Below are 144,179 nucleotides of genomic sequence, written 5' to 3' on the forward strand. Positions count from 1 at the left end.
GTTACACCCTTAACTGTGACTATCCCTACTGCAAGAACCTATTATCATGGTAGTTACTCTCTCTAAGAGAACTTCCTGATGGGTGGGGGAGAATTTGATTGTTAATTTAAGCCTCTTGGTTGCCTGTCTAGAACCCTGCTGAACTGTCAAGTGTCTGGCTGGTGTGTGAGCAGTAAATCTAAGGTCTAAGAATAAAGAGGTAGCCTGGATTGGTAGCTGTAAGCAAAGATGCCATGGGGTTTGGATCCCAGCTCTGAGTTGTTAACATGGCCTTGTTAATAGATTATTTCTCCACAGGTTAAATGAGCCAAATTCAAGCCAGATTCGAATATATTAAAGGCAGGGTTATTGGGAAGCTAGGCTTGGGTGAGATCACTGGCCCCAAGGACCGAGGTCAGGGAAGTCGCCATGGGAGGAGGAAGAGGTACACTGACTCAGAGAGAGATGGAGAAAGAGAGAGACTAAAACGTCTGGATTATATAAGAAGATACTCTGGGGGAAGGGCAGCCCAACCCCTGAGCTGGAAAGTTCAGGGTTGAGGGCAGGATATGCCAGATAGGGACTGAGGGATGCTGGGAAAACCTGAACACAGGGGAGGTGGGGGGTCTGCTTTCATATGTAAAAGGTGTACCTCAGTCCCTTGTCCCTATCCAAAGTCAAACACTTGTGAGAAGTCTATAGTCTATGCATTAATCTCCCCCCCCCTCTTTCTCTCTCAAAATTTTAATTTTTTAGTCTCTCACGGAGCCTGGAGCCCACCAGATGACTAGCCTAACTAGTGAGGAAATACCTGGGACCTTCTGTCTTTGACATGTGCTGCTGTGACCCATTTTTACTTGGGACTGTAGATTCGAACTCAGGTCCTCAAGCATAGCAAGCACTTTACCATTGAGCTATCTCCCTGTCAATCTGTCTATCTTTTTATTTATTTATTTATTTATTTATTTATTTATTTTTGTTTTTATTTTTTATTTTTTTTGGTTTTTCAAGACAGGGTTTCTCTGTGTAGTCCTGGCTGTCCTGGAACTCATTCTGTAGACCAGGCTGGCCTCGAACTTAGAAATTCGCCGGCCTCTGCCTCCCAAGTGCTGGGATTAAAGGCGTGCGCCACCACTGCCTGGCTATCTTTCTTTTTAAATGAATCTTGCCTTTCCTATTAAAGCTCACACATTTAATAATCAACAGGCTTAGGCAGTGAGTTTGAAGACAACTTGAGCCACAAAGGAGACCCTGTCTCAAAACCAAACCCAACCAAATTCCTTAGCTTTATTTTATGTGTTTTTAATTTATTTTTTGAATCTGGGAGTTGAATGTGGGTGGCCCTGTGCATGCTAGCCAAGGGCTCTCTACCACTTAGTGACACCTTCAGCCCCTTACATTTTTTTCCTCAGTAAAGTAGCTGCTGCTCTTTTGAAGCATAACAAGCTTTATGAAGATAGAATGTGTTTGTAAAGGCGAGTGTCAGCACAGTTCTGATACATCCTGAGTGCTGGGTAAAAACATTCTTCTGTGACATGGACCCTGATACTGAATAGCCTATGTCTTAGGACAAAGACTTTGAAACTTTGACAAATGAACACTTTATTTGCTTAGCTGCCTCTTGAGATTAGGATCCTTTAGTTCTGAGTGGGAGCAGTCCATCCAAACCTTCTAAAAAGCAGCCGCCTATTTGGTCAACTGTGTTACTTCTACAATAACAACATGTCACAGGCAGGGTGGTTTAAACAAAAGTAACTTCCTCACAGTGTTTGAGCTCAGGTCTAAAATGAACTTGTCCAAGCTTTGATTTCTTTGGGGGTCCCGTCCCTCACCTGCACTTGCAGGTGGGCCCTGCGTCCACTCTGGCCTTTTGTCTTTGCAAATGTACCTATGTTCACATTTCCTCTTGTAGAGACAAATTGCACTTGGGACCACCCGAATGATCTCACTTTAACTCACCTCCTTCAAGGCCCCATTATTTCCATCACTGAGGTATTTGTGGTGGTGGAGGTGGGAAGCAGGCCTTCAGCATAGGAATCTGAAAGGAAACAACAGTCTTCAAACAGTCAGGTTCCCTAAGCAAACAAAGCGAGAGATAGAAACAGAATCAAAACAAATACACAGAACAACTTACATATGCAGTGTCAATCACAGGATGGAAGGGGCTTTTGTTTCCTTCTTCCTGCAGAGCTGGAGTCTGGAGCACAACCATTAGAGAAGCTCTCGGAGAGCTATAGCCTTGAGCTCTGATAGATACCAAGTGATGGGAGAAGTCAAGGGAACAGTCTTGTGACTGCTGGATACTAGTGCACTGTCCTGACAGCACGAGAACCTGTTGTCCGCCTAGGACTTTAAATGAAATGAAATGCAATGCATGGTGATTTTTAATTTAAAAAAATTATTATTATTTTACAAATTCTTTAGTTGCTCTTTCCTGTGCTTTTCCCCAAGTTGACTTAAATGGTAAACGGCAGCATTAAATTCTGCTGGGTTTTCCGGATGCTGCCAGTAGGTGGCACCCGCTGCACACCATTGCTGCTAACCCCCACCGCCACCCCCCCCAACCCTCGCCACAGGTGGGCTTGAAGCTCCGCAGTAAGGAGTCCACCCCAGCTTAAGCCTGCTTTAAGCAGCAAGGTCCCTGAGATCTGCGCTCGCCTTGGGCCGAGCGTGTCCAGCCAGAGGAAACACCACACCCTCTGGGTGGGGGAGGTGAGCAGAGATTTAGAGAAAGGGCATCGCCCTTTCCTGATCTCTGTTCCTTTTTCTACTTCAGATCTGTATAACTGGAAGATCCAGACCACCATCCCTCCCTCTCCCCCCACCCCCATAAGTCCCAATCTGTCTCTCACACCCATCACCCCACATGGGATGTTTGCCAACAATTCTGACCCTATTTACTTTGGCAGATAGGGAATTTAGTAGGACAGAGGCAAGGAAGGTTTTTGGCCTCAGCCAGTGGTACAAGTTCTGAAAGCGCCTGTCTGTTGAAGCAGCTTTCCCACCCAAACACACTGATTGTGACCCCAGCATGCACGCCAGTTCTCAGGCCCTGGACACCTTTCACCTGTACCTTATAACTGGAATTCGGGGTGCAGCTCGAAAACCCATTAATTTGTGTACGACTTCTGAAGTTCCTTAGGGCTCAGAAGAGTCTCCTGGAGAGGTTCTAAAGCGATTACAAAAAAAAGAAAAATGAAAAAAAAAAGCCTTAAAATTTTATACTTTTTTTGATCCACCGGCAGACATTAAATTCGATTTTATTTTTGTCACTCTATCACCTCCAGACATCTGCAAAAACAAACAAACAAACAAACAAACAAGCTAGAGGGATTTACAGGCACGCATACCTCTCTGTGTATGACGTCCAAGACACTTAAAAGATAAGAGACAAAGCCAAGAGTATGCTGCTGTCCTGTCGCCTCACTCTGAACTCCTGACTGCTTGAACTGTTCATGTCCAAGGAAAAGATCCTAAAAGACAAAGTAATGGGACCAATTACCAATTTAAAAAAAAAAAGATGCCAGTACAAGGAGCCACAGGCACAGTACAGACCATAACCTCTCACCTAAAAGAGCAGTTACCTGAGCCACAGGTACGTGACTCACTCCTTCGAGGTGGTCCCAGATTGCCCTTTTCCTCCTTCTTGACAGAGGTATTCATCGAAAATTAGACACCACCACCATCTTTACTCCTCAAAAAACTAAAATTTCTTTTGCACCTCCTACCAACTCAGCTTAACTGCCCCTCTGTCTGAAATGCATTTTCCAGCTCTCCCAGACTCCACACTGGAAACAGATCCAGGGATCTGGCTCCAGGACCTGCAACAACAGTTTCCCAAGGTATGGGCTGAAACAAACCCAACAGGCTTGGCAGCGTACCACCCACCAGCTATGGTGAGTCTCTTGGCTACAGCCCTGCTGATAAGGTATCGGCAATATCCCATAAGCCAAAAGACTAGACTAAAAATTGCTCCTCATATCCAGAGGCTGTTAGAAGCTAACATCCTCACCCCATGCCAGTTGGCTTGGATTATGCCTTCCCATATTCCAAATCTGTACACTTTGCTGAGTCTCCTCCTGACAGACATCCAGAGCTGTGTAGACAGCCTGGATGCTCTCCTGAGGACGCGCTCTTCCCCATTCCCCTGGCACCAGTGAGCTAGCTCATATTTGCCTTTGAATAGACTGATCCACTCTCCGTTGAGACTAGCCAGCTAACCTGGACATGACTTAAAATTCCCCTAGCCTCTTTGAGGAGACATTATAAAAAGACTTCACAGGATTCAGGGTGTCACACCCTGGCTCCTTTCCACTCCTGCACGTAGATAATCTCCTGGTAGCAGTTGACACCACCTCCTATTCGAAGCACACAGAGCTTGCTCCAGCTGCTTCCAATGGGATTGTGTCTCCATGAAGAAGGCTCAGCTCTGCCAAATGGAGATCTCTGGTAGGATACTGGTTCACTTATGGGAGGAAACTCTCAAGGATGCCCAAAAGGAATCTCCATTCCCCAAACCAAGAAGCAAGTGGGAAAATTTCTGGGGATGTGGAACATTGTAAGCTCTGGACTCCTGGGTTTTCTGCAATAGTCTAGTCCCATTGTTCTGTCATTTAAAGGCAGGAGACTAACCTTTTAAAAGATAGAAACAGGGGAACAAGCTTTCTAGAAAAGGTTGACTCCAACCAGAGCCCTAGTTTTGGCCTTACCAGATGCCATGTCTGCCATGATTTATACAAAGAGAGGCCTATTGACTACAGAAACAGACACTGTGATGCTGGAAGACAGTTTTGTGCACTGTGTGTTCAGATACTGAGCATTCACCCTGAGCAGATTTTCAGGGACCTAGAGAGGGTTCTCTCGGGAGGATGGCTAGAGCAGGAACAGCCAGGACCAAGAATAAGATCAGGTAATGGGACACATGGCTGGGCAGCAGGCAGCAGAGTTGGGTTAGAATAGATGTGAACTACTCAGATACAGTGCAAAAAGACTTTTAATAAATACCTCTATACCTTTATTTGGAAGCTAGAGCAGGAGTAGAAAAGCCAGAATTACTTTTACACTAAAACGAAAACAAAACTGTTAGCCAGGCATGTTAATCCCAGCACTCAGGAAGCAGAGGCAGACAGATATCTGAGTTCAAGGCTGGCCTGATCTACACTGGGAGTAAGTCTCTCTTCATGTCTGTGGATACCTTCTCAAGATGGATGAAAGCCTTTTATCTGCAGAGAGACTGCTCTGACAGTGGTCAAAACTCCTTTCCATGAGATTATTCCTAGATTTGGGCTGCCCCATCAATTGGGTCAGGTAATGAACTCTTCTTCTTCATCCATGGCTCAAATGGTCAGCAAGGCCTTAAATGTAACCTGCCTCCACTGAGTCGCCTAACCCTAGAGTTCCAGACAGTTCACACATAAGCTAGACTACTAAGTCCATCCTCTCTAAATTGATTCTTTTTTTAAAGATTTATTTTTTATTTATTTATTTATTTATTTATTTATTTATTTATTTATTTATTTTATGTGACTACATTGTAGCTGTTGTCAGACACACCAGTAGAGGGCAGTAGATCTTATTACAGATGGTTATGAGCCATCATATGGTTGCTGGGAATTGAACTCAGGACCTCTGAAAGAGCAGTCTTAACCACTGAACCATCTTTCCAGCCCTAAATTAATCCTTAAACCCAGTAAAAATAGGCCTAGTCCTTTACCCCTGGCCCTTCCTAGAACGAGATACCTCTTGAGACAGGATACATCCCCTGTGAGATCATGTTTGGAAGGCCACCCCTGGATGCTTTAAGAGAACCTATCATTGATGAGATTAATAATCAATTCTTTTAAAGCATCACCAGCCTCTCCAAAAGGTTCAGACTGTAGTCCAATTTAGGGTTCGGAAGCCCATCTGTTTCCCTCCTTGGTGCCCTGTTGTTTATTCTAATCTGGGACCAAGTATTCATCAAAAAGTTTCAGGAAAATGACGCATGCCTGGAAACGACCTCACACTGTCCTCCTTGTGACGTCAACTGTAATGGTGTTTGATGGAAGGTCCTGGATCCATCCTCTCATGCCAAGTCTGTTACAGATCAAAACCAGAAGTGGACCATCTCACCTGAGCCAGACTCAGGCTAAGACTCTTTCTCAAACAGGACCCCCGTTTGGTTACATATATCACCTCCTTCCTGCCTCTTGGTACTTAGTCTCATCGTTACTCTTACTCGTAACTCAGAAACTTATTTCGCTCACACAGGAACTTGGTTTGCCTGTACCATTGGACTAGCTCACTGTATGACCTCATAACATATCTAAAATAATCAAGAGAGAGGTGTCCAATGTCTGCATCTGTCTTCTAACTTAAAGCTATTGTGGGCCCATTTCTCCTCTGATTAGGGTGGGAGGACCCAAGGCAGTAATTCTTAACACTTCCATTCCTACCATTCCTGGAAAAAGGAGCCAGTGGGGCAGCCAAAAGGGAGATAAGAGGTGGTTCCCTATGGTCTTGAATAAGCATGCACTTGGGGGAACATGACCATATATAAAACTGTTTGATTATATACCTGCTTCTGCTCTTACATGAGACTGATAAAAAGCAACCACATCTTCACTGAAGGTTGTTTTAATGAAATCTATAAACATAAATTTCTAATCTCACCCCGTTGCCAAGGTGAGTGGTTTTTTTTTTCAATGTACTTTAAAAATACCCCTGATATTTCTGCTCACTGAGCAGTAGAGGGAGACCCACTCTGGTTTCCTTTGTGGCCACTTTTGAAACAGAGAACCACAAGAATTTTGTTTTCCTTTAAATCTTGTCGGGTGCCTCAAGACTGTGGACCTGGCTTTGACTCCAGCAGCATGTCAGCCCGCCCGGTTAGATTAAATGGAGCAAGGCCCAATAGGACAAACTTTCATGGGTTCTAACCTCTAGTACTCAAGAGAAAGGATGTCTTTACTATAAAAAAAAATGCAGTAATGATCACTCTCTGGTGCTTATGGAACTCAATGTGATTCAGGATAACAAAAGCCAGGAAGGACTTCAGATAAACCAGCCAGTCCGGAAGAGCTGGCTATTCAAGTGGTCTCTTTCAATAGCCAAGTACTAACGACTGGGTAGGCCCCACTTCATTTCTGTATACAAGTGCAAAAGTCATCATTATTGTGCTAGTTACATTATGTCTGGGCATCTTTGACTAACATAAACTGAACAATTTTTCTTTTTTTAAAATAAAAATTATTTTAGCATATGGGTATTATTGCTTGCCTGTATGTGTGGACCATATGCATGTAGTGCTCTCAATGACCAGAAGGTGGCAGAGGATCCCCTGGAACTGGAGTTACCAGTAGCCAATTATGTGCCCTTTTTTTTTTTTATTTAAATTTCTTGTTGCAAGGATATAGGGTTTGTTCAGTAACAGCTAGGAACATACATTTGTAATCCCATCCCAATCCCAAGGTAAGTTTTTCTTTCAAAACTCCTATGATATTTATGTTCACTGGAAAGACGGGACTCTCCAATTCATAGGCAGTTACGGGTGCTGGGATCTGAAACCAGGTCCTCTGGAAGAGCAGAACAGCAAGTGCTCTTAACCACAAAGACATCTCTCCAGCTTCTTGGACTGGTTTGTAAGCAGAGCAGATTGCTAATAGTGACCCAAAAGAAGAAGAAGGTTCCAAGTGTTACCAAATCTTCCTCTGCTTACTGTGTCCTCCATGCTGGCCTGGCACTGATTGAACGTAGGCTGGCCCCGAACTTGCTGCAATTCTTTTTTCTTAGCCTCCCAGGTGCTGGGATCACAGTCTTAAAACACATTTCTCTGTCATTATTTCCCAACTGTAAATTTCCTAGAAAAACCGTCTTGAGCTATGAAATTAACATTGGATTAAGGTCTAGTCCCAACATTTTATAGATGCAGAAAGTAAACTCTGAACTTGGATAACAGTCAAGTTAGATTATAGATAGACCTGCTTCTAAGATAACCCTGTAAGTAAGTCTCTACCTGAGTTTTCATTTCTGTAAAGATAAAGCATGTTTGCCCTGACTTTACTAGGTTATTTGAATGATTGACTCACACTATAGCTGTAAGCTAAGCGCAGTGGTGCATACCTTTAGTCCCAGCACTCGGGAGGTAGAGGCAGACAGGTCTCTATGAGTTCTGGGCCAGCCAAGGTTACAAAGTGAGACCCTGTCTCAAAACAGAAGCCACAAATGATAGCTGTAAAGTGCCTGTTCAAAGTATAGTCTTTATTGAGATAGATTCAAACATGGTTTTTAGATGTATATAGATACTTTCCCCCTTATGATGTGTGTGTGTGTGTGTGTGTGAACAGTGTGCCGCACCACAAGCTTCATATGTTTATGATAGTCTCTGATTTAAGATCTAGAGCTAGGACACTTAGAAACAAGACATGCACGCACACATCTACATACATATTACTTATTTTAGTTTTTGGAGAAGTGCTACTGATTTGAATCGAGGACCTTGCCCCTTTGAGTGGCATCCTCAGCCATGTCATGTGATAGATTTTCTTGTTTCCAGTGGTGCACAAATCAGAAAAACAGAAAGAAGACATCTGTCCTGGTTGGTTTTGTGTCAGCTTGACACACGTTATAGTCATCAGAGGGGAAGGAGCCTCTATGAGATCCAGCTGTAGGGCATTTCTCAATTAGTGATCCTCGGGGCCGGGCTCAGCCCATTGTGGCTGGTTCCAACCCTGGGCTGGTGGTCCTGGGTTCTATAGGGAAGCAGGCTGAGCAAGCCAGAGGAAGTGGGCCTGTAAGCAGCTCCCCTCCATGGCCTCAGCATCAGCTCCTGCCTCAGGTTGCTGCCCTGTGTGGAACCATTCTGACTCTCTTTGGTGATGAATAGCAATGTGGAAGTGTAAGCTGAATAACCCTTTCCTCCCCAGCTTGCTTTTTGGTCTTGGTATTTTCATCCCAGCAATAGAGACCCTAACAAAGTCAGCCTCAGTGGAGCTTCACTTTGCATTACAAAGTTTTTCCAAGGTTGAACCTTCTAGTGCTCAAACATGCAACATAACTCAAGTATCCTATTTTGACTTTGTTGTTGAAACATAAGATTATTTAAAGTACATATGGCATCCTCTTTTTGAGACAAATTAGTTTCTTTCCAGGCACTCAATCAGTCATCTGCTAATTAGAAATTTCATTTTTAAATGTTAAACCTTAGTACAGAGTGAATCCTGTATTCCTTGCATCCTCAGGAGTTGGAGGTGGAAGGATCAAGATGAGTTCAAGGCCATCCTCAGCTACTTGATCAGTTAGAGACTAGCCTGGAATACACACAACCCTGCTTCAAAAACCAAAAACAGAGCATGTTAAACCTTAGAAGATAGAACATTCCCATGTGTTTTTAAAGGTAGTATTTATTGCAAAACAGAAACATGATATCCTGAAAGGGAATATATATATATATATATATATATATATATATATATATATATATTCTGGAACAAAGGGTTCTACATAAGGATAGGTATTCTGAGCCAGCCAAATCCGTTATTTAATAATCTCTCCCTCACTCTAAAAATATTTAAATGTATATGGGTGTTTGCCTGTGGCACACTCATGCCTAGTACCTGCAAGGGCCAGAAGGGGGCGTCCGATCCCCTGAAACTAGACTTACAAACAGTTGTGGGCCACCATGAAGTCCTATGCCAGAGCACTCAGTCCTCTTAACCTCTGAGCCATTCCTCTGGCCCCTGAAATTTGATAATCTATTGTCTCCTGTTTTTACATCGTCTTTGATAGTAATCTGCACATTACAGAAAAACAAATACACTCTTAACTACACAGCCATTACCTCTATCTATTCATTCATTCATCCATTCATTCATTCAATTCAACAAACAACAAGCAGTATGGTTAGTTACTAGAAAATGCAATCAGGAGGCCCAGTAGTAACACGACTAGCAAGTTAAGGATCCTGCCACCGACCTGGGGAACTGATCGTGATATCCAGAGTCCACACCCTGGAATGAGAAAATGGAATCAAGGAAGCTCTCCTTTGGGCTCCATACATTTCCTGTGATACTTGCTCGTGAATGTGTACTCACAGACAAACAGACACGAACGCGCAATGCTAATAGCCTCTTCTTTAGCTGGTCATTTCTGTTACTATCCTGGACTCTGTTAGCCATTTATTTGTCACCGCATTTGGCCCCCTTGCCTGGATTGAATGCTACAGAAATAGGATGCTTAGATTAGAAAAACAAGAAAACGAACTGATATCATAAAACAGCAGTTGATTCCTTACTTTGTAACTTGAACGTTCACACACACTAGCTTTCCAACTAAAATGCCTCGTTAAAACTTCCTCTCTGCCAAAAATGTCTGACCATCTGTGTTCTACATGGCAATGTTCTCTTATTTAATACACATGTCCTGCTTTGGGGAGAAGCATGGGAAAAGCTTTAATATGACAAGAAACAGAAATAAAATAGTGAAAACACATGGTGTTTCAAAATGGATGCAGGGTTGAGACTTGCGACACTTTGCTCTCTATTAATTTTATGGCCATACTGAGTCCTCAATGACACATGCACACAGAATTTACATGCTATTGTCCGTGAAGTTTGGAGCTCAGAATTGGCTTATTTTAAAAATAGTCTAAGGACCTATTATTTAAAACAGGTTAAATGTCATCAGATGGTCTCAAAACCTCCAGGTACTTAAAGTGGTATCCCCAGTGGCAGAATGGAAAGCAACATTTTGGCCTTAACAAGGGGAAATCTTTTTGTACCCAGCCCTACTAACTTCACAAAACGTGAGCCAAGCATTTAACTTCTCAGTGTCTCTATCTCTAGTCAGAAACTCAAAGGCTGTGTTAAACTGAGCACAGCACCCTTAGGTGACCGAAGAGCTTTCCTAACTGCTCAGTGCTGTATCACCAGCATTGTGGGATATCATCTCCTAGATTTCTTATTTCATTGCAGTGCTAGGGATTGAAGCCAGGGTCTCATACAGGAGTCACCAAGTACACATACCACCTAGCTATAATCACAGCCCAGTAACTGCATGTTATCCATTTCTTATTTCCACGTTTTCCCTTCATAGTATTAGGGATTACACCTAGGGCCTCAGACAGCAATCTCTACCATGAGGCTAATCCCAGCCCTCTTTTTATTTTGAGACAGGGTCTTATTAAGTCTTGTTCCAAATGGACTTGAACTCAGTCTATAGCCCAGGAAACCTAAGACTTGAGATTCTCCTCCTTCAGCTTTATGAATTTCTGGAACTTCAGGCCTTTAGTTCTAGCTAAACCATCTGTCTGTCTTTGAGACAAGGTCTCCCTATACAGCCTTAGCTGACATGGAACTCCTAGAGGTCCGCCTGTCTCTGCCTCCCTGAGGGCTGGTTTTAATGGCTATACAGTGTTTGTATTTCCACTAAAACACCTTTTATTGCAGTATCTCTCTTTTTTCCTCTTTCTTTTTCTTTCTTTCTTTTTTTTGTTTTTTTTTTTTTTGTTGTTTTGTTTTTTGTTTTTTTGTTTTTCGAGATAGGGTTTCTCTATGTAGCCCTGGCTGTCCTGGAACAACTCACTCACTCTATAGACCAGGCTGGCCTCAAACTCAGAAACCTGCCTGCCTCTGCCTCCCAAGTGCTGGGATTAAAAGGTGTGCCACCACTGCCCGGCCTTTTCTACTCTTTCTTAATCTTTCCTTTCTCTTTCCTTTTTTTTTTCTGGAGGGGCCAGGGTTAGGGTCCCATGTATCCCAGGCTAGTTTGGAATACATCCTAAACTCCTGATCTTCTTGCCTCCACATCTGAAGTGCTGGGGTTACTGGTATATGCTATCTTATGTGTTTATGCTAGAAGCCAGGGCACTGTGTATGCTCAGCAGATATGATACCATCTGGCTAAGTCACCAGTCCTGCTTTCTTAATCTTGTAAGTGAAGACTTCACTCATCTTGGTGGAATTCACGTGACTAGAATTACCATGATGCATGGTTAGCAGGAAGAAGACACACCAGCTATGATAATTACCGATGCTGGTATTATAGGACGGCTTACACTTTTTTTGCAGGTGCATTGATAATATTGATGGTGGAAAGCTGAAGCTCTCACCCTGGCACTGCTCCCTTAAGTGCGATGTTTTATTATCTATGAATTAAAGGAGGCAAAGATGGCCTCCACATTTACTTTCAACCGTGACATTTCTATAGGGCTATCAGAAAAGGATGTTCAACTTGACGTAACGTTTACCAAAGGCAGTTTGCCTGTTTCTTTCAAAATTCCCAAAGCACATCATGCCTGCTTTCCCAGTGAGTCCGATTGCTGCACACTTCTCCATACTTGTGAGGATGTGAAATGACAGTTATAACACAAGGTTATTCTTTACAGAATAGTTTGTACCAGGCAAAGACAGGAAATGAGTGTGATGCTCAGAGATTCCCCATGTTTCAGTAAACTGACTTCTTGACACAACCATGGATTCACCTGTATTCACCTATATCAACCTTTTAAGATGCTTAAAAAAAAAAAACCTTTGTATTAGAGACACTGATTGTACAGATTCTCTTACTCTTTTCTTATTTGGTCTTAGCATTGAGCTTAGTGCCCCACATGTGTTAGGTTTCTTCTGTACCACTAGCTTATACTATGACATTTAAAGAAACAATTGGGGATCGTGAGTGGCCTTAGAGAATTTGAAGATTTGGGGAAAGCTTTAGGAAAACTCCTTTAACCAAATGCTCTTAATGAAACAGTCCCAAGAAACTGGAATAGAAATGAAGCTAAGACGGAATTCACAGCTGGATTCCGTCGCCAAGAATGGTCCACTAGTGCTCCACCTACTTGCAGGGTGTGGCTGTCTGACTGTGGGCCCACCTCAGCAGAGTGTGATGACAAAGGAGCAGCAGAGGGTTGTGCTTTGTGGTCCTTTTCAAGCTCACCCGTTTACTCAAGTTTCCTAGCTGCTGTCAAATACCTCTCCAGCCAAAATTAGGAGTCAAGGTGAAGAGACGTCAACCAACTTCTGTCCTCAGCACCTCTGGTTCAGGATCGCCACTCAAATCTTTTATTAGTAGGCAGCGGTTTCGAAAAAGGGATTGTGAATAGGGGCCTGGTTTAGAGAGACGCTAGAGGCAAAGTGGAAGGAATAAGAAGAAGGCTGGTTTTCTTTTGGAACCTCATTTTGCATTAAAAAAAAAACCTCCACGGAAGAAAGAAAAACAAGAAATTAGGAGCTGTCTTTTTGGACATTTTTAAAACCCTAATATTCATCTTCGATTCTAAGGCATCTTAGTCATTAAAAGAAATGCCACCCATACTTCTTTTTAAAAGAGTAAGCAAATCAGAAAAATCAAGCGAAGAAACATTTTCTTCTACTCTGTAAGGCAAAAAGGATCATTGTCTTTCTACCTTTGGGTCTGCTGAACCTGTATGAGACACCCGGATCTGGAAGCTTAAAAAACTGAAGGGAGGAGCTGTGCCCCAACACTTGGGGCTTATCTCCTTTTGCGACTTCAACACCTCACCGCTTCCATGTTAAATAAAACAGAAATAAACAATCAGTTAAACTTAATTAGGGGTAATAAAGTGACAAGGTTGTCTCTAAATGCTCTCCTCTGACCCCTTTGCCACCACTCCGGTCCTCAGGAAAAAGTGAGATTCCCGTGGCAGGAAAGCGTTTCCCGTAGAAGACTTCGGATCTGAGACGCTAACTGGATCTAGGTGCTTGTGCAACAGTCTTGTCTTCTCCCCGCGCCGCACCTTTTTTGGGTTCAGGATGACTGGAGGCTGGGGGCTGCCCGAACCGCAGAGGCTCAGCTTGCAGGGGTGCACAGGTAGGGTGGGAAGGGGGTCGGGAGCCGCAGAGCTATACAGGGCTTACTTCACCGTAGGATCTTCACGCCTGGGGCGGCCCGGGCAGATGCCAGCTTAAGAAAACATTCCTCCAAAACAAACCCCACCGACTTCCCGAGAGCTCCCCGAAGACGCGTGGGCGGAGCGGGCTGAGTGGAATCCACGAGGCGCCCCACCGCCCACGTCGCGTCCGGGAGCGCGCAGCGGCCCCGCGCCACCCCCGGAGTCGGGGTCTGGGCTCCGCGAGGAGTACTCGATTGCACTCTGTAGTAAACAAAAGTATGGTCGCCGCCTCCACGCCGGTTTGCCTCCTAGCAATCCGAACACTGAGACGCCAGAGACTCAGAAACACTTGAGAATTACAGAAAATAATAACGGAGATTGAAAAAAAAAAAACTGTGTGAGAAAGAAAAACACCCCACTGCCCCCACCAACCTACTGCCGCCTCCCGAGGGAAAGCAGCTCCCGCCCAGGCCAGTGTTCATTGGCTGCCTAGGCGGAGACTTAGTGCCTCCATTGGACGCGCAGCCTGTCAGTCAGAGGCGGGGCGGCGCGCGCGCCGCCGCGGGCGGGGAGCCGCTGCAGATCCCGTAAGACGGGAGGCTGCGGAGTCGCTGCAGTCCCCGCCGCCGCCACCACATTCAACAGGCAGCAGCGCCGCTGTCGCGCGGCCGCGGGGAGATAGAGCGGCCCGCGGCGTCCGCCCGTCTGCTCTCGTGTCCGCGGCCCTGTCAGCAGGAGCGTGGTGCTCGAGCTACCGGGCTCCGCGGCCTGGTCCGTGCCCCCGTCCAAGGCACGAACTCGGAGGATTCTAGACACCGGTGACCCAGCGAAGTTAAGTTCTGGGCGCGTCCGTCCGCTGCGCCGCGCCTGGCTCCGGCGTGCGTCCGCGGCCCCCAATCTCGGAGCGACACTCCGGTCGCCCGCTCCGCGTCCCCGGTGGCCGCGTCTCCCGGTACTCTCTGCTGGTGGGGGAGGGGCGGGGGGCACCATGGCCGAAGCGCCCCAGGTGGTGGAGACCGACCCGGACTTCGAGCCGCTGCCCCGGCAGCGCTCCTGTACCTGGCCGCTGCCCAGGCCGGAGTTTAACCAGTCCAACTCGACCACCTCCAGCCCGGCGCCGTCGGGTGGCACGGCCGCCAACCCCGACGCCACGGCGAGTCTGGCCTCGGCGTCCGCTGTCAGTACCGACTTTATGAGCAACCTGAGCCTGCTGGAGGAGAGTGAGGACTTCGCGCGGGCGCCGGGCTGCGTGGCCGTGGCGGCCGCAGCTGCGGCCAGCAGGGGCCTGTGCGGGGACTTCCAGGGCCCCGAGGCGGGCTGCGTGCACCCGGCGCCACCGCAGCCCCCACCGACCGGGCCGCTGTCACAGCCCCCACCGGTGCCTCCCGCCGCCGCGGGGCCACTCGCGGGACAGCCGCGCAAGACCAGTTCGTCGCGCCGCAACGCGTGGGGCAACCTGTCGTACGCCGACCTCATCACCAAGGCCATCGAGAGCTCGGCCGAGAAGAGGCTCACCCTGTCGCAGATCTACGAGTGGATGGTGAAGAGCGTGCCCTACTTCAAGGATAAGGGCGACAGCAACAGCTCGGCGGGCTGGAAGGTGAACGGCCAAGAGGCGGCCCCGGGGGTCGGGGGGGGGGGGTGTTGCGGCGGCAGAGGGTCGGCAGTGTGGGTGTTCGGGGCCCGGAAATGATGAGCGCACGGAGAGAGCGGGCGAGAAATGGCAGGTGTGGCGGGGGCTTCCCCGGGACCTGGAGCCAAATTTGGACCAGGTGCAGGCGAGGGAGTTCTAGAAGGACCCCGGGAGGGCTTGTTTGGGAACTTAAGTGAAATGGCAGGGCAGACGTGAAAGTTAGCTAGTTGTTTGAGCGAGGTTCGCCACTTGACACTCCAGACCTGCGAGGGGGTCGGGTGACTCCTCCGCCCACACGCGCACCCTCTCTCCCGACCCTTGGCCGCCAAGGTTTTCCCGGACCCGACCGCGGAGGTGACGGGAGCACTGGAGATCCCCTCCCCCGTCCCCACCTCCCGCACACGCACACGCGGGGCTCCCGTAGCTAGTGGGATAGCTAAACGCGCAGCTGGCTGAGCGATGTGCGGGCAAGCAGTTGCCGAAAGGTTCCCGAGGCCGGGGCAAATTTGGTTTTATCTAAAGTGGCCTGCCCAGGTGGTCGAGCGTTCCCACTCACTGGGTACGGTTTCTGACGCGCACAAGTGGGTGGCCAAGGCTTTTAGGCTCTGGGCAATCTAAAGTTCAAGTGTGACCCTTGGCCGGGGCGGGAGCAGGCGAGGAGGGAGGGACCGGGTATACAGGAAGCTAGAACCTTTAAAGGGCCAGTGCCTCCAGGCTGGGAGGCCACAGTTTTGCACACAGAGGACTTCCCTAGTTAGGCTGGCTTGGAGAGGTATGCTTTTAATTGAAAGCCAAGAAGCTGGTATGTGTGACCGGATTATGCATGAGTGTTGGGTAGTGATTTCTCTTACCATAAAGCATGGAGCTACCCAGTACGGGGCAAGGCTGGGAGCCCTGTAGTGAGTATTTGGTGGAAGACTTAAGTGGGGTGCTCACTTGGGGAATTGCCAAAGACCTTTTGCCTCGTAGGAGGGTTGAAGACTTATAAATTAGGTGTTTAAGGGCCTTGTTTACCTTTCCGAAGGTGACAGGGAGAGAGTCTGAGGTGACTCAGTGTGGACTGTGGCATCCCTACCACTGGAGGTTGGGGTAGTATAAGAGCTAGGGCCTTTTGGGAGGAGAGAATCTTACCTAGACAGACAGCGTCTCAGAGTCACAGGTGGAACATGTATCTTAAGATTATCCAGCTTTTCCCCTTCTTGGTCTTGGCTGTACAGAACAGAGATTAGCCTCTACTGCATGATCCTTATAGCAAGGTGGTTTCACATACTCTGTCATCCCTGTGGTTAAAGTATCTAAAAGGTCAGCTTACTCACCTCATACGAAAGTTCTTGCAGAAAGAGCCAGGGGTGGTTTTATTTTTCCCACAGTGTGTTTTAAAGACATATACAAGACCTTACCCTTACATGCAATATTACCAAGTGTTCCAAAAAGCAAAATTCCTGTTTTTTATATTCTAACTCACAAAATAGTGATTGTCTTTAAAATCCAATTTTATTTAACATATGACATTTAAGTACTTGGTTGCTTTACTTGTTTATGGAACTTCAGCTGTTACATAAAACATTTACCATTGAAAACAAAACAACAACAAAAATCTCTAAACCCCTGAGCCCCCAAAGTACAGTGTGTACTTAACAGCATTCTTTTATGTTCCTGGAAAGGGACACAACCTACCTGAGTTTGTGGGAGTGCTTTGCTTTTAAGGATAAAGGTGATGTTTTGGGATATTTTTGGTTTTGCCTTTCAGTTGGTATTGTGAAGATGCTCTTTAGAACTATGACTTGATTTTTAAAATTAGTTCTTAGGAAAATAAGCTATGTCACAGTATTTTTTTAGTTACTTTACTCCATTCTCCTGATTTCTTAATAATGTGAGTTTAATGATTTATATATTAAAATTTTTTTCTCCTTGGTGCCAAGAACCTAGAAGCAGAGGCTTTGGAGAAGTACCTTTCCTGCCTGAGCAGCCAGTGAGCTTTGGCATCGGGAGCAGGTCGCTATGTTGTCAAAGGAGTAGATGCTTGGCTGTGAGAAGTCGGTGTAAGCTAAAGGATAGCAAGTGTGTTTTCAGTTTGAGTAAAGGGATATTTTAAGAAGAAACCTGAACGGTTGTAACTCATAACTAGTCTTCTGGCTAACGTTTTCGTAAGAATGAGTTCTGATACTTGTTAAAACTAAGTTTCACTCTCAGGTCTGAGAGTTCATAAAAGGAAGAAACTGTATTATGACTTACACTTGAGATCCTACAATGCAGATCAACCAGAGCTTAACTGTGTGAGTATTAAGGAGTGACAGCTTTGGAATAGGCTATATTTCCTGTGATCAGCTATTGAGGATTATTAATTAAACTGCGTGAATCACTAATTAAACTGTTGCATGGTATGCTTCCTAGGGCTTGCCTGAGAATTTGAAACTCTTTTGCAAAAGACATAGTAACTGGAAAGCTGTTAGTGCCCAAAATTTATTTTTAGAAAGGGGGATGTAGTTCAGTGGTAGAATGTTTCCCTAACATGCAGGCTTCACCCCAACACTGTATAATCAACAGGGTGTGGTGACACATGCCATCAGTTGTAGCAGAGATAAACAGGGAAATGACACATATTTGTATACACAGGTCAAACATGGAGAATAAATTAAAATTTTAAAATTGGGCTTAGTGATGCATGCCTGATATTATGACACTTGGGAATTGGAGGCTAGAGGATTGATTGTAAGGTAAATGACATCCCAAAGATGTAGTATCCTGGACCACTTTGGGCTACATGATCTCCTGAGTCAACAAACAAACAGAAGACAAGAAAATGAAAGAAAAAAAACAAAAGTTTCAATGTTCAGAGAAGTGTTGAGCATGTACCTTTCCTGGTTTTGGACATGGTTTCTAAAGTAACATCTGTCTTAAATTGATAGTGTGAGCACAAGGTTTGTTAACTGGTATGCATGGGTATGTGTCAGGGGTCTGATGGGATGCCGTTCTTACTCTTTGGGTCTCTTACTGTGGCACTTACAGATTTGGTCAGACTGGCTCTAGGGATCTGCTTCCCAGTAGTGCATTACATGAAACAGAACTCAGGTTCTCAAGCTTTTGAGGCAAACGCTTACTGAGCTATCTCCAGCCTCTTAGTTTTAGTTTGATTTTGGCTACAATGGTCATAAGTAAGCCGTAAAGTGGAACCTAACACTGGAAAACCCAGGATCTTTTAAACAGCCCAGTATTTGTAAATAATGAAACCTCATTTCCATGACATGCTTTCTCGAACAGAAAATTTTGTAAAGCTTGGGAAGTAGTAGCCTGTGAGTAGTACTTTCTCCTTCTTCTTTTTAAGTGGTGGTTTTGAGTTGACTCTTGCTTATTGTTTTGATAGACTACCTAAAATACTGTTTTAGGGCTAGTGGTATAGTAGTAGTTGGTCGTGTGCTTGCTGGCTATCATGAAGGCGGTCCTGAGTTTTATTCCTGTGTGCAGTATATGCTGGTGATCCTAGCCTGTGGAAAGTGGAGGCAGGAGGCTAAGAAATACAAGGTCATTCTTTCCCATATCTGCCCTGGGGTATTTGAGAGCTTGCTTCAGCAGCAACAAAATTATTTGACTGTAACATTTAAGACTTATTAAAGAGGGGTTTAGGTTTTTTGGTTTTTGTTTGTTTGTTTGTTTTAATGAACTAGCTCAGCTACTTGTTAATTTTGGGAGAAATTTTTTTATCAATAAAATGATAGTGGTAGTGTATTTTTTTTATCTTTAAATTTATCTGTAGTCTTCAATTCAGTCTTTTAATGTGTAGCCATAGAAATCTGACTGGGAGGATGTCTACTGTGTTGTACACACTGACCACTGAACTAAGAGAGCCCTTCTGAGGCGGGTGGGATGACTTTATGGTATCTTTCCTACTTCTAGTTTATTATTTTTAAAATACTTCCCTTACTGTAAGTATGCCGCCAGTGTGTAGCCAGCCATAGAGGCCAGAAGAGGTGTTAGATCCCCTGGAGCTGGACTTATAAATGGTTGGGAGCCATGATGTAGGTGCTGCTAACCAAACGTTAGCTCTCTACAAGAGCAGTAAGTGCTGTTAACTTCTGAGTCACCTCTCCAGCCCTTGTTTCTACTTAGTATCTGTTATTTTTTCTCTTCCTGGTCACAAATTGCCTTAAAACCATTTTTATATTCAGTCAAACCCCCCAGAACTGCAATATACTAACTACACGGGACAGGAAGAGGAAGAGAGACCGAGCTAAGTGTGTGTCTTACTTGTTTAATGCTAAACCATTTCAGAAATTTGAGTCTTGGACTTAACCCCACTGACAGGAACACCATAAGCAGAAGCCCATCCTAACCAACGCCCCCAACAGGATAAGACATCAAATCTGAAAAGTATAAGAACATTATTTCCTTCAACTATGAACTTTTTCTCAGCGGGAAGGACCTTCCGTGTTTATTGTTTTTTAATTGCACTTTGTATTGCTTTGCTTAAGGATTTTTCATCCATGTATATATAGGTATATATAGGTCAAATCTACCTTTCATCCCCTCCCTTGTACTTTTCCCCTCCTAGCTTCATGTGCCGTGAGGGTAAAGGCACTTAGTCTACTTAATGCTCTCTGTGTGTGCATGGGTATAGGACTGTGTACTCGAGCATTGCTAGCTTCTTAGGACCTTATCCTTGAAGGAAACTGATTTTCCTTACCCTAGCAGGTATCAGCTGTCACTAGCTGGGTCTTTATGACCCCCTCCCACAACCATGCTGGGGCTTTGGCTGGCTGACTTTGTGTCTGTCTTAGGCATGCAGTCATAGGCACTATGAGTTCATGTGTACAGTGGTTGTCATACCCAGCAAATAAACGTTTTGCTGTAGATGGCTACTGCCTGTCCCCTCTTCTGAGATGAGAAGCTACTGTGGTGAATGTTGAGAGATGAGCAAATCTATGGTTAGTAAGATAACTTAGAGGATAGTTTATTAGTATGTTCGTTTAGCATGATAATTCCCCGTTCTTTCCTAGAGGCTATGACCTAGCCAGCCATGGGATTGGCCCAGTAACTAGTACCAGGCACGAGTTGCATTTTGAGAAGCAGACTTTAAATCCAGTTAGGAAGTGGTTGGTTGCTCCCATACCATTCAGGCCACTACTGGCCAGGCGGGTTAGTGCTTTAGGTTTCAGAATTCACAGCTACGTATGAATGTGTAAGATTTTTCTCTCCTAATGGTGTGCATGGAACCTTCCAGCACTATGAAGCTAGCCAGTAGGAATGAAGTGTCTGGCTTGATTTCTTCATATCCTGTGACCTAGATATGTAGTGTCTTTAGCAATAGAGTCTTACTGTCAAGTTCTGGATGGTAATTAAAAGCAATGGCAGTAGCTATAGTCTCTTTTAGGGGAAGAGACATCTATGAAGGGAACCATGCTGATCAACAATTTGAAGTGAGGTAGTTGGTACTTGGCACTGGGTTTCTCATCTGATAGCCTGGGCATCTAGGAAAGGCCTTGTGCCACCCTCCACTGTTACGGGATAGTATCATTTAAATGTCTTTTGTATGTGTATATGTGTGTTTGTAGGAGACATCTGCAGCAGTAGGTTTCTCTACGGCCTTTTCAAATGTCTTTCTTGTTTGTCATCCCTCCCCGTGTCCACTCCTCTACCCTGCGCTCCTACCACCAAGAGTTTACCGGTTCTGTTCCTTCCCTGTCTGCCTTTACACACCTGTGCTCCATTCCCTTCTCTTGAAATCTAAACCCTCTCTGGCCCCTTGCTAATTCCCTGATTTCAGTAATTTCAGATTTAAACACACACTTCTAAAGACTCACAGCTAGCCATCACATGTGAAAGAGAACATTCTGTTTGTCTTTCTGTGTCTGTTACTCCAATCAGAATGATTATTTCCAGGTCCATCCATTTAGCTGTGAATTTCGTAATTTAATTATTCTTTATAGCTGAATGTTTTTTTCCATTTTATATTTGTTCATCAGGGATGGATATCAAGACCGTTGTTTTTCCTAGGCATTGAGGACTAGCAGCAGTTAACATGGATGAACAGATGTCTCTAGTAGGATATAGACTGCTTGAGAATAAGCCTAAAGCCGGGATAGCAAGATGATGTGGTAGATCTGTTGCTAGCTTTTTGAGGAAACCACACTCTATGCCATAGTGGATGTCCCAGTTTGCACTCTGCTTTTCTTTTTGTTAAGACAGTGTTTCACTATGTATCCCAGGCTGGCCTGGGACGGACTATATAGACCAGGTTGGCTTCCAAGTCAAAAATTCACTTGTTTCTCCCTCCCAAGTACCAGGATTAAAGCTGTATACCCTTACCCAACTGTAATTTGGACTCTTGTCGATATGTGTAATAAAATTTATATATTTTGTTTTATTTTGGTCATTCCAATTGGAGTAAGATGAAATCTCAGAGTAGTTTTAATTTGCATTCCCTGATTGCTAAGGATGTCACACATTTTAAAAACTATTTCTCAGCCATCTGTATTCTTTTGAGAACTCTGTAGTTCCATGCTCCAATTTTTAATTGTTTTTCATTTTGGTTGTGTGTGTGTGTTTAGGGCTTTTTGGGGGGGAGGATGTTATTGATTTTTTTTGTTGTTGTTCTTTGTATATTCTAAACACTAACCCTATGTCAGTCTAATAATTGTTAAAAATGTTTTTCCCCCAATTTTCTCTTCTGGAATGATGGTGTCCTTTACAGAATGTTTTTAGTTTGTGAAGTTTCTTTACCTGGGCCTACAAGTTGAAACAATCCTATTTACTCCTCTTATGAGGTTCAGGTTATCTGGTCTTATTTTGAGATCCTTGATCGTTGGGAACTGAATTTTGTTCAGGCTAAGGATCTGGTTTCGTTCTTCTACATTTAGCTATCCAGTTTGACGGGCACCATTTGTTGAAGATGCTGTCTTTTTTCCAGTGTGTATTTTTGACCTTTTTGTCTAAAGTCAATTGGCTGTAGAAGCATTGTGTTCTACTGATAATGAGTGTGTCTGTCTTTATGTCAGAATCATGCCATTTATTACTGTAGCTCTATGTTGGAATCAGATGGTGAAACCTTCTGTGTTTTTTATTATTGAGGATTATTTTTGCTGTCTTGAGTTTTTTTGTGTTTCTTTACGAGTTTTGAGATTATTATTTCTTATCTTTTTGGTGAGTTATTTTGAAATTTTCATGGGATTATATTGGATCAGTTGATTGCTTTGGGCAGAGTGACCATTTTCTCATTAATTCTCCTAGTCTGTGACTATGGGAGTCTGCTATAGGTCTCATTGTTATAGTTCTGTTTAAATTATTTACTCCATCTTGGATTAACTTTGGTCCTCTGCAGCTAGAGATTTATCCATTTCTTTATAAAGTGTCCCATTTTACCTTTGTTTTCATTTTTGTCTTAGAATTTTGACTAGTTGTGTTAAAGATTTGTCCATCTTAATCTTCATTTGATTCTTCATATTGATTTTTAATTTCTGTCATTAATTTCAGCCTGATTGTTTCTCTGGTGTGTCAGATTACTAACTTGGGATCTCGTGTGTGTGTGTGTGTGTGTGTGTGTGTGTGTGTGTTTTAAGGCATTTTTAGTTCTGTCATTGTGTATCATAGATTCTGGTATGATGTGTTTTGATTTTCATTCAGTTCCAGGAATCTCAAAGTTTTTCCTTGACCCCGTTGTCATTTAGTCTTTATAAGTTTGTATGGTTTCTGCAATTGCTTTTGCTGTTGATTCCATTGTGGTCTGATAGACTGACTGACTGCAGGATGTTATTTTTAGTATTCCTATGTTTAAGAGTTGCTTAATGTCCTAATATGTGATGGGTTTTGGAGGAAGCTCCATAGCTGCAGAGAAGAACATGTATTCATGTTGGTTACATCTCTGTTGCTGTGAATGTGTGTGGAGAAAAGAGAGCTGAGGAAGAAAAGGTTTTGTGCTGGTTAGTTTTTTGCCAGCATCGTACAAAATAAGGTCATCTGGGAATGAGGTACCTCAAATAAGAAAATGTTTCTGTCGGATTGGTTTATAAGCCAATCTGGTTACAAGCCAACTTGGTGGGACATCTTCTTGTTTAATGATTGATGTGTGGTGGATCCTGCTCCCTGTAGATGCTGCCACGCTTGGGCAGGTAGGTGGTTCTGGTGTTGAAAGCAAGCTGAGCAAGCCAGTAAGCAACATCCATTCATTAACTCCACTTCAGTTCCTTCCTCCAGACTCTTATCTGCAGTCCCTGCCTTGTCTTCCCTCAGTTGGCTTCATGTGTTGGTTTTTGTCAGTCTCTCATCAGTGATAGAAAGAAAACTAAGGTAGGTTTGTGTTTGCCTACACTGGCAAGAGAGGAATGACAGCAATTAGGGAAAACAGTGTTGCAGGAGGGAGCAGGAAGATGGCTGATGACATTGCATCTGCAAACAGGAACAGAGAAAACAGAAGGTGGTGGGAGTTAGGCTATAAACCTTCAAAGCACATGCCTGTTAATGTCCTTCCTCCAGAAAGACTCCTATCTCCTTCAGGTTCCATTACCTCCACAAACACCAGCTGGGGAACTGTTCTACTCACTGCTCTTTTGCTGTGAAAAGACCTCATGACCAAGGAGAGACAGATAGACAGACTAGACCTGGCATGGGCTTTTGAAACCTCAAAGCCCACCTCTATTGACCCAGTTCTTCCAACAAGGCCACACCTACTCCCGCAGAAGACTATACTCTTTAATCCTTCTAAACAGTTTTACTCCCTGGTGAAATATATGTGCTGGGGGAGGGGTCATTTTCGTTAACCCACCACAGGGACCGAGTGTTTAAATTCAGAGACATTTCTTACTCAGAAACCACAATTTTTCATTAGTGTTTGGGTGGGGTGTTCTGTAAATGCCAGTTAGGTCCATTTGATATGTGATGTTATTTAACATACTGTCTGTTTAGTTTTTGTCCAGATGACCTTTTTTGTTTGTTTGTTTGTTTGTTGAGATTTGTTTTATTTACGTGTATGGGTACTTTGCATGCATGCATAGATAAATACAACATGTACATGCCTGCCTTATGGATCCCCTGGAACTGGAGTTACAAACAGTTCTGAGCTGCACTGTGGATGCTGGGGATTGAACCTGGGTCATCTAGAGGCGCAGCCAGTGCTCTTAATTACTGAGCCATCTTTCCAGCCGCCTAGGTGACTGTTTTATTGGAGTGAATGGGATATCGAAGTCATCCTCAGTTACTGTGTTTTAGATCAAGTGTTACTTTTTTTGTGGAATATGTGTTTAGTTCATACATGTCTAGAATTGTAGTATCTTCTTAATTCTTTCTTCTGTCCAGTTCTTATTTGAAGTCTGTTTTGTCAGATATTAAAATAATTATGCCTCCTTGTTTTTTAGTTCTGTTTGCTTGGAATAACCTTTTCATCCTTTGAGTCTAAGGTGGTATTGAGGTGTGTTTCTTGGAGGCAACAAAGAAGTACAGGGCTCATTTTCTAATCCAATCTTACAGTCTGTATCTTTTGTTGGCAAATTGGAACAATATGAAGAGTTATCATTGAGAGATGTATAGTAGTAATTCCTGTCATTTGATGGTCTTGTGGTGTTTTCTCAGACCTGATTACGTGGCTTGGCATTGTTCATTCCTTGTGAGTTCTTGGGTGTGTTTGTCCTCTTCAGACCTAGGTACCTTCTGTGGAGCTGGCTTTAGTGTTCACAGATTCCTTCAGTTCACTTTTATCATGGAAAATCTTAATTTTTCTTCAATTTTAAAAGATAGTTTGCTGAGTATAATACTCTAGGCTGACGGTTAGGATCCTTCAGAATTTGGAAGGCATTGTTCCAGGCCCTTCTGGATTTAAGTTTCTGTCATATAACCAGGTGTTACTCTGATGGGCTAGCAGTCATATGTCACGTGACCTGTCTCTCCTGCAGCATACATTACCCTTTCTTCATTCTGTGCCTTCAGTGTTTTAAATGAAGTCTGGACAATTTCTTTTCTGGTCCTAGCCATTGGGGCTCTGTACCTGAATGAGCATCTCCTTCTTTAGAGTTGGGCAATTTTCTCCTATGATTTTTATTGGAACTATTTTCTATGCCTGTAAGGTTAGGTACTTTCATGGTATCCCAAGGCTTTCCCATGTCCTCTCCATATCTTTTTTCTAAAGATTTTTACTTATTTATTTTATATGAGTTCACTGTTGCTGTCTTCAGACACACTGGAAGAGGGCATTGGATCCCATTACAGATGGTTGTGAGCCACCATATGGTTGCTGGGAATTGAACTCAGGACCTCTGGAAGAGCAGTCAGTGCTCTTAACCACTGAGCCATCTCTTCAGCCCCATTTTCTCCATATCTTAAAAATTTGTTTGCACATTTCTCATTGACTCACTGAGTGAGCTAGTTGCTTTGCTTCGTTTCCTAGCTCCCAACTCTTTTCCACAGGATCCATTTTGTTGATGACTCTTTCCACTGACAGGTTTATTTCCACTGACAGGTTTATTTAGCTTCCTGTTTTGTTTTGGTTTCCCCTGAATTCAATGTGGGCCTTCTTCAGGTCCAGCTATGTTTTCCTGTCTTCAGTTGCCTTCCCTTTCTCACTCATCTGTTCTCTAGGTTGTCTTCAAGTACACATATGTCTTCTTTGAGTTGTTTGGACATAGTTATAATCAGTTCTTAAATTTGTCCAAAGTTTTTCCATGTGGTTCTTCATTATAAGCCATTATTAAGGATTCATAAATTTTTGGAGAATATATGTTAAAGATTATTGGTTATGTTGTTTGGTTTTTTGTTTGTTTTTTGTTTTGTTTTGTCTTTTGTTTTTTTGAGACAAGGTTTTCTCTTTGTAGCCCTGGGTGTTCTGGACCACAGAATAGCCTTGAACCAAAGAAATCTCCTCTGCCTCCTGAGTGCTGTGATTAAACTGTGCCTGACTAATGTTTGTTTTTGTTTTTTTTTTTAAAATGAGACATTTCTTCTACCTCCTCTTACTCCCCCCTCTTCCCTTCTTCTCTCTATTTCTTCCTTTTTTATTTTATTTTTTTATTCTTTTAGATTGGGTCTTATGTAGGCCATGCTGTCCTCAAAGTCAGTAGGTAGCTGAGAATGGCCTCAAAAACTCGTATTTTCAGATATCAGCCTCCCAAGGCTAAGTTTGACAGGTGTGCTGCCATACCTGGATGGAAAACAGAGATTGAGTTGAAGTTAGCAATCTCAAAATAAGTTTATGGCAATTGTGTGGAATTTACAATCTTGCATGAATTAGTAAAATGCCTTATAATTCAAATGTGAACTGTAATTGCAGTAGTGATACATTGGATGTCTTTGATACCTTTCTCATTATAGTGTATTGTTTTATCCACTAGCCTGAGTGTAGGAATGAGAGGTTTTAGTTGATCCTAAAGCTGTTAGATGTGGTTAGGTCAAACCTCAAGACAGCGCTAGATGATCCAGAGTGATGCCCGTTGACTACATGAACTAAGTTCAGAATACCGGAGTAAGTTCCACTAGGTTGTGATTAGCCAGTGTGTTTGCTTATACTGAAACACTTTACCACCGAGCTATATCCCAGTCCTTCTTGAACTTTCTTTCCCTCCCTCCCTCCCTCCCTCCCTCCCTCCCTCCCTCCCTCCCTTCCTTCCCCCTTTTGTTTCTTTTTTGAAACAGGGTCTCAAGTTTGTGGCCTAGGCTGACATTGAACTTAAGACCCTCCTTCAGCCTCCCCAGTACCCAGTGTTACATATAGCAGTGGACCATCAGGCATGCCCACAGTAAAATTTTAATGTGGCATCACAAAAGGCATACATACAGATTATTGAAACAAAGCAGCCATTTTAGACAAAATAGTAGTGTTTATACCAGTACTGGGAAATAACCGTTTCGTTTGAAAGATACCCTGCTGAGGAATGGGAGACAGTTAAACACAAATAAACTGAAGAGCTCACTATTGGGAGGTCTCATGTGTATGTTACCTTCTACACAGAGAAAGTAGCTTTTAGAACGCATTTAGTTTACTGCACTTGCATGATGGTTTATTATACCAGGCTAAGGTAATCAACTGATTTAAAATTTTGAATCAGTATTTGTTTTTAGATCAAGTGCAGTTATGAATTTCAACCTGTTCCCATACCCTACCCCACTCCTTCACTCTAGAGAGATACCTCAGTATCTTTGACCTTTAATTTGTGTCTCTTTGATTGTAATTTGCAATGGAAAAAAGTATAGGGCATTACTTACCTCAGGGAGGGGAGGTGGAAGTCAGCTTGTAGATCTAGGGGGAGGAGGACATTTTCTACCAAGATCCCTACACTTCTTACATTTTTAGGTGAGTTCTTTAATTGCTGAGATAAAGACACCTACCTTTGTAGAGATTAGTACCGCTGGTGTCCTGTCTACAACAAAATCCCCCATGAGAATTGCTGCTGTGTGCAGGAAGCCCAGCTCGGCCCCCCATGGAACCTTTGAGGTTGTTCCTTTTCTCAGTGATTTAGTTTCACCTACTTGTTCTCTGGGGATAGGACTCTCTGCCTTGATGAGATAATTATCTTAATTACAATGTGTCATTCTGTGCGGTATAAGACCTGATTCTAATGACATATCCAGGACCTTAACAGCCCAACTCATCTGATCTAAGTGAAGCTGTGAGTAGGAGAAGGGCCAGGAGAGAGGAGGGATCTGCTTCCAGGTGTCTCCTGGGAATAGAGAGAGTGCTTGACTACACAGGTTTTCCCAATTGCTGTTCCTCACAAATCTGGAAAACAGGCAATGGTTTTGTGACTTACTACTTATATCAGACCAGAAACTTACTAAGTATTCAGTTGGAGAAAAAAAGTTGTTTTTCTGTTTACAACCATGTTTCTCCCCATCTTTAAGTTGTGAAAAGTACTCATTTGGCTTTGTGAGGTACCTTCATTATTGAGTTTCCCAGTTAACACTTTGAACCGTAATTAAGTGAGCCTGACATCTGATCTCATACAACAGACTCCGTGTTGTAGCTGTTGTAGAAGAGCCAACGAGTATGATTATCCTTGAAGTCAAATTCCGGGAGGAGCCTAAGGAGAGAAGATAGGGAGAAAGGGAAACTGGTTTAAATTATGTGGGGAAATAAAGATTCTCTTTTCAGTGTCCCCACATTCCGAGGAGTTAGCTGAGATCTGCAGGTAGTTTTTCTTTATTCACTTCCCTTTGGAACCTCCCCACTTTTTGGTTTTTTGCTTTATTTAAGATTTATTTATTCCATGTATGAGTACACTGTCGCTGTCTTTGGACATGCCAGAAGAGGGCATCAGATCTCATTACAGATGGTTGTGAGCCACCATGTGGTTGCTGGGAATTGAATTTAGAACATCTGGAAGAGCAGTCAGTGCTCTTAACTGCTGAGCCATCTCTCCAGCCTCTTCCTTTCTTTTTATATGTTTTAGTTTAAACATTTTAAAGCCCTCCCTTCTAAATTTTACGTGTGAGTATTTTACTGCATGTGTACAGTGCCTTCGGGGGCCAGAAGAGGGCATGGATCCCCTGGGACTGGAGTTCCAGATAGTTCTAAGCTACCATGTGTGCTGGGAATCGAACTCATATTGTCTACAAAAGCAGCTGTTGCTCTTAACAGCTGAACCATCTCTCCTTCTGTTTCCCCTTTTTAAATCTGGAAAGCCATTGTCTTCCCCTTCCGTGCTTTACAGTAGAAGTCTGCTGTGCAAGTCGACAGGGTTTCCAAAAGGCCTTGCCTGAGTGAGAAGTCTTCATACACATAGGGTCTTTATAAGGTAGTCAAAGCAGGAGTTAGAAAGCACTGCATTCTGTATCTGAGGAGCACTGCATTGAGATTTCTAGTTTGGGGAGAGAAATGACAGAATCACTCCATTTCCAAAGTAACAAATGTTATGTTCTTGAAAGCTTGAAAAGAACCCTGTAAACATTTGTAAAAGTGTCAGATATTTGAGACAGTTTGGTTGCTGGGAGTCAGGATCAGAGGATATAGTTTAACTAGAGATCTTACTTCTTGGCAGATTCTTATGTTAGTAATGGTCAGAATTTGGATTTTTGTCTCTTCATTTGGTGGGTTGCACAGAGACTGCAGAGAGGTGTGTGTGTTCAGGCACAGTAACTTTTACCAGATGACATAGCTCTATGGCTCTTTGACAGGCTGTCACAGAAGGGAGAGTTCCATGCCGGCTAGGCCTCAGTCCTCCTTACTTGTGCATTTAACACAAAAGCCCAACAACTTCAAGACAAGTTACTGTACTTACTACTGTGTATATTTCTATAGTGCTGATTCCTGGAGGCAGGGTCGAGGATGCCGAGGAGAGAGATGCCAGCAGAACTTGCAAACTATCTAGTGAGGTGGTTTGTAGACTGGGTTGCTAGCTGGTTGCATCTTTAAATTTAATAGAAAATATTATTCTCTGAATAGGTAAATATAAAAATTTTTATATCAAAATCTACATGCAATAAAGCCCCCTGTGTACCATCATACAGCCATTCCCCATAACGTGTGATTGAGTAGGTCTCCTTTAGTCAGCATATTCAAATTTAATCTTTTCCTTGATGAGACGTTATGGTGTTTGCATACATCAAATGTGAAAGATCCTGAACTTTATTCTCATTCTGTCTCTGTTTCTGTCTCTGTGTGTGTGTGTGTGTGTGTGTAGGTGTAGCAGTCAGGGCAGTGTGGCCTTTCGTTTGTTTTGTTTTTGACAACATTGCTCATAGTACTGCTCCGTAGTGTTCTCTCTCAGTGATCCTGGATGCTGCCTTGAGGTACTTTCTATTTTGTCTCCATTTTGAGACAGGGTCTCTCTGCAGTTCTGATAGGCCTGCTGCTTGCTAGCTGGGATTACAGACTTGGAGCATCATTCCTGGCTGTGACTGGTAACTGAGTGCACCCATAGTATTGCAAATGAAGAAACCTCTACTTCCCTTTGTGAGTCAAGAATAAATGTCAAGTAAATTGTGTTGAGTTTACTTGTTTGTGGCTTGTTGAGATTATTTCAGGACTCATCTAGAAAAAATGATTTGAGTAGGAATGTAGCTAGTTAGTCAGAGGTTATTCGTGAGACTCTGGGTTTATCCCCTAAGGTCCTGCTTGATGACTGAACACACTTAGGAAGGTCTGAGAAGCCTTTTGCTGAAAAGCTTACTTTGGTAGAGAACAGACATACTCTTGCAGGTTACCTTTGCTGTAGCCTCAAGCAAGCTGCAGCTATCTGTCTGTGAAAGTTTTTTAGAGCATATCATGTTAAAAAAAAAAAACATTGTACCCAAGCAGAATGCCTTGTTAGATGGTACTTATTAAGCAAATGGGCTTGTGTTCCTAGGACAGCATACTGAAATAGGCTGCAAAAACCTAATTAATCTTCCAGTCTTTCGTAAGCTTAAAGCTTTTGGATTTACAGTTTGACAATCCATTTATAAATACGTTGGTAGTGTTTTGGCCAAACACAGAGCATAGCATTTGGTATCCTGCCTAGAAGCCCCGCGTTCTTCAGTTTAAGCGGAATTCCCTCTTTTTGTTTCCTGTGATAGCAAGGGGGAAATAAGTACTTTGACTATTCACCCAGAGGTGGAAAAAGACAGGGATGGGGGCATAAATGTGGATTGCATAAGGAAGGCATTAATGACATTACTGGGTGTGGTGAATTGGCATTCATTACAGAAGTTTGAGACAAAAAAAAAAACTTGGTTAAGTGCAGAATAAAAAAATTCTGTAATTATACTTGGTTTTATTTTCTTTGATTTGGAATGATATTTTTAACTGGTTAGACTTTGGAAGTTCTTGAATTATTTTGCATTCATGTATATATACACATATACATATATATGGCAGTAAGAACTGAAATTTGTCTTTTTGCTGATAGTTTTACCAGACCTTTGCCTACTATCAGTGGTGAGAGAGCTGAGAAAGGGCTGTTTTGCTGCTATACCACAGAATTACATCTGCTTCCTCAATTAATCAGAAGCACTATAAATAATTACTCTTTTTCAATTGTCTTAAAATTCAAATATCCAGAAGTGGAGACAAGTTGTTAAGCCAGAGTTCTTCAGTTACTGTCTTTAAAAAAAAAGTCACAAAGCCAACTTTTGCTTAAGGTGCTTTGAACAGAAGGTGTGGTTCTTGTGCCTCCAGCACACAGTGTGCATCAGTGGGCTGATTTTTGCTTATTTCTCATCTCATACTCATGCTCCAGGTCAAACCTGGTGAACATGTAGGTCAGACAAGCCCATCCGTTTTGTTTTTAACTGCCTGCTCAGTGTAGAATGCCTGTCTGTGGCCAGCCTCTGGGCTTTGGGGAGTAGAATCTGGGTGGATTTTTAAACTTTTTTTTTGAGACAGGTTTTCTCTGTGTAGTTCTGGCTGTCCTGGAACTCACTCTGTAGACCAGGCTGGCCTCGAACTCAGAAATCCGCCTGCCTCTGCCTCCCAAGTGCTGGGATTAAAGGCTTACGCCACCACCGCCCAGCTGGGGTGGATTTTTAGTAAATGGGATTTTTCTCCACTTTGCTGGCTCTGTGGTTTTTAAATTTCACATTGCTGGTTGCTAGTGTCAGTTTATATATGCTATAACACCACTGTTGTCATATCACTAATACAGTTAGATAGTTCAGAGCCAGTTGCAAGTAAAAGGTTCAGTTTTGTTTGACACACTGACTGGGCATTCTCAGTGTTGATGCCACTTGGTTCCCAGTCATAGGGTTTTGTGTGAGGACTTAACCTTACTCAGCTTTGTAATACAAAGTATGATGTCATGGAGTCAGCTTTAATAGATTGTTTTGTTTTGTTTGGGGCAGGATCTCTCTGTGAGTTTGAGACAGGATTTCTCTGTGTAGCTCTAGGTGTCCTATAACTTGTTCTGTAGATCAGGCTGGCCTCAAACTCACAGAGATCCACCTGCCTCTGCTTTCTGAGGTGTTGTTTTGTTTTGTTTAAGACATGGTCTCATGTCAGTCATCTTAGTCTCAAATTTCCTATGCAGCTGAGCATGACCATGAATTCCTGCCTCCACCTCAGGTGCCAGGATAACAAACTTGGCCCACTGTGTAGGCTGGGATAGACTTTTACTTTATCAATAGGATCTCATTGGCTGTCTTGGAAATCAGTTATGTACCCCAGACTAGACTGTACTCAGCATTAGCCTACTTAGTGGTTTATTACTCACGTGAGCCACCATACTTGGCTTCAACAGGATTTATTTTATTTGTTCTTTTTTTTTTAACAATTTAGTTTTAGTTTTTATGTGCATCCATGTTTAGCCTGTGCACCATGTATGTATAGTACCATAGAGGCAGGAAGAATCTTGGGTCCCCTGAGATGGTTGTAGACTGTTGTTAACACTATTGTAGGTCCTGAGAACTGAACCTGGGTCCTTTTGTGAGCAGCAAGAGCTATAAACCACCAGGCCACCTCTCCATCTCCTTATTTATTGTGTGTGTGTGTTCTTTTCATTCATTTTTGAACAGATCTTTAATAATTTGATGTAGTATATCATTTTTTGCTTGTTGACCACTTGGAGACTAATAGACTAATCTCTACCCTGTATTAACAAGAAAAGCAATTAAACACCATGGGAGACATTTTCTTCAGTGGTGTCGGGGCTGGTAAGTTGCCTGCGTGCAAGTAAATGAGCCCCAATGTGTTCTGAAAACGAAGAGAGGGTTAGTTGAAGCAAGGAGGGTATCTGTAGGTAATAGGTATGTGAATGTGATCAAGATATATAGATATGCAGGTGAAATTGTTTAAAATACTAGCCAAAACAGTAAATAAAAGCAAAAACAATATGTGTATTACTACATTGAGTTGTTTCCCCATGGATTACCCGTTCTATACATCCTGCTTTGGAATAGGAAGCTACATTGAGTTTGCTTGGCTGATTCCCGTTAAGTGCAGTGAGACAGCCTGAGTTTTCTTCTCTTAGCTGACCAGTTTGAAGTCCCACATGTTCCTTTGAGAGCACTCGATTATTATTGTCAAAATATAGGTCCCCAAACAGATTTTTTTTTTTAATACAAAATGAAATACAGAAAACACTTTGAGATGGACTGTGCTATCTGCTTCCACATCAGGAAGTTTGTAGTTTTTACTTCTGGACTATAGAATCATGAAGCCATGCACCAGGGAAATTTCTTACCTTAGCAAAAGGAGGCAAAATGTGCAGGGAGTTTGTTTTCTGTGCTTGAGTATCATGGGAAATAGTACTGCCTTTGTTTGGGGTGGATAAGTCCGTGGGTGATTTATATGATAGTTGATATGGTCGTTTATATGTGCTTATTGTCCTACCTTCTTGAGGCTGAGGCAAGAGGATCACTTGAACCAGGAGTTTGAGACCACCCTGGACAATGTGTTGAGATCTCATCTCAACAAGTGGGTGGAGTTAGAGGATAGAGATGGATGTAGTTCAGTAATGGAGACCTTGCCTAGCGTGTGGAAGGCTGTAGGTTCAATATACAGATTGGTAAGTGAGCAAGACAGACCATGTAAACTGAGTGTAGAGGTATGAAGTATTGTGGCTTTGTTGCTATATCAGAAGGAAAAATTATCTTAGGACTTCATTTAAAAAGAAAGATTCTAAGATAAGATAAAATGAAAGTATAGCTAATCAGTTAACAACACCCATACTAACACTCTGTAACCCAGACTGGCCGTGGATTTTGATTATTGTCCTGTCTTAGCCTTCCCTGTAGCTGTGATTCCAGGCCCAGGCATCAGGGTTGGGCCTGACAATAGAAGTTCAGTGGATTCTACAGCTAAATGACTAGAGTTTGTTGTTGGTTTTTTGTTTGTTTTTTACTTGCTTGCTTGCTTTGTTTTCCTTATTGGTGTTAAAGATTGAGTACAGGATATACTGTGGTCCTGAACTATATTCCAAGCCATTAACTAGATGCTAAAAGATGAGAAAGGACTTTGATAATAGCAAGCTTTGGATTACTGACTTGGCTTTTCTTTGAGGAGGAATATTCATTGGCATTTGTGGGGATGATGATAAAGTCATGGTTCAAGGTCACTAATGGTTTCTATGCCAGATGGATCCTGCTCAGAGGTATTTCCATCACTGATGGGCTTATTCCTACTGATGCTGTAGGATTGGCAGATGAATAACAAACATTAGCCCATAGAGATGAGAAGACTTTGTTCTTGGAATGAACTTAACTTTAGGAAGACCATCCCTTCTAAGGGATAAGGACAGAGTGCAGCTGCCATCCGCATCTATCATTTTGCTGGCGTTGGGTTTCCTGGCCCTTTGAGTACTGCTTTCTTCTTTATCCATTGGTATGGTCTCCTTTTGCATGGATAGGAAATCAAGGTCAAGATATTCTAAGTGACTTGCTGCTTGACAGGTCCTGGGTGGGGCTTACGGTTGCTAGGTTCCAAAGTCACCTTGTATTAGAATAAGGTGTGGTCTATATACTGGGTGGGATTCTCCCTAGCTGAAAAAGTTTCTTGGTTTTGCTTTGAAAGCTTGAAGGGAGAATTATGTGGTTCAGGGCCAGTAACTGTTTGGATGTCACAGTCTCATCTGGATTTGTGTAGGACCCTTTTTCCTGAATAGATTTCTAAAATTTAGGACTCAGTAATTCATTCTTTTGAGTCATCCTACAGAGTATTGCTTATGAAGTGGCTGTACCTTACCTTTTATGTTTTGTTCTGTGGAGTTTGTTGAGTTGTTTGTTCATTTGGGGATGAGGATTCTCTCTGTGTAGCCCTGACTATCCTGGAACTAACTCATCAGGCTGGACTCCAGAGATCCTCCTGCCTCTGCCTCAGCGCTGGGACTAAAGGTGTGCACCACCATCTCCTCGAAAGTTGGGTTTTTTTGTTTTGTTGACACAGGGTTTCCTTATATAACCCTGGCTGACCTGGAACTTGCCTGGTAGAACAGGCTGGCCTTGAACTCAACAGACATCCACCTGCTTCTGCCTCCTGAGTGCTGGGATTAAATGTGTACCACTGTATGCTTAGCTACCTTTTCTTGAGCTAATGATTAATAGAAGCACACAATTTGTACCTTTGGCATATGCATTTCTAGAAGGTTATTGATGTGGTTTTAATTGTAAAGTAGTAGGATTTCTGTTTATTTAAGTACAAGAGCTCTGTTTACAGAAGTCCTGTGATGTTTAGAATCTTAGTATTGTCATAAAATCTAGCCAAAGTTAGTAAGCTTAAGCTTGAACCAGGTAGCATTCAACTCTTGGTCTCTGTCTAAAATGAGAACACTTCTGGGATTACAGAAGGTTATGGCATGGGTTTCCCACGGAGGACAGAGGTTGCTGTTGCTCTTGTGTTTTTTATTTTAATTGTAGATTTTCAAATAGAAAGGGAAAATGGAAAAGCAAAACCTCTTTAAGTATGTCCATTCTCAGTCTATAAAAGAGTAGGCGAATAGATCTCAGTTAGGTTTTTTGTTCCTCTACCTGGTACACTAGTCTTTTGTTTGTCTTAACTTCTTAGGAGGATGTTGTTTGGTATTGACTTCTAGAGAAAGGGACCAAAGATGCTGCTGAATTCCACAGTGCACAGAGCCAACCTCCCACAGTTAGGAGTTACCTAGCCTGAAAAGTTAGAGGTTGAGAAACTCTGCTCCAGGCAAAATAACTCATTTTTTTCTGAAGTAAAATCATTTCTTTGGGGCAGGAGAGTGGGCAGAGAGCCGGCTTAGCAGGTAGAGGTGATTGCCACCAATCCCAAATATGACCTAAGGTTTGATCCCAGAAAGGTCCCTGGTAGAAGGAAAAAACTGACTCCTGCAGGCTTCTTCTCTGACCTTCGTCACCTAAAATTAGAGGGCTAAGTAGGACCCTAGTTCTTAAACTCTAGACAGAGCCATGAAGGGTAGACTGTCACAGAGGGTCAGAGAGCTATAATCTCTGCCAGACGATCTCTACCATCCCCACTTTCTGAATCGTCCATTGATTAAAGCTTTTTCAAAAATTGTCCAGACTTCTGTTTTGAATTTGTTTGAGCTCCCTAATTCCTTCTCTATCCCCCAAGCCCCAAATAAGAAACAGTAGAATGGAAATGTTTAAACAAATTTATTACTTTCTGGACTGTTTTTCTTTTTTAAAATATCTTCTTGTTTTATTTACCTCTTTTCCACTTTTTCAAAGGTCTCTTGCTTGTTTAAGTTTTAAACTGACAGATTTTCCCTGTGCTTTGTGTTTTAGACAGTCTGGGTATCATATACCTCCCTCTCTCCGGCTTGGGATTTGCCATCCTCCTGCCTCAGCCTATTAATACTGAGATTACAGCATGAGCAGTTGGACCTGATTTTTAAGAATTTTCTCAAAATCCAGAGTAAAGTGGGCAGACAGAATCATTATTAAGTAGCTGGTCGATTACTGGTGGTAAAAAATATGAGCTGTCGCTTAGAAGTACCTCAGTCTGGGGCTTCTAGAACTGCAGTGTTTTTGGAATGTCCACTCCAAATGTAAGTACGCGCTTTAGTTTGGATTATTTTAACTATACATTTCAAAGTTCTCCTTGTAAAGCTGGCGCGGTCAGTTTGGCTTTTTGCAGATCACACTGTATGGGCTGTTGTAGCACTGTGCAGTTGTGTTACTCAGACAGTCCAGCTACTTTTCTCATTTAAAAATGTAAACAATTTTGTTAGAATTGAATAAAGTGCTAAATGTGTTCTATAGTATGTATGACTGACTTGCTTTAAGTCTGAGATGTATATAAGTTTATAAGTGGAAGCTATTTTTATCACTGTTGTAACGTGGAACAGTATGTGTATGTTTTGGGGGGTTGAGGTGGTTAATGTTTGATAGGAAGGCTTAGGTTGAGGGTGAAATCCCAGTTAAAGGGGCTGTTTTAGAATTGTACACTGGAAAAATAAGAGCTGTTATCTTTGCTTTTGAGTTTTGAATTCAGATGCCCTCTGCTTGTGCTTGAAATTCTGTCTTTTAATGGTTTATAAGTTAGATTAAATTAGTTGTGTGTGTCTATCCATCCATATCTGTGTGCATGTGCAAGCCACAGTGCTTGTGTGGAATCAGGACAACTTGGAAGAGTAGGTTCTCTTCAACTGGGTAGCTGCTGGTGGTTGAACTAAGACTTGATGGTGAGGGCCTTTATCTGCCCAGTCACCCCGCTGGCCCAAGGGCTCTGTTCTTCATGCTTCAGTTTTCTCATAAGGTGGGCTAATTACGAGGCGGGCTGTGTGGTCTCATGTGTATGCTGATCCGTATATAGTGCTTAAAGGACAGTGTCTGAGCCTTGAGCCTTGTTTGTAATGCTCAGCTTCTGAGGCCAGCCAGTGTGCTGGGGCTCTATGTAGATGTTCTTTTTTTCTCACAACAGACTTGTACCACCATCACCTACCAGGTTAGGAAAGGGAACTCTACAGCAAACCAGAATAGCCCAAGGTTGTATAGCCTTGTTTGGCAGAGATTAACTGGAGGCCCTGCCTCCCCTGTGGGTCTGGGCATGCATCCGTGGATACCCAGGAAAGGGAGGGCAGCAGTGACTGTGGCTAGGGGTTCCCTGAAGCAGCACTCCTGATAGGCTGTGCTCAGAGGTGACCAGCTGACCCAGTTGTAGAAGGCAAAATAGAGGTAAGATGTTCAGGTTAAAGGATTGCCTAGACCATAACATTATCCAGATTTTTTTCTATAAAATATTGTGCCAGGATTTCTGTAAAGAGTTTTCATTATTGTCACAGCAGACAGAGAATTTGTCTCAGTTTCAGTAGTGTTTGACAGTCAGATTTTGAGCTGAGCACTGGGATTGCATGCTTGAGCCATCCTGTGTTTTCTGAACAATTTCCTAAACAGTGAATATAATGCATCTTCCTCTTTTCCTCCCAGTGGACTGTGGTATTCAACTACAAATTACATCTCTAACTAGAAACATTCAATTGATTTCCTATTGCATGAAGCTGTCATTGTCATGGTTTTACAAAGCTGCTGATATGTAGTAGCCCACAAAAACATTTTATCGTCGGTTAACATTGTTATTTTTTGTAGGAAGAACCAAGGAGTCAGAATTGGAAGCAGTATTTTTCTTAATTTGATTAGTGTCCTTGTTTGCCTTTTTTCTTGCTGTCATAAAGTAGCAGGACACTGCCCTCTAATACTGGTTAAAGGTGACCCAGACCTTTAATCTCAGAGGTATAGGCTCTCAGACCTCTGGGTTCTGGACCAGCTTGGTCTATATAGTGAGTTCCAGGCCAGCCAGGATGACGTAGTGAGACGCTGTTTAGCAACAGTAACCTTGACATAACCACATACGGGAGAAATGGTTTGTTTGGTTCACAGTTCCAATGAGGCAGGGAAATCACAACAGGAGCTTAAGGGAGCTGCAGTTAAGCAGGGAGGGAGGTATGCTATGCTGGCGCTCAGCTTCGTCTCTGCACTTGTATCATGCAGGGTCTCAGCCTGGGAATGGTACTGACTTGACTACTCATGATCAAATTGGCAGTCAGCACTGATAGCCATAGTGAATGTGAAGTGAAGTCTGTGATGTATCTATCCTCAGGAGCCTGCTGAGAGCATTGGATCTCCCTGGATCTGGAGTTTGAGGGTGCTTGTGAGCTGCCTCCTAGGTGCTGGGAACACAACTTAACCCCAGTCCTTGGGGAAAGGAGCAGATCTCTTCACTGCTGAGCCTGCCTTTCTAAGCCCTGCGTATGCTTTTCCTGCTGTCAGTTAGAATAATGCCAGATGCTCATCAAGGAAGATGTTTAATTGGTTAAGAATCATAAATGGTATGAGTTGGGTGTAGAGGCTTAGGTTTTAGCAAATGTTGAATTGGCATTGAATCTGTAAAGGGAGGGTGTGTGTGTGTTTGTGTGTGTGGCTGTCTGTCTGGCTGTCTGTCTTTGGTTTATTGGGACTAAAGCCACCTTTCTTTTACTTTTAAAATGACATAATTGGTTTTCCTTCAGCTTCTTAGGTGTATATTTTAATTTATTGAATATGGCACTGTTCATTTATTAATGTCTTTGTAAGGTTTGTTATTAGTTATGTAGCAAGCCATTATTACCTTACCTGTCTGTTACATAATTCTGTAGACAGAAACCAGTTAAATTGCCGAGCCCTGTGTAGCAGATGCCTTGACAAAAGTCTTTCTGGTATCTCCAGAAACATTCTAAAATGAGAGGACTTTACCTTGGACAACTCGACTTAGGAAACTGAAGCGTCCTTAAAATGTACTGTAACTTCACATAGCTGTGGAGCCGCAGTTTCTAGAATTGTCTTATGCCTGTGATGTAGACCAAGAGCTTAACTGTTGTTAAATCTCAGATTCTGAATAGCTTATAAAACTGAGTGGATGGCTCAGAGCTTAGTCTCTAGCACCTCCATAGTAAGTACTTTATTTCTTTCTTTATTATAGTAGTTCTTTCGTATTTTGTTTGGATTATTTGAAGTGGAGTCTGGCTCTTTAGCTCAAGCAGGCCTGGAACCTGAGACGGTTCTGCCTCAGCTCCTAAGTGTAGGGATTACAATCCTGTGCTGTAGGGCCTGACTCTGTTTTCTTTAGAAAATGTGGTAATATCCACAAAAAAATACACTTATCAGCCATTTTGAGTTGTACTAGCGTTAAGTACTTTCCCCATCCTGTCAGTACCATCTATCTTTAGAACTCTTTTCATCTTGTTTTCCCAAGCTTTGTACCCATTAAACACTAAATCCCCATTTCTTCTTCCCAGCTTTACCAACTACTTTTGTGTTTTTTTGTTGGTAAATTGACTACTCTAGATACTTTCTCTGGGATATGCTGATACATGTTTAATCATTTGAGGAGCCACCAAAGAGCTGTTGTTGAAAAGTGTTTCTGCCATTTTGCTGCTTTGCCTGTGTCCCTCCCTGCCTTAGGCAGATCTCTAGTGGCAACACAAACCATACTTGGCATTAATTTTTCCTTAAAAATATTTTAAATTAGTATAGCCTTATGTAAAATTACCTTAAAATCATAATACCACTTTCCTGTTCATGGAACAGTTTGAGGGCTGTATTTAATAGAAATTTGAGTATTATAAAAGCTTTGTTTGAACTCTGACTTTTCTATGAGTCACATGCATGCAGATGTTCTGCCTCTGTTCTCCTTTGCTGTGAGTGTTCTGAAATCATGAACATTCACTGAGCAATACTTAGAATTTGCAAGTAAAGAACTAGCATTGAATACTGCCAGGAGTATAAATTGTTGATGCCATCTTAATTTTATTTGAATAGATACCTTGGATTAAGAGGTTTTTCATAATACACATTTAGTACTTAATCACTAATAATTTCTTTGAATATCAGATAAGTTTTATATCAAGAATTAATAACCATATTCCTTAAAGTATACTAAGGGAGCCAGCTAACTTAGTCCTGAAGATGTGGTTTGTTTTTTCCTTCAGCTTTGTAGGTTTTTGTTTTAGTTTATTGAATGTAGCACTGTTGATTTGTTAATGTCTTTGGGAGGTTTGTTACTAGTTATGTAGCAAGCCATTGCTACTTGTCTGTTACATAATTCTATAGACAGAAGCCAGTTAAATTGCTGAGCAATTTACAGCATGAGGGCTGTAACTTCTATAACCTGAAAACCGTACCAAAGACCACAACACTGTTTTCTATTCCCATTGTTCTTTGTCCTATTCTAACTGTATTTTTAAATAAAGTCTTTGTATAAGGAAGACTTTAGAGTAAAGGTGAAATTAGGTCAATTTGTTCATACTTGTTTATTTTTGGTGATGGGACTCTGACTGTCTTGTATTCTTCCAACTCCAGGAGATTTGGTTTGACTTTAATGGTAATCTTTAGTAACAGATATTTCAGTTAATAGTTTGTCTGCATAGATGTGCAGCAGTGGTAATGTGATAAGGTGATTGGTATAGGCGTATGTCTTTAAGTCATACCCTTGATCTGGAGAATTTCTTTGGTAGTTGTTTCTTACATAATGAGCAGAGCATCCTTAAGGTAGACTGAGTAGTTAAATTTAAAAGTACAAGTTAAAAATCAAATTCAAGTCTTTTACTCTCCCTGCTGTTGAGTGACATGACAGTCTTCTCCCTATGTTCATCTTTATTCAGCATCACTTAATCAATCACTAAATTCTGCTTTGCAACATAGATGGCAGCCCTTAGGAGCTGGAGTGAAGGGGAGCTTGAAGGAGTGATTGAGTGATGCGTGTTTTCATGTGACTGCTGTGTGTCTTAACTCTTTAAGCATGGAAATACTTTGAAAAGATTACCTGCAACAACAGCCGCTGTCTTTTTAGCAGGCGTGTTGTGTGTTGATTGTTTTGCCTCTGAAGAAGTGATGCCTGAAGTGTGTGCGCTACCCTTTTTGTTCTTTGTAAACTTAGCTATGAGCTCTAGAGCCTCCCCTCCAGAGGATGCAACATGTATTAGATTCATTTGTTATACTTATATATTGTATAGGGAGTTAGGCTTGAATTACAAAGGAAATCCTCTAGTTTAAACAGAAATACCTGGGTTTCTACTTCATTACCTCCCCCTGCCATGACTAAATAACCTTCATTGCTGTTTCTGTTACATCTTAATCAAATCCAGATCCTTATACACACATTGCAGTAAACAAACCATGTTCTGCACAAGGTTCAAACTGAGAAGAAACATAAAACACCAGGACTATGGATGCCAATACCTTCTTTCAGCCCCTAAAGCTGTGTGTCATCAGTACAAGGCACCTGTGTCTTCCTGGCCACAGTGGTAAAGCAGTTTCTGACTCAAACTCTGACTCAGGTGGCCTCTGGTCTGAACACTGAGTCCACAGGTTGGCTTCTTCACATGAGTGGTCCTAACAGGTATCCATGGGTGGCACCCTTCTACTTCATTCTTACTGTGCAGTGTTGTCACTTGACACCCCAAGACCCCCCCCCCGTGTGTGTGTGTGTGTGTGTGTGTGTGTGTGTGTGTGTGTGTGTGTACATGTTCCCTCCCTCTTCCCCCTCCATTTTCAGATCCTTCCCTCTCCAACAACCTGCTCACAAATAGAAGTTAGACACCTTCAGGCTGTGGCCAGGCATCCTGACGGAACCACAGATTAGTTTTCTAGCAACTACAGATGAGTTACTTGATCTTTGTTATACAAGTCTGAGCTCTGAAACAGACTTAGTAACTGTTTGCCCCTCTGAGTCACTAGGGATGGATCATTTCCCTATGTGCCATGAGTCTGTTTGATTTGAAAAGCATCTAAAGTTATCTGCTCAGTTACTTGTAAAGCAGGATGGTATGGGGATAGACTGTGTGTTTGCATGTTGAGATGTAGTAAAGCACAAGCAAATTTATGCCAAAATAAAATTAAGTCTGGGTATGCTTATTCACTGTGAGAACTGACCACTACTCACTAATCCTACTGGCCCAAGGTTACACACAACATGGCCTAGTTATCTGTATCTGCCCTGTTGTCATCTTCCTCCTCTTTCTGGCTCCTAGTGTATACCAGCTTGTAGTGTTTATTGCTTTTGTTACTTAGATCTACTTCCAAGTCTTACTTCTCTGTGCCTTCTTCCTGCCACGCTGCCTTACAGACCTGAGACATGTCTTCCTCTTCCTGCATTTAGACCTTGTGTATCTCCATCTGCAGTAGGGTCAGCTGCCCAGTGTAGCCCTTGAGTGGACTCCACCGTTTCTGCTTCTCCTCAGTGCCCTGATACCTCCCCACACACAAAGGTGCATTTTATTCTCTGTACTTCTTGAGTTTCTTTTCCTATCTTTTCATTAGACTTTGCATTGTTTCATCTTTAAGATTCATTTCCTCCACAGAACTCAATAGAGATACCATCTGTGGTTCTCACTTTTCCCTTAGCTGCTTAGTTTTTTTCGTCTTTTGGTGCTAGGAGTTAAACCTTGGTCTTGTATGTGGTTGGCAGCAGTCTGTCACTGACTTATACCTCCAAGCCTATTTATCATTACATATCTTGTTTTTTTCTTTGTGATTCCTGTAAGCAGCAGTGCTTCTGTTCCTTTCCGTTTGTTTTGTTTTTATTGAATGTGCAGTATTGTTTAAATTAAGCATATTGTTTTGGGGAGTCATGAGCAAATATTTCAAATAACGTAAAGCACTCACTAATCTTTCCAAAGGAAGACTAGGCACATGGTAATTATCAGAAAATTCTATGATCTTATCTTGTTATATGTTGCCCAACAGTGGGATAGGTTATGAGAAATGGATGTTGATTTTTGACATTGAAGAACCAGCTGACACTACTATGATGTCACAAGACCCTCACAGTAAGCTCCTGTCACATGTGTGTATCATCGTTCACTGCATTTGTGTTGGACAATACCTGACTGTGTATACACACGCTTTTGAGATCTCATTCCATCCATGTCTGCCCCTGCTCCATACCACCATAGTTGCCACTAGTGGTCACTGTGCCTCCTGATGGTCACTCTCAACTGGACCAAAGAGATGCCTTGCTTATCCCTTCTCTGGGGCCTGACTCAGTGGTTTTCCTTCCCTATATATCCTTGTGCTCACCCATCAGGCCAAGCTTTCTGACGACTTGGGTCTTTCTGTGTCTTCTGTCTGTCTGGAACACGGGTGTCTGCCTTTCCTTTAGCCCATTGGGATGCACCTCAGCATTTCAGTGCAGTCTTCCCAGCATTTGCGCTCCATGTTGCCATCCACTGCGGGGTGGGGGAGGGTGGGAGGGTTGTTATTTTATAGGAAGCAGGACCTTGCCACAGCAGTCTCCACAAGGACAAACATCTTCTCTGCTCTCTATATGTCTTTACTTAGGATGTAGTGGGTACTGGACGGGTACTGTCACAGAAACTCAGTTTTTCGAGACAGGGTTTCTCTGTGTAGCCCTGGCTGGCCTCGAACTTCACTGGGGTAACTGGAAATGTCAGGAAAACATTGGGCTATTTAGTTGTCACATATAGAGAGTGTTTTCTGGCATATTGAAGACTCTTCACACTGCCTAGATAGGTCTCCCAGCTACTTATCTGTGGCTCTCAGGCTAAGAGGGGGAGGGGCTTCAGAAAGGAAGCTGAACAAGGAGTGTAAAATAACTGGCTCTCATTTCCTGCACAATTGGAAGGCAGCAGGGATGGGGGAGGGCTGGAAGTCTCTGCTGTGAAGCTCACTGGACTCTCTTCAGTTTGTGACAGAGGCTGAGGTTGTCGAAGGCTGGCCGCAGATGGGAGAACTGCTGCTATGCTGTCCTTCCTCTGCAGGCTCGGTGCCAGGTCACTGACTACCCACTCAGGAGTTTGTAACCACTGTCTAAGCAAATGACATCACGTGAAGATGTGATGCCCTCTTTTTTTACCGCATCAGTTTAGAAAATGAAATGGATGCTTCTGTAAAAAATCATGGCTTTTACAATTCCAGTGACCTTGCGTTGTGTAGGTCACTTTCTCTGGGTAGGTAACGCTGTCCTGTTGCATGATCATAGTTTGAAATGCTGTTAGGTCCTGTTCTCTGCACTGTTCTTGCCTTTTCCAAGTGGACTGAACTCATGGTCAGCACATACCCTGGTGGGCAGATGGGTTTAACTTCAAATTCAAGCTCCTTGGTGAGGTGAAGAAAGTGAGAACCAATCATATAAGAGATAATTTGGCTTCTGGGTATCTCAACTGAGTGGGGCTTGTATAGAACTGCTGGCCCCAAGTTCTCCCATAGAGCTTCTTTGGCAGTCCTTTCTTTTTTTCTTTCTTTCTTTTTTTTTTTTTTTTTTTTGGTTTTTCGAGACAGGGTTTCTCTGTGTAGCCCTGGCTGGCCTCGAACTCATTGGCAGTCCTTTATATATTGAATTTTATTCTTCTTTCTGAAAGAGAAGCCACTGAGATCAGGAACTGAAATTGCTAGAAAATACTTTTGGGAACTTACGTTGCAAGGTAGAAGAAAGGTTAACTGCCAATGAAAAGGGTATACTGTGGTAGCCCTCTCTCCACCCCCCAAATTTTCTTTCCTCTTTAGAGGGGTCAGTTTACTTTCTCTTCTGCCACTTTTAAAGCATTTCGTGTGCTCCTAGAAAAAGGTCACCCACCTCCAGGGTCCAGGTTTAAAATAAAATCTTAGGGAAGCTGTCCTGGGTTCTAATGGAAGATCACACAGCTTAGAAGGCAGCTAATTAGATGTTCTGTGTGAGCCTGGAGTACCTGTCTTAACCAGGGTCCTAATGCCTCATAGCCATGCTAATGCCAACTAATGAGAGTCTGGGAATTCAAATGCAGTGTCTGTACGCTGGCTATGGTACCCGTGCACATAGTATTAAGGACATAGCATGTCCTTAATCAGAGAGTCTGAGAGGATTCTGATGGTAACATGGAAGCTGTGTATCGAAGCTGAGTTGTTGTTGCTGTGGGAGCTGCAACTCTGATGTTTGAGACTTTAGTCTGTGTAGTAACTCTTCATTCTTCTTCCTTTCTTTCCTTTTCTTTCAATGTCAAACAGTAAAAATTGATGTAGAGAGACTGTTTGCAGAACCATCCTTGGAAGGAGGCCTCTTACAAACCACACACACCTGTGTCATCTTTCTATATCCTTACCTAAAGAAGAGAGCGCTGACAGGACAGAGTGCTTTGCATTTCTTTCTTTAGGCCTCTGATTTCTCCTTACAGTTCTGCTCTCCAGAGCTACCATATAAGAAGATAGTTTTCCTTTGTGTGCTGTGCTAGCTTGATGGCAGTACTGGCAGAGAAGTAGACTCTGCCTGGGCTGGATGACTTCTCTGCTGCTCTGATTCCAAGACTCAGTCCTGTGATCAAGTCACAGCCTTTAACATTGTGTCTGAAATGAAGTTGTGTCTTGATGACAGAAATACGGGGAAAAGAGAGGTAGACTTTGTGGATCATTTGCTCTTTAAAAAGTTGCTGTAAGTGAGAAGCACTGAAGATTGGGTTACTTAACTTTCTTGGCCACAAAAGCTGTATTGCCACTTTCTTTTTTTCAAGGGAATCTTAAAATGCTGTGCATGTTTGCATGTATGTGAATCCACAGTAACACAGACAGAGTGAGGGACAAGGAGAAGAGGCGTATCTCTGGTTTCTTCATTCAGGCTGAAACCTGGTGTCATCCTAAAGATTTCATGGAGAACTTGGTACAGTTTTCCCTCATAGGTTTCACATTCTGTTCCGTTAATATTTGTTCTGTGTTATATGGCTGTTGTTTATAGGACCCCAGATTTCTGTCAAGAGTCATAGTTGTTGTTTTTTTGTTGTTTTTGTTTTTTTTTTTTTAAATCTGGAAGATTCAAGTCCTCTGACCTCTGAGGAGTGACAGCTAACATAAAAGGTATACTGAAAACATTGTCACTGCCTGTTCTAGCAGACTTCTAAGACCGTGATGCTGCTGCCCTCCATCAAGCCTGTAAACCTGCAGAATGAAGCAAGCGTGGCTCCTGGTTCTTGCTTTTCACAAACACTTGCACATTGCACACGAGACTCATTAGAAAGAGCATTTTCTGCTTCCCTTACCTCAGCACATCTGCTGTTTGCCATGTTACAGTTTCTTTCCTGTTAGTTCCTTCATGCCAGAGGTATACAGAAGAAGGGGAAGGTGAGTGGGTGGAAGTCCTAGAAAGCCTTCTCTTTACAGGTTGGTTTGAAGAAAGGTAAGACAATCATGTCTCAATTCTTCATTGTAATAATTCAAAGAAGCTATAGATTTGTCTTTATACACATTGTATGCTGAGAACCTTTCCAGTAAATGGAAATTTATTAATCATATTAAGACACATATTGTATACGAAAAGTTGACTGTAGAGAGATATTAGATTCCTAAATGTTCTAAGCATTGTAGAAGCACCCTACATGTTTTGTGTAAGAAATAAGTTTCCATTCTGAAATGTTTCATGAGTGTTTTCAAAACCCACATTTACTGTCTTCAGATACACTACTGCTCAATTACCATGGTTATTGTAATCCACGTAAGTGTTTTTGCATTACATTTGCAGAAAAGATGCCGTTGAATGAGCTTTTGGGGGGAATGGGGTTCATTCAGCCTATCTGACTCCAAAACCTCCTGCCTTAGCTTCCGTGTTGCTGACATTGCAGTGTATATCACCAAGCTCTGGAAGCATTTGTTTTTGACAAAGAACTTTTCTCTAACATTATTAGGCTGAGAGATTACAGTTGTGAACATTTTGGTCCCTATAACATCTATGCTATGTGAAAACATGCATAGAACCCAGAGACCTTAATGGACGATGGAAAGGTCTGCCTACTGTTTTAGCTAGAATTACCATTTGAACGGCCACTTTATCTGGATGAAGTGAATGCCCTTGATTCGTTATCTTAGCATCACAGGCTGTTTATTGGTCATAAATGTAGTTTTCTGGTATTTATGTATTTTTCCTTCTAGGTGTTATTGAACTATTGTCTTATAGCCTATATTGAAAACATGCTGTTCCTTTTTTAAATGGATTATCGCTATAGAGCTTTGTTAATAAAATTTTAAAATGTGAGGCAGAATAACATAGTTATTTTTCTATTTTCCTGTGAAAACAGCCTCACAAGTGAACCACAATGAACAATGATGTATTTCCCCCATCGTGATGGAAAATAAGCCATTATTATTTCTGCTCTGACTCACAGTGAACTTGCTGACACTGAGATGTTTTAAAATCATAAGGAACAGGTTAGGGCAGAGACTTAGATGCTGGGCCCAGGATTACCTGCTTATTACAATGTTTTACAACTTGGATGGTTCAGGCTTTCTGGTGTAGTGTCCCTAAACCTTACACACTAGACACCCACTGCACAATTATTGCTTACAGTTTTAGATGGTGCCAAATAGGCCAATGTCTCATTATAATTACCATTTTTTAAACTTCACTGTTATAGACAACATGTGCATGAACGAACACACACACACACACCTCTTCTCAGTACACTCAACTTCTGTCCCATAAAAAGAACTTCAGATGTCCAGTTAGTAAGGATAGGCACCTTAGAGTGGGGATGTAGGTGGAAAGTTTGGGATGTCTTCAGTGTTCTAGTATGAGTAATACAGGGGATTGCGGAGAACTACACTGACCAAGATCTTAGGTGCATTTAGTAAAACTGCCACGTGGCAGATGTTTTTTCTATTGATGTTATGTAATCAGATTCAGTGGTGGAAGGTGATGAGTGAATCTACTGTGAACTGTGTGTGGCGGGAGCAACGTGCTAGGGAGTGAATTTAGGGCCTGATGCTTGTGAGGTGGATGTTCTGTTAGCAGACAGTCCTAGTTAGTAATTTGAATTTAGAAATTTTTTATTGTGTTTGTGGGGTGTGTGTGAATACCTGTGTACATGAGTGCCACAGCGTGTGTGGAGGTCAGAAGAACACTTGCCAGATTTGGTTTTCTTCCAGTATGTGAGTTCCAAAGATGAAAGAAGCTTGGGTCACCTGGTTGGGCATTAAATATGTTTACCCACGAGTCATCTTGCCAGCCTAACTAATACTTTATATTTTGACAGCAGCTGTCACTTGAAAGCATCGAGTTTTTTGTTTTGTTTTGTTTTTTTAAAACAGATCTGCTTATTTTTGTTTTAAGTGCATGGTGATTCTGCTTGCATGTTTGCTGTGCACCATGTGTGTGCGCCTGGTACCTGTGGAGACTAGTTGGAGTTACAGATAGAGGTGCTAGAGATTGAATCTGGGTCCTCTGCAAGAACACGTACTCTTAACTGCTGTGCCATCTCTCAGAAATAAGTTATTTAATTGTATCTGTTATAGTTACCACTAGTATTTGCTACCTTCAAAAGGTTTTGGAAAAAAAATCAAATGTTACTTTTGTTTATTGTGTGTCTCTTCCCTGGATGATGATGATGATCCTCTTCCTCCTCTTCTTCCTCTTCCTCCTCCTCCTCCTGCTACAACTACTACTGTGCTGATCCTATTCACTAATTCCATGCTCTTTCAATGGGATCCAGCTTAAAAAGTAGCCTGTGGCCTCGAGGGACCACTTTTTCCTATGAAATTTTTGACATTAAATATATGCGAATGATAAAGATAGTCAGCCTCGGGCTGGAGAGATAGCTCAGTGGTTAAGAGCACTGACTGCACTTCCAGAGGTCCTGAGTTCAAATCCCAGCAACCACATGGTGGCTCACAACCATCTGTAATGAGATCTGATGCCCTCTTCTGGTGTGTCTGAAGACAGCTACAGTGTATTCATATATAATAAATAAATAAATCTTAAAAAAAAAAAAGATAGTCAGCCTCTTGGTCTTGTGGTTCAAAACCACAAAGATTGTGTTTTCTTGGCCACATTCTAGTTAGTCTATGGCTAGAGGGGAAAAAATAAGACTTCATTTCCCTCAGAAAACCACTAACAAACATGATGTCAAAAGGTAGGCAGACACCAGGACTAGAGAAATGGCCATTCCCCACCCCCTTTAAACTTTTTATTGATTCTTTGTGAGTTTTATATAATTCACCCCAATTTCCTGTTCCTTTGTATCTACCCTCCACCCTTGCAACCCTCCCCCAAAAGAAAATTTAAAATGTGGAAATAAAAAACAAAACAACATGAAAAACATCTTGATGTGGAAGCTGTAGTGTGTCACAGTGTGTCTGTCCCACAGTGTACCCTCTGTTCACACATCTTCACTTGGGAATATTCATTGCAGTGAGTCAGTGGTCTGGCCTCTGCTCCTCTATCAGTACTGGATCCTCACAGGACTCCTCTTGGACATCTTGTTGTTGCCCTGTGTCATAAAGATTCTGTGGCTTTGGCTCTGCAGGATCCAGGCCTTTTCTCTTACAGGTTCATTGCACCTCTAAGTCTGGTTCTATGGGATCCATTGGATACAGGCTTCTGGCCTCCCTGGGTACATATACTCAGGGCCCTCATGAGCCACAAAACTTTAAAAAAGAAGAAAAAATCTTTGAAAGATGCTTTTGAAAATGGAGACCAAGTCAGGAGTGGCACATACCTGAAGAAGGAGGAGAATATTGCTTTCTGAGCCTAGCTTGGCCTAAGATGCCCTCCATCTTAAGGTCCTCCTTCCCATGAAAGCAAGAGATCTTTTACATCTGTTGTCTGTGGTGCTGTGTGACACTTGATGTGTAACACTTACCCATGACTTTATTACATAACATGTTTATCATCCAAAGGTAATTTTATTTCAAGTCTACCAAGACCCAAAACTTACAAATGATTCTATAATTAAATACAAGTGGTTTGAATAGTATTGAACTATGTACTAGTCAAAACTGAGAGACGTTTGCATTTGTATGAGCTGTCATTGTTTAATGTTACACCACTATAGAAGTCCTTTAAATTAGCAAAAATATATTTGAACATTAATTCCACCTGGGGGTTTTAAAGCAGCCTTTAAAAAAAAATCATTGCTACCTACAGTGAAAGACACACACATACTCCTTCCCACCACTCAGCAGGATCCATCACACCAGCTGAAAATTGTCTTTTAACAACTGATCGTGACACATCTTCATGCTTTGCAGAGAGGAGGAGGAATTTGGTAAGGTGATTCTGAATGGAAAATTTTGTCCCACCCTCTTACATAATACTTTATGAACCAGGGAATTACCTTAGAGACAAGGCTTTAATTTGGAGACCTGTTCTAATAAAATGAAATAAAATAGAATGAGATCCCACATTAGCATTGAGCAGACATCCTTAGCAACAACATGAAATAATAGAAGTGATTTTGGTTTGAGGATGCAGCCAGCTGTTACTCCGTAACAGCAAGAAGCCAGCCACATACATCTTCCTAGTAACATGAAGCTCACATATGTCTGAGTTTGTCTGGACAGTCCACTGTGTGGTCTGTCTTTGAGGTCAAGGCTGGAAAAGTAAGTGACTTTCGAGTAAGTTTTCATGAAAGTGTTAGAGTGTAAGAAGGGGGGGTACGTGGCCTTACAATCTTGTTTTGTTTTTTGTCATTGTATTTTTTTAAGATTTATTTATTGGGGGATGTACAAAAGCTTGGCAAAGGCCCCAAGTCAACAGAAATGCCTTTAGTAGTCAAATGTGATAAGGCAGCTAACCAGAATAAGAACATTGCGTGTAAGGACATCTATTACCTCTGTGTGCTGCTTTAAATAGCATAGAATGTTGGATGTTGGGGAGAGAATTTGAGACGGGGTTTACCATGGAGGCCTTAGACTCATATGTGGCCTGTGCCGATCTATAAAGCCAAAGTCTTGCCTTAGCTTTCCAGATGTTAGAGTTTAAGGTGTGTGTCACTGCTGTATTGGGCTGGAGAAAAGGCTCTAAGCTCAGAAAGCCTTATTGTTCATTCATTTATTATACCATCTGTTGTAGTCTGCCTGTGACAGTTACAACACATGCAGAAGACACAAATGAAATATCCAAACAAGGAATTTGGGGTGAGCTCTCTGGTGTCCATGATTAACAGCTAAGGTAGACAGCTGTCCGTTTTCGGGTGTTAGAATGCCCTCATAGTTCAAGGATCCAAACACTACCTTTGACTCTTTGTTCTGTTGTATTGCCGGCAGTTTTTTGCTGGCATCCAAGGTACACAGTCTTATCTCGAAGGCAGACATGAGAATAAAGTTACACCACCTGGGCCAGTGTCCTGAAGAAGACAGAGAAAGCCATGCCAGAGATCATCTTGAGTGTGTTCTTGTCTTGGTTGAAGAGTGGGAAGAAATAGACGATATGGAGAGCCTTCTGGAAAGTTAGAAATGTCAAAATAAATTTGGAGGAGCCTAAGCATAGTCTGAAGGGAGAGGATGGATGAGATGGGGCTACAGGGAAGGCACCTAAATTAGAGAGCTGTCTGAATTTCATCTGTGTCTCAAGAATGTGGTCACTTGTGAGGTTCGGGCCATGCTTATGGGTAGGTAAGCTGGCCTGGCAGACACCTGGCAAATAGCATCTCATATGAGCATCACTGACAGCCCTTGGCCCTGCCTTCTCCCTGTCCTTCCATAAAAGAGAATACAAGGTGCTGTCACATAGGACTCCCCTTTCATAAGCTAACAAGCCATTACACTGCTTCTAAAACATGAGTTCCTAAAATCCTTTTTCAGGGTTGATAGCCCCAGGCAGCCAAACAGGTGTGGTGACAATGTGTTAGGATTGAAGAACCACATAACCTTGGTGTGGAAAATTGTCAGCTTGGTTACTAAAGTAATGGATGTTTTGAGTTCTTAATATTTTCTATTTGCTTTATTTTAGTTAATAGTAGAGAATTATTTTGACTGTAGTTTGGCTAAATGGGACATGCCTTTAGTAACCCCCTGTAGCACTGTGTTAGAAGAGTTTCCCTTTTGTGCCACATTTGCTGGTACATTATCCTGTGTCCTCGGTACATTTTTCTAGATTGTAAGATTAACTCTTAACTATCTTTAAGTAGTTGTCAACTGATACTAAGAATCATTTAAACTTTTTATTTTACATGTTTGTGTGTCTGAATGTGTGGTATATATGTTCATGTGTGTTTTTAAGTGTGCACATATGTGCTTGCATGTGGAAGCCAGTGGAGGATACCAGATTCTCTGCTCTCTCACTCCTGTGAGTGTTTCTCACTAACTATGACCAGTAAGCCCAAATACCCTTCTCTCCACTGCCTACAGAACGGGCTACCGATTGTGTAGCAAACTGTGGTTAGCTGTAGCATACCATAGGGGAGTGCACAGGCAAAAAACAGGAGTCATGGTAAAGATGAACACTAAAGTATAGATGCAGTTTCAGCATCATAATAGCAACATAGCAGATAGAACAGCCTAATGGGAAGAATTGAGGTAAGCAGTGGGTGGAACTGGGCTGTTGAAGATGGGACAGGGATTTAGAATCACGTCTCCCCAGTGGCGTTAGAAAGTAGAGAACTGCTGAGGACTGAGCTTCCCTGTGTTGAGAGATGACCCTGAATACTGTGTAGCAGGTGTAAGGTACTGACTGAGTGTCTGCAACATGGAGCGTTGTGAGAGCATCTACATTTCTTTGATAACCTGTCTCTGCTGACTTAAAATCAAGACCAGTTGAGCTGAGGGTGTGTGTGTGTGTGTGTGTGTGTGTGTGTGTGTGTGTGTGTGTGTGTATGTGTGTGTATGTGTGTGTATGTGTGTATCCATGTATGTGCATGCATAAGTTTTGGTTTTACTGTTCTGGGCATCAAATTTAGGATTCTGTGCATGCCAGGTAGCCAAGTAGTCTATCACTTTTGTTTGCTTGTTTCTTAAAGACAGATTGCCTTGTAACCCAGGCCAGCCTTGAACCCGAAGACGTCCTCATCCCTTACAGTGAGAGCTGGAGTTACAGGAGTAAGACCCCATCTTTTTGTTTGTTTTGTTGGTATTTAACTTTTATAATTCCAACCCTGACCCCCCTCCCACAGCATTTTAAAGACTTTTTTGCTTCCAATTTTGTGTAACTAAAAAGACTTTCTCCTAACTTAGCATAATTACTTTTCCTGAGAATGTGTATCCTTTTACTGAAAACTGTAAATTGTAGTTTACATTGTGTTGAGATAAATGTCGTTTGCAGCCTAGGCCTCCTTGCTGGAATTGCAGTGCCCTGCCATGTCTGGCCAGTCCTTGCACTTAGAAAGTTAGTATAGATTTTTAAAAATTTACTTTTGTTTTATATGTATGAGTATTTTTGGTTACATGTATATATGTGTCCTGCATGTGTAGTGTCCCCCAGAAGCTTGGGGACTTCTGGATCCCCTGGAACTGGAGTTAAAATTGTGAGCCACTGTGTGGGTGCTGGGACTGGAACCTCTGTGCTGTCTTCAGCAGCGGTCTACATCCTAGCCCAGGCTGGACTTGAGCTTACTGCCCTCCTTCCACGTTCCCAGCCACTGAGTCAGCTTTAAATCTGATTAATGAAGAGTAAATAAGGAAAACCTTATTTCCTACTTTTGTTTTATTAAAGAAATAAGTACTAGTTTTTAAGTTCTAAAGACAAAGACTCCAGGTTTCTTACTCAGAGCAGAATCTGCATTCCAGAGGCAGATTTCCAAAAGAAATAGGTATAAGTCAGATGCAAGAACAAGCCGAATTTTAGAAAGAGGAAGCTGATGTCTAGCTGGTTTGCCCTCTGTAACATTAAATAAATACACTTAGTTTTATCTGGAAGAAAACAGTGTCTCAGCCTGGTGACAGGTGGCTTGCTCTTGTGCATACAACTATAGGGACTACAATATTTGCAAACTAAAGAATAAAGAGATAAAAAGTCTTATTTTTCCTGTTGCAACATTTTCAGAAAAGAATGCTTCCATCAGAGATAGGCTGTGGTGAGTAGCATTGCCTCCCATTTCTCCAGACCCAAATAATATACAGATAATAATTGCTGTTGTTATTATATAAAGGTGTGATGGCTTATTATTATTATTGTTATTGTTGTTGTTGTTGTTGTTACATAAAGGTGTGGTGGCCCATGCCTTTAATTCTAGCACTGAGGATGCAGAGGAGGTAGCTTTATGCTCGGGCTATACACAGAAACACTGTCTCAGAAACAAATCAACAACAACAAGAAAACAAGTGTCCTTACAAAGGCAGAACTGATCCCAGAGCTACTAGAAGGCAGCTGCCAGCTCATGCATGAACATCATAGAAGCTGTGTTTGCTCATGAAGGTGTTTCTCTCTGTTCTGGTTAGGAACAACAGTTATCTTGCCTATGAAATGTGATTCTCTTTGAACTTGAACAAATAGGTTAAATGTATATCTTCCACCTTCCACATTTAATGTCTTATGCTTTAAGTTGGGCATAATTCTTCCAAAATGATACTGGAGAGAAACAAAAAAGGTGAGCCTTTACAAATTTCCTTTTAAAGTTTTTATTTACCTTACATATATATTCTTTTTGAAAAATTCTCATAAGCAAACAGTGAGCTGCTTGATTAGTTGGTGTTTGTGTGTTAATTAATGGCTGGTTTAAAAGCGAGAATCTCCTGTTCCTTAGTTGTTCATTTCTCAATCTTGTGCTCAAATTTGCCTTTAGGTCATAAGGGAAAGAAAGTGTAGTAACCTTTAGAATTAAAATGTAAGTTGGTTGGTAAATTTGGAGACTCAGATTTTTTTCTAAGTTCAAAATGTTAGTTAGTTCCTTTCATAGATTCTGCTATGTGTTTTCACCCAGTGCATCATGGTGCTGAAAGCTGTGCATGTGTAATTTCGTTACAGTAGGGAATGTTTCATAGCTCCCCCAATCTTACACCATACAAGCTAGCCTCGCCTTGAGCTTGCTTTGTAGCAACGGAGCTGCTGCACCTGATTCTCCTGCCTCAGCCTCCCAGGGGCTGGAGTTACACGTGTGCTGCCATGCTTGTCTAGGACTGAGAGCTTGATACATTTATATATTACTCTGACTGTGTTAATCAAGTCCTGCATCACTGAACTATACCTGCATATTTGAAGTCTTTCAGTTATTGTTGTACATTCTTACATAATAGTAAACAGTAAGGCAGAAATATCTATCAGCTTGGACATGCATGCTAAAGAAAGTACCAGTGTGTTTAATGTAATAAGTAGATCAAAAGGCTGGATTTGTTCAACTTTGTTTGATGGCTTGAACAAGTTTGGCTTTCAATTTGTATATATGTAGTTCAAACTCGAAAGCAGAATAGAACATTTTAAACTGAAAGTAATGATTTAGGAGTGTTTTCTGTTTTTCTATACATTACTATTTAAAAGTAACTGCTTAATGTGCTAACACTTGCAAACTTGATTTTGATATACAGAAATAAGTTCAACCAATGAATATGTACAATACCTTGGCAAGTGACTTAAGCATATTAATCTTAATTGTTTTTTAAAAAATAGATTTTATTTTATATTTATGAGTGTTTTGCCTGCATGAAGGTATATTCACTGTGTGCATGGTTGGTGCCCACAGAGTACAGAAGAAGGTGTTGGGTTCCATTGAACTGGAGTTAGTTAGGCAGTTGTGAGCCTCCATGTGATTGCTACAATCTAGGCCTCTGCAGTAACAGGAATTTTAGATTTTAAAAAGAGTGTGTGTGTGTGTGGGGGGGGGATTTTCATTATTAGATGGATAATAAACTGTTCTGCAAAATTAAAATTCACACATGTGTGTGTATGTATGCATGTGCATTCAGGCCAGCCATGGCACATGTCTAGAGGTCTAGGAGATTGAAGAACAACTTTGTTGAATTCATTCTCTCCTTTAGTGTTCCAACTGGGTTCCAGAGATCAAACTCTGGCGGCCAGGACTGACCAGCAAGTGTCTTTACTTGTTGAGCCATCTTGCCAGTTCCTCAAGCAGACTGTTACAGAAGAGGGCTGGGGATATAGTTCAGTTGGTAGAGTGCTTGCCTGGCATTCATGAAGGCCTGCCTGATTTTAGCCCCCAGCACTACATAAGCTGTGACAGTCAGCTTGGTGACACAGGCCTATAATCCCAGTGCTTTGGAGGTGGAGACTCTAGGATCATAAATTCAAGGTTATCCTGGGTTGTATAGGAAAGTCAAGGCAAGCCTGAACCTTAACACAAGTTGTGTTCTCCGACTGGCAGAGGAGGGGTGCTTTAGGACCCAGTGCCTTAGAGCTAAATTCCCCTTTCATTGTTTTGTTTTACCTATCCAGAGAAACACGCCTCCTCTAGAGTTCTCACTTAATATCTTCTAGACTGCCTTAATGAGCAATTTTATGTTTCTTCCCGAGCCCAGAGACGTTAGTGTGGTATGGAAAAGAGGGGAGGCCAGTGCAAAGAAGGCAGTCACTTCTTCACACGCAGTAGCCTTACTCCCCACCTGGATTCGTGGTACTCACTCACTCACTCACTCACTCACTCACTCATTCACTCACTCAGTTTTGTGACAAAGGTCTCATTGTGTAGCCCAGGCTGGACTGGACCTTGTGTCCATTGTCCCTCAGCCTCCTGAGTGCTGGATCCCCAAGCATGAATCACTAACTTGGCCCCTTTTTCCATCTTTGATTTATAGAGGATCTCTTGGTGATGCACTGTTCATTGGTTGGAATCATCTTAAGATGGATGAGGAAGAAATCTAAATGAAAAATTTGTTAAATACAGTTGGGCCAGAAACTTGAACGCCCAACTTAGTGGAGCGCTTTAAATCTCACTGGTGATTCGAAAATTAGGTTAGAGCTAATATACCAAAATTATGCTAGGACGAAATTAGAGTTTGGAAGCCCCATTAACTCTTTGAGAGTACGGGGGTACTATTTAGTCTTCCCAAACAGTAATTTACTAAGTTTAGCATACTGAGACAGTAATTTTCAAGTAATACCCTAAAGCAGCTGGAAGACTGAGCGAGGTGCCGAGACCTTGTGCTTTCCGGGAGACTGACTCAGCAGTCCCAGAATGGAGCTTGAGACTGAGCACCCTGTGCAGAGCCCTCCTCACACTGAGCTGGCCTGTTGTTACCCTTGTCCCACCGCATCCCTGCCCTGCCTCGTACTCTCGTTTTATAAGCATTGGCCAGTGTTCATGGTAGTGCTTTGTCCTCAGAGCCGCCACCTTGACCTCCACACGCAGTCTTTGGAGGCCCATGACTTTCTGTCCTGTCTGAGCCTCCAGTGTCGCTGTCTCCACAGCTCTTCTTGACTTTTTTCTGGTTTCTCAGTTCAGCAGAGACTAAATGAATAGCTCCTTGTTGCTTAAAATGTGCCACTCACCACTGTCCCACACATAATGTGAATAGTATTCACTACTTTAAAAAAAAAAATGGTTTTCAGTGTTAAGAGCCTGGGAGAAACTACCACTTCTTTCTGCCATGTCTACCTTGCACCCCATGGTTTCATTTCATGTCTGATCAGACACTAATCTTCCTGTCCTTTGCTGCCTCAAGTGTTCTCTGCTCTAGGAAAGCAGCTATATCACACATGGCTTTGCTTTCCTTCACTTGCCTCCTCAAACATCTTGACTATGGTACTGCCTGAAAAACAAAGTCCAGGACCATTTACCCTTGAAAGGTTAGCTCTTCCTGAGTTTGCCTTCCTACGTCTTCTAGCAACCATTCTCCTACCCTGGATATTTTATTTAAGTCTCTTCTGTGCAATCACACTGCTCTTTGAGAACTACTCAGAAAAAGAAGCGGGGCCCCAAAAAGCACATGGCCCCTAACTCTGTGAAAAAAAGAAGGCTACATGCTAGCACTGGCTGTCTTGAGGAAGAGGGGCTCCTGAGGAGCAAGAATAAAATAATAGGGTTTGAGAATGAGTTGTGCAGTAGCTGCAGAAGACAGACGCTCAGGTTCAGCTACCTGTGCACACTTGCATTCTTGAGTGTTGTGTAAATTAAACCACAGTAAAAAATGGTTTTATGCTCATCGTCTAAAACGCTATGGTGAGGCTTACGTGTTATGTGTGTACAGTGTTGAACACCGTGTCTGCCTGCTTGTAGGGGAATGCCCCGTCTCTTAAAAGACAGAAATAGTGCTTGTCAGTTGGAGATCCACAGATGACTTACTCCCTCTCTAGACTGACTTTGCATGTGGTTAGGGTTTGCAGACTTGCAGTGCTGGGACTGAATTCAAGGCACGACTCCATCCAAGAGCTGCATTCCAAACCTGAAAGGTTCTGCTTGCTTTTCACTGTGCTACTCACTGGAGGGTGATTGCTATTAGTATATTTTGTTTGATAGATATTTGCTTCTATTTGTGATTATGGTGTATTTTGTTTATATTTGATCTCCAGTAGACATGATGGAAGTGTGACTTGATAAATTAAGCAGTTGCCTCTTTGTTTGCATATAGCCTACAAAGAACTTTGCATTAATTTTTAAAGTATTTAAGGGCCACAGATATTTTCAGCAGGTAAAAATTGTTGCTGAGCAAGCCTTGTGACTTGAGTTTGGTCCCCAGAAACAGTGTGACATGGAAGAGAAGCAGTTCCAAAAAAGCTGCCCTCTCACCTCTCTTCCATGTGTGGTGGCATGCACAGCTAACCACATGCATATACACACACACATACACACACACACGTAATCATCATAGAAAGTAACTACTGAAGGCAAGCTTAAGATTTCTTTTCCAGAGTTTGTTTTTTTAGTTAATAAAGAAGGATTTTGTTACTGGGTGATAGTGGTGCACAGCTTTACTCCCAGCACTCGGAAGGAAGGGTCAGGTGGAACTCTGAGTTCAAGGATAGCTAGGGCTACACAGAGAAACCCTGCCTCTGGGGAAAAGGATTTTGTTTCATTGAGATAGGTGTGTCTTAGTACCTTAGGCTGCTAACGTGTTCTCTTGACTCACCTTCCAAGTGCTGAGACTACAGACACATACTCACAATGTCCAGCTACAGGAAGAATCCTTGAAAAGGGGATGAACATAACACAACTTAATGCAGGACTGTGTTGGGCATGTACAGTAATGTGCATAGCAATATCACTTTTTAAGGTAGAGTTTTTAATTAGTATAGGAAAATTATTTTAGCGGAACTCTTAAAATTACCCTGTTGTTTAAACAATAAAATACCTTTTTAGCTGGCTCATAAGCATCTAGACTAGCTCCAAGGTCCTACTAAGCTGCTAGTCCTTGTACCTACTTGAAGTAGTCTAGAGTTAGGAGTGAAAGATGTAGAGATGGGACCTGTAAAGAGCAGAACAGGAAATGAACTTACAAAATGAACTTACAGTCAGCATGAACCATGACTATGTAAATAGTCCATTCAAGAAAGTATTAGCACTTAAGTTTGATTGTTCTGTGCTGATTTACCCCTCTGTAACCACAGAGAAGACTAGTTGGTTTTGTTAGAGTGTCGTTGGTTTGTTTGTTTGAGACAGGATCTCACTATGAAACCCTGGCTGGTTTGGAGCTTACCAGGCCATCCTTGAACTCACCAACATTCATCTGCCTCAGCCTCCAGAGTACTGGGACTAATTAAATAAGTGAGCCTCCACGCCTGAGGATTTCATTGGCTTTGTTCCCTCTTCCAGATAATATATCAGTGGAAAGGGTTGTAAATTTAGTCAGAATGTTTATGAAAGGAAATATAGAAATAAGTATTGTTTGCGAACACTTCTAAAACTAAACTAAGAAGTCTCACGATGTCATATGTATCCATTTGTTACTATACTCCAGACACAAGCTTGACAGAATCATCACCACCAAGCTAAAGGGAGCCAGGTTTACAATATTGTGCCTGCCTGTTGTAGCTAGGCTTCCATTTGCCTCCTGAGTCTTCCTTTAGTCTTGATTCTCTAGAGGACAGCGTTGTAATTGTCTTTAACCTCTGCCAGCTTGTGGCTTGGAACAGAAACTCAATACAAATTAAAACAGGTCCTGACTCTGAAGTTGGGAGAGCAGAGCATTTTGGGAATGGATCCCTCACATTCCTGTCAGCCTTAACCAGCCGAGCAGGAAGAGCAGGGCTCTGCCCACTGACTTGTGGGCACCTAACTTTGTGTTAGGGTACTGAAGTACTGACTGCTCATTAACTTTCTCAGTGAAGATTTTATAGCACACCTCTACTACCTCTGAAAGAGCTCTTAGCTGGAGATGACATTCATGTCATGGAGAGAGGAGCCTCCATACTGTCCAGAAAAGGGCCCCATAGATATGCACAAGGCTTGCTCAGCAAGAACTTTTACCTGCTGACAATCTCTCTGGCCCTTAAAATGCAGGTCTGTGGCTTCCTATTAGCCTAGAGTTGCCATTTACATTCAAACAGAGGCCTTACAGAGGCAGGCCATGATAAGTCGTCCACATAGTGATTAGTTCTCATTTTTAGGTTCTGACTTTTATGAGTGTACCTCAAACTAGGAAAAACAAGCCCCGGGAGCCTTACGTATCAGACATGTGTATAGGGGACTACATGGAGGTTCTGATAACAGACAGCATCACGTTCCTATCACTTCCTCACTGGGAAGATCTCAGAAGGAGGGAGAGGTCCCAAGGCAGCCTGGGGGGTTGAATGAATGGCTCTCTCCATTCAATTGTGAATGGGTACTGTGGACATTGACAGAAGCTTGATAGAAAGGGAAAGGCTGGATATGAAATCGTTAACAAATGTGACTATTTGCAAGCCATGTTCTTAAACTCTTGCCTCTGACTTCCTCCAGTGATGGACTGTAACATGAAAATACGTGCCTGGGTAAACCCTTTCTCCCATAAGTTCCTTTTGTCTCAGGATATTTTATCACAGAACCAGGTAAAGAAACCAAGAAGCCTCTTACCAAGACACCCTGCCTGTACTTCATTTCCCTATGTTTATGAGGCTGAGTGGCGTTCGCTGAACTCTTTAGTGAAGTTAGGAAGTCTTAAGTCAGTTGCAGGCAGCTTCCTTCAAGTCAACTTTTATAACTTGGTGTGTGTTGTGGTGACAAGGTACCTTAAAATGCATCCCCAGTGTAAATTATCCCAGAGTATAAAGCCCAGGGTGTTGGCTGTATTTTAATAGACTTTACTGGAACCCCAAGGATTCTTTAGATAAATATTTGGGAAAAATTACAAAGAGGGAAGCTCCATTTTTGCCCTTCATTCCTTGGGAATGTGCAGAGCCAGCTGAAGTTTCCGGTGCCATAGTTTTACAGTATTTGGGTACAAAATAGCAATATTTTAGAGAAATTGTGAACTGATACTTGAGATTGTTGAAGGCAGACTGTTTTCAGTTCTGTATTGTATAGGTAACTCAAAAACCCAACCTTGAGCCATAGACTTTCTGTTTGTTTGTTTGTTTGTTTGTTTGAGACAGGGTCTCTGTAACTCTTGCTGTCTGGAATGAATTACATGTTCGTGTGTACATGGTACAGCACATGCATAGATGACAGGACAATTTGCACAAGTCAGTTCTCTCTGTTCACTATAAGGGTCCAAGGGTCAAATTCAGGTTGTCAGGTTCAGAGACCAAATGTCCTAACTGGCTGGGCTATCTTACAAGCCTGAACCTGCTATTAAATTAGCTAATGTACACATAGAGAAGATAGATAGATGGATGGATGGATAGATGGATGGATGTGTGTGTCGTGTGTGTCATGTGTGTATGTGTCTGTGTGTGTGTGTGTATGTGTAGAGAGAGAGAGTGGGAGGAGGTAGGGATATGAGTGTATGTATGAGACAGGCTTGAACTTTAAATAATTAGTTATTAAGTTATCTGAAAGAGAAAGAAAAATCATACTGTGTAACAGGCCCAAACCTTAGACAGTTGGTGGGGGTGGGGGTGAGGCGAGACAAAGTGGGGAGAGAATATGAATACGATGTGTGAGTAGAGGTCAGGACACAGGAGCTGACTTCCTTCCAGCTAATTTTGGAGCAGGGTTTTCTTATTCTGCTGCTGCCTATAACCATAAGCTATCTGACCTGTGATTTTTCTGGTTCTACTTCTGCCTCTGTAGTGCTGGAGTTACAGATGCTAACTACTACATCTGGTACTGGGTTTTTAAAAGTGTTCCAGGAGTCACTTAGACTCCTAGAAGTATACGATACATGTACTCAGAGAACCTCCCTTGTCCCCGTAATTCATAGCATAATAGTTTGTACAAATAATCAATAACTCACCTGTGAAACAACTGTATATAGAGCTTAATAATATAAGGCTTAGCCTGAGTTAAAGTTGATGATGGCTGTGGTCTGTGTGGCTGCTGGGGACCATGTTGGTGTCATGGTCTGTGTGCAGCTATGTGGAAATCCATGATCTGTGCCACCACTGGCTGTTGTTAATGGGTGTGAAGCTTCTTTTATAGTGCTATCAATGACTGCAGGCTCATAATTGAGAATAAGAGACATTGAAGACTTCTGTGATGTGTCCCCCCACCCCACAGAAAGAAGCAGTTCAGACAGGAAGCTGTTGAAGAGAATTCTTAAAAATTGTGATGACAACTAACCTGGGGGCATACGGGCCCTCAAAGACTGACCCAACAAATGGCCACAACAAACGGATAGTGTTCATGGGAAGGACCTAGGCCCTCAGGCACATAGCTAACTTTGGTGTTCATGTGGGACTCTTCCGAGCAGGAGCGGTCTCTGACTCTGTTGCCTGCCTTTGTATCCATCCCTTTGTCCTAACTGGATGCCTTTCCTAGCCAGAATAGGAGAAGATGCACCTAGTCCTACTGAACTTGATATGCCAAGGCAGGCTGATGTCTATGGGAGGCCTCCCCTTTTTTGAGGAGAAAGAGAGGACAGGAGGATTGGAGAGGGGGTGGAGATGACAGGGAAGGACTGGGAGGAGGTAGGGGAAAGGAAGATGCAATTGAGATATAAAGTAAATTCAAATCAAAACAAAAAAATTTATGAGCTTCCATATTTTAAACTTTTTGTTCACTTTTGGTTTAGTTAGCAGAATGGATTATTTCATAGCTATCAACACTAGATCTCTTTCTTTCATTACTTTATAAGCAGACACTCCAAAAATACATCCACTTAAAATGAGTGTGTGTGTGTGTGTGTGTGTGTGTGTGTGTGACCAAAGTGCTGAACCGTAGCGCTTCACAGTTGAGCTTCTAGGAGGGCTAGGGGGTAGGGAAGGACTCAGTTGCCTTTAAGGGGTTGGCCTCTAGAGTTTGACCACACTCCAGTGGGCAACACAAATTGGACTTGGTGGTTTGGGTTTTGGTTTTTTTGTTTGTGTTTTTTTTCCCCTCCCTTCCTTCCTTCCTTCCTTCCTTCCTTCCTTCCTTCCTTCCTTCCTTCCTTCCTTCCTTCCTTTTAAGGTAAAGTTCCAGGGTGAGAGGGTAGACCTGGAGGAGTGGGAAGTAAGTGTCATCAGGATGCATTGTATGTAATTTCCAAATAATCACTAGGGATATTAGGGGAAAATACAGAAAATGAAAAAAAAATAAGACTTAGAAGCAACTTCTATACACTCACTCTGGGTTTCCTAGCAAGCCAGTCAGAGCCTGCCAGTAATGTAAAGTAATAATTCAAGGGGTTAGAAGATGAAAGTTGGTACTAGTAAAACTGGAGTAAAATTTAAGGCAGCAACTTGACCTTTTTCACTTGCTAAAAGTCTGCTCGCCTGATTGTGCTAAGCACAGCGGAAAGACAAGTGACATAGGCAAAAGGTTCTCCTGAGTGGCTTCTTTTCAAGGCAGTACCTCCTCCAAGATGTCTGCCCAAATTCAAGATCCTCAGAAAATGGCCTGAAGGAGTACAGGAACCAAATGCCTTTCTAGTCCATCTTGCACTGTTCTGGAAAGAAATCTTTATACTTGATCCTTAAATAAAGATCAGTCTGTGATTAATACAATTTTATAGTTCTACATATTCTCTCTCTCTCTCTCTCCCCCTCCCCCTCCCCCTCTCCCCCACCCGTCTCCGTCTCTGTGGGTACAACATTTGCCAGGTGGTCCTCCTTTCATTGTGAATTCTAAGGTTGTACTCAGATTCTCAGGCTTGTGAGTGTTCCTACCTGATGGGTGGACTCACTGGCCATTTGCTAACCCCCATTTTAAAATAACTCCTTTAAAGACCCCCGCAGGCCTAGTTCACAAATGACATTATATCCAGAGAAGAAGAAACTATCCTGAATGTCAGTTTTATGTAGGGCAGGACATAGGTTTTAGAGTTAGTCTGTCTAGGACTAATTGCTATTGGAAAGAGAGCACGGAGGGCTGGGGACGGCAGTGATGCTGCTGCGTACAGTCTGGTACAGTACATCTGCGTATGGAGAGGCAGTGTCACATGACTAGAGATGCCATTTGATCTCTCTGCAAAGCCCTAATTTATGGCTTGGGAAATGAAAATTTTCTAATGCTCTGTCATGATTTTAAGTACTATACTTGAGAGATCAGACACTACTAACAGTTTTTGGGAAGATGGGAAAACAAAGACTTGGAAGTTTGAGTAACATCAATCCATGGCACCATTTTGTATCCAGCCTTTCTCGTGTACTTGAAAGTTAAGTTTCTTTGATAGATTGAGAAGATGGAAATATCTGTAACACTTTGACTGAAGGTAAAAATATGCATTGAAATCTCTTACCTCAAGGAGAATTTTACATGCCACTGAATAGAAAGACCTTCATTTTCAGCTAATTATGCCCTGCAGCACACTCAGGGCAAGAAGTTAACTGTTTTTGTAGAAAAGGCCTGTCTGTTTTGGAGCTCTTTAGTAAACCAGAGGCTGCAGTCTAGGACAAGAGATACCTTACGTTGAAATCACCTGTAGTTCCCACAAGGTCAGCCATGTCAAATGCACTTTCCTCACTGTATCCCCTTTGTATGTGTGAAAGCAGCATGTACCAGATGTCCACACACACCAGGCTTCTCCTCAGCAACGACATACAAAGTGTAATGGTTTCTGTCACATGATCGTTGAACAAGAAAAGCTGCTTGCTGACTTCTGGGGCAGTACATTGAGGTGATGTTTAAAGAAATACTTTTATAAGTCAGGCTTTCCTTTGAATGTTTTACCATGTACATATATTTCTTTAAAAAAAAAATCAAGGACTAAGCAGTACAGCCCCCTTTGCTGCTCTCTAGCATTCTGTCGGCTGTGATGAAGGGTTTGAGCCTTAGGATGAGACAGCAGCTAATGGAACTGGTGGACTGGGTCTTGAGTGAACTGCTACATCAGTCACTTAAAGTTCTGTCTTGAAGGCTTTGAGGAGATGACAGAGAATCTCTTGCTGAATCACAAAGCACTTTAAAATTCAGTGGCTAAAACAGGACAGTTTCTGTCGGACCAAGAATACTGCTCCTTTTGGCTGTGTATTTGGAGTGGGAGGAGATGGCCCAGAACCTGAGTTATGAGGCCTGTGTGTGAGAGAGGCTGTATATATGCTGTTGAGGTGTCAGCAGCTGTGTCTCCAAAAGCAGGAACATTTCTTCCTGCTCCTTCAAAAACAAGAAAAACTCACTTCATGGTTTTTGCATCAAATTATTCAACCATATATGTATATACGTGCATTCGTGTGTGTGTGTGTGTGTGTGTGTGTGTGTGTGTGTGTGTGTGTGTATTCATGTATACAAATGCAGATACCTACCACAGGATTAGCAAAACAGTGAAATTTCAAAACAACTGGCCTTTCTGTTCTTAAGTATTATCAGTTTATGGACCTACTAAATATTTATTTCTTCAGTTTTCAACTCTGCTGTTCTACTTCCCAGCTCTGGTCACCAGCTGGGTAGAAAGGCTCTAGGATCCTGTCCTAGGCCTCAGCCTAGGCTGTTACTCTCCACTGTGACCCCTCTTCAGTTGGTCTGAGCTGAGCTTTCTTTCTTTGCTTCTGGGAGGAGGTCATGGTGTTCAAGTGGAGTCTCCAACCAGAAAACTGTCCACATCACTAGAGGTCAGCAGCAAGTTACCAGCTGCTTCCTTCTCTCAGCGCATGTGCAGAGTGGAACTGTCAGCCCCATCTAAAGATGTCTAGAGCCTGAGCATCGTGCTTTTCCTATACATAGATTAAAAACCAGAAAGGAGAGGGGTGGACTGTAGACAGACAGTGATAGAATAAAAGAGACTGTTAAAAAGCAAGTCTATAAAGTGGAATTTAACTTGAAAGATGATATGATCTTAACAGTAAACGTTTTTGAAAGTCTGACTGTGAGTGAACCACCAAAACATTAGATGGAGTATCCTACTACCTAGCATTTCAATTTACTTGTTTATTGATTCAGAGAAAAGCTGCAGAGAAGGCATTACTTGTGGCATATTGTTTAAAGTGGAATAGCTCTTAGTGTGTGTCCACCCCATGCCTACTGGGCTTCCACAGAGAGCAAACCTGTGTCAGCAGACTGAGTTAGAGCCTTGGAGTTGTGGCTCTATGTTAACATTGGTTCATGTTTGACATTTCAGGATCTGGTTGTGAGCGCCAATGTTCTCTCTCTGGGACCATCACTTGTTGGGCAGCTAGAGTCTGCTCTGCAGAACACAAAGCAGGTTCTTTACTCCCTTTCCTCTCTTTTGGTTGGGTTACTAAGAAAGGGCCTTCCCTAATTTCTTAATTCCTGTGTTCTTAGTGTTTAAAGGGTCTTGTGTTCTCAGTTGAATAGTTGAGTCACTGAGTAAGTAGCTAGAGGTCACTGGCTGGAGAATGCCACCTGGTTGCTGCTGCTCGGTGGGCTTCCTGGCTTACACCTGGTGCCTCTTTCCAAGATTGGCAAGTAAAAAGGAAACTTAGGCTCTCACACCCTTGACTTAAATCTGGGAGGAGGTGTATTTTGAGAAATGATTATTTGGGGTGGGGGGAAGTGTTTGGGGACAGTGGCCTCCTGGAATCTTAATGTAAGAAATAGCCATGAATCTCAGCAGCAGTTAATACTGTTGTTAGGCCACAGTGTAGGTTCTTCCCATAGTCTTTGTTTGCTTTACTTGGCTTAGATACATTGTTATGTATGTGTAGGCCTAAATGGTCGTCTGAGTGGAATTGTCTGTCACTGTTGGTAGTCACTCTTGGACAGAAATGACATCTTAGAAAACTTTTTATTACTTTTAGTACTTACTGTATGCACAGGTCCAGGCACAGTTGGGGGACTCAGAGAAGCCAGTGCCCCTTCCACTGTGTGTGGGTTCTGAGGCTTGATCCTGTGGTCAGGCCTTACAGCAAGTGTCCTTATCTGCTGAGCCATCCTGCTACCAAAGAGATGGAGGATCTATCTAAGGAGGTGTTATTGGAGGAGTAGGGTAGGAATCTTAAATGGTAGAGAGAGAGGGAAAGGGCTGTCATTCTGATATGTAGACTTCCAGTAAGACTTTTTTTTTTTTTTTTGCTTTAATTACACTTTTGAAAAAAAGAGCAAGACTTTTGTAACTCCTCTATGCCATTTCCTTCTTCACATCTTTGTTCCTGAGCGGCTTTAAACATTTTGGTTTGGGTGCTGTCTAGTCATGCTCCAAGGACTGGCCCCAGAGATCTTGTGAGCTCTTCTGTGCAGCCCACCCAGAGCCAGCGGAGCTCCTGAAAGCTGCCCTGCAGCACACATGTCAACACACATTTCCTGTTTCTCAGCTCCAAACAAGGCTGCAGTGGCAATTTGAGATTGCTTTGAAAGACTTGGTAATCTGTTCTGATTTATTTAGGAGGTAGCAGAATTCATTATTTGACTTATGTTGCTGGTTAATTACCCAAACTGGAGCATGTTTCCTCTTTCCAAATTGAGTGTTGAGAGAATAACAAAGACCAAATATTTTACAACACAGATCTTTGAGTTTAACTCTGAAATAGATTTTTACTTTGCAGTACTTCTGGTTTTAGTGACACTTACTACTGCGTACAGTCTATTTTTAGCAAGCTTTGAATTCTAAGTAAATAAAAAATTAAATTGGTTTTTAAAATAATACAGACTGTACTTTTCTTAGTTTCCCATGTCCTAATTGGAAAAGGAGGTCTTACTTGAGATAGAAATGCAAATTTTGTGCCAGTCTCTTCTTTGGAATTGGCAAGCGTTGTATTGAGTTGTTTATGAGACTAGATAGAAGTGTTTGACATTTCTTTTAATGCACATTCTTGCTGTCATTTTTTTAAATTGACAAATTGTACACATTTAAGAGGCACCAGGTAAATGTTTCCATGTTCTTGCGTTGTGTAATGTTCAAATCAGGGAAAGAATATCTGGCCTCTTAAATATTCTTTTCAAAAACATTCAAGGTCTTTAAGAAGCTTTTATTGAAATACTCAGCATATTATCCTCATGCTTTGTCAGCCTGCCACCCAGAATATTTCTCCCCTCCAGCTGTAATTTAATACCCTTTGACTAAGCCCCCTCCTGACCTCCAGTAACACTGCTCTTTCAGCATCTGTTGAAACCAATATTTTTATATTGCATGTACTGGTGAGACTGTATCTGTCTTGACTTAATACAATGTGCTTCAGGTCTATCCATGTTTAAATGGTAAGACTGTCCTTTTATAGCTGACTAGTATTCTATGACATGTATATCTCATGTCTTTATGCATTCATCAGTTACCACCTGTCTTACAGACAGGAGATATCACTGGTACTTTGAGACCGTTTGTGTTTGCTCTGTTTGTTACTGATTTAGTGACAGACTTGTTTTTACCAAGAAAAGTCACATATGTGCCCACTTGATTTCCTTGAAGATTTAGTGAAGGCTTGGCTTGCTTAAACCTGGGCTTTGGGGTTAATAGGTGAAATGAATACAGGAGAAATTTTATTGCATTCTAGTCCCTTTAAATGTTTTCATCTTTTGGTTTTATTTAAAAATTTTCAGTCCAATAAATACAGTTTGATCATGTTTTTCCTCCCCCTACTCCTCCCTCCTACCATGCCCAATGAGTTTTATGTTCTCTTCCTCGCTCTCAAAAACAAACTCCAAAATCCTAACAAACCAACAAGATAAAAAATGCCAAAACAATAAAAACAAACAAACAACAAAAAAAAAAACCCACCATGATTTGTTTGGACACTTGGCCTGCTCTGCAGTGTGGTTGATGTGCCTGAGACACCTCATTGGAGAAAACAGATTTTTCTCTTTGCTAGCAGATGTAAATTGCAAATCACTTCCTAGTTAGAGGTGGGGGAGGTATAGAACCACTCGTGTCCCCTTCCTACTCTCAGTACTGGGACCTCATCTGGATTGAACTTGTGCATGCTGCCACAGACTCTTGAATTCATGCGTACATCAGTCCTGTTAGATCTGGGAGACAGAGCTTCCTTGGGGTCATCCTTCACCTCTACCTCCTCTGTCCTGTAGCTCCCTGAGCCTGGGGCGGGAGGGGACTGATGATGACATCCCATTCAGGACTGAGTGCTCCAGCTAGGCATGGAGATGCACAGCTTTAGTGCCAGCACTCAGGAGGTAGAAGAGCCAAACTGATCTCTTGAGTTCAAGTTCATGTTGTTCTACCTAGCAAGTTTTCAGGACAGCCAGGGCTACACTGTGAGACCCTGTCTCAAAAAGTGTTGGAAAGTCTCTCAGTCTCTGCACATTGTACACATGTGTTCTCTGTGTTAAGAGTTTAGCAATATGTTTTTAGGAGCCTTTTTTTTTAAAAAGCAGAATAATAGTAGATGTTCCCCTTAGGCCCGTTACTCATCCAGTCTCGGGTTCTTTGCCACTTCAGAGGTGTGGTTTCATCTTATGGTCACCTATTAGCTTAAAATAAGTTCCCTTGAATACAATATTGTAAAGATGTGTTCCAGTAAAAAAATTTTCCTGGTCTTGATTCTGTTAGATGTTTTAGTTTGCCAGTTATGAAGGAGTGTAGCCATTTTTTTTTCTTTCCACTTGATGGACAAGAGAGAAAGGATCAAGGGGTTCCTACTTGTTTCAGTTGAGATATTCTCTTGGCAATATTCAGGTTCTGGCAGAGAAGCAAGACTTGCTAGTAAACATAGACAGGTCCGCTTTACAGCCACCTCTGGTCTTGAACAGACAGTTGAGGGACTTTTGTTTGGCCTGTTTGAGGGATACTCTGTCATTTGGACAGGGTGGATGATGAGTTCTATGTTTTTCCACATGTAGCTTCTATAGATTAAATGGGTTTGTATGAAAGTGGAATATTCCATTTGGCTGAACCTTCTGTTAATTGTTTGATGCTTAATATCCCCAGATCTCACTGATAACGTCCTCTGTGTCTGATAGTGTGAAAATCATCTCTGTATAGAAAAATTACTTTTTAGTTCTCATTCAGATGGGGTGCCCCATGGCAAGCCCTGGGGAGTCAACCTGAAGTCTTACAGAGGTTGGAACCCATTTCATTCACCCAAATTCAGTTTTAGAGATGAGGAAAGAATAGTTCGACTGCTGGAGACAGCACTTTAATTAGATAGATTTGTAATAAGTGTCTCTAAGGCAAGAGTTTTGTTCTAATTGCCTTCCCAGAACATTTGGTTGTAACTACAAAGGAATGGAGAAAGAGCTTTCCGTCTCAGTGGCAAGAGTAAGACTTGGTGCAGAAACGCTACAGGACAGAGAAGTGATCCATCCCTGTGTGGAAAGGTGGCTCTTTCCGCAGCCGTGGAAGGAGACTGCCTTCATCCATGCTTATGATCTTTATGGCTAATACTCATACCTGCTTTGTTTTCCATTCTGCAGACCTCCTCCCACCCCCCAAACAATAGCTTTTTATTGACTTTTCAATCCAGGGTAATCCAACTTTGAGGAGAGATAAATGACATTTGGGGTTTGCTTGTTCCTTTTTCCTTCCTTCCTTTCCGTCTGTCTGTCTTTGTGTTTGAAAGGAAAGATTAAACTCTTCTAGTCAATGGATAATTAGGACTTTTTCTTGTCATTTTTGTGTCTTTTGTGAATAATCAAAGCTTCCACTACCTTTTAATGCCTGTCTTTAACTGTGGTCTCTACTGTTTCTTTGTTTGGCGCCTTCTAGGCTGCATTGAGCAGGTACACACACTTTCTGAAGAGCAGGTGGTAGGAGAAAAGTGTAGAATAATAAGCCCTTCTGACAGGATCCATCAGTTCAACATTGGTGCTGTGGGTGGAGTTATTCTTAGAGCCCCAGTTTGAAGATGGTTGTGCAAAAATCCATCTGTACTGCTGGTTGCCAACATTTCTGGTACAAATATTGTCATTTGCTCTTGAGGCAATCTGCTATTTCAGTCCTAGATGCAGTTTTATAATATGCTGAGCAAAATAGCAGAGGAAAAACACTACCTTAAGTGGTAGTGTAATCTTCAGTTTAAAACACGCAGCCAGCCGTATTTTCAGTACAGGATTGTTCATTGTCTCTTCTTAACTCAGCTGTAAGCACAATCTACATTCACTTATTCATACTTGCCTGAGGCCTGACGCCTTGTCCTGACTGCAGATCAGTTCGGTACCTACTGAGAGGAATGACACAGAATGTTCGCAAGGTACTTCTTTTAAGATGTACGCTATAAGGGTAGAATACGCCAAGCTCCTTTGGGTGAAAACATGAATGCACTCAGAAACTAGTGGGCATGTGAGTCAACTTAACTTTACACATAATAAAATAGGAAGACAGGACACTTCATAAAGAAAATAGGCTTAGCTCACAATTTGGGAGGCTGAAAATCCACAGAGCGTGTTACAAGGTCTGGTGACGGACACTCCTTGTCTGCGTCCCATCATGTTGCAGAAGTCTGTCTTCTTTAAGCCACCAGGAATCAGCCATGGGTTTTCTGCGCCTGTGACCTAGTCTAGCACTTTTTCAGATGCCCTACTTGAAGCACCCTAGTCTGTGGCTCTCCCTCCTAACATAAGGTGTTGGGGCCTAAGCACGAGTGTGGAATCAGAACACGACTGAAAATGTGTCCATAGCACTTGGTTACAAAAATTGTCAAATGTGACACTGCACCACTGTTCTCTGCTGGTACCCTTCACTGCCCCAGGCCTTGAGAGTTAGAGCTGTCATGAAGGGTACCTGGCAGAGCTTTGCATAAAGCCTTGTAGAGTGGGTGTGGGGTCTCTCTAGGAACTATGGACATGAAGTTTTGCTAGCATTTGTTGGACCTTTGTCACAAAGCTATTTAGAAGGAGAAAGCATATCCTGTAGGAAGTAGTATGTTTCCATCTGTTTCTGGCTTCTGCATTTTCTTCCCACCTGATGCACAGTGAAGACCTGCCTGACAGTATGACTTGTGCACACATAAGGCAATACCTTACACAATAGTGTCACACTTACCCTTCAGTGTGAAAGATACTCGCTCTGCTTTCATTCATGTAAAAAATTGCTGGCCCTGAGTCTCTTAAGTAGATTTTTACGACTTTATGAATTGTGATGTAGAGTTTTAGCCTGGGGCAGCCCACATTTTTCCATGACCTTCAAGTCTTGACCGTAGCCTTGAAGTCAGGAGAGAGGTAAATTCATCCATATATGGAAGATTCATCCGTGATAGAAATGGGAAGGGAGTTCACAATCTACTTAAAAACACATTGAAGGATTTAGGTAGTTAAATTAATAGTTACTCTAAGTTGGTCTCAAACATGGAACTAGTTAAAATTACACAATAACCTAGGCAGCTCTGAAAAATTTTTAAGTACTCAGTGACAGACTAGACATGATAGTTTGATGCTTAAATATATTCTGTTATGGTTAGGCCACTTTCCTGACCCTATGAGACCCCATGACTAGTTGTCTGCAGAAGCTCCAATCTCACGAATGTTAATTCCAATTTCCATTTCCTCAAATATGAATCCCACCCGTAACCTAAGTTGGCTGGGTTTTCAGAAATATAAAGAAATGTGGGTGTTGATGATAGTGCTTGATTTAAAAACCAAAAACAAACCAACAAAACAATTTACTCTTTCATCCTTTCCTGCATTGTCTAAGTGTGAACTGATGTGATTTGCTGGGCTCGCAGTGGCTCCGGACAGCTTTCTCCCACACAGGCAAGGCCTTAATTTTTGGTGGTTGGCATAAGGAACTATAATCTTCTCAAACTCTATTGTGAAGTTAGTTCAGTGTGTTAAAAGGAAATACTGCATATTAAAAGGGAAAGCGGGGGAAGAAAATTCTAGGAAATTGAAAGGTGAGGTTGACATTCCACATTCATGACTGTTGCTCCTAATGTTCTTTCTGAAAACAGTGATGACTCCAGAGTTCACTAGCTTCCATCCATAGCCTCGTGATTATAGTTCAAGGATATCCTTTCTAGTAAATTCCCTCTTACTGTTCGATACTGACTAGTAAATAGTACTGCTAACCTCATGTTTCTCAAACTTGATAGCCATGTGATCACTCCTTAGGAATATTCTAGAGTTTCACTTTCTTCTGTTGAAGCACAGTCATGTGGAATAGTATGATTGAGCTGAAAAGAACCTTGGACATGAAGTGAATCTAAACATTGGCAAACCTGATGGACATTTAGTACACATTCCAGGCCTTACTCCACTCCAACTGAATCCTAGGACCAGAATGTTTCTAAAGCTTTCTGACCATTGCCCAGACTAGTAACCACTCATCTTGAAGTTGAGGAAAAGGAAATCTGATTTGTTGGGTAATTGGGTTAGGAGTAGCAAGAGAAACTCTGTTGTATTGGGGGAATGGGGTGAGGGTGAGTCTTAGCGAGCCCTGGGTGAGGCCCCGGGTCAAACGCCATTTGTGTTTGGAGTACTCACCATGTACATTAGGTAAGTAGGAGCAGTTTGCAAATGGGAAGTAGGGCTCCCGACCTAGAGGTTTGTAAAAGTGAGTTTTGTAGTATTACAGTCTTGGAATGTGCTCGAAGCTTACGTAGTGCTGCTCCACAGACTTTTGTCTGTCAGCTTCACTAAGTAGAGGAGCAGCTAGAATTCCTGCCTTCAGACTTTATGAAGTATGTCACATACCCCGAAAGACTAATATAAAAGGTTAATATAATTAATACTCACATTTTGGTCCAAGTTCTGACAAATACCACTGATCTTCCTCTGAATAGCTTCTCTACCTCTGCAGAGGCAGCCACCAAGTCCAGAGCAGAGTCCTAGGGATGCTTTCTGAAGCCTGGGGCATGGCTGAGCCGACGGAGGTGGCCCCTGAAGTCTTATGTAAAATGGCCCAGCCTCTTTTAACTCAAAAAGATGTTATTTAATACAAATCTCATTCAGTAATCCTATTTTCTTTTTTTTAAGCATAATATTTTTGAAATTTGCCCAGGTCCCATATTCAACACTGAAAGCCATACAGCTTGAAACCTTCCCAAATTGCGCTGGAAAGGGAGCTTTGAAAATGGGAGATTCAAGAAGGAGGTGGGGAGTTTTGTTACATTTTTAGTATAGCGCATTGGCATTTATAGGAAAATTATTAGTTGGATAATCCAGTATTACTTATGATATTAATTACAATTCATAAGAAAAATTGTTTCTGCTTACAATGAGTGCAGTTGCTTCACTTGAATCCAGACAGGTGACAGTTAACATATGTAGCATCAAACAGGAAGCAGATGGGGGCTAATTTAAGTTCTGTTGATGATAAAAGGATGAGTGACCAGGGAGCAGCTGGTTTCCCAGTTTGAACACAGACTCATGCTATTGTATAAGGGTAGCCCCTGCCTTTTCTGCCAGTCATCTCCTGTCCTTTCCTCCCAGACCAGACTTGCATTCCTTCATCTCAGTTAAGCGCTTTTGACATAAGCTCTTAAGAGGCAGAGGAGGTTTGGTCTGTTTTTCTGTTAAGACACTGACATTAACTTAGTTTCTGGTGTTTGGGGAAGGGCAGATGACTGGGAGCTCCTTCACAGTCAGTAGTCTGACATGCTTGCATTGACTGGGTTGTCCTTGTCCTTCACAGACCAATAGGCACCACTGCCATCAAGGTCCACAGAATACTCAGGCTTCTTAGGTACCTAGGTCAGGTTTGTTCTTCGGTGAGAAACGGGCAATTCTGAGGCTCTCAGCTCAAGTTTCTGTTCTGCTCTGGGCGTACTTAATCTCACAAATGCCTTTGAAACAGTTGCATCTATTACAGTTAATGCTTCTTATGGGCAGTTAGGGCAGGCAAGAAAGCAAAACACAAGATTAAAGAAAAGTATCCAAAGTCATGACTACAAAGAAGATAAAGGAGTCAGGGTTAAAGCGCTTATTAAACACTTTTATCAGTATGTATTAAGTATACATAGAGTGAGTTCTGTTTATACATGTGCATATTGTATTTTTATTATAATCTTTGTCTTGATTACCATCTTTCTATTAGATCTTTTTTTTTTCCAACAATTGTGCCACCAAATATTGGTTTTCTAATATAGTAGGTCAAGAAGAGCAGTTAGAGAAACATGACATCTGTGTGTTTGTACTTGCACACACTGACAGTTTATTAACCTATCTGACCTCCATGCCTATAAAGCAAAAAGCCGTAAATTAATAGTTGAATTTGTTTAATATTCTTTGCTTTGTGTATAAATTAGCACAAAACAATTTATTAGAAGCTTATTTTAAAAATAAATAAACCTCATTTAAGTTGTTACCTCAAGTAGGCTTCCTTAATGAATTCTCTTCACAAAAAGAACCATTATTTCTGAAGAATGCATTGAAAAATGCTAGACCATGGTGGACTGTTTCACAATGGAAAGACTAGAGCAGGGAGAGATCTCTGTTGATGGTTAAGAGAAAAAGTGGTTTCTGGGAAACTGGGGAGTCCAGAGGATGCATGTAGATGCTCACTCACTGCTGGAGGATGTTTGTCAGTGACAACAGGCCTGGGTGTGGGTGGATAGGAGGCTGGCCTCAGAGAGTGTTTGTCCTGTCAGTGGCAGCCTCTGCTTCTGTTACTAGAGAGGGAATGTAAATAAAACACACTGACACTCTCTGTCTGCGCAGAACCAGCATTCTAGGAGCATTTGTTAGGTGCGCTAGGTAAAGATATGTGGCCAGCCTTGGCACTTGAGGGGCCCCTTGGGATAGCTGCACTCAGACCAGGCGGACCTTGTGCACTTAGTGCAGTGTGTGACGAAGCACCTTCCCCCGAATGACATCCTCACTGCCGCCACCGTCTAAGAAATACTTAACATTCAACTTTACTTTTAAATTATTGTCTCGCCATTTAATGGGGAGCTTCTGGAAAGGTCAGGTGTGGAGGTCTGAGGGCATTTTCAGGAGTCAGTTCTTAACATCTACTTTTACACTTTGAAGTAAGTTTCCTTAGACCAGACAGAAATGAAACGACAATACTTTGCATTGAAGACTCAGACCAAATACAGTATCTTAGAACTGGTCAGCAGTCTTCAGCTGTTCTAGGACCAACTTGCTTCTCATCCAAGTGAAGTTGTTCCCGGCATTTGTGGGTCACAAGTGTTTTTGAATCCGGGAGATAGAAATCTTTTAACTTGTCATGTTGTGAGACAGGATCGTACACTATAGGGCAGAACGGCAGTAACCTCCCAGAAGTCCTCTGCTGAGGCCATCCCAGGACTGGTGGTGTATCTGCACCCCCACATCCAACTAAAAACTGAGATGATGGGAGTGAGCCGGTGCGCTCTCTCTCGGCAGCTACTCAGCTGTCTCCATGAGCTGTCTACAGTTACAGAATATCTGAGCTATTTATCAGTGTCTCTCATAGTCGATGTGACTTGTGGGCACAGGGCTCAGCTGCTGTGTGGAAGGACAGGAGTGAAGTCAGTACAGGGCTCTTCACGGTGGAGGAGAAAAGGCAGGTGCCTGAGGTCTCTGCTGAGGAAGGTTCCTGCTTTTACAGTTGAATGAAGCATTAGGGAACTCAGGAGGAAGTCCATCTCCTTTGAGACTCACACTGGTCCAGGCCAACCATGAGTCTGTCTTGCTCTTAGATTCTTTTCAGGAATCTACCAGAGTCTTGATTAAGGTGTGAGTAATTTGTTATCAGTATGTCTGTATTGATGATAAGTAAGTCGTTGTTATATTGTAAGGGATTATTTCCCTTAATTTCCTTTAAGCTGTTCAGAAACACCTGAAAGATTTGGGCAATCCTAGATAGTAACCTCAAGAAACAAAAATGAACCATCACAATATAAGAATTGAGTTTGTGTACCAGATGTTGAGAATGAAGAAAAAAATGTTTGAAAACAGACTTCAGGGGAGGGGAGCGGTAAATTTGTTTTCAACAAATATTCCCCACTCCAGCATCTTACCACTTTAAATGTGAGGGTTGGTAAGGGAGAACAGAGCCAAGTCTCATAAATCATGAGACAAAAAATTAAGGCTCACTGAACATAAGCCTGCACCATTTTCAGTTTGGAAGTGCTAAAGGTATCCCTGTGCCTTGGAGCCTGTCCTCTTCACACAGTCTACACTAACATTCTTAAGCCAAAGATGCTTTTCAAGTTGGAAACAGCAATTACTGGGGGGTTTGAGGGGTCGGATACGTGGAGGAGGGCAGAGCAATTTTTAGGGCATTGTCTCTTTCCACGATGTAGGATCCAGTGATCAAACTCAGGTCATTAGGCTTGTATACAGCTGTCTTTGCCCGCTGAGCCATCCCACCTAGCAGTTCTGTGGCAGAACTAACCAGTCCACTCTTGTAAGATCTGCATGCCATATCTCAGTAAGGTAGAGCCGAGGACCAGCTCCCACTCTTGCCCACACCTTAAAGGTCCCCTGACTTTTCAGTCCTCATCCATCACATGGACAAACCACATCACCTGTACCAGATGCTTTACAATAATATCAAGAGATCTGGATATTAATATACAGGTACCTACATATATTTAAATTTGGACGATGGAAAATGACTGGCTGCTTTCCGGGGAGATCTCTAACTTTTGTAGGGATAAAGATGGTCTCAATGAAGGAAGCTTGTAATTTGGTTTTTGGTCATTTAACGATTCTGACTATTATAATATTGGTTGCAGAATTTAAATAAGTTACTTTTCTTGCTAATGAAAGTAACAGAAAGTGGAGATGAGTGTGGTGGTGCCAAGTGGCAATTCTAATTCTTAAGAGATAGAAGCAGGTTCAAGAATTCCAAGGCCAGGATGGTCTCAAAAAGTTAAAGAAAGAAAGAAACAAAACAAATGCATAAACACATCTTGATGCAGTCTCTTAATATGCTTGGAATTATTAGCGTTTTTATTTTTACATTTAAAGTATGCTTTATGTTTTCCAAACCTGCTCAGAGGATCTCCAAGACACACCTATGGAACATGTGGCCAGCTCAGGCTCACATGTAATGAGCTAACTGGTACAGACTTATTCATATCTTGATCTATATTGCCAAACAGTATGTATACTGGGGTTTGGGGGCTGAGAGTGAATGAATTTTAAGAAGCTATATTCTTGACTATAGCTTGGAAAAGATTTGAAAGAGTACAATACTAGTTGTCAGACTGTGTGGAGTGCATCCCTTGCCACTGTGTGCTGGATTCATCCTAAGAAATGGTTCATCTGACCCTTTGGTTATTCTCCCTTTGCAAGTTATTCTGTAACAGGCTGGCCTCAAACTCAGATCTACCTGCCTCTGCCTCTCTGCCTCTCTGCCTCTCTGCCTCTCTGCCTCTCTGCCTCTCTCTCTGCCTCTCTGCCTCTGCCTCTCTGCCTCTGCCTCCTAAGTGCTAGGTTCAAAGGCATTATACCGTCCAGGGGAGGGGAGGGAAGAGGAAGGAGGCAGGGAGGGATCAAGGGAGAAGATGGGAAGAGGGAGTTTTTTATACATTATCATTTTCTTGGCTCCATCAATCCCTCCCAGACCCTACTCATCTCCCTATCCACCCAAGTTCATTGTCTTTTGCTTTGTTTTGTTTTTTCTTAAGAAGAGAAAAAAATCAAAACTAAGGAGACTCTATAAGAAATACTAACAAAACTAAACAAAAGGTACACGCAAGGAAAAAAAAATGTAGGGTCCACCTTGTACTGGCCAACCACTCCTCTGCATGGGGCCTGCCCTAGAGTGTGGTTTATACACACAGTGACATTCCATAATCTTGGTACTCTTCATTCATGATTATAATACTCACTTTTTCAAAAGACAACACACTTCCACTACAGTGTTAAAGTCAAAGATCAACTATAAGAATAACTATAGTGGTGAGACTCCCAGGGCTCCTGGCAGGAGGGGGGTGGGGGAGGATGGAAGGAAGCCCTTTGCCTCCTCCTCTCACTTTCCTCTACCTCAGCCTAAGGTCATCTGGATCTGGCCTGGGGAGGTGTATCCGGTGTCTTGCTGGCCCTAGGAAAGCTCCTTCCTACCTCCTCGGGGGTTGGTGGTGTGCCTGACCTGAGAAAAGCTTGAGGCTCCACACCCTGGGCGCTCCTTTTACATCCTAGGTTCCTTTTCAGAGGTAGAAGTGCTGCTTATAGCATGGCTGCTCACTGTAGGGCAGAAACTGGGTCTTAAGAAAGAAGCAAAAATACAGAGAAACCCTGTCTACAAAAAAAAAAAAAAAGAAGCAGCAGCAAAAGTGACTGGGAGGCATGGCCTTAAGGTGGGCACCAGAGAGTTTAAGGGAGTCCTGGGATTTGTTGGCCTGCAGAAACCTTACTGGAAATGGCACTGTGGAAACAGTTGTTTGCATATAGCGGTGCTAAGGGAGAGAGCAACAGCTCCAGGGAGAGAGACTGTAGCACCAACCACCCACTGGCCTGAATGTAAGTGGAAAATCTGCAGACAGCCCTGGCTTAGGCACATGTGGTGGTGGTGATGTCTTTTCTTTGGGACAGTTCTGGACCCAAATAGTTCTGTTAATGTTGGGTCAGTTATTGAGTTATTTTGATATTTAATTGATTGGAGAGAAAACTTAGGAATTTTGAATGAAGGTAGTCCCCAGCAGTGACGACTTAGCTAACGTGAGGCATTGGTTGTTGCCAGAATAGCCAAGCTAATGGTAAGATTCTATACTCCCCCACAGAAAGAAATGATACATTACAGAGAACTCATAATTAAGTATTATACTTGGAATTTATTATGCTTTTTAAAATGGATATTATGGTATTAGGGTCCCAAAGAAGGAAGGAAAAGAAAAGAAACAAATAGCAGTTGGCCCATTCTTCATAAGCAGACTGTGTATCTAAAGCATTAATTCTTCCTCAGATTCTTCCAGATAGCAGCGTGTGTAGGATAAAATTCTAGACAGGATATTCTGTGAATTAAGTATTGTTTTTAATCTGCAAAAGCTTCATTGTTCTTACCTCTGAATTTATGTCAATCGAGTATAACTTTGTAAATAATTTGGGGCACGTACTTCTGACATATACACGTGAGCAGCATAGATGGACACATAGCTGTAACTCTGAAAAAGTTTACTTTCGTCTTTTAAACTTCCTAAAAACCTTAAAATTGATCAAAGCCTTTCCGCTGTGGTTGCTTTTATACCCAATTCAAGTACTTTATCAGAGGAAAATAGGTCCTAATGTGGTACTTGGTTTAGATTTTTATTTTGTTTTTGTTTTTTAATTCTTGTAGCCAAATAGATAAGGTAGTTAATTACATTTTAATGCTTTGTGTTTATATAACCATTTTAGATTAGGGGAAAAATGGTATGGCCTGTAAAATAGACAAAGATTTTCATTAGAAACAGCAGAATCACTTTAGCTGCAAATGAGATTTCTCCTAATATCCTCTGCAGTGGGGCCCTGTGTGTTTAAAAGAGCTATTTGCCAAGAGTAACAAAAAAGGTTTGTACTGTGAATAGTCAATTAAGTGACATTTGAGGCTGGAGAGATTGCTCAGTGGTTGGGGACATCACTGCTCTGACAGGAACTGGGTTCGGTTCCTAGCACACATGGCATCCCTTCTGCTAGGTCCACTTCTTCTGGTCCCTGTGGGCACCAGGCACAGCCATCTACACAGATGTACTACAGGCAAAGCGCCCATATACATAAACAGTTTGAATAGACACCTTGGGAAGGATGAGTAGGGGAGTTATGGTTGACTGCTGTGGACTTAGCAGTACTTGGTCTCTGCCTTCCTGAGGGTTACGGGCTCTGGGGGACACCTGCATGGTGGAAGGAAATGGAATTAACCCCAGGAGACCATGCTTCCTTTTGAAACAGTTGTAAACTCATAGATCACTTTAAAAATAATAACAATGGCAAGCTAGGGGAGACCAAGATTTTAGCTCTATCAACTACCGGGACCTTACTAACTGAGGTTAGTAAGATGTATAAAGTTGGCCTTGTTGGATTGTGTGGCATTTAAGTCAGAGCCTATAGGCTATCAAGCAGTTCGTTCTCCGGTTAACAGAGGTTATAGAAGGACAGTGAGTACCTGGTGGTTGGACTGGAGGGAAAGGTTCATCTATTAGAGCTGTTTATTTCAAACTCGCCTGGATTACGACCCTTGACTTTGGGAGCACTTCATTTCTTTTTCTCTGTGAGTGTGGTGTATACCTATCAAGGTATGCTTGTGGCAGTTGAGGATAGGCTTGGATATTGGCCCTCGTTTGAGGCAGGATCTCCTTTTGTGTTCTGCTGCACTTGGTCAGGCAAGCAGGTCCACCAGCCTGGGGACTCCATCTTCCTGTAAGAGCATTGGGTTTGCACGTGCACCTCTCTCTAGGTGTGTGTGGGTTCTGGGGTTCCAAGCTCATGTCCTTGTGCTATACACTAGGCGCTTACCCACCGAGTCATCTCTGCAGCCCAGCATTTCATTCCCGGCAGTGGACAGAGCACATCACCAGGGTCCATTTCACATAGGAATATAAAAAGCTTTGTTCTCTCATAAAACGCTTTCCTGTGCCACACAGTTAAATTTTATGGCAAAGGGGAAACACCACTTATTAAAATTTACTACCTTCTGAGAAGAAAAACTTGGCAGAATTAATATCATTTAGCACGTTTTTCAAGAAATCCCACCCTGAGCACTTTTTCCTCAAATATTAAATGAGATATTAGTCTGAATTAAGTTTGTTGACAAAAGAGCTGGTAAGCCATGGACATTTACTTTCTGTTTCAGAGCTTTCTTCTTCCTGCTTTTTAAGGTTGTGGTGTCTCCATTTTCCATCTTGTTTTTGATAGCATAGACCCACTCATTTGTAATCTGCCCCTCACCAAGCATGCTTGTCCTGCAGTTCTTTGTATTTTCATGAACACCCCATTCCTTTATGCTCTTAGGGGCTCTGAAGTGTACTTCTTAAAGTGAAATGGTCAGGGTATTAGAATATATAACCTTTGCCATGTCTTATACACCTTGAGTCCTAGAACCCTGCCTAGGGGCCACTAGGGAGTGAAGAAAGGACACATATGGACACACATACATACACTAGCAATGACTGTGGGATCAGGTGGGGTTCTCTACCATTACCAGACAACCTGAAACATCAAGTGTATGGATTAGGTATAGCACAGGGAAGGTTAACTAGTCTGGGTAGGAGGTCTCTATCAAGCTGACACTTCAGTGTATGGATTAGGTATAGCACAGGGGAAGGTTAACTAGTCTGAGTAGGAGGTCTCTATCAGGCTGCAGCCACCCCTCCAAGCACACACACCCCTCAACACACACACTCCCTGGATTACGAAGCCACAGTTGCTAATCTTTGCACACACTGATAAGTATTCATAAAGATTCTTAGACTTCCAAGAAAAGCTTTGCCATTTCTCTCTTGCCTGGCCTGAGTGGGTGATGGCTTTGCCAAGTTCCCAAGGGTCAGTTGGTCTTGGAGTCCTGGACTGGCGGTGCGTGGGGCTTCTTGAGCTTCCTTCATCCCCCTTTCCTCGTTCTTAGTGAGTCTTTATACTTAGTTGAGGACAGGTTCACCTCAGTCTCCACACTAGAGACGGTAAGAAAGAACACAACAGCCCCTCATACCAACAAAAACAAAAGGAATGTTCTAGGGTTAAAAGGATTAAGGCCTTGAAGCTCATCAAGGATTGCTTCTGTAATATTAGCAAGAGAAGTGGTCTGATGGCAAGCCTTTCGTGTTTTTAGGAAGTGCCGATATAATTGGACCATATATTTGCTACCATCATTGAGCTCAACCAGGAGATGGACCCAAATCAGCTCCCAACTCCGGTTTTACTTGAAGGAGCTCTTGTCACACACATGCATTGCTAATCCATATGATGTATTCAATCATACTTAATTTGCCGGGCTGTAGCCCACCCTGAATAATTGATTGAAGCCCATCGGAACTCTAAGTGATTAGAATAGTACCCCTCAAAACAAAGGGAATCATTAATGTAAGTAGGTATGAAAGAGCTGTGACCAAGCATCTGGGTTAAAAAGCTGTGGTCTAAGGATGTAAGTCCAGTATGCTTTTTCCATGGCCAGTTTAACCTATGTGAATATGATGATCAGCCATCTGAGAAATAGAACTGCTGAGTTATTCCCCAGTCCCATGTCTCTTCAAACCTGAAATCAGGATCTTCTCTGGACCCAAGTGACTGTTCCATACCTTCTGGGAAGATATAAGCAAATCCTTTCTTCCCCATTAGCACGGGAGGTAGGTCAAGGTGTTTTTCTGCCACATGTTTCCATTAGCACATTAGGGCTCAGTCTCTTGTTCTGTAGCAGTGAGGCTGTCTTCTGTACAATTCAAGTCATTTAATGTAATATAAGGCCTTGTTTAGAGAATTCTAGAGAAAGGTTTTGCCATTCCTCTGGAGCCTGACCCATATGGGTAATGACGTTGCCAGTTTGCCATGAGCTAATTGGTTTTGGAGCCCTGACAGGTCATGCCCAAACCAAAATACTCATCCACCCAGGGCTTTACTCAGGCAGTTTCCTCCACTCCAAACAGACCTTCGCCGTACAGAGTTTTAAGAAGCCATGAGTTGCATCCACAACTGTAGTGTCCCCAGAGCAATACTGATGGTCAGTATTTGAGAAAAACCATCATTTCATAGTTGCTACCTCAGATACGCTCCTTCACTTGTCAACTAACATGGCTTCCCTCTCCTGAAGCAGTCTTGTGGACATTCTGATACAGGCTACCAAAGACAAAAGATATCAAAAATACACTAAACACTCCCAGAATTAAATCTATAATCTTTGTAAGGGGAAGAAAAACACAAGGATTGCAGTTTGGCTGTGAGGACGTGGAAGCAAGCCTGAGGAAGCCCGTTAAACAGGAAGCTTGTGATGAATGACTTAATCAAGTTGGAACCATTCATAATGGCTTAAAAATTCCTGTTTATATATTCCTTACTTCCTATAACAAAAGTAGCCAGTTTTATTTCCCTCAGTTTGTGTTAAGTGATACCCAAAGCCTTCCATGCATGCATACTACTCCACTCTACCCTGTGTGGTCCTCTGATAGCCGTTGACAGGAGTTAAGAGCCAAGACTCATTGAGACCCTCACTGACTCATTCCAGGACCAGAACCTTTGGTTCTACCTCATCAGGCATCTCCCAGATGCAGGAGGGCTTCCCGTGCTACCCGTGAGTCCCCTCACCTCTCTTTTTGCTGCTGTTTTATATGACAACGGAATCTCCCCCATCCTGTGCTCAGTAGAAGATTACTTTAGATGAATTGTCTTTACTCTGCAATGATTTGATTAACATGAAGCACTTTGAAGCAACGACATGTGAATCCACAACAGTTTGGTAATCTGCAGTTTACACGTTAGGTGGCTTACAAAGAGCCACCTAACACCTACGTCTTAGAGTGCAGACCAGATGAATTACTGTGCGTTAGACCTTTTAGGACAGCTTTGGGATCACCAAAGAAGTGTCAAGACTTGTGTAGACAGATTATGGTTTAGGGGGTATTCAGGTGAGAATAGGGCTCTGAAATGAAATCATCTTTATGGATAGGCATGGATTAACTGTCCATAGCAAGTCTTCTGTTACAACATGTTTTTGAGTCAAATTTTATGCACAGTATTAACAATTTATGTTTCTAAACACAGACTGTTGAGTAAATGTCACATGATTTCCTTCTCACAAGCATACTGGACTATTTTAAGTCATTTTTATTAGTAGTCCAAATTGGAACTCTGTTAAATAGTGGTTTTTGCTAGTTCAGTCTTTACTGTGTTTTCACTTGGAAGTATAAGAAAGGAAGCAAAAGGAGGGGATCGATGCTTGCTGGGTGTATGTAACAGCTGTGTGCAATTAGAAGGTTCAGAAATGAGGGAAAATACTTTGTGAACATCTAGTTTGTCTAGCATTTTTTAAAGAATTTCCAAAATCTCTACAACTGGGAGCTTTTTAGTCATATGTTCCAGTCTGACCATGAGGTTCTTTGTGTTGGTTATGGACAACTCCTATACAGCCAGGTGGCACCTCTCAGCATTTGAGGATCTCTGGGGATCATCTTGTTTTCTTCCTGAGTCTTCATAAGTCTCTTTATGTAGGCTTTCCCTGGGATAATACATACCTGGAACTCAGTGAAGCTGCTGTGGTTTTCTGTCATAAAGAAGAACTCACTAGGAAACAAGTCATATTGTATAAGTTTATTAGCCATTAAGGCAAACTATGGGTTTGCAAAGTAGTAAGTGGAATTATTCCTTCTCCCCCAATGTATACTCATGTAACTCTAGTGTGTTGTTTTGATTCTTGATACAAGTGAATGCAAAGAGGTAGTTTTTGTCAGCTTGCAGCAATCTTATAGGTAAGAGTTACAAATCACAAAGCCTTGTCTGAGTTCTGTCGGGGATGGGGGCTTCTTTCTTCTGCCCTAGTTTCCCCCTTTCTAAAGTGGGACCATTGACATCTGTCTGCATGTAGACTTCCCATAGGGTTGTTACAAGAGATGAGATCTAGCTACTACAGTACACTATAAAGAAAGAACTATCAAGTGCAGAGGCCAGGATTCATGAGCAAGGTGCACTCAGCATCAAGTGCTGCCTGGTGGTTATTAGTGTTTGAAAAGAAAGAACAAGGGTGCACTTAGAATAGAAAAGTAGAAAGAAATACTTAATGTACAAAGACCTTGGCCTTCACACAGGCTGAGAAACAAGCTCAAGTATGACTCAGGTCAGACCCCAGGGTCTGGAAATCAGGATGAAGAGAGATGTCTAAGAAGCACCAGATCCACCAGTAGTGACAGGAACTGAAACTAGTGCAGGGGACAGGGCAGTCTTTTTTTTTTTTTTTCCAAGACTTTGGGGGTAGTGAGAGGCACAGAGTCTGTGTTGGACTAACTTATGACTAGTTCCTTACCTCTGATTTTTGTTGGAGATTCAGCATTCCTAGAAGTCTACTACAATGGATGAGTTGTTTCCAATGTTTTGTTTTTAAATTGCATGCCCTTTTTGATAGGGCTTCAAGTTGTTTATGCAGTTCAGATATATTGTGTGTGTTCTCTAGCACATTGTTGAACATAGAACTTCAAAGTAAATGCATGTCTTACAGTTTTATAGATTCTGCACTTCAGTGACTGCCTGATGATTACTTTTGACTGGAAGGATAAAAACATCTTGGATGGGAGGACAAGAAACAAATGACCCTGTCCTGTGTCTCCAGGGCTCTCCACTTTCCTCCTAGTGCCTGGCATTTTCCACCCTGGAAGAGTACAGTAGATCTCAATCAAAACCAACCCAGTTGAGATGCCCGGCTATGGCCATTGAAGCAGCTCTGCTCTGGCCAGCAAGGACTGTAGAAAACTGACTGTAGTGTTTGAATTTAGTCTCAGTGTGTGTGTAGTGAGAAACCATCAGACCTTTCTCGACACTAGTTGCTATTTCCCATAAATAAGATGAATGCCTTGTGCTGGTTGGAATACTGGAATCTGGTTATCTTATATGTATATATTATATACACATACAAAACATGATAATGGTGTCCTAGTGGTGTTATTATCTTCATTCATATTGATGGAAACAAGCGTTTTTACATTTGCTACCTTGCTGAGTATGTTGGGCTGTCCTTGAGATAGAAGAAGCTGAGGGGGAAGTTGGCAGCTCTGTGAGGGTCATCTGTCGGTTTGTCATGTGACTCCTCACTTACTTACTCCCTTCCTTTCACACAACCTCTGGAGGCTAGCCTATGTCCTCAGTCCTTCCTACTTCCTTTTCTGCTTTCTGTACCATGAGCTGTCCTAATTTGGAACATGAATAGATTCCTAAAAGATGTACACTAAGATGTCACATCTTCCCTGTAATGTTTTTGGGGTGTCAGTCAACAAAGGTTTGTTGAACTCATCTGTGTGTAGAACATCTTTTAGAGGCTTTGAGGTTAGAAACTTGTTTAATCTTGTGTTTAAAGAACGTGGAGTCTGGTCTGTAGGGGACATAGAGTAGAATACTCAGGAGCAGGACAAGTTGAACATCAATCAGAGTACACCAGGCTTATGTCTTCCTTACTGGCAGAGCTCGTCTGGGTCAGGCTTCCTTAGAATGTGCTTGCAGTGTTCAGCCATTCAGGTAGCATCAGGGATGTGTCTGAGGCTTCACTGGGCCCAGAAAGCCAGCAGGCAAGTATGGCTGGGACAGAAGAGATGCTGCCTTAGCTCTTCAATAATGGCATCATACAGACACAGTATTTGGGTGAGTGTGCAGCACTGGGTCCTCATTCCCATCTATTTCCTCACAGAATGTTTGTTGGGAGCACAAAATCTCAGAGCTCTCTCAGTTGCAGGCAGTTCTCGGCAGACAATTGTGAGCGTAGCACCTCAAGCCTGCTCCTCTTTAGTGTCCCACTGGCTGCATGAAAAACAGGAATTTATGTAACAAGCCCTGCACAGCAAACGTTTTCCTGTTGTGGGGGTGGGTGGGTAATTGTTGGCAAAGTTAGTATACAGCTCTATTACTCAGAGTGACCTGAAATGTCCTCAGAAAAATATGTAGTGTGATATTTTGATAAGTAAAGGATTGCTATGGCCAAAAAAAAGAGAGAGAGAGAAAAAAAAAGAAAAACAAGCAGAAGAAGTCCAAGCACTTAATGGCTACTAACCCTGAAGTTAGAGAAGTATTTTTAAACTTTTTAGGAGTCTTCGTTACTATGTCGTCTTTAGTCCTGCTGAAAATGCCCCTCCCCAGTCTGTGCTTTCCGTGGTCTGGCAGAGCCGCCCTGGGCTTGCAGAGCTGTACCCCCTTCCCCTGTTAGTTTCAGGCAGTCAGGAAGCTAGCTGATCTCTGGAAAGATCTCCTCCCCTATACTCTCTTTATTATTAACTAAATGCAGTGTGACAGGACAGGAGTCAAGCTTCCTCTCTCCTAGAGGTTTTATCAGAGTTTATCTGTGTGTCTATTGTGTTTAAAGAACAAAATTGTCATGATGGAATATTGTGCAAATGCCCAGACTCTCAGCCTGTAGATGGCTTTGGAGAATGCAGTTACGGGGCTGGCTGCTTTCCAGGCCTGCCCAGGCAGGCTGCTGCTTTTAAGAAGGAATTGGGAATATTGGTCACTGGTGTTGGTGGACATGGTAGCCAAAGCTGTAGCTCTGGGTCTCTGGGTGATAGGGTGGAGGGTGACAGGGAGGTGAGGACAAGGAATGTTTTTGAAAATAAATGGGATTGAGATACAGCATGAAAGAAATGTATTCCTTAGCCTTTTGGGAGATATTTGGAGTTCAAGACCTGCCCCTCATAACACTCCTAGAGCTGAGATAGAGCACAAGTGGAAGAACAGAATGACGGCTCAGGAGAGACTACCATTGCCATATACCCACATACCTGCCTGGCATCCAACCAGAAGGCTCCTGTTGAGCCATGTCTGATCCGCCCTCACCATGCACCCTGGCAGAAGAACTTAACACATAGATAGCTGTGTGTTGCAATCCTTGGGTGGAATGTAGTGCAGAGTGCATTTTAAAATACGAGTTTCTAAGCTCTCTTAGGCCTCTGACTAACTTCTGTCTCTGTGTAGAACGTGAGGCTACCACTGTACTCGTTTTCCACCTCTTGTTGAGAAAAGGCACGACGGTACTCAGGGTCGTGGGGAAGTCCGACACCCTGTGTATTGTTCTGGTCTGGTACAGTGGTTGGCACTTTGAGCACCTTCATTCCCTGTCAACAACATGAGGATGTGGGCATTGTGGCTGCCTCCTTGCATGACCACAAATCTAGTTAGAGTCTTTTTGTGGTCCAAGAGGGGTCACAGAGTATTTGGGCAACTAAGCCTTGTACTTGGTTGGCAGAGAAAACCAAAAGTCAAGAAGCCAGGTGCCCAGCATAGCTCTGCCCTGAGGATTGTGAGGTGTCCAGAATACTGCCCCTGGGCTTGGCATTAAGTCCCTTCAGAGCTGCCAGGTGAATATATAGCAGCTGTGCTGGGGCAGAAAGCTTAGGACTCTTTGGCCTAAGTGTTCGTTACATTCTTAGATTTGTGCTACAGGATCCTCCACACATCACAAGGCACACTGGGGTTTCCTTGTCTTCATCTAAGAACTAAGAGACTGACCTGTATGCTCCCGTATATTTGCAATTTGCACACATTTGCTGTGGCTTTGTTGTAATATCTGTCTGCACATCCACTGAGTAGGAGCGGAAGGACTTCAGGCAGTTGGGGAGCTTTCCTCACCTCAGCCTCCCTTCTAGTTACCGCTCTGGACAGCATAATTTCTACAGTGTCCTGAAGTTAGTGGTTTGCTTAGAGCAGAGACAGTCTCACATTTGAACGTTTCATTTTATGACAAGTTACTTTCTCAAGAAAGTAGCTTTTCTTTATATTTATTTTTACTTGCTGATACAAAGACTCTGGTGGTATAAACTAATTTAGGTCTGAACTTTTGGGAGGATCTCTTTACCTATTTATTTATTTATTTATTTATTTATTTAAAGTAGTTCAAACTAGTCTCAGACTCAAAATCCTCCTACCTTTCCCTGCCATGAGCTGAGATTATAAGTGGATATTGTGTGTTGCTTTGGGGGTTTTGTTCCTGAGTGGGGATAGATCCTGCTTCATCTTCCTTTCTGTTACCTCTGTTACCTGGGTTTATGAACCCAGTGACAGAGAATGTCACTTTGTAGAAATGGTGTTTATTTCACCTGAAAAAAATTGGGAAGTGCTTTGTTTTTTAGTCAGGGTCAAGAACTGTATAAAAGAAATATATGAAAATCAATACATGTTTGTATGCATGTATAAAAGAATACAAATCTAGAGAAGTGCCTTTTTTAAGATGCTATTTTTCCTATACCAATTTGAATTTTTTTTTTTTTTGTTTTTGTTTTTGTTTTTCAAGACAGGGTTTCTCTGTGTAGCCCTGGCTGTCCTGGAACTCACTCTGTAGACCAGGCTGGCCTCGAACTCAGAAATCCTCCTGCCTCTGCCTCCCAAGTGCTGGGATTAAAGGCGTGCACCACCACCACCTGGCAGCGAACTCTTTATAGTGAGTTTATTACTGCTGTTGAGAGCCAGTGAGGTGGCTTTTGTTGCTGCACAAGGTTGATCCTCAGAACCCAAGTAAAGGTAGACAGACGGTGGAGAGAGACTCCAAAAGTTGTCTTCTGACCCCCATGCCTGTGCTGTGTGCTTTATGCTAGGGCATAAAGTACTGTGGTACATTCGCCATCCACACAAATTAAGAGCTGTTAGGCTGTTCAGATTGGACACTGTATATATATGATCCATGTTGAACAGTAAGTTTTTCAAGGCGGAAGTGCTGTACTTCTAACATATTGTTTTGCTTTACAGAATTCAATTCGCCATAATCTGTCCCTACACAGCAAGTTCATTCGAGTACAGAATGAAGGAACTGGAAAAAGTTCTTGGTGGATGCTCAATCCAGAGGGAGGCAAGAGTGGAAAGTCGCCCCGGAGAAGAGCTGCATCTATGGACAACAACAGTAAATTTGCTAAGAGCCGAGGGCGGGCCGCTAAGAAAAAAGCATCTCTTCAATCTGGGCAAGAGGGTCCTGGAGACAGCCCTGGGTCTCAGTTTTCTAAGTGGCCTGCGAGTCCTGGGTCCCACAGCAATGATGACTTTGATAACTGGAGTACATTTCGTCCTCGAACCAGCTCAAATGCTAGCACCATCAGTGGGAGACTGTCTCCCATCATGACAGAACAGGATGACCTGGGAGATGGGGATGTACATTCCTTGGTATATCCACCCTCTGCTGCCAAAATGGCTTCTACACTGCCCAGTCTGTCTGAAATCAGCAATCCAGAAAACATGGAGAACCTTCTGGATAATCTAAATCTTCTCTCATCCCCTACATCTTTAACTGTGTCAACCCAGTCCTCACCTGGCAGCATGATGCAGCAGACACCTTGCTATTCTTTTGCACCGCCAAACACCAGTCTAAATTCAGCCAGCCCAAACTACTCAAAGTACACATACGGCCAATCCAGCATGACCCCTTTGCCCCAGATGCCTATGCAGACACTTCAGGACAGCAAATCAGGCTATGGAGGATTGAACCAGTATAACTGTGCCCCAGGACTCTTGAAAGAGTTGCTGACTTCTGACTCTCCTCCTCACGGTGACATTATGTCACCAGTTGATCCTGGAGTGGCTCAGCCTAACAGTCGGGTCCTGGGCCAAAGTGTAATGATGGGCCCTAATTCAGTCATGCCAGCCTATGGCAGCCAGGCGTCTCATAACAAAATGATGAACCCTAGTTCCCACACCCACCCTGGACATGCACCGCAAACGTCTTCAGTCAATGGCCGTGCCCTGCCCCATGTGGTGAACACCATGCCTCACACATCTGCAATGAACCGCTTGACCCCAGTGAAGACACCTTTACAAGTGCCTCTGCCCCACCCCATGCAGATGAGTGCCCTGGGCAGCTACTCCTCTGTGAGCAGCTGCAATGGCTATGGGAGGATGGGTGTCCTCCACCAGGAGAAGCTCCCCAGTGACTTGGATGGCATGTTTATTGAGCGCTTGGACTGTGACATGGAGTCCATCATTCGGAATGACCTCATGGATGGAGATACCTTGGATTTTAACTTTGATAATGTGTTGCCCAACCAAAGCTTCCCACACAGTGTCAAGACTACAACACACAGCTGGGTGTCAGGCTAAGAGTTAGTGAGCAGGTAAGTTTATTCACTCCAGTATCAAAAGGCCTTTTGAAAAAGGGATATAGTACCATGTGTCTTACATGGTTAGACATTTAAAAGGAAAAAAACAGTTAAAAAAAGCTTAATTAAAGACAAGATCTTAAGTAGCCAGCATCCCTACCACACCTGGCTTACATGGTGCCGGGATCTAACCCAGGGCAGCACTCGGACAGAGCTGAGCCCGTGGTTGTGTTAGGCTTTGTTCTGATGTCACCTGATTGTGATATTAGATTTCGGGGAAGCACCTGTTACTTTCCACTGCCCACCCTCCCTCCCTCCATTTATCAGTTTGCCTTTTGAGGTTAAAATAGAGTGCAGATTCCTTTAGCAGCTTCTAAGACTTTGTTTTCACTGTTGGATGGCTCATTCTTTCCACCAGTTCTTAAATAAATGAACACATTTGATACAAATCAGATGCCAAGGTCTTTTTTTTTTTCTCCCATTTTTTTCAATAAAGAAAAAATTTACCTGTTGGATGATTTTGGAGCCGTTTGAGAAAGCTGTAGCTTCCCCCATCCCCAACTTGATAAGTATAATTGAATTGAATATGACTATATTTTTATTGTGTGTGTGTTTTTCCCCCTTAGGCTGCATTTAAAAGTCCTTCAGATTGTCTGACAGCAGGAACTGAGGAGCAGTCCAAAGATGCCCTTCACCCTTCCTTTTAGTTTTCTTGATTAAAAAAAAAAATCCCTTTTTCCTTTCGTCAGACTTGGCAGCAGCAGCACTTTCCTGTGCAGGATGTTTGCCCAGCGTTCGCAGGTTATGTGCTCCTGTAGATAAGGACTGTGCCATTGGGAATCATTACAACGAAGTGCCAAACTCACTACACCATGTAACTGCAGAAAAGACTTTCAGATCCTGCTGTGCTTTCAAGTTTTGTATATATGCAGGAGATACAGAATTGTATTTGTATGTGTGTTTTTTTTAATATCTACTTGGTCCAAGGAAAGTTTATACTCTTTTGTAACACTGTGATGGTCTCACGTCTTGATAAACTTTGCTTTGTACTACCTGTGTTCTGCTAAAGTGAGGAATCATGAACTGAGATCTCCATTCTGCACCTCTGCTGAACGACGGAACCTGCTCATCTTGCCACAGGATTCGTATGAGAGCCAAGTAGCCGGTGATCAATCTGCTGAATTAGTGGACTTGTCAAACTTTGGGGCAGAATGAGATTAAGTGCCAGCTTTGTACAGGTCTTTTCTATTATTTTTGTTGTTGTTTATTTTGTTATTTGCAAATTTGTACAAACACCTTAAAATGGTTCTAATTTCCAGATAAATGACTTTTGATGTTATTGTAGGACTCAACGTTTTTTGGAATAGATACCGAACTGTAATGCTTTCTTAAAACTAGAGTCACTTTGTTACCTTGTCTGCCTATAAATTTGTGAAATCAGAGGTATTTGGGGGCAGCATTCATAATTTTCATTTTGTATTTCTAACTGGATTAGTACTAATTTTATACGTGCTCAACTGGTTTGTACACTTTGGGACGCTACCTGATGATGTTTCTGACTAATCTTAAATCATTGTAATTAGTACTTGCATATTCAACGTTTCTGGCCATTTGGGCAGGAAAGTGATGTATAGTTACAGACACTCTGTTTTGTATGTAGATTTCTGTGTGTATTTTAAAGAAACTTCACTTGCTTCTGTTACCCTGTGAATTGTGTACAGCGTGTAGCACCAGGTCTGCAGATAGATGCCCCATGCCACGTTCTTACAGCCCCCCTAGGGAGGCCCTGCCAGATGATGCCCCATGCCATGTTGTCACAGTTCCCATAAGGAAGCCTCCTGTCTGTTGCTCAGTAAAGGGGGACTTTATCTGAGATGATGATCTTTGTCTAACTGGGGTTCTCCTCCTACTCCGAGCTCTTGGTTTTTGTCCAGGATGGAGGTGGTGTTATGGCTGTGTCCTGAAGAATCATGTCAGTTCTCAGTCTCCCCCTCTGTTCTCTCAGGCTCTGAACAATGTAAACCGAAGGAGGAAGTTTACAAATCGGACTTCAGTGATTTATGGAGTGCGTTGTGTTCTTAAGTACAGGCAGTGGCAGAATTAGTAAAAAAAAAAAAAAAAATTGAGACAGTAAACTTGAAAACCAGCCAGCTATAAATGTACATTTATTTTGAAATCCTTAGCATAAGAGTTTGAGAGGTTTTTTTTTTCAACTTTGAGCAGCCTAGCCTGTGTCTCATTAAGTTTTTATACTTTCTAGTTACCTGAAATTCTACCAGACCAGGATAATTGGGTTTTGCCTCCCATTCCGTCCATCAGCATTTCCAAGTCATCCATCGAGATTCCTGACTCTCCCACAATTTGAGGAATAGATAGATGTACCACAGCGTCTGTCTTTGGCCTTCTTGAGAAGGCCTGGTTTCCATGCAGAAGCCCAAATTCCACTTGTTGGTTTTTAGTATGTTACTTACCTCTCCATTTGGTGTGTGTGTGTGTGTGTATACAGGAATAGAATGTCCCTGGTTTTCACCGTTGGCCAGCTTTGTCGGAAGCTTCCCACCGTGACTTGTACTATTGTACACATGTATTGAGCCACTGCTCCTCTGACCGCCTTTGTTTGGGCACTCCAAACAGGGCTTATTTTAGAAATGAATTCCTCCAAGCAGAACCTCCTACAAATGGAGTAGAATTTACTGGTGTCAGAGAACTCAGGTCTCCCTTCCTCCTCCAGCTGCCATTTCTTACCATTGCAGAAAGAGCTTCTGCATGTAATCATTCAACAGGGGCAGCTGCAGCCCTCGTCAGTGGTCTGCTTGCTGGAGGTCACTGAGTGACTTGGAGGTGTCTCTTCTTTCAAAAACTGTAGATTTCAACACCAAACCCCATATTTTTTTTTCTTTTCTAGTGTTAAGATCATAGTGTGAATCATGGGGCACAGCAAAGTCCAGGAAAGGCTTCTTGTCCGTTTTGAAAACAAACATCAAACTTGTGACCTCTGAGAATCCTTTTCTGTGAGAATGTTCACTTTCTGGTATATTATTGTACATGATTGCTCTGTGAAAAGACTTCACCTATGCAGCCTTGTTTATTTCCTTTGGTTTGTACTGTTGTTAAGAGCATATTGTATTATAGAGCTATTCGGATATTTTAAATATAAAGATGTATTGTTTCCATAATATAGATGTATGGAATATATTTAGGTGATAGATGTACAACTTGGAAAGTCCTGCTTGGACAAACCGAGTCTAAGTTAATTAGCAAATATTATATCCTGGTGAGCAGTAAATCCCGGACCTAACAGTAAGAGGATAAAGTCACTTAAAATGGAAACAGTTCCCCAAAGGTGTACAATTTGAACTTCTTCAACTGCTTAATATATGGCTCCCCTTTTCCCCTCAAAAAACCTTGAAGTTCTTAGTTTCAGCTCTCAAAAGTTACTGATTTTAAGTGAAAAGTCTCTCTGTGGTTTCATCTGGGGAGTGATCGTTCAGTATAGTGTGCATTGTGCTTTATGCAAACAAAACAGCCTGGCCCTGTGGCCAGGGATAGACAGCCTTGTAAGTCCCATCAGGATAGAGTCCCACCCTCCCACACACTTCACCACTGGAGTTGAGTAACAGTGCAAATGCCTTGTTCCTGTTCCAATACTATCTGAGAAGTGCCTGATGATGATGATGATGTACTTACAGATACAAGAACAATCCTTACTATAAATTGTATAAAGCCATAAATGTACATAAATTATCTTTAAGTGGCTTGGTGTGTTTCTTTCCTTAGTGTTCAAAAGTTCTTAAGCAAGCATGTTTTTATGTAGCTATCAAGCATGTGAGTTAGATCGTCAGCCCCAGTGTTAATGGCATATTCAGCTCTGCCATTTCCTTTGGAAGAAAGAAGGAACCATCTCCATATGACCAAACCATGGCCCCCTAATGTGAAGAAGTGCAGTCTAAAATTAGCAGTCTAGAGAGCAGTGGTTCTCAATGTGTGGGTCACAACCCCTTGAGGGAGTATGACCCATTCACAGAGATTGCATATCATATCCTGACAATCACAGCATTACGATTCATAGCAGCAAAATTACAGTTATGAATTAACAAAAATAATTTTATGGTTGGGGATCACCACAACATGACACACTGTATTTAAGAGTCTCAGCATTTAGGAAGGTTGAGAACCACTGGTCTAGAGTCTAACATGGTAGCATATGCCTTTATTCCTAGCACTTAGTAGTCAGAGGTAGGTGGATCTCTCCGAGTTAGAGGCCAGCCTGATCTGTATGTCGTGTTTCAGGATAGCCAGGAGTACATAGACCTTATCTCAAACAGTCTAGACTTTTTCATTCTTGGAATATCTGGAACCCCATTTAGGCCAGTAATTATAAGCATGAAACCTTGCTTAATACCAGACTGAAGGCAAACTAGGGCGGGACAAAAGCAGGGTCATTAGTGTAAGCACTAGGTGATGTGGCCGACAGGATGGCTTTCCAAGGCCAGATGAACCCAAGTATATACATTTTGTTCAAAGAGGATCTCGGCGGCTGCAGAGCAGAAAGGTGTCTGTGTGTTTGCTCTTGCCCAAAGTTGCCTGAGAGATGAGGTTATGGAGTTAAGGCTGTTTTAAAAGAAGGTTCTGCTTGTTTCCTTCTACCAGACAAGCAGATGAGTTAATGTAACAAAGAAATGGGGGGATTCTAGTGTTGTTTAGATAGCAAAAGGTCAGTTAGCTTGGGGTATGCCCCCTCAACCCGTCTGTCACAACAAAACCTTTTCTTTGAAAATGTGGTATCCAAAAGCCCAGTATATATAACCCAAAAGGAAACACTAAATCCTGAGGCTCGTGCACACAGGTTTGAAACCTCTTGATGGTGTCCAAATGTAGAACGCCTTGATTGGTTTATACTAACAGAACTCAGAAACCTGCTGGCTCCACCCCCTAAGTAGTCATTTCTTGGTAAATGGCTGAAGACGCAGGATTTTCAACAGCATTTGGGTTCTGCTGTGGGCTAAAGTAACCATAGTTTGTCTATCCATGTGTACTTAAGGTTGCATCTGGACTTGAGGACCAGCTCTTCTACAGTCTTTGTCTTGCCTGCTGTTTCTCCATATCTGAAACGACCTGTCAATGGTGGAGCTGTTTCCTCTTACAGTGGTTGATATGGTTGGATTAGATAAGAGGGCTGACCCCAAGAGCTGTACTAAGAGCAAGCCTCTGAAGCACATACCATCAGACACATCCACCCTTACAGCATTTACCAGTACTCAGGACAGGCTTCTGGATCTATAACTGGGATGTGGTGACATCGTAGGAGGGTTGCATTCACTAAGTCATAATGTCAGGGTAAAAACAACTGCAACCTCTAGTCAGTGCTTTCCATTTTCCTTCTGCATAATGAAAAATGAGAACCACCTAAACGAAAGAAAACGGCTTTGATGACAATGTGTATACATGGGCTTAAGGTGCTTTCAAGTTTACTAACGGAAATGGCTGAAGAAGGAAAGAGCGAGGAGGTAATCAGGAAGCCAGACATTAAAGGGAGCCACCAAAATAAAGAGCTGTCGGCCCAAGGATCCTTTTAGCCCACAGTGTTGTGCGTCTAGGAGTTGAGTGAGGTGGATCTTACTGTGTAGACCATGCAGTGCTTGAGCCTCCTGTCTGCTGAGCTCACGTGGGTGTTCCCCCATGTCTGCTGGGCTTTCAGTTTAAGTCGGCAGAGGGTGTCTGTGTTGGTGTCTGAGGAAGTTCACACTGAAGACATTCAAGCTGCCTCCGAAAGGTCCTCATAAACTCATACCAAAGGCATTTTCAAGCCATTAACATGTTCACATGCCCCAGAAATAAGTCTTGAATGTACTGGACACTGCCAACTGAAGGAATAGATTCATGACCTCCAGGAAGAAGGAGGGCACCTTTGCAATGGGCTTGCTACCTTCTGGTATTTGAGAGACATGTAACATAGCACGGGCTAGCTTAGAGGCCATGATTCTCCTGCTCCAGCCTCCTGGGTGTTGGGGTTACAGGTATATCGTACTATATATACCAACACTTACACTTTACATATTTCCATAAGCTCCTGGCTTTAGACGGCAGCTTTCTGAATCCTCTCAAAAGTGCACCAAGTTACTCTGAAATGTTGTTACTGAAATAAAGGGGCAAGATTTTGGCTCAACAGTTTCAGGAAGTTCCTGTCATCCTGACAGGGGAAGTATGGTGGGTAAGAGGAATGGTTGATGCTGCTACTCTTCCCCTCTTTTACATGTTCTGGCTCCCCTGCTCATGAGATGGCACTGTCCAGAGCAGTCCTCTTCCTGCTACTCTGATGGCTCTCACAGACACAGCCAGGGAGGTAAACTTCCCTGGGCTTAGATGATGAGAACTCCACTCAGGCCCTGTTTGTACCAGGCAAGAAGAGTTCTATCCTAAGTGCGTGGAAATGCAGTCACATTGATGGAGATTTACCGTGGCTGTAAATAGATGCTGTATTGGGCTCTAAGAGTTGCTGGAGTTTCTGTATTGTTAATTTACTGAAATTTCTGCCTAAACGCGTTGACCTTAGATGAGCCAACTGTTCGGAGTACGTATTTTACTGAACCATTTTAAACCAGTTTTCTAACTGACAGATGAATTGAGACAGGAGTCTATTTACACTTCAGTCATTGATTTCAGATCTGCCACAGGTGCCCTTTATTCTGGAAACACTTGGAGCCCCTGTGTTAAAAAATCGTAGTGCTTGGGTGGTGATTTCCTGCAGATAGGTTACCTGCCACAGGTTTGAGTGAAGATTAATGGCTGAGGTAATGTCTTCCAGAGACTTCCTGTGTCAGGAAGAAAAGAAAAGACTGCATAGTTGTTTTTTTTTGTTTGTTTGTTTTGTTTTGTTGGCTTACGTCATGGTAGACTTTGGGAGATATGTTTCTTTAGGGGGCCCCTGGGATGTTCTGCATCTCCCCACATTTTAAGTGGGAAAATTGACTAGTTTGTTGGTTCGTGTCTAGTATTTTCTATGTTCTCATTCCAATTATTAAGTAGAGGCATTTGTTTCCCAAAAGGCTCCTCACCATGGGCCAGTACTGTGGGCCTTTGAGACCCACTTAGGCCTGCCTCCGTAGCCTTGTCATTCCAGTCTAGAGTAGACTCAGAATTCCCATCCCTGTGCGCCCTCTTCCAGTAGTTCTTCAATATGGTAGAGAACCAGAAGAGAAAAAGACTGACCTTTGGGTCACTGTAGGCTGTTGGAATCCATGCACCTTCCCAAGAACAGCTGGCTAGACTTTTGAGAATTTTTCATTTTAAATACTCAAATTCTCCACAATTGTATGCACTTAGAAATCAATTCACCTGCAATGCTGACTGGGACAGGACTGAGGTAAGTTTAGGGCCAGCCTGGGCTATAATGTGGCCCTGCCTCCACCAACAAAACCCAAAATCATTCCTACAAAATTCAGTTGGCTTGATGGAGCTTATGTTGAGGAGTGTTGGTTATTTGTAAGTTCTCTCATGTCTTTGTGTTAGCGTCATGTAATAAGCACATGGATGTGGGCATGCCTGGTTCTACAGAGAAGAACATGAAGCCTTTACCTGCACACCACTGACTGGGTATGAAGGTACTGGAAGACCAGTGGTTTGGGTGGCCCAGATGGGGGAGAATGGGAATGAGGGCTGAGAACTGAAGGCAGGGTGCAGAGTCTGGTCGAGGCAGCAGTGCTATACAGAGTCCCACTGTGCAGGTTAGATAGTGGTAAGGCCTCAAGACTGTATGTCATTGACTCATTAGCTCTCAGAACCAACCCAAGGGATGGAGAGTGTCCCTTCCATGTACCAGAGCCTTTGGTTTGCGGAGAGACCCGTGTGACATTGTGGAGAAGTGACTGGGTAAAAGTGCACAGTATAGTAGCTAATTGATACAGGCATCGAGGACAGCCTTACTGTGACGGTGGAAGGGGAAGCCTTTGAAATTGGGATATGCGAAAGGATGGCAGTTTGGTTGTTGAAACTGATTGTCTGCAAATAGGATTGTCACTGCTTGCTGCAGTTACTGCATTAATTAATAACTGAGTTAACCTCCTTCACAGTGCCCTGCACTTAGCGAGAACTCCCCTCCAAAATTAGAATTGGTCAAACATTCTGGTTTGCCCAAGACAGGCTGTTGTCTATCTGCTCTCCATACAAACAAAAATCTCTTGTATGAACTGATCCTAGAACCCTCACACAGTGGGTGTGCAGACACTCCATGGGGTGAAAACCCCACTCTAACACTGCTGGGGATCAGGGTTATTCCATAGGAAAGGTAGCCTGGCATTTCAACCTATGCTATGGTTTTAAAGAGTGTGTGCCTTCCTAAGTTCACAAGTTGAATCCTCACCCCAATGTCACCATAATAGGAGGTGGGAGCTTTTGAGAGCTGTTTAGATCCTGGTGATAGAGTATGGGACTCTCACAAATTGGATTCAGTTTGATTTTATGAGACTTCCAGAGTTTGAATCTTCACCGTGATGATGAGAAGGCAATGGTGAGAAATGGGCCTTTACCAGACAAAGAATCTGCTTGAACTTCATCTTGGACTTCTCAGCCTTCAGAACAGTCACACCTTTGTATCATTTTAATGTGTGTGTGTGTTTCCTTCCACCATGTTGGTCCTAGGGATCAAACTGGCTATCAAGCTTGGCAACAAGTGCCTTCACACTCTGGGCCTTCTTAGCAGTCCCAAGTTTGTATTTTTTATAAGCCACCATGTAGCACCATATTACAGCTCAAGCAGGCTAAGATGTCATGCCAAGGCTCTCCCAGCTTCCCTTTGCATTTGCCTGCATCACATGCCTACATCCCAGCCATGACCTCTTACGATTCTGTCCTTTCCCTGTGCCAGAGGTCTCTTCACCAGGAATGCTTTGCCTTCCTCCCATAGTAGTCAAGGTTTGTCCTTAAAAGGTACCAACCCCCTTCCCTGTCCCCCAGAGTAGAGTAGCTAAACAGGAGAGGTGAATGAGTGCAGGACCTCTTTTTTTTTTTTTTTAATGCAAGCCTATAGCTGGGTTTAACTCTGTAGCAAAGACTTCTCAGAGACAACCCCAGGGTATCCCACGGAGACCTCAGGGCCAGGCCTGATGGATTCCTAGTGAGTCTGAGCAATTGCCCGTGCACTTGACCCTGACACGGTCAAAGACATTCGTCTTTGGGGAACCAGTCTGTGACTGCCAACATCACTACTACAAATTAAATGCAGAGCAAGAAACCAGGGCTAATTTGACAAGCCTGGAGTTGAATCTCACTTCCTTCACCAAGGGAAGGAGAAAGACAATGGACCAGACAACTGAGGCAGCCATGCCTAGAAGGGAACATTGCCTGTCTTGTAGCTAACCACCTCCTTTTCCATTTAGCTTTGCTTTAGCCTTGAGGACAGCCATCCTTTCGGTTGGCTCTCGTCTCTCAAATTGCTATTAGCAATGTCTGTGAATTAGTGAATGCCACTTCATCTGCTGCCTCTCAGGACCCATTTCTCAAAACAAAACAAAACAAACAAACAAACACCGTAAGTTGTGTTGTCCCAGTCCCAACCTCTGAGTTAAAAAGAGGCAGCCCACAATCCTTGACTTGTTTCCACATTCTACCTGAGAAAGACAGAGCACTATCAATTAGAGGTTTAATTTTTCTCTTTTACATTTCTTCCGTGAGTGTGTGTGTGTGTGTGTGTGTGTGTGTGTGTGTTTGTGCTCGCCATGAGTGTATCATCTTTACTTGATTCTTAACCCTTACCTGCTGAGTCACCTAACTGGCCCCATTTGTAATTTCTGCCCCGGGTTGTCATATTAAAGTGTTCTCATACTTCTTTCCAACTGAGAGTAGATAAAAAATATGTAGATTTTTATATTCTGATATTTTTAAAATATCTTGAAGTTCTGGGAGTTCGCTTTTTTTTTTTTTAATATCTTGAAGTATTTGGGGTAAAGGAATTGACTCCACTTTACACGTTTTGCCTTCTCTAGACTCACCATTCCCACACAGACAGATACCTATGAGGAGGCGATTGTGAAGTTGTGATCAAGCGTACTCTAGGTGGAAATTGTCATTTATTCTTATAAACACATCCAAGTCCTCAAGAGTTCTGAGAGATTTATGGATTAGATTTTAAATCAATATTTAAGTTTCTAGTGCCTTCTGACTCATTCTATTAAGAGCATAGATACAGTTTTCAAAATCCTGATGGAGCCGGCTAGAAGTACTCCAGCTGTCCAGAGCTCGTATGACCATAAACTGTTTTTTTCGAGGGGGGGGAGCAACAACCTGAGCAATCGTCCTTGACTTTTGTAAGGCAATCACATGATTACAAAATAGATGGCTAGCAGTAATTCTGTTATTGCTCGGCACCCGCAGGAATAGAGGAAGAAGACGTAAGAAAACGCCTCTCTTGGAGTCCTCAGCAAATGGTCCTGGAACAAATGACATCCTCTGTCATTTGTAACTATGAAAAGACTACAGTGTTTCCAGGCGGCATAGTCCCTTGTGCAGTACTCTCGAAGTCTGTGTTACCTTACTTTGTTCCACAGTTTCTCCAAATCTACCCATCTTCTTGATATTGAATCTGAGTGTTGGGTAACTGGTATGAACTTCATGAATAAAAATTCAGTCTGGTAGGGACAGTAATACCCCTTCAAGGAGTAGACATTTGAAGCAAAACAGTTTACCACAGCCTGGGGTCTCGAAGGTGCCTCTGGCTTCCATGAGTAAGCACTCTGAGATAAAAGTTCTTGATTCTGCCCCAGGTGTTGAGATAGGGAGAGAGCTGTTCGGGGAGACCCATCGTCACTGTAGATTTCAGCCGAGTGCCACAAAGATGAAATATTCTCAAGCAAGGCTGCCATAGGCCATCAAAAATATGAGCATTGGAATTGGGGGTTTCGCTCCAAAATACGCTGATATTTTGCTTTTATATTTCCAGTACAGGAAAAGCTGTAATTGTAAAGAATGAAGAGGGGCTAGCAAGACGTCTTAGGGGCTCTAAAGCACTTGTGCCAAAAGACTAATGACTTGAATTTGATTCTCTAGAACCCACACAAAGGTAAAAAGAGAGCCACAGAGTTGATCTCCATGTGCACAAGCACCTACGTCATATACATACCCAACATCAAGGAATAAAAAGTCTTAAGTGAGTGGACTATTAGGAAACGCATTTTCTTCAAAAGGCTTTCTGGCTTTAGTGGCACTTTGCCTTTGTAATAACTCCTGCTAAAGGGCTCCAGACTCTTCTATACACACCCCTCATCTTCCCTCTGAACTGAAAAGAGGAGCTCAGACCAAAGCACCCTGAACCACAGACAGCGAACCCCTGTCCCTGGGGTGAAGGTGACTTTTCCTAGGGACCCTGAGGAAACTGGAAATGACACAAGGTGATTCTCAACAGGTGAGCTTCCAGCTGTGACTATGAGATTTAGAAGACATGAGAAAACTCCTGAGACTGCAAACCCAGGGGTACCAGTCCTCTGGGATCACCATTTTGCACCAGGGCATGAGAGGGCAGATATCTGTATGGTATCCCGGATGATGTTAATGAACACTGAAGTTTCAGATCCAGGTAGAAATTCTGTAGCTGGAATGCATTTTTTCATCCCACTCATGAATCCATCCATCCATCCATCCATCCATCCATCCATCCATCCATAATTAAATTGACGTACACAGTGCCTACTCTGATCCCCTACACACTGAGCCAGGTAGACACGTTCTGTATTCTTGGAGCACTTGTGCCCATCCACTTCTTTTGGATATGTGGTCCAGTTTATGTTATGAGGTAGTCAGTTAAAATGGACTACTTGAACCAAGTGTACTAGAAGCACACATACTTGTAATCCCTGCACTCAGGAAGGAGACTATGGAGGAAGACAGAGTTTGTGGCCAGCCTGAATTACAAAGACGTTGTCTTTGGGGGGTGGGGAGGGAAAGCACTTGGATTGAGTAACTATTGAGCTCTTCCCTGGGTGGTAGACAGCTTAGCATCCTGCTTGTTGGGGGTGTCCTTAACCAGGCCTGGCAAAGTGCCAGCTCTTGAATGTTGTCAGTAACCCAGATATCGCCATGGGGCATCTTGAAAATGACTGAGCCAAGAGCAGACCTTGCAGGCCCACCAGAGCCACGTAGCTCCATGGCTGAGCTAAACATCCAAATCTGAGAACAGTAACAGGCCAGAACATCAAGGAGTCGGTTTCCATCAGAAATGGAGCCATCCTGGTCCCTATCTCCTTGTATGAACAAGGCAGCTCGTGGATGTGAGAGCTTCCGGAAAATGTAGACTGGGAGGAGCTTTGCCTGTAACTGAGACTCCTCCCTAACCCAGCCCAGTAAGGAGCTGTCCCAGAAATGCCAGGGACTCCATGATAATAACAGTTGACAGTTCATCTGGGTGGTGTGGCAGGGCCGAGCACCATTTCACACTAGGGAACATTCTCCATCACTGGAAGATGCTTTGATATTTTATATAGTTTGTAAAGTGTGTCCCTTAGTAGGCTATAAGTCAGTCTTTGTTGTAAAGTCAGAACCATAGCCAATACAACCTGGCCTTTTCTCATGACCCAGGGTCATCATTAGGAACACACAAGACTGAGCACTTTGGTTTCCAGCCCTGCCCTAGGAGCTGTTGAGGGAACCCTCTTCCCGAGTCTGTTCTCTATGTTGCCCCTCCTCCCTCCCTTCCTGTGCCCTTTCTTCCTCCCCTTCTGCTCCCCCCTTCTTTTATTCCTCTTCTACCTCTTTCTCGGGTACTCATTATTCTGGGAAGATTGCATATGCATTTTATTCTAATGGCTAATATATATTAACTTACATATTAATTTATTTCACTGTGAGCTTTATTATGAAACATGTCCAACCTACACAGAAATGAAGAGAATAAGAAGTATAATGAGAGGTTGGAGGTGGCGCTCAATGGTAGAGCATTTGCTTACGTTCTAGACGCCCTGGGCTCACTCACTCCCCAAGGCCTGCCCCCATCACATGCACACAGTATCATGAACACTCATCACAAAGGTTGTATAATGATGAGTTTGTAGCTAAACTTGTTTCTATCTGTTCACATTTAGCACTAGATCATTTTGAAGAAAATATCATGTAATTTCCTCTATAAGTACATACTCAAATACATGAAGTGTTCTATAATGTATAATGAGAAAAGTGCTTCAAAGTATTAAAGTATGTTTACACACAAATTATATACAATCAAGTCTTCAAAATATAACATTGAGTCACTTGATCAACTGCAAATCAAGTTAGTTTATACTTTCCTTGCCCATTCTCTAGGCCCCTTTCCTGCATCCCCACCTTCATCCTCAGCCTTCAGGACTTGACCTGACTGGGCGCATCAAGGGAATGATAGACACATGGACTAAAAAGCTGGGATTGGGTGAACTGGGCTTCCTAATGGAGAAGTCTCAGCTCCAAGAAACCTCAGCAGACTTATTATGTTCTATTATTTTATATTGTATACATATTGAACACAGAGGCAGGGTCATTGCATACAGCGTAATAAGATGGTGGGGTTACTACATATTGCTAAACAAAGAGGCATTCTCTCTCTGCAGAGAGCAGTTTATAGGTCATAATACAAGATCAGGAAGGAAGCCAAGATGGAAACTTTCCACACTCACTATGGATATCTGGGCATGGACCAGAGAAGGCTTTGCTGTCCCTCTGAGCTTCATGCCTGGGGCTGGGAGCTCTGGCACCCCCAAGGGTAGGAAGCTTTGAAGTACTTGACCATGTCAGTAACACACCTTCCCTCAGGTCTTCCTCTGCCCCTCATTCCCTGTCAATCTGTTCCATTTACTGAGAGGCAAGCACTGATCCAATTTCAGCTTATTTCCTGTTTTATAAAGTGTCTTTTAAATAGTTTCCCTATTCTTTAAGATTAAGATTGTCTTTCTATATTAATTATTTTGTTTTTGAAACAGGGTTTCTCCATATAGCCCTGGCTGTCCTGGAACTCTCTCTATAAACCAGGCTGCCGCCTCGAACTCAGAGATCTGCCAGCTACTGGGACTAAGGGGCTGAACCACCACTCTCAGCCAAGGAGGTTTTTTTGCTCTTTTTTTTTTTTTAGACTAGAGTAGATATTAGATGTTGAAATGTAAAGGTAATAGAGATATATTATTTAGATATTATACATGTTCAAATACAGGTTTGCATATACTTTCTTTAAATATGCTACACCTTTTCTTGACAGTGTCTTTTGGTTTTTTGTTTCGTTTCATTTCGTTTTGTTTCGTTTTGTTTTGTTGAAGCAAGATCTCCCTATGCATTCCCGATTGCCCTTGAACGGATGATGATCCTGCCTCAGCCTTCTGAATGTTGGAATTACAGGCTTGTACTACAATGGCTGCTTCAGGCCCAACTCTTTCAAAACAGCCTAAAGTATTCTGTGAATGGAGATGGTGGAAGCATGGCGTATCATCATCCCTCTCATGTGTGACCGCCACAGCAATTAATCATGGTTGTCACGTGAGACCTATAAAATAGTGGTATTCTAATCCAATTACTTCCTCCAGATTCATTCATGGAAACCTTCCAGAAACAGACTTCTCTGAGACATTCTGCTTTGTTTCGGCTGTTTGTAGGTCTCTCTCACTCTTCCATGTGGCTGGGCTGTAGTGTATACACCACCATGGTTTTTCCAGGTGCTAATGTGAACACTCTCTGAATCCACTCCACAGACCCTAAGAGGTGGCATTTGTATCTATGGGTCCTTGTGGCTTTTGACCCAAGGTAGTTGGTCTGTCTTCATTGGTGTGGGTTTCTTCCAGTCAGTGTCTCCAGTGTGGATTCCAGAAGAATCTCCTTTAACTTCTTACATTTGGAATGATTTTTTTTCCTACCCTAAATGCCTTTCTCTGTGCAAAATAATAGGAAGCTGGGATAAATACTCAAATAATAGGATGTTTATTATTCTCATTAAAGTTGAAAGAGAAGTGCCATGGTTGGAGCATGAGTAACACCACGTCTCCTGGCTTACTGACTGGAGCCTAAAGCTTAAGCAGACCCTTTGCCCTCACAGAAGCACCATTTCCTCCTCCGTAGAACAGAGGAGAAAGAGTACAGGGCCATGACTTTGTGCCAAAACCAGCATTTCCCTATAGAGAAACTGAAGACAGCTCTGGCGGCCGATGGGAATCATTCAAATGATTGAAATGAATACGGGAAAATATGCCCTGGAGAGCACGCCCTGCCTGCTGAGAGTTCCCAGTTTACGTCCTTCGTGGCTTCATGGCTTTAAGAGGAAATGATCTAAGTGACTAAGTATGTGAAGGAAATTATTAGGCAGAATCCTTAGAGTTGGCTTTAATTTCGAAGACAGTGTTGAGGAACCAATGAGCACCTGCTACCTAGCAACCCCTTTGCAGAGACATGTGCTGTCCTGCTGGTTCTAAGACAGAGGGTTCATTCTCTCTTTTGATGGGGTGGGTTGTGTGTATGTATGCTTCTTATATCATGCCTGTATCCCTGGATTCTCTCCCACAAGTGTCTCTTAACCATCCAACCGTTTCTGCTTTTTCATATTCATTCAGCCATAATTTTATTTCCCTTCAAACTTCACTGAGGATTATTGCTGGCTTCCTGAAGGTATTGCTATTTTTAGTAAACACTGCCCACCTCAGTTGTTCTAACTGGAAATTTCGTTTAACGTGGAGTGCTTCTGTATCTTAGTTTACTAGGACAGCCCAACCTGGGCCTTTGCCTCATTTCAACTATGAATAAGTATTTTTAAATTATTTATTGTCTATTTATTGATTATCCACACATTCCACAGCACACTTGTGAATGTCAGAAGACAACCTCATGGAGTTGCTTCTCTCCCTTTATTTAGATTCCGGGGATCGACCTCAGGTCTCTGGGCTTACAGAGCAAACATCTTTACCAACTCTGTCATCTCTCCAGCCTGATTACCATCTTTTTTTCCCCATAAATGCCCTGGTTTGAAGCATCCCTATTATACACATCTGTTATCCCAGGCATGAAATTGGTGGCGGTGAGATCCCGGGAAGAATGAGGATGCCTACCATCAGGTTGTATGGATGGCTTCCTAGATACTCTTAAATAAATAGATTACTTTTATTATCTCATGGCTGTCCTTCTCTGATAGGGAAAACAACACTGGGAATGACGATCTGATCATAAGTTACACATGACTTCAGGTAACTAAGAAACATTGTTTTTTAATCTGGAACCACTGAGCAATACATATCAGCCTATGTGAGCTTCTACCCTTGCAGAAGATGGCTAGATATGCATAACCTGTTACAATAGTCTAGAACCTTTTGACCCATCTACAAGAAAAATATATTAGGAGTCAACCCAAGCTTGGTGGCACACGCTAGTAATCCCAGAATTTGGGAAACTGAGGCAGGAGGACCTCAGTAAGCTAGAGGCATTCTTGGGCTACATAAATAATAAGGTCCAGGTCTCAGAAGCACAGTGCAACCTTGTTTCCAACAACAGAAGGTCTAGAAGCTGTGGAAGTTGTAGCTTTCTCTATGCCACACCTAGCAGTAAACTGTACAGCCAGACCAGAAGATCAAGAAGGGAAAGTCTATTTGATTTGGCAAGCAAATAAAACAACCCCCACTCTTCTAATGAAAGTAAACTTAGCCTTAATCAGAGAGGTACCTGAACATAGTCGAATAACAAAGTATTTTTCCTAATAGAAACTCCAAAATCAGATGAAGAAAGACAGATGAAGAGTTTCCAATTTAGGTATCTTTTTAGGATAAAAATTATTCGTGAATTATTCTGGTCAGTATTCATTTAAATGTTCTAACAATTTAAGAGCCAGAATAATTGATCAGATATTTCGAAGTTTAAAATGTATATAAACATTAGTTATTTATGAGAATCAACTATACTGCTGTGTAGTATTAAGGGCAGTCCAACTGAAAGACCAGTAAGACATGATTCATACCTTCAAAAACTTCAAATCAAGGACTAGGAGTGTAACACAGTGCAAGGCCGTGGGGTCAATCCTTAGTTCTGCAAAAAGAAAAAGAAAAGAGAAATCAAAAGCTTTTAATTACATTGAAGCCAACAAGTTAAAACTTAAATGGTCAGTAGTAGAATGATCTGAGCAACTGTAGATCCTGTGCCTGTGAGGAGAAAGACCGATGACTCCAGTCATGGCCAAAGTGATTAAAGCAAGATTTGTGGATGACCGGGGCTGCCTTCTCCCAAGACAGAGTTTAAGAGATCACCATCGGACATGGGGAAGATAAGGGAGTTTTAGCTCAGGAGTAGAAGGTTCCCAAGTGGGAGACGTGGCAAGAAAATAGTGGGGGTATAGAAGCAGAACATACGCAGAACAAGTCGCTCATAACAACTTCCTGAAGCAGAGACGTGCAAGGTGGTAGAACCAAGGTGGTCGTGACAGCATTTGGAAACAAAGGTATGGTTGTTGTTTCTTGGAACAGGCGGTACAGGCGGGGCATGGGGCTGTTTTCCCCAGTGATTAGTGGTATCATAACTCAGGTGGAGTCTTTTATACCCTCTTGTCGTCTTTGGAAACCTTAGCGTTGCTGTTAGGAGCTGGCATTGTTGTCTATCATGTCAAGTTTTTCATTTTCCATTAAACATTTTACATGCCATACCCGGCAAAGCTTTGAAACATTTTGAAGGCCATCTATTAAGTATACACGATTTTAAATAGACTTTACTTGTTTTAAAGTTACTTGTTTTAGGCTTATCCTTGAAAACATATAAAGGAGGCTAAATAAAGCTTATCTTGTGAATAGATTAGATTTATACTTAACATGACTACAAGTATAGTTTTGAATAATTAAGTAATTTGATCACTTATAAGGTGACTATTTACCTGCATGTCTTAGTCATCCTTAACCATTTACAACAAGTTAGTATTTTTTATAAGATTAAGATTGTACAGTTTTATCCCTGTTAAGTTTAGCCTTAAAAAAATTACAATTCTTGAGTTGGAGCTCTTTTGCTATTAAAACTTTAAATCATAAATGCAGTCTTCAGGCAGACTGGTAACTTTACTTTCTTGGTCCTTCCTCTCATGGCACACCATTGCAGAACACCACAGCTTCTTGTATGACTCAGTTTATCAAAATAGCCAAAGCTTAACAAAGTTAACAAAGACAAGGAGGCTAGATACACATTCTTAAGTCAGCCTCTGCCAGCCTGGATAGACCTTAGGTAAGGAAAGCCATTCCACAGGCTCTTTGCCAGACTGCTGAGGTCGTCGTCTTGCTTCATCAGAAGATTGGAATATCTCAGTTCCAGGCATTCGGTGTTTGGTGTTTAAATAGCTATGGGCCTAACTTTCATCAACCGGTGATATACTGGGTATTTGGAATTTTAGTATAGTCTTGAGCCTTTCTCAGGGTGAACCTTTACATATAAAAGGCATGTCTTAGGTTGACATATTTTAGTTAAAAAGAACAGTTAGACAGAAGTCGAAATACAGGATTAAAAGGCAAGATTAGAACATTCGGAGACTTTTCCAGACTTTGTTATGGACGTTGATGGATTGGGTCTTTGTTTTTATTTTGGCTAGTAGTGTTATCTCTGCACTCTGTTTTATACACTAGATGGTAAGATTACCTATCTGTAAATTTCTAATTATTAATCCTATGTTACACATCTAAGTCAAATTTTTGTTGGCAGAGTCTACAGATTTTTAACCATACCTAATAAATTTATAAATCTTGAGGTACAGAAGGTTCACATAATTGTCGGGATAAATCTTGAGACAAGGTTTACATCTTAACAATGGTTTTAGGCAGTAAATGAAACCAATGGTTTAATTTTCTTTCTTTTTTAGCTGCTCTGCCTGTTTGTTTTGGTTTGGTTTTTTGTTTTTTCCTTTCTACCATGCTCTGAGGTGGATCATCTGACATAGGACAGAAACTTTCCAGCTCCAGAGCCAGCTTTTCGATGCAACAGATCAGCACACAATAATCTTTCCGCATGATCCATACTCAAAAGACATTTGAAATCCCCGCTAGACTGAATCCAGTGACCAGGAAGCTCAGATGAGACACTCTGAGCCCTGGCTATCAAAGTAACCACGGCAAGTGGAGGCAACAGATTTGGGCCTGGGTTGGGGAGTTCATAAAGCTGCTGGTGGTGGGGAGGGGGGTACGCTGGGTGGGGTAGAGGGGTGTCTTAGTCACGGTTTGTATTGCTGCACAAACATCATGACTAAGAAGCAAGTTGGGGAGGAAAGGGTTTATCCAGCTTACACTTCCACATTGCTGTTCATCACCAAAGGAAGTCAGGACTGGAACTCAAGCAGGTCGGGAAGCAGGAGCTGATGCAGAGGCCATGGAGGGATGTTACTTACTGGCTAGCTTTCTCTGACTTGCTCAGCTTGCTTTCTTATAGAACCCAGGACTACCAGCCCAGGGAATGGCACCACCCACAATGGGCTGGGCCCTCTGCCCTTGATCACTAATTGAGAAAAATGCCTTACAGCTGGATCTCGTGGAGGCATTTCCTCAAGGGAGGCTCCTTTCTCTGTGATAACTCCAATTTGTGTCAAGTTGACACACAAAACCAGCTAGTACAAGGAGTGTCCTAATTGCCCCAGCCCATCAGTGCGGGTGTAATGGCAGCTAGAGCTTGGTTCAGCTCCCAAGTCCGTCTGTGTGGTGGATTGGATATACTTAGCCCAAGGAGTAGGACTATTAGGAGGTGTGGCCTTGTTGGATTAAGTGTGGCTTTGTTGGAGTAGGTGTGGCCTTGCTGAAGAAAATGTGTCACTGTGGGGGTGGTCTTCGAGACCCTCTTCCTAGCTTTCTGGAAGACAGTTTCTCCTGTTTGCCTTCAGATGAAGATGTAGAACTCTCAGCTCCTCCTGCACCATGCCTGCCTGGATGCTGCCATGCTCCCACTTTGATGATAATGGACTGAACCTCTGAACCTGTAAGTTAGCCTCAATTAAATATTATCCTTTATAAGAGTTGCCTTGGTTGTAATGTCTCTTCAGAGCAATGGAAACTCTAAGACAGCCTGTAACTGGAAAAGATTATTGGGAGCACCGAAAAACATAAGAGGGACAGAGACAGCAAAACAAAACCAGTAAACAGAACACAGGCTAGAGGGCTGTCCAGCTTACCAGTCTTAGTCCTCATGTCATTTGTCTTTTTCAGTCACTCCAGGTTGGATAACACAAAGACGGTCAGGACACAGAGCAAAAATAACAACAGTGACAATAACAACAATAATTGGTGTCACTGAGACCTACCAGTTTAACCAAAGATTTTTTTTTTTTTTTTAACAAATAGGCAGCTTCTTCTTAGCTGCTTCCCTGTACAACCCAGACACCAGTAACTCACCAGAGGCTTCCGAAGTGTTGGGCTTTTCCCTAGTTCAGTTAGGTCAGGCCTATCTGATTTTCATCTCAGCTCCCTGTGATAAATGGGGACAACCCTTCTTTACAGAAAAATTCTATTGCACATATATGTCAGGGGTAGTTATATCATGTGAGGCCCTATTGTAACCTGGTTATTGTTTTTCATTTGAGCATAAGGAGATATGATTGCGTGTCAAGTTGACAAGAGATAGATTGTGCTTGATTGTCAACTTGACTATATCTGGAATAAACTTTAATCCAGAAATGAAGGACACGTACTTTTGATAGGGATCTTGGGGCAGAGTGGCAGTACTTATAAAGATCTTGTGAAAAGGAATTAAAGAAAATCTTAGGTCCTGGTGTGGTAGAACATGCCTTTAATCCCAGAAGACAGGGGTACTCAAATCTCTAAGAATGTAATAGAACAAGGGGGCCATACTCCAACCACAGCAAGCAACAGAACGTGGCAACTTCAGCTCTTTGGTTTTGGCTTTAGAGTCAGAAATAGAAGGGATTACTGGGACAATTGATGCTGGTTAGCTGGAACTAAGAAATTAGTGATGATTAAGAATGAACCAGTATCACTGAGGTGAAATGTTCTGGGAAGTCTTTTTGGAGAGCACAAAAAAGCTGTTTTCCAGAGATAGAAATTGTCACCCAGATTTGGAGATATATGAGTTACCCAAGTGGTTCTTGGAAGGCATGATGGGATCATGAAGAGCAGTTTGGCACTGTGGTTTGGCTTGTGAGAGGCCAAGAAAGGCCACAGGGAAGGTGCAGCTTCAAAGGCAGTTGAAGGCCCAGGACTGAAGGCGTCATGCAAAGAAGTCAAGACTTGACACCATAAAGAGAGCCCATGAGAGGCTATTGGTGAAGCCTAGTTGCAGCAAAAGACTCCTGCTAACAAGAAGTAGAACCAACCCAAGAGAAAGAAGTGTGTTGCAGTCAATAAAGATGAAAGGAGTTGCAGAGCTGAAGAGCGATTTGATACCAGACATGGAGATGCAGAATTTGAAGTTTGCCCAGATGGTTTTCTGTCTTGCTTTGGCCCAGCATTTCTTCACTATAGTGTTTTGGAATGGTAATATATATCCTGTGATGTTGGAAGTATGTGATCTGCTTTTTGATTTTGATCTTATAGGAGATTTCAGTTAAGAGATTGCATAAGTTTCAGAAGAGACTAGATTTTTAAATACTGTTGAGACTGTGATAGACTATGGGGACTTTTGAAGTTGGACTAAATGTATTTTACATTATGCTATGGCTAGGCATGGCCCCCATAGACGCATGTGTTTGAGTAAGTCTATGGGGGCCAGGGAGTGGAATGTGGTGGTTTGAATATGCTTGGCCCATGGGAAGTGATACTATTAGGAGGTGTGGCCTTGTTGGAATAGGTGTAGCCCTGTTGGAGGAAGTGTGTCACTGTACAGGTGGCCTTTGAGGTCTCCTAGTATTCAAGCTCTGCCCAGTGCAGAAGAGAGACACTCCTCCTGTGCCTGCAGATCAAAATCTAGAACTCTTGGTTCCTGCAGCATCAAGTCTGTCCACATGAAGCCATCCTTCCTACCATGATGATAATGGACTGAATCACTGAAATAGTAAGCCAATCCCAATGAAATGTTTGCCTTTATAAGAGTTACCTTGGTCATGTTGTCCCTTCATTTCAATGAAACCCTAATTAAGACACTATTCAAAAGCCTTTTGTGTAGCCTGGTGTGGTAGCATATCCATAATACTAGTACTTTGAAGGGTGAGGTAGGAGGGCTTCTGTAAGTCCCAGGCAAACCTGGGCTACCTAGTGAGTTTAAGGCCTAGGCTAGATAGGCTAAATAAATGACAAAATGGAGTCCTTTGTAGAAGTTGAGTCAGTGGTAGGGGCAGGGAGGCAGACAGAAGACTCCCATTCCACAGGGATACTTCCTTCTTGGACTCGGGGGAACTAAATCTGGCCTTAGCTTCCTGCCCCATGTCTTTCTCGCTGAAGGATGACTTCTTTTTCAACAAGAAACTGTATCTACTCAGTAAAGAATACTCCTGCTCCGACTCCCATTTCCTGGGAAAATGTTCATTGGCTCCACAGGGTCTCCATATAGGGTCTCCGTATCCTGAGTTGCTTAAACAAGCCTCCATGGTGATGCTGACTGCTGCGAGTGCCCTTGGGAACATGGGATGCGCAGCCAGGCTCCTGTCTCTCTAGATGGAAATGCTGTCTTGGGAATCTTCCTCAACTGGAAAGCAACTCAGATTGGGGCTTGAATATTCCTCTAAAGCAGAGAGCTTGGTTCTTATGTCATGGCTAGACACCCCCCGCTGAGTGTGTTTGCTATCCCTTTCCCTCAGCTTCTGAGCTGTGTCAGATCTGGGGAACTTCTGACTCATAGTAAGTGACTGTAGCCTTTTCTGAAGAAAGTGAGGACCCTGGGGATGAGGCAGCTGTGACCTAGGTAAGTGTAGTCCCATGGCTTAAGAGTATGACAAGCTCAAGTGGGACTTTATGTGCAATGGAAACCACAAGACATGGTTCTTGGGAGCAGTTCCATGCTGGTGGGGAGGACGTTTGGCTCCGCTTGTGTTTGATCAGCCTGAGAACAACTACACAGCTTAGCAGCCCCGGGACCTATCAGACACCTGAGGATTTTTAGACTTGGGTTAACACTGGGTCTTGAGACTGGAACTCTGGCTTTATGAATTTAAGCCAATGGGACATGTAGTTTGTAAAAGAGGCTGTTATGCTTTCCAAATGTTTGGATCTCATAGCTTGACTCAGAGCAGATCTCCTACTCATTAATTTTCCAAAGACACAGACTTTAGGTGAACTGCCACATTGTTTTAGAAAGAGACCACTAGATACCAAAGAAATACCCAGTCAGGGGCCTAAGGTAGTACTCAGTACCCCAGGGCTGAGCCCATGGACAGGAGGCAGCTAAAATGGGGGAGGGGACACTGAGTCCTCGTAGACCTTCTTCTTTGAATCCATGGTCAGGGTTGATGAAATCACAAGGACTGGGTGAGACCTAAATAGTTCTGTCCTGTTTTACATGTGGTAGTCTCTGGGCCAATCTGTGTCCCAGGCTGGTACTGAAAGTTTACAGGAGTCGAATCTGGACCCAGTGTTAATGCTCAGCTTAGTCACTCAACAGTTATGTAACCCTGGGCAACTGCCTTCGCCAGTCGGAACTTTTCTTTCCTTGTTGACAAAATGGGATAAGAATACCTTGTTTTTCAGATTCCCCTGGGGATGAAACAGCCCAGTGTCTGGAAACCATGGCTGTCTGAGTACAGTGTTAGGGAGTTCCCAAAACCAAGCTGCTGAGTTCCTTCCTCCACAAGGCAGCCCTGCATGTCTTTGTTTCTAGGAGAGGAGGTGGAGGAGGTGAACAGCCAATGGTGGCCTAGACAAAGACCTGACTTCTGTCTGACTGCCCCTTCCTTCCATGATGGCACTTCAGCTCTGAAGAGTGACAGGCCCAGAACCATAGACCTTCAGAGCTTGCCACGGTCCTGTGAAGTTCTTCTAAACATCATTGCCACTTCAGGATCATCGGTGTGGAGACTTGTTTGCTAGTCATGTACCCTGCCAGGTCATCGGCAACATTGTGTTTTGTTTTGAGTTTTGGCTAATGAAAAAGGGCACAAGATTCATTTCTAACTCATTCTCCTGAGAGTCTTGGGTTTAGGAACAATCACAGTTTAGTTAACTATGCCAGGCATGGTATGAAGAGTATTATCTTGGAGCTGGAAAAATGGCTCAGCAGTAAGAACACTGGCTACTCTTACAGAGGACATACAGACCACCTGTAACTTCAGTTCCAGAGCATCTCACACCCTCTTGTGACCTCTCTGAGCACCAGGCACACCTGTGATGATGCACATGCGTATGTGGAAGCAAAGCACTCATATGTATTAATTTTAAAAAATACTGTATTTTTATTTGATCCCTATATCTACCCTATGGGGAATTTTTTTTTAAATGTATTTATTTCTGCCAGACATAGTAGAACATGTCTTTTACTCCAGTAATCTGGAGACAGAGGTAGGTGGATTTCTCTGAGTTTGAGGCCAGCCTGGTCTAGATAGCAAGATCTAGGCTAGTCAGAACTCCAAAGTAAGATGTTATCTCAAGCTTTTTAAATACGTATTTAGTATGTATATGTTAGTGCCTGCATGTACATGTGTGCTTGGCCTTAAATTCTAAATCTCCTTGCTTCTGACAATGTAGCTGGAATAACACACATGGTCAACCATTCCACTAGGAATTTTAGTGGATGAAACTTTCTTAAAGTGTGTTTTTTTTAATTCATGTATTTAATACAAATTATTTTACATTTTAATTACATTTAACATTTTTCATTACTTTGATATTTTTATTGAAAAATCATGGTAATGTATAAGTATTTTGCCTGTATGTATGTGTGTGCACATATACCTGCCTGGTGCCCAAGGAGGACAGAAGGAGGTGGCAGAACCCCGAGAACTGGAGTTACAGACAGTTATGAACTGTCACATAGGTACTAGGAATCAAACCTGGATCCTCTGCAAGAGTAGCCAGCACTCTTAACCACTGAGCCATCTTGCCAACCCTAAAAAAGTAGTTAATATAAAATACATGATCAGTACATACTCTCTTACTTCAAATTCAAGACATTTGGAATTGACTTAGTTCAATTGGTTTTACGTTTTTATTTTCTTCCTCTACTTTTAGTCTTTTGTTCCTTTCTTAAAAAATGAGATCTGTTTGTCTGTCTATTTATTGTGTGTGTGTGGAGGAAGGTTGTGCCAGGAGTCAGTTCTCTCTTTCCAGCTGTGGGTCCTAGGGCTTGAACACAGGTTATCTATTGATGGATCTTGGTGGTAAGTACCTTTACTTGCTGAGCCAACTTGCCAGCCTGAGACTTCGTATTCCCAGTCACACCAACATAACCACTTCTTTGCTTTATCAATGTGCACAGGAGTCTTAGATCAGGTGAACCAGGACTACTACAGGCGATGTGCTCACCGAAGACAGGTTAAGCTTTTCGAAGTTTTACAAAAGAGTATACAATAATACATTGGGTTTTAAATTTCCTTGAAATAGTCTCTCTGTCTGATACCTCATCTAAGAAATAAAAATTTAGTGTTTTTTTTTCTATATTTTACTTCCAGTTTTTAGGGATTTCTTATATGTAATAGTTTCATTGAGGTATAATGTACATATCATTATACTTCAAGCATATAATTAAATGCTTTTTGACAAATTAATGGAGTTTCACACCATTGCCAAGATCCTATTTTGAAAATTCTGTTACCCGTCAAAGAATTCAGGACTATCTTTTAAAAGAATCATCCCTTTTCCTTGCACCATGTTGAATTGTCTTAGTAATTTTTAAAAAATTAACTGACCAAAGCTAAGCCTATTGGTAAACCTATTGAACTTTAAAGAAATTTAAAGAAAATCCTCATAGGAAATCTATCCCCCCACACACACATGATGGTGCTAGCTATGGAAACTCAGTAGTCATAAAGATCTCATGACTCAAAGGGGGAAAAAGTGGGACAGGAGAGACAGCTCACTAAAGAGCACTGGCTGGGTTTTCAGAGGTCCTGGGTTCAGTTCCCAGCCCACAACTGTCTGTGTGTATACTCTCAAGGGGTCTGATGCTATCATCTGGTGTGCAGATGTTCATACAGACAAAACTATCCATCTACATACTTACATAAATCTTTTAAGAAAATCTCTTGACTCTTAAATCTTTATTCATTTATATGCCTGCCTTAGAAATTACACTGTCTTGGTAATTAGAATGTTATGGCAGTTTGAAATTTGGCAAGGTTGCTATTTTGAAAAGCTGCTTGGGGTAAAACATCAGTCAAGAGGGCTGACTGAAATAAGAAGCAGAGCTGTGCTCTCTCTCCATGGCGGGCCTGCTCGTCCTCATCAGAGCTGTGCTCTCTCTCCATGGCGGGCCTGCTCCGTCCTCATCAGAGCTGTGCTCTCTCTCTTTCCATGGCCGGCCTGCTCGTCCTCATCAGAGCTGTGCTCTCTCTTTCCATGGCGGGCCTGCTCCGTCCTCATCAGAGCTGTGCTCTCTCTCCATGGCGGGCCTGCTCCGTCCTCATCAGAGCTGTGCTCTCCATAGTGGACATGCTTTGTACAAAGGTTTTGGCTTATAACAGCTCATAAGTATTCCAACTTAAATTTGTGGTTTCAAATTCTTTACCTACATCATCACAATCAATCTGCTAATATTCTGTTCAGCGTTTTTGTGTCTATATTCTTGAGAGATGTTGTATATAGTTTTTGCTCCCTGTTTTGTGACAAGGTCATCCTGTGCAGCCCTGGCCTGTAACTTACTATGTAAATCAGGCTGACCTGGAACTCACAGAGATCCTCCTGCCTCTGTCTTCCTTTGCTTCTCCTCTTTTTTTTTTTTTTTTTAAAAAAGAAAGCAAACACTGTTGAAGTTGGAAATACAGCTTCAGACGTGCTAAACTTACATTTTACCCTGAGCTCACCTCCCAGGGCTCTTGTGATTTTTTTTTAAAGTTAGAGTCTTGCTAAGTTGTCTGATGTGGACATGTGCTGCTCTGTGAAATACTCTTTCTTCAGCCTCCCAAGTAGCTGCGATTACAGGGCTGTAACATGAGGCCAGAGTTTTACATTTCCCGGACTGGTTGCCAACTCATAATTCTCCTGCTTCAGCCCTCTGAACGCTAGGGTTCGAGGTGTGTACCAGTTTCCTGGCCAGTTTTCCTCTCTTGGAATGTCTTTTATCTTCTTCTGGTATTAAAGTCACGCTGACCTCCTAGAGAAGACTGGGAGGTGAGCCCTTTCTTGCCATTTCTGGAAGACAGGTTGTATATAATTTATATCATTTTCTTATTAAATGTTTGGAAATTCACTAGTGAAACCATCTAGCCTGACACTTTCTTTTTATGGAGGTATTAATTATATATTCAGTTTCTTCTTTTCTTTTTAAATACAGGGTTTTTGTGTAGCCCTGGCTGTCCTGGAACTCACTATATAGACCAGGCTAGCTTAGAACTCAGAGCTCCTCCTGTTTCTGCCTCCCATGTGGTGGGATGAAAGGTGTGTGCCACCAAACCCAGCTGAATTATAGTAGTTTGTGTCATTTTAAGAATTGGATACTTTCATCTAGGTTATCCAATTTGTAGTTATAGAATATTTTTATACTATCCGTTCACAATTTGTTTAAAATAGAATTAACTCTCAATTTTATTTTATTCTTATTTGAAACAGTCATACACTGTAGTCTATACTTCACTTGACTTATGATCATCCTTCTGCCTCAGCTCTCCTGCATGCTAGGATTATAGACATAAGCCACCATAACCACAATTTTTAAATATACTTCTAACTATTATTTTAAGTGGTTATAGAGAATAGAATCCCTTGCAAGTTATATAATCCATTACTTTTGTTGACTATTAAAAGATTTTATGTATCTAACAGAATCTATATATTATATTAATCTACATATTATATTAATCTACATATTAAATTAATCTACATATTATATTATTGATTACTACATAATCAAAGTTTATATTATATAGTATCTCATTTTCTTCATTTTCCAATTGACAAAAGCATGTATTTATTATGTTCAACATGGTGTTTTGAAACAGCTGCACATCAGAATGGTTCAGAATGAGCTAATTAATATATATATGCTTCTCATGCTTATCATTTTAAGAGCTGAGGACACATAATATTCCATTTTTCTCCTTGAACTTATGTTCCCATCTCACTCATACTCCAGAATCTTATCTTAATAATAAATTACTTTATACTTGAAAACCTTAACATTGTCTTATAACACAAAAAGCAAAAAGAAGAAGAAGAAGAAGAAGGAGGAAGAGGAGAAAGAGGAGGAGGAGGAGGAGGAGGAGGAGGAGGAGGAGGAGGAGGAAGAGGAGGAGAAGAGGAAGATTATTTAGTATTGGTAGTAAATAACTCTGTTAGAGACTTTCAGTTTTATTGAAAGCAGTGTTATAAAGTGCTGAAACTCCAGGAAGATATTTTTATTAATCACTAGAACTATTACACCTTCTCAGAATGAGCTGCAACATGTCATATGGACCTTTCCTGGCACGCTGAAGGTTTTGCATGGATATTACATTGTTATAAGGGTGAGAATATTCCTACCTTGGGAATATTTTATGAGCCTGGGAGCTGATACACAATTTTGAAGATCTATCTGAATATGTGAGATGACTTATTTACAAAGAGAAAAGAGTTATCTGAGTTCATAGTTACAGTCCCAAATCAGGCAGACTTGTTGCTCTGGACCTCAGGGGACATACTGACTACAATGACAGGGAGTGCCCTCAGTGACCCAGGAACCTCTCACAGGGTCATACCTCCCAAAACTGTGCCATGCAGGGTCCCAGGTTTTTAACACATGCATCTTTGGGGACATGTATCCAACTGTAATATATGATAAAATTCTATTGAGACTTGAAAGAAATAAAGGTAGTAGGTAGTTTTGGAGATACACACACACATAAGTTGAGAAAAGAGCATACTAAGGAGAAGGAACTACAGAGCAAAGGTTTGAAGGTACAAGTAGGCATGGAGTGTTACAGAAAGAGGCCAGTGGTAATGAGTAAGGGATATCATGGGAAGATATGAGGTCAGAGAGGCCATTAGTAATATACTAGGTTTTGGAATACAAGGTAGGAGCTTAGTATTGTGTCATGGATAGACAACAAGAGTGACTTTGGATTGGAAGGTTTGACTATATATAATTTATTTAACTTACACACACACACACACACACACATATATATACATGTATATATATAATTTATTATATATATGTAAAGTTTATTTTACTTATTCACCTTACATCCCGCTCATTGCCCCCTTCCCAGTCACCTCCTCCCACAATCTTTCCCTCATGCCCCTCTCCCCTCCTCCTCTGAGTGGGTGGGGTCTCCCAGGGTATCGCTCCACCCTGGAGCTTCAAGTCTCTGCAAGGCTAGGCATATCCTCTCCCACTGAGGCCAGCCAAGGCAGCCCAGCTAAAAGAACATATCTCATGTACAGGCAACAGCTTTTGGGCTAGCCCTTGCCTCAGTTGTTTGGGACCTACATGAAGACCAAGGTGTACATTTGCTATATATGTGTAGGCAGTCTAGGTCCAGTCTGTGTATGTTCAGTCTCTGAGAGCCCCAAGGGTCCACATTAGTTGATTCTGGTGGTCTTCCTGTGGAGTTCCTATCCCTTTAGGGGCTGCAATCCTTCCTCTTATTCTTCCATAAGAGTCTCCAAGCTCCATCCACTGTTTGGCTGTGGGTATATGTCTCTGTCTGAGCCAGTTGGTGGGTCACCTAAGACATTATGGGAAACCCAGCAGTGGCCAGATCCTCAAAAAGAATGAATCTTGTCCCCAACAAGTATCCACTGCCGATAGCTCCTTGTAAGAGACAGGGTCTCGAAATCATCTCGAAATCATCTTCACCTATGCAGTTGTTTTGCTGGCTTGATCTTGTATAGATTTTGTGCAGGTCCCTGTAACTACCATGGGCTATGATTGACATAGCCACGTTAAGTCTGGAAGATGGCTTTTCACAGCACTCCACCCTATCCTATAACTCTTAGATGCGTCTTTCTTTTTAAAAAGATTTATTTATTTTTATTTTATTGGTCTGGGAATTTTGCCTGTATGTGGATCTGTTCACCATCCCTGCGTAGTACTCAGCGAGGCCAGAAGACTGTGTCAGATCACCTGGAACTGTGAGCTGCCACTGGGTGCTGGGAACAGAACCTGCGTCCTCCTCAAGAGTAGCCAGTGTTCATCACCACCACTGAGCCATCTCTCCAGCCCTTACCTCTTTTTTTTTTTTTTCCAAGACAGGGTTTCTCTGTATAGCCCTGGCTGTCCTGGAACTCACTCTGTAGACCAGGCTGGCCTCGAACTCAGAAATCCGCCTGTCTCTGCCTCCCAAGTGCTGGGATTAAAGGCGTGCGCCACCACAGCCCGGCTCAGCACTTACCTCTTACATTCCCTCTTCATCCTGTCCGAGTTGGCCCCTGAGCCTTGATTTCATTGGGTTAAATACAGCTGTGCTGTTTCGAGCTGAGCACTGAGTCACACATCCTAAACCCGGCATCTTTAATTTTTAATCACCCCCAGAATATGCTTTCCAACATTTTAGGGTGGTTTTCCGTTTCAGCTACAGCTTCCTTTTTGGCAGTTAGTACCATCTACTTTTTCGCAATTTCTATAATGAGTTGCTTTAGTTTTTCCAGAACTCCTTGACTCTAGAGTTGCTCTTTATAATGGTCTTGAAGACGTGTCTAGGAGGTACTCTTTGGCTTAACAGGATGAGCAGCTTTCGTGATGCTGCACTTTTCTGAAGCGTGTGTGAAATCATTGGCACTGGTGGCTTTTGACCACCCAGCCAGCTGCCCTGGAGACTGCACTGAGAGAGTGTGGATGGCTTCAGCCCCGCTAGGCCTGTGATGCTGTAGTTCAGACAACTGGTCCTGTACTCCCAGATTTTACTGCTTCTCTTGAGTCAGAGCTCATTAATTCTGCTTGATCTTTTTGCAGATGAATAGCACTGGGTGTCTCAAAGGCTCTATGAATTACCCAGGACTTCTGATCCCAGTCCAGGCATTTCCTGGCCTGCCTGCTCCTGGCTGCTTGTATATGTGTTTCTGTTTTCTTTGAGGTGATCTGGCCCAAAGTGCCTGGCTGTTCATATCTTAATGGTGCAATGTAGGATGATATGATGCTTTCTAGCTGTTTCATTGTGAATTTACTCCAGATAATTTTTGTTTAATCACAACAATATTTTCTCAGTTGCCAAGCAACTTAGTGATGGCATTTCAGATGTTATTGTAGCCAACAGAATAGAAGGGGCTCCTTCCTTTTCTTCTAGCATGAATTTCCTTCCCTGAACCTTTGATTTGTGTTTGGGTCTAAGAATCAAATAGATACAGAGAAAATAATAGTAGGCAAAGGTAATTGAAGAGAAAAAAAGAAAGAGAAAGAAAAAGAAAAAAAAACAGAAATATGTGTTTGGTCCTGTACTTGGTGAGAAAATTGATCACTTAAAACTCAACATAGACCTGGCTAACTCGAAAAGGAAACATGTTTAATTAGAACAAAAGACAAGAGGAAGAGATTGCAAGCACAGAGTTATTCCGGGAGGTAAAACACTCTACAGCTGAGAGAGGGCCGTTGGGAACTTGGGTGAGCCGGCAAAGTCGCATACACATTAATTAAAGCAGTTAAGTTCAAGTTTAGTTAAGGTTAAAGCGGAAGGGTTCAGCCCTGTCTTCAGCATACCTTTTACAACCTGAGCAACCCTCCATGGAAACAGAAAAGGACACCTTGGGCCGCTAAAGACCATCAGTGAATGAATCCTGATGAGAAAGAAACTGTCAATATGATCTAATTTGATTGGGCCACAATGTTTTTTTGTCCCCTCTCAGGATCGTTTCATGCTTTCCAATACAATTGTTGTCATTTTCTGAGCACCAGGTGTGGCTTTCTCCCATCACCTTGTACCCCTCCCCACCCCACCACGGCCTTTCTTACCATGACTTCTTATGATGTCCCTCTTTTTCATTTACTTCCAACAGTGCTGTGACTCATGAGTACCTCTTGCCCTAAAAGGGAGCCAAGACACAGGGCCATGTTCAAGCCACTGCTTTCATGGAGATCTTTTCCCACCTTCACTGAGACTCTCCTCTGCCTGCCTCTGCTCTCCTAGCTCCTCCTCCTCGCCCCTGATGCCGTGGCTCCTCTTTCTGAATAGCTGCCTTTACAGAACAGAAGAAGCCAGGTGCTCCGCTCTCTGCTCCCCTCATCCCCAACACCCCCACCCCCACCTCCTACTACCTGGTTCCCGAAGAAGCATCCACTGTGAGTTTCCTTGGTAAGGAGTACTTTTCTGGAATTTCTCTGGTCTGAGCTCCTTAAGCTCATGTTTACCAGAGGCTTACCTGCAAAGGTTTCCAGCGACTCTAGTCACCTGGAAAGGACGCCTGACAGGTCTCCATTCTGGGGCTTCGTCATCCATCCATTCCTCCAGTTGTGTATTGGTTGGGGCTGGTTGCACATGTGCCACACTGCACCCTGCTTCCATACACTTCACATTTTTACTGGAGGAGAAGCCAATATATGTTTATACCTGACTCCTCACCCAATCAAACAGTGGGAGAATGCCTCCTAGGAGTCCACAACCTGGGAGCTTGGGTAACCAATTTATTGCTTAATGATGTTTTTTTTTTTTAATTCAAATCATGTTTATCTCTTTTTTTGGATTTTGATGTATCCTGAAACCCTCCCTTTACTAGTTCCTTTTATAGAGAGCATTAAGTTTCATTTTCTGAGGTAGAGGCTCACTCTGTAAAACACTGCAGAGATTCCCTGTAAGGCCTCTTAAGTGCTGGGATTACAGGTACGAAGGACCATACCAGGCAAGTGTGTGTGTTTGGGGGCAGGGGTAGTGTGCTTGCTTGGGGGGGGGGGGTACATGTGGAGGCCAGAGATTGACACTGAATATCTTCCTCTATCACTCTTGATTGATTGATTGATTGGTTGGTTGATGATAGCTACGAGGTCTTTCACTGAACCTGGAACTCACAGGTTGGGCAGACTGCCTAGCCAGCAAGCTCATCCCCATCCGTCCGTTTGTCTCTGCCAGGCAGTGTTGGCATTACAGGCAGGTGCTGCCATGCCTGGGTGTTGGAGATCTGAACTCAAGTCCTCGTGTATACCTGAGTTTGGATTCCAGACACTTTACCCGCTGAGGCATCTCACTAGCCTGATGATACACATTTTAAAATGCTTACTGTAGATCAAGGCTGCAAAAACATTAAAAAATGAAAAAGAATACAGTACGTTAAGGAAGGCAAAAATAAACTAGTTATGAAAAGGACAGAAAAACATAAATCACAGCAAGTTACGAAACTCTGTTCTTTGTGGGTATATATATATTCTCCACAGGTATGATTTATAGGACCATGCATTTTTTTATGTGTATATAAAACTTGTCTAACTGAAATGTAGTTTAGTAAAATATTTGCTCTTTCTAGATTTTTCTCTTTATTGCATTCCTTCTTTAGCTTACTAAGTACAGGCATTTGGCAGGCCAGGAAAAGGGGAAGCAGAGTCAGGTCAACAGTTTGGGCTAGCTTGGGCTAGCTTGGGCTAGCTTGGGGTAGTGGTTATGCTTATGAGGTTTACTTCCATTTATGTTTGTACTGAATATTTTTAACTGCTGTTGAATGTGAGCAGTTTTTAGAAATGCTTCCAATGTCTCTCGTGCTGACTCAATCTGTGTCATAACTGAATTTATATGGATAGCTACTAAAGTCCCTGGAACCAGAAACCTGAATATTCGAGATTTGAAGTAGAAGGAGGTGTTCGTGAGACTCTTTTCTTGTGATAAGTTATAGAAAAACTGCCCAGCATGGTGGCCGGTATCTTTTATTGTAGCACTCAGAGGCAGAGGCAAGTGGATCTCTGTGAGTTTGAAGCCAACCAGGGCTCCAAAGTGAGACACTCTCAAAAGGGGGAGAAAGTTACAGTAAATTTTAAGCTAAGGATTCAATTTCCATTGAGGCCTTATCCAAATAGAAGTTTTATCCTGTGCACATGCTTTATAATACAGCCTATAGCATCAAAAGTATCTTAGAATAAGCAAATTGTTTTTCACATATTTCCATAGGAAATTCAAAAAATTACCCTACCAACAAGTGAGTTATAACAAAAGTTCAAATGTTTATAAACTTAATACATTAGAAAGATAAAATACGGCTGGGCGGTGGTGGCGCATGCCTTTAATCCCAGCACTTGGGAGGCAGAGGCAGGTGGATTTCTGAGTTCGAGGCCAGCCTGGTCTACAGAGTGAGTTCCAGGACATCCAGGGCTACACAGAGAAACCCTGTCTCGAAAAACCAAAAAAAAAAGAAAAAAAAAAAAAGAAAGATAAAATACCTTTGGGCCAAAGGTAATGGTCATATCACTGAGTTCTTGACAATCTAATTAAGAAATTATAGTCTCAGCAGAAGGTCCTCTTCTCTAAAGGTAACTTCTTAAACTGCTACTGTACTAAGTCATACTTAACACTGAGGGTTCCCAAAATTTGTCAGTAATAAGAGGTTTCTCACTATACAGTTACCAAAAATTAATTAAAAATCAAATCTGTAATGAATCTCTTTCTTTCTCCCCCCCCCCCCCCCAGGTGGTTTCTCTGTGTATCCCTGGCTGTCATGGAACTAGCTCTGTAGACTAAGCTGGCCTTGAACTCAGAGATCTGCCTGCCTCTGCCTCTCGAGTGCTGGGATTAAAGGCATGTACCACCAGCGTTCTATTAGCACTCCTCTGTCATGTCACCCTGGTGTGACCATACAACTGCACTTTGTACTGCACATGCTGTCCTATATACAGTGCCAGCAATCCCTCAGACATGTGTGCTCAGATTTATGAACTGCTGTGCTTTTAGTGAAACTACAGTTTCCTGCATGTATAGAAACATAACAGTTCAATTAAAAAAGCTGTCTTTGTCATGTGTCAAAGATGTGTGGACAAAAAGGGTACATACCCTGGGGCACTCTGTGACTTGCCACAGCTTCCACGAGATTCCTTTCCTCTGTTGGCGGGGAGGTGGCGAGGGTTGAGGGTGAGTCCAGAGGAGAGGGAGATGAGAGGGATTGGGATTCGTGATGGGAGATTCACAAAGATCCAAGAAAACGTTTAAAAAAACAAGACTTTTTATGTTTTCTTACTGTCACTCCCCCTAATGTCAGCACCTTTGGGTGGGTTGTACTGTGTTAAACAAGTCCAGTCACTTTATTGGTATGCACATTTCCTTTAGTCTTTAATAGGTGTTAATTTGTAGGAATAAAAGACTTTTTCTTCCTACTTCTTCTCCCCCTTCCTGTCTCTTTCTCTCTGAGCAGGGTTTTATGTAGTGCCCAAACTGGCTCAAATCTTACTGAAAGATGATTCTTAGGCCCCACATCCCAAGTGCTACAATTATAGGTGTGGCTTGGTCTTGGCTATGTTTTTCTTTCTTTTTTTCCCCTTTTTCTTTTCTTTTTTTTGTGCACTGAACGTTTATTGATGGTATTTAAGAGAGTAGGGAGGGCTCCCTCGGCCCCTCCTGTTATTATGGGGCTCTGGGATAGAAATTGTGACGGAGATGCTCAGTGTTGGAGACAGGGACTCCTCAGCAACTGAGAATCTCTCTCTCTTGCCCTCAGTGTCCTTGCTGGGGTGAGTGCTTCAGGGTTTCTTACTCCTTGGAGGCCATGTAGGCCATGAGGTCCACGACCCTGTTGCTGTACCCATATTCACTGTCATACCAGGAAATGAGCTTTACGAAGTTGTCATTGAGAGCAATGCCAGCCCCAGCATCAAAGATGGAAGAGCAAGAGTTGCTGTTGAAGTCACAGGAGACAACCTGGTCCTCAGTGTAGCCCAGGATGCCCCTCAGTGGGCCCTCAGGTGCCTGCTTCACCACCTTCTTGATGTCATCATACTTGGCAGGTTTCTCCAGGTGGCATGTTAGATCCACAACAGATACATTGGAGGTAGAAACACGGAAGGCCATGCCAGTGAGCTTCCTGTTCAGCTCTGGGATGACCTTGCCCACAGCCTTGGCAGCACCAGTGGATGCAGGGATGATGTTCTGGGCAGCCCCACGCCCATCACGCCACAGCTTTCCAGAGGGGCCGTCCGCAGTCTTTTGAGTGGCAGTGATGGCATGGACCGTGGTCATGACTCCTTCCATGATGCCAAAATTGTCATGGATGGCCTTGGCCAGGGGGGCTAAGCAGTTGGTGGTACAGGATGCATTGCTGACAATCTTGAGCGAGTTGTCATATTTCTCGTGGTTCACACCCATCACAAACATGGGGGCATCAGCAGAAGGGGCAGAGATGATGACCCTTTTGGCTCCACCCTTCAAGTGGGCCCCGGCCTTCTCCATGGTGGTGAAGACGCCAGTGGACTCCACAACATACTCAGCACCAGCATCGGCCCATTTGATGTTAGCGGGATCTCACTCCTGGAAGATGGCGATGGGCTTCCATTGATGACAAGCTTCCCATTCTCAGCCTTGACTGTGCCGCTGAATTTGCCATGAGTAGAGTTGTACTGGAACATGTAGACCGTGTAGTTGAGGTCAATGAAGGAGTCGTTGATGGTAACAATCTCCACTTTGCCAAGTGCAGAGCAGAAGGCAGCCCTGGTAACCAGGCACCCAATACGGTCAAATCTGTTCACACCGACCTTCACCATTTTGTCTGTGGGACAAGGTTGGCACTGTACATGAAGATGCAGACGTCTCTGGAACAGAGAGGAGCAGAGAACCTTAGCTACATTTCTTTATGATTTCCTTGTCTGATCTCTGTATATGTTTTATATACTCAGAATCACATGAAATTATTTCAGAGGAAAAGGGGCCAAAGGGGAACAAGTTGAAGATCCCTTCTAATGGATTCTGTGACAAAGCTCTACTCCACGCCAGGTTAACGAATCAAGGAAGCAACTGCCTCTAGGTGTAGTCAACTGCTGGAATATTTTTTTGATAAGAAGTATTTTTTTTGATAACCTGCTGTCTTATGTTAGAGACAGGTGTCTGGAAAAAAAACACTTAGGAAAAACATTCCTATCCTGGAAGAGAGTGGCAAACCAGATCTTCTAGGTCAGTGGTTCTCAACTTTCCTAATGCTGTGACCCTTTAATACAGTTCCTCATGTTGTGGTGACGCCCCCACATACACACTATAAAACTATTTTCATTGCTACTGTTATGAATTGAAATATAAATATTTTTGAAGATAGAAGCTTGCCAAAGTTGAGAACCACTGGTCTAAACAGTAAAGTACAATTTTTTTGACTAAAGAAGGTAACTGATTCTCAACAGTTGTTCTCTAATGGCAACTGTGTGCTGTGGCACTCATGTATTAACACACATTCCCACACACAAATAACTACATAAACAAATAAAAAATAAACGTAGTTAAAAAAAATAGCCACCTCTGTTGGTGACCTTAGAAGATCAAAAGAAAGCTAAGTGCCTCAGAATAAGGTTAAAAGAATTTGGGTGTAGAGAAAGGCCCTTAGGTGGCACTGTGATCGGTGGATGTTGGTTGGCAAGGCCCAGAGGACAAAGGCCTGAACTCTTCCCTCTCAGTGGGAGTGTGTTCTGACCCTGTATCCTGCCTGGCTGGCCGATGCAGCAGCCAGACTGTGATTGAAATGAAAATATCCTTCTAAGGGTATTTCAGGTTCAAATTCCAGTTGGCTTGTGGGAGGAAAGGGATATTATCTGATGACGGATAGTGGAAGCCGGCATCTGATGGTTACTCATAGAATCAACATATGCTGGGAATTCCAGGGAGGTGCATTTCAGAAAACCTGCATCCAAGTTCTTGACGTCTGCTGGAGGAGAACAATGGGCTGCTAAGGGCAGAGCCAAATATTCATCTGTAGTCATAGTGAGGCTGGAGTTAGAAAGCCACACCACCGTTCCTCAAAAGCTTGGGAATTCCTTAGAAAACAGTGCCGGACAATGGCGTCCGTCTCTATCTGCTTGCTTCACAAGTGTCTGGTTGAGTCTCTCTGGGTGTTCTCCCAGAAAGTGGAACCTAAAGTCACAATATATAAGGTTTCTCTATTTAGGGTCCTATACACTTATTGAGGGCGCTTACAGAATTATGTCTTGGAAAAGAATGATCTGGCCAGCACTGGAAGCTTTTCAGTAATGTCCTGGAAATTGGCGGGAGCTGAGATTTGGTGAATGAATTTCAAACTGGAAATTAAAATGGACGTTTAGAGTAAGTTAACGTCAGGCTCCCAGACCTTCTGTCTCATGACAAATATGTTTTCATTTTACTCTGCTTTCAGCACAAGCCTTGCTGCTCTGGGGTCTCCTGGGCTGGAAGTATCCAGAGTGGTCAGAAAAGGTCACCACTCTCTGTTATTAATATTGTGAACTATCTGCCAGAGACAGAACCCTCCAATGGCTCCTTCTGAATTGGTCCATGGCTAGGCTGGTAGTGAGGAGGTCTACACAGCGGTGACCCCTAATCTGAGGCCAAAGCACTCGCTGTTGGAATGATGCCAAAGCCAGAGTATGTTTCAGTTAACCCAAGCAGTAGCTGAGTCTTTTCTGCTACTACAGCGCATGCTCCTCTCTCAAGGATGTTGATTGGTCCAAAAGAGTAAACTCTGAAACAAATTAGCAATGAAATAAGTGTTTTATATTCCACCAAAGCCTGGAGATGTGAAGGCTATTCCTTGCTTTACAGTTTAATGGGTTGTAGCAAAAGTGTAGAACCTTCTACAACACGAGGCACAAGCTGTTCTGTATAATTGTCAGAAAGACCAGGTGACAAGACTCCGTATGGGAGGGAAAAAGAACAAGTCTGTGAACAAAGGACCAAAGACGTAGATAAGGTGCCATAAGACGTACTGTAAGTGGTGACAAGGGCACAAGTGAAAGTATATACTTCCCAAACTACTCATCCCATGGGATTGTGAGCCACTTCCTAAAATTCAGGTGACTTAAACCTAAGAGCAAACAGCTAACAAATGCCCAAGCAGATGGACATTTCTTTCCTTTAAAATAAGTAATATGGATTTTCATGTAGTTAAAATGAATGATTACAGGGGGGGATATATTTTGCTTTTTGAAGGCGATGATAATGTTAGTTATTTCTTGACTGTTTTCAAACTTACTGTCCTACTTGATAGCTTTTCAAATCTCAGATATTCTTCAGATATAAGGTTTTCCCTCATACTCCTTCTGTGTATTTTTAGTGTAACAAGGGCCAGGGAATTTGATGCTTGATGGGAATGTTAGACGCTGCTGTTGCTGCTGCCGCCGCCCGCTGCTGCTGGTGGTGATGGTTGATGCTGTGGCCCTAGATAATAATGGGGATAGTGACTGGTCCTTTTTTGAGTGTATAGTGGGCTCTTTATTTACACATCGGGCTCTTTATTCTGTTCTTTTGCATTCCTGGACTCATTTAATCACTAGTTTGACAAACCAGACATCTCAGCTGAATTTTATAGACGAGAATACCGAAGCATTGAAGGAATAACTCACCAGGCTATGTTTATATGGTATCTAAGTGGCCAAGCTGAGGAAGTGACTCAGTGTTTCAGAATCTAAAGTCCAAGGTCGCCATTGCTTCACTGCATAGATTTTATGATATTGATGAGCTATGAACTCTCCACTCCTGTTCTCGACCAGATAGATACAAATCAAACCATGTAAGTAAATGGAAGAGGCTGTTGTTGCTTCAAGGGACGTATCTCAGAGATTAGAGGGAACAAGGGGCAAACTGGGAATCTAACCTTTAATGAGAGGGTGGCTGTCAGGCTCTAGAGAATATCTTAAAGATTCTTCTCATGTTGCCACTCATAAACACCCACTTCCCTTTCCCATTCAGAAAGAAAAAAGTGTAAACCCAGTCCAGTGAACAGAAAAGGTCTGGATTGCTTTCTTCTAGTCTGAGCACCCTGACCGGAAGGCTATGTGATAAAATCCAAGAAGCTTAACAAGGTGTGATGCGGACAAGCCATGGCGATTGGACTCTGCTCCCTTGATTACCAGGGATGAAGCAGGGTTTAATGTGGGTGGAAGTGATTTTAATCTGTTAGTCAGAAGCTGTAAACCAGTGTGTACATGGCTCTTTCTACCCGAAGATATGGTAAGGATTCCTCAGATTAAGCACCTAGGCACTTTGATTTTAAAGCTCAATGACAATTTTGTTAGCGCTTAAAAGAAAAACCTCAGGCAGGAAAGCCGCAAGTCTCAGCAGCTGCCCGGGAAGAAGATACTTCTTTAAACTAATTAAAGACAATTTCTCCCTAAAGGGATAAATGGGAAGACATACGTATGGGAAGGACTGAGTTGTCTGAGGTTGTCCTTCATCAGACAGCCTCTGCGCTCAAGGTAAACATTCAGGGCTGGTGTGGGGAGGAAGGCAGATGGCCAATAATGAGAGAGGTGTAAAGCTTCGGTGCCTGGTAACCCACGTGGTCTGAGATCAGAGAGCATCCTTTGAGGGCAGTCCCAGAGCAAGGCTCAGAACCTGCACAGAGTCAGCTGCTCCTCAAAGAGGGGCAGGGTCTCCAAAGGCAGGACCAACCATGTTGGAATGGTGCTAGTGACCATAGCTCTCTTACTACTACTCTTTGTTATTTTTTTTTTCTTTTGAGACAGAGTCTTGTTATTCAGCATAAGCTGGTCCTGAACTCACAATCCTGCTGATTTAGCCGTGAGAGCTGGGATTACAAATGCCTGCTCCCTCACCTGGCTTCTTCTTTACTTTTAAAAGCAAGTGCATATATGTTGCTTCATCTTTTCCTGGACATTTGTGGTGGGTGTGGGTGATACAGACGGCCTGTGGGTTTGTAGGCTCAGAGAGTTCAGCCAATTTGCAGATAGTTTTTTTGTGTGTATGGATCTAGATTTGAAGTCCCTCAGCAGTGAAACTGTTCTATGGCCTGTGGTTCACAGCTCTACACTTACAAAGATGTGCTGGTGCAAATGTTGGGCTGTTTTTTATGAAAGCAAAAAACAACCCCCCCCCCCACTGGTTTCTAAGGGTTATAGAAAACAGTTTTAATAGTGAATGATTAAAAACGAATTTGGTAGGCAAGACATGATCATGATAGCACAGGCCTAAACTTTCAGCAGGCAGGAGGCAGGGGCAGGAGGATTTCTGTGTGTTCTAGGCTACCCTAGAACTTACACCAGAACAGTCAGGACTACATAGAGAGACCCTGTGTCAAAAGTAAACAACAACAACAACAAAACAAAAACAAAATAACAAACAAAAAAGAATTTGGTTACAAAATCTTACAAATGTGTAATTTGCTTTTGGTAATGTGTCTAGAGGGTTTGGATTTGGTGTATTCTATTTTCTTTGCATTGTGTGTGTTCACATGCATGAGTATACATGTGTGTCTACTGTGTATGTGTGTGTGTGTGTATAACAGCTGTTTAGAATTTTGGAAGAGGAAGGGACCAGCAGGAAAAAGAGCAATGGGGCCCATGGGAAGTACTACTTATGTTTCTGGACATTGTGCCGTAGTAGGAATGTAAGAAATGATGTCAGTCAGTACTCTCTGGTCTCAGGTCAGCAAGTCTGACAGGTTTTCAGCCAGAGGTGGGGTCAGATGAGGCAGTGTCCCTAATCTTTCTGGCTTATTATCTCTTGGCTACATGGTAGTTTTTCCTCTAGGCTGTGTCTCTCAGGAAATGTAATGGAGAAGAGTTGGGGAAGCAGTTGGACCAATATTAACTCTTCACACTGGAGCCAGAATTTCTGTGACACCCCGCCCCACCCTACTTCTCCATGGGTCCTTTGGCCCCATCTATGAGTGTCACTGTAGGTACCAATTCCAGAGTCTCAGGAAAAACAGCCTAGCCCAGCCTGAGGGTCAACTCTCGCCAACAGGAGTCCATCAACTAATACAGACAGGGTGAAGGGGCTCCTGATGGAAAGGCTTGGGGCACTTACTTATTGATGTGTACAAAGATGTGCAAGGCAGTGATGAACCATTCCAAACACTGGTTCTGGAGACGTGAGTCCAGGAGCTACTTATTAGTAGGTCGGGGAAGGCTTTAACCTGTTTAGCCCTTGACTTCTTGATTTATGACTGAAGATGTTGGAAATATCTGTGTTTCTTCCCTCACCAGACCAGGACGAGCAAGATGGCATCTGGGCTCCAGTATGAGATGAGAATGTCGAAGCAGCGTGACTGTAAACAGAAAGCCCGTTATGGAGTCTTTTTAAGTGTGGGGTCCTATTGCTACACAGGCCTTGTGTCCAGGAAGCACACCCTGCATGGCTGTAATAATGACCTAAAGCAAAGACTTGAGCCCGAGAGATGGCACAGGGGATAAAAACCCTTGTTATCAAGCCTCGTGACCCGAGTCTCATCCCTGGAAATTATGGCAGTAAGGGAGAAGTAACTTGTCCTGACCCCAATATGTAGGCCATGTACTCAAGCACATACATCACACATATGCATATACACTAATGATGATGATATATTTCTAAAGCTCTGTAAGAAGGCAGTGTAGATCCTTTACTTGTGCCTTTTTAATTTTTAACCTTAATTTTTTTGTTTGTGTGTTTTGAGACAGGGTTTCTCTGTTTCTGTCTCTCTGTTTCTGGCTGTCCTGGAACTCAGAGATCTACCTCCCTCTGCCTCCTGGTGTGCACCACCATGCTGGGCGGTGTCCTCCTCATCCTCATCCTCCCCCTCTTTCTCCTCCCCCTTCTCCTTCTCCCCCTCCTTCTCTTCCTCTTCTTCTTCTTCCTCCTCCTTCATTCAGAGTGAAATCTTGAAATCTGACTGGTGGCCATGGAGAGGTTAGGTGAATGTTTGCAACACCAGTCCTACACACGGCTCATGAGAATGTTTCTAGACCCTCCTTTCTTGTTCTGTCCTTCACCATTCCCTATGACATGCAGACACAATGAGGTTAGGGTGAGAATTCTACTGGAAGTCAATGAGGAGCCCTCCAGATACCTGGGGGTTCCCCAACTCTGTCAGTCTCTTCTGGAAGAGGGTGGCCTCTTCACCTTCACTATTAAAAGAACCATTTTTACTTTTTCTTTTTCCAATCAATCCTACCCAAAAATCACTGTCAAATGCAGTTGTTCCTAGCTATCCCATGGGAGACTGGCTCCTAGCTATCCCATGGGGGATTGGCTCCTAGATATTCCACAGGGGATTGGTTTTAGGGAATCAAAGGATGCCAAAGTCTGCAGATGCTCGAATCTGTTATATGAAATAGTTTTGTATTTGCATATCTCTAGGTAATTAAGTAATATTTAATGCAATGCAAATGAGCTATAAATAGTTATGTGTTACATCGTTTGGGGAATAATGATAAGAAAAATCAGTCTCTGTATGTTCGGGTCAGACACAATTTTTTTCTGCGTGTTCTCCATCTGTGCTTGGTGGAGTCCACCAATATGGCTCCTTCACACGTGGACTACTAGCTGCAATCACTGCAAAGCTCAGCCGTTGTCCTTTCTGTAGTCTCCTGTCTCCACTACTCTGGCTCTCCCATGACTTCTCTGTCAGTTTCCTGACCCAAAGGTCTCTGGCTACTCTGTCTGCTCCTGGATCCTGCCCTCCTCCTTACAGCTCCCTTTAGTCTCGATTTTGAGACCTTATGTGAGATTGCCATAAACTTGCCCTTCTTTTTCTTAGTATCAGTACATGCTGGGCAAGCACTTCACTCATAGCTACAACCCTACCCCGCACTCTCCCCCATTTTCCCGTTTAACATGCTTTTAATTGAAATAGAAGTACATCACTTTTCCTCCCTTCAGCTCTTCTCAACAACCCTCCCTGATTCCTCTCCCACATTCTCTGCAACTCTCCAGTTGACAGCGTCTTTCTGTTTGATTATACTTGTTGGATAAATGTGTGTGCTCACATAGATAATATTAATACAGCTTGTGGACTCTTTTGTTGCTTGTGCCTATATGGTTTGAGGGCTGACCACTCTGCACTTGACAACCAACAAAGTGGCTCATCCCTGAGAGAGGCTAACTCTTCTTCCAGCAGCCGTTGTTTGCCTGCAGTTCTCTGTCTAGAGTGGGACTCTGTGAAATTTTTCCTCTTCCACATAAACATGTTTATTGATATGGTCAGACAGCCGATTCTAGGATCAACTCTCACAGTCGCACATTTCCTGGTGTTCTGGTGCTTACAGCCTTTGTGTCTCCCCCTCTCATGATGGTTCCCTAGCCATAGATGCCAGCGCTATGATGAGGATGTACCTGTTGGTGCTAGGGTTCCCATGGTCTGTTCATCTCTTTGTTTTGTCCAGTTGTGGTTTTCTGTGATTGTCTCCATTTGCTGTAAACCGAGGCTTCTTTGATGAGGAGTGCTGGCTACACTTACCCAGGAAACGTGGCTTTCCCACAAACCCTTTACTTTTTTAACTTAAAAAACATTTTTTTTTAAATAAGATCTCATTAAGTTGTCCTGGCTGACTTTAAACTCTCTGTGTACCTCAGCATTATTATGGTCTGAATGTGAAATCTTCCTGTAGATGCATATGTCTGACCATATCGGTCTCCAGTGGGTGGGACCATTTTGGAAGGTTGTGGAACCTTTAGGAATTGGAGCATCATTGGAGGAAGTGAGTCACTGTGGGTGGGACTTGAAGGGAATAGCCCAGTTTGCTGCTTCCTGTCCAGTCTCTGTTTCCTGTTCCACCAAACTGAGCAGAGCGTCTCAGCTGCACACCGGCACCATCTGTCAGCATGCCTCCCCACCGAGATGGACCTGGTCACTTTAAGCCATGGGACAAAATAAATCTTTCTTCCTCAAGTTGTTTCTGTCAGAGCAGCAAGAACAGCAATAAAAGTAACTTAGTCCTATTGATGGGAAGAGACACCATGACCAAGATAAGCCATAGAAAAGAAAGAATTTAATTGGGTGCTTGTTTACAGTTTCAGAAGTTTAGTTCAAATCACAGTGGTGGGAAGCACAGAGGAACCGAGACGGAACTGGAGCAGAGAGCATACTGATGCACAGGAAGTAGGCAGAGCCTGGACGTTTGAAACCTCAAAGCCCACCCCCAGGGACACACTTCCTCCATCAAGGCCACACCTCCTTCAACAAGGCCACGCCTCCTAATCCTTCCAAACAATACCTCAGCTAGGGACTAAGCATGCAAATAGATGCACCTATGGGGGCATCCTCGGTCAAATCACCGAGGAGACACAGAATACACAATAGCACTGAACACCAGAGCTGCTTTTGAATTTGTGATCTTCCTGCCTCAGCTTCCTGTGTAGCTGGAATTACTGCCCCTGGCTTGAGGTCCAGCTCTGAAGCCTTGCCTGACTTTCTTACTGTGCTCCTGTCTGAAGAAGTGTGAAGGCGCCCATCACCTACCTCAGCCTAACCCAGGCCCGACTGCAGATTCTTATCCTTCACTTCCTCTTGGGAATCCACATTAGCCAGCATGACTTACCAGCTATAAAATGTCCTAGAGGAAGGAAACGGGGGAGAGAGGAGGGGTAAAGGAAACCATCTAACCAGAGGAAATCATTTAACTACATTCCACACCTTTGAAATAATGGGGGCAAATGTGTAATATTTCACGGCAATTTCCTTCTTACAAATGGTTCACATTCCAGATCCTAAGACAGTCATGACATCAGAACTCACTTTCCTCAAAAAAAAAAAAACCTATTTCTCCTGATGACTCTCAGCCCACAAAAACTCTTTTGAGAGTGCTACATTAATTACTCAGGTTGATGATCCTAGCAATGGTGTCTGCGGTGTGGATGAAATCTGTGTCATGTGTTTGAGTGCCAGTAACAGCTGGCAGAGAGATGCCATCCTCCAGGTTATGGTTATAGCAACTTGCATAATTAAAGACATTTGTTCCTTAGGAAGGGCCTGGATATGAGCATCCTCATAAAAAAGGTACCTCTTCTGGCCAAACACATCCTAACGAACAACATTTGCTCAGTGGAGGTAAAAGTTGTTTTTTTAAATGCTGATGTTCCTGCTACCTGTTAGCATCCTAAGCTCCACCCCACAGTTACCAGGCAACAGCCAGGTATGTCTGACTCAATATAAAAGGGACTGCTTGCCCCTTCCTCGCTCTCTTGCTCCTCTCTTGCTTTCTCTTGTCTTCCCTTACACCCTCTCTCCCCCATTCCCTTCCCCCTCTCTCTCCACGTGCTCATGGCCTGCCTCTTCTCCTCTCTGCCTCTACTTCTCTACTCTCTCTGCCTTTTTCCGCCTCTACTACCCTCTTGACTCCCCTCCCCATGCCCTGAATAAACTGTACTCTATACTATACCATCGTCTGTGGCTGGCCCCTCAGGGGGAAGGGCTGCCTTGGCATGGGCCGGCTGAGGCACCTCTTGATGGATTTATAAAAAGATAAAGAGTATGATCTGTGGGTGTGTGGAGAGGTATGGGGGAAGGGGGTGTCTCAGCGGGAAAGAGAAAGAGAGAGGAGTAGAGTAGTAGAGGCCGGCCATGACCACGTGGAGAGAGGGGGAAGGGAAGGGAAGGGAGGAGGGGAGAGGGGACAGAGAGAAGCTAGAGGCAAGAGAGTAAGGAGGAGGCAAGCAGCCCCTTTTATAGTGGGCAGGCCTACCTGGCTGTTGCCAGGTAACTGTGGAGGTGGAGTTTAGACAGAATATTAACACTCCTTCCTCCATACTTGACTAAACCTTCATAGAACATACCCCTCTCCTTTATCTTTCTATAAACACATCACTACCCATTGCTCACAACAAGAGCGTTAGAACAGTATTCTGTTCCCTCCCCCTTACAGGAAGCCCATAGAAAATATTTAACTTTTAAAAACATTTATTTATTTATTTATTTACTTACTTACTTATTTATTTATGTATGTGTGCTGTATGCTTGTATGAACTATTGGCATGCATGGTCCCTGCAGAGGTCAAGTAAGGGCACTGGACCCCCCAGCACTGGAGTTACAGATGGTTGTGAGCTACCACATGGGTCCTGTGAATCGAAGCCAGTGCTCTGGAAGAACAGCCAATGCTCTTAACCACTGGGGCCTGTCTCCAGCCCCAGACAATCTATTCTGCATGCATTAACTGCAGTCGCTGGACCTTGAAAGTTCAGCTGTGTTTATAGTGACGATGAATACAAGCAGAGTCTTTGAAGAAAAGTTTGCTTTGGTTTTTCAAGACAAGCCAGCAGCAGTCCCAAAGATGTCCCAGCCTTTGTCATCCTAGGCTCCTTACAAGAAGCTGACTACTTGGGGACTCTTCACTGTAGTTTACTCTCTAGAAAGCTAAGCAGCTGCAAATGGATTTAGAATTGTCAGCTTGGAACCCCAAGACAACTCCAATGGCTTTGACAGAGCTGCCCTGAGGCTCATCTCAAAGGTCAGCTATGGCTAGTCCTGTCCCTACAACCATGCGGGAGCTTTTTCTCCACTTGAGACTGTGGAAGATAAACACAGAAGTGAATGTTTGTTACTGCCAAGTGCCTTTTACTTTCAAATGTGCTGTTTGCTGTAGTTATTCTTATTTACAGCACCCAGACAAGGTAGGTCAGAATCATTACCCCTCTTTTCTACCTTGGAGGAAATAAGGCACAGAACTTTAAACAACTCCCTAGGCGACCTGGGGGAAGTTGGTCTTTCAGACAGTTAGGTTTTCAACTTGGTGTGTCAGGCTTCCCCTAAGCTGTTGCTTCAGCCAACATCCTTAAAATTTCTATCGTTGTAAAAAAAAAAAAAAAATGCATTTGCCAGGAGCTTGGAGGCTCCAGTGGTCAGAAGCAAAGGGGTTCAGTCCACTTATAATCCCACCCAAAGCAAGGGAGCTTCTTGTTCTTTTATCTAATAGCAGAGGCAGGATATGAAGGATGCTTGCATATCCTCCCTAGCGTAGCTCAGTGGGTCTCAGCCTTCCTAATGCTGCAACCCTTTAATTCATGTTGTGGTGACACCCAGCCAGATTTTTGTTGCTACTTCATAGATGCCATAATTTTGCTACTTATTATGAATTGTAATGTAAACATTTGTGTTTCCTGATGATCTTAGGTGTCCCCTGTGAAAGAGTTGTTCAACCTCCAAAGGGGTCAGGAGACACAGGTTGAGAACTTCTGGGAGTCTAGCGTCTCATCTCCATTCACTGACTGACAGAAAAAGTTTTTCTAGGTGATGGGACAGCAGGAAGGACAGACCCGGGCAGCTGGTGGCATCCATTCCAACTGTCCCTTGACATCTTTTCCTCTCAGGATGGCATTTTCACAGAATACACCCCACTTCCCAAGTAAAATCTTCCCTAGATCTGAGCACATGTTCTTCCCCGTGACAAAGTTGTCCTGAGGCTGATGGGCAACTGAGAAACTGGCAGAGTAACCTTGGGATTTCTGCACAGAACTTCAGGACTTCAGCGTTAGAATAAGGAAAGACAGTTCAAGGGTCTGGGAGCAGAGGGGGACAGGGGGCTGAGGGTGTAGGTTTTGAAGACTGTCAAGCCCTGAGGTAGCTTTACTATACTCCCCTCAGGGTTGACGGTTCAGTTTTGGACTCCTCTCGCTCGAGCATGTAGCTCTTACAGTAACAGCACTGACTTTCCTGAGTAGCTGTACCGTTTCCATGGGAAAAGGAAGATTCTCCATCTTATATAGCCAAGCTGTTATCCATAGAAAGAGATACTGTTTTGGGTCTCCCTAGTGCAGAGGAGTCCCTTTCTCTGATCTACCTTCCCCAAGAGCCTTCACATGACAGCCTGCCTTCTTCCAAGGCAACCCTGGCCATGTGAGAGCCAGAATCTTCTGGAGAACTCTCGAGTTCAGTGGTCCACAACCTGTGTGTTGCGACCCCTACAGGGGTCACATATCAGATATCGCATATTAGATATTTACATTACAATTCATGACAGCAGCAAAATTACAGTTATGAAGCAGCAACAAAATGAATTTGCTGTCAGGAACCACTGCAACTGTTAAAGGGTCCCAGCACTAGGAAGGTTAAGAACCACTAGTCTGGTTCTATACTTATGAGGGCTGCTGTTTTGAACTGCAAGCTCCCAGTATTCCTACAGGTTTTCTAGTTGGGTGACCTTGGGATAAGCCCTTTGATGGCTTAGCATCTAGTTTCGTCATCCATTAAAAAGGGGACAATGCTGATATCTATCTTAGGGGAAACAAATGAATTGGACAGTTAAAGCACAGAGGACAGAGCAGGATTAGTCACTATCGGCGTTATGAGCTACGGTGTCCATGCAGAAGGGCAAACACTTAAACATGCAGCATGAAGTGACTGGGTTCGTTGCCCTTGAACCCTGCTAGGTGTGAGCTGGGGGAGGGCTCACTTCTCCTTCGGTCTCTCTCCTTTCTTGCAAACCTTTCGGTGGGTCAGTGATGAGAGTCAGTCTGACCTCTCTCTTTCTTTCTTCCATCCAAATTGAATCCTAGTGTTTCTTCATCATGCTGTTTACTCCACCACTGGGAAGTGAGTGCACCTGTGTGCTCGCTCATGCGGCCATATTATCATGTCCTTGCCTCTGGGGCTGGATCTTGGCAATTCCTGCTGCCCCTATCTACAATGTCAAACTGCCTAATTGTTATTAACTTTTTGAAGCAGTTCAATTCTTAGCTGCTCTGGGAACTTGTTTTCCCTTTCCCTTTCCAAGAAGAACTCGGGGGTTAACTAGGAGCCTTTCTCTGTCTTCGGTAGGATTACTATTGCTATGAAGAAACACCATGACCAAAAAAAAACAAGTCGGGGAGAAAATGGCTTATTGAGCTTATGCTCTATCGAAGGAAGTCAAGACAAAAACTCAAATAGGGCAGGAACCTGGAAGCAGGAACCTGATGCAGAGGCCATGGTGGGGTGCAGCTTACTGGCTTGCTCTCCATTGCTTGCTCAGCCTGCTTTCTTATGGAACCCAGGGTCACCACCCCAGGGACGGTACCACCATAATAGGTTGGGGCCTCCCGCATTGATCACTAATTAAGAAAAATGCTCTATGGTGTTACTCACAGACTGATCTTATGGAGGCATTTTCTTAGTCGAGGTTCTCTCCTCTCCTCAGATGACTATAGTTTATGTCAAGTTGACATAAATCTAGCCAACATACTCCCTGTTGTGCTTTTTTAGCCTACCTCAGCCTTTTCCATGGGTTCCTGGGTGGTCTCTGCAGAAGAGCATGGGCCATAAACAATGTTGAGAAAATTGAGCGTTTACAGAATGGGTGAGTCCTATTCTGCCTTCATGGTTGTTAATCCCATCTTTCCCCGCACAGATCCAGCAACTTGCAGTGAAGCTAGGCTACCGAAGAGAGATTTAGGGGGAATGCAAGGTAAGTGTATCCCCAGCTGTGGGGAAAATGTATGGTTTCACTGAAAGTTCCACAGAGGTCTTCTGATTAATCCTGAGGACAGTGTAAGTCCATACTTCGACATCAGGGAGCTGGATGCTGGACCATGCTCTGGATTCCCTATGCCAGCTACTCATCTGGAAGGCAGCTGGAACAAGCAATCTGCTCAAGGACTCATTGAACTAAGGGTCAGACAGCAGGATTGGAAACAGCACCTCATGGTTTGGGGCAGGCCTAGAGCCCATTTGATAGCCCTCAGAAGGCTCACCGGTTGTGTGTGTGTGTGTGTGTGTGGGGGGTGCAGCAGGCTGGCCTTAAAGTCCCTTGAGCTCCTGTCAGGAGTTTCTGGGCTGCTGCATGCACCTGTGTTGCTGCTGAGACAGGAAGTGATATTTTCAGAGCCTTTAGCCCTCATAACCTCAAGAAACTTTAGATGATGCTTTAAATGTCATGTGTATTGTTGAGAAAAGAAGAAACCCAGGTGTGAGCCTTTGTTACTGACATGACAAGAGTTACTTGGTAATATCACAGGAAGTCACGCTGTCAAAATAATAGAGAAGGTGGTGTCTAGCTAGGGGCCACGCCTTATAATAACTGTACTTAGCACAGAAGTGCTTCCGCTGCATCTCCAGCTCTGTGGTTCTCTCTGAGGTAGAACCCGAGGCTGGGGGCAGGGTAAGACACTGGGGCCTACTCTTCAGACGTCCTTGCTGTTGGCACAAAGCACAGAACTGCACTGAAAGGCTCCTTGTCTGGGGAGCAGCTGCCTAGGCAGCAGCCGGTTACCTGAGTGTTGGTGGGGGTCATACATGATGTAAATCATACTTTTACATTGTTTTTGCCTAAATGATTTGTCTACTTGAAGGATCATCTCCACATAACGGCAGCGTCTGGGAGCTTGAACCGTGGCCACATCCTGCCTGTCCCCCCCACCCCCGCTCCCCACACACACACACCCTTCTTTTTCATTATTATTATTATTTTTTAAGACAGGGTCTCACATGTCCCAGCCTTGAACTTGCTATATGGTCAAGGATGGTCTTGAACTTGATCTTCCTGTCTCCACCCCCAAGGTGCTAGGGTTCACAGTTCATGCAGGAGGGGATTGAACTCCATGCCGAGGGTCTACCAGCTGAGCTACTGAGCTCTGCCCTCAGCAACCCCTGTCTTCTATTCACAGGTGCTCACCTTCTGCTCTTCAGATCTGGCCCAGCACCAGGCACAGAAAGAGCCCTAGAGATGCTAGCTGGGAGAGTAAGTGGAAGCTGAGCCAGAGCTGGGCTCTGTTCCTCAATGAATTTGTATGTGGCACCTGGGGAGGGGCTCGCAGCTTGTCTGTTTCCGGTCTCAGGCTGGAAAGGGTGTGGGTGGCTGAGGACCTTTGCAAGCGAGGCAATCCAGGTACTGCAGCAAGAAGCAGCTCGCCTCTCAGCTCTTCATGGAGGTTTCTGCCTCTAATTTATTTGTTTGGTTTTTTTTTGTTGTTTTTTGTTTTGTTTTGGTTCTTCAAGACAGGGTTTCTCTGTGTAGTCCTGGCTGTTCTGGAACTCACTCTGTAGACCAGGCTAGCCTCGAACTCTCGAACTCAGAAATCCACCTGCCTCTGCCTCCCAAGTGCTGGGATTAAAGGCGTGTACCACCACCGCCCGGCTCTGCCTCTAATTTATGTCTCAGGTCCTGCCCTATTTCTCAGCCTCCTGCATGAATGCCTGCCCACTTGACAGATTTACTGACACAGTCAGCTGCGTGT

General features: G+C 42.8%; 1 protein-coding gene and 1 pseudogene across 2 annotated transcripts; one reads left to right on the forward strand and one right to left on the reverse strand.

The window, feature by feature from the left end:
• The first annotated feature begins 14,342 nt into the window (after positions 1-14,342).
• On the forward strand, positions 14,343-95,997 carry Foxo1 (forkhead box O1). 2 transcript variants are annotated; one of them, XM_028763624.1, is made up of 3 exons: positions 14,343-15,407; positions 90,905-92,256; positions 92,868-95,997. In XM_028763624.1, the coding sequence occupies exons 1-2, from the start codon at positions 14,796-14,798 to the stop codon at positions 92,240-92,242; spliced, it is 1,950 nt and encodes a 649-aa protein (XP_028619457.1). In that variant the 5' UTR covers positions 14,343-14,795; the 3' UTR covers positions 92,243-92,256; positions 92,868-95,997. The 2 variants fall into 2 exon arrangements, with proteins under 2 accessions (XP_028619457.1, XP_028619458.1); XM_028763625.1 differs by having other exon boundaries at positions 14,796-15,407; positions 92,991-95,997.
• A 31,843-nt stretch (positions 95,998-127,840) lies between these two features.
• On the reverse strand, positions 127,841-128,847 carry LOC114617946 (annotated as a pseudogene).
• Positions 128,848-144,179: the final 15,332 nt, after the last annotated feature.

This window comes from Grammomys surdaster, unplaced genomic scaffold (genome assembly GCF_004785775.1).
Source record: "Grammomys surdaster isolate TR1022 unplaced genomic scaffold, NIH_TR_1.0 139, whole genome shotgun sequence".
In the NCBI taxonomy this organism is placed as follows: domain Eukaryota; kingdom Metazoa; phylum Chordata; class Mammalia; order Rodentia; family Muridae; genus Grammomys; species Grammomys surdaster.

Coding starts and splice junctions, on each gene's coding strand:
- Foxo1 (XM_028763624.1), top strand. CDS start 14,796: ATGGCCGAAGCGCCCCAGGTGGTGGAGACCGACCCGGACTTCGAGCCG. Junction 15,408..90,904: donor ACAGCTCGGCGGGCTGGAAG/GTGAACGGCCAA, acceptor TTTGCTTTACAG/AATTCAATTCGCCATAATCT.